Below are 144,179 nucleotides of genomic sequence, written 5' to 3'. Positions count from 1 at the left end.
GAAGCAGTTATCTTGATCAAATGTTTTATAGGGACATCATGCTGCACTCTACATAATCCTAAAAAAATGCTGTCATTCTAGACTGCACCAATTTTCAGCATAACAGAGGGGTTACCTTTCTAGGAGCGAATATAGTATATGCTTTTTCCACTTAACATTCTAACAGAAAATCATTCTAAAATGTATTAAACTATACGAGGCCTTCCTTAAAAGTACATTGGGCATAATGTCATTTTCCTTGATGACCCAGAGTCATTATTGTGAATATTAATTATCACACTGGCCTGTAATAAAATCATGTCTGTGAGGCCCTCAGAAATGCATTCTTTCTGTGGCCCTTAGAATGACAGAATGTCAGCATTAAACAGTACTTGAGAGCTTGTCTAGATTTTTCAATTACAGATGAGGATGCTAATGACGAGAGGAGCGATATGATGTAATGAAGGAGATGTAAACAGTGACCTACCCCAGGTCTCCCACCTTCTCCAGAGTCCTTTCAATTACCCCACATTGTACACCACAACCTGTGCTTTTCATTAGTTTCTCTGTTTTTCTTTCTTTCTTTCTTTCTTTCTTTCTTTCTTTCTTTCTTTCTTTCTTTTCTTTATTTATTTGGCTGAGTTGGGTCTTCATTGTTGCACGCAGCCTTTCTCTAGTTGCAGCGAGCGGGGGCTACTCTTCATTGTGGTGCATGGGCTTTCTCATTGTGGTGGCTTCTCTTGTTGCAGAGCATGGGCTCTAGGCGCACGGGCTTCAGTAATTGTGGCACACGGGCTCAGTAGTTGTGGCTCGCGGGCTTGGTTGCTCCACGGCATGTGGGACCTTCCCAGACCAGGGCTCGACCCGTGTCCCCTGCATTGGCAGGCGGACTCTCAACCACTGCGCCACCAGGGAAGCCCTGCCTGTTTCTTTTAATAGTTTTTCTCTGCCCTTCCTGTGAGGTTCTATGCTCATCCTCCTCACCATTGCTGGTGATTTAATCTCCTCCAGCACCATGCCCTCTGATGGTGATTAGTGTGGTTCTGGCACAGAGGGAGGGCATGGGGAGCCCATGGTCATCAAAGGTGATGGCTGGAAGTCAGGATCTGGGGAGGACTCAGGTAAAATTTAGGAGAGTGATCTAAAACATAGAGGGTAAACTAACCTGAACCACAATGAAGAGATCTAACCAAATGCTGGAGTCTAAGGTCCAGAGCCAAAGTGGAGAGGAGAGGCAGGAACCAAAAATGCCAAGAAAGAGGGAGGCCCAGGAAGGAGCAAGCCTTGGGCGGCAGAGCAGAGGAAGATGGATGACAGGGGTGTCTGCGCTGTCTTTTATCCCCCTTCCAGCGTGATTACCTTTTGAAAGTAAATACCGTGGGAGGGAGGGAGGGTGCCTGCTTCTCTTCACAGCCCCTCAATCAATCCCAGTTTGAACCTGGCTTAAAAGACAAGTCATGCCTTGGATGGTGAGACATGTGTGTCATGGAGATCTGGCTGAGTAACCTGATGGTCTTAACCCAGGAGAAGAGGCATTGGGTATAAGGCATGGGACTGTGATGGTTCACAGGACTTATTAGTTTACTTCCTGGGAGCAGCTTTTCCTGCCCTTGTCCCGGAGCCTCTGAGGTTTCAGAGCAACTAAATTCCAGGTAGGTGAGGTGTTCTGCTTTGGTTTCCACGTCAATAAACAGATAAGGCAACAGCCCAGTGTAGTAAGTAGAGGCGGAAATGATAGTTTAAAAGCCAGCTGCATTGGAGCCTGTTCTAGCAGAAGGGTGAATTCTCACTTTCCGGAAGAATCACCCTTTTGTCTTACATGAGATGCCTGAGGCTCCCAGGGAGGCACATGACTTGTCCAAGTTGATACAATGGCAAGGTCATTGCCTGTGATTAAAACCATCAAGTATTAGAGCCCTGTGCACCCAGTGGTGGTCACAGGTCAGGTTATTATCACCTCAGAGAGGAAACACTCCCCGATTGGTGGGCAGAGGAGCGTCTGTGGTACTTTCCTCCTCACTTTTTCCTGTAGTGGCCAAAGGAAGGTGTGCTTTGCTGTACTGTCTGGAAGACAAATTGGTATTCTCTGTAGGAACAGATAGGATGATTCATGCTGTGTGCTACATAATTAAGGTCTGTGAACTCAAAATGAGCAAACCAGGATATTAGTAATCTTGGTAGAAGAGTAGCTCAAGGGGGCAGCCACACCTCATTCTTTATTTGAATCCCTTTGAGGTGGGAGAGTTAAACTCTGAGATAAGGGAACTTACCCAGAATAGAGTTCTTTTCAAGATTTTTCTCCCTTACTTCTTGATCTCTCGTCTCTATCATGAAAAAAAAAATATATATATATATATATATATGTGTGTGTGTGTGTGTGTGTGTGCGCATGAATTTTTTATTTTACAGCCAAGAAACTAGGTTTTCCTCTCACCTCTTGTGCTTTAAAATATTTATTCAACCCGAGCAATGATTGAGGCCCTACAACAAACTAGAGGACCAAGCACTTCAAAGCCACATATGAAGACAAGGTGGATTTTGCTTTCCCAAAAGCCCACAGTCTAGCTGTAGAGACAGATGGAAGTCAGTTACATAGGTACTTACTTACTTGGCTGTGTCACTACGGCTAAAACACCTAAATTCCATAATCCCGGTCTCTTCAAGTGTAAAATGACAATACTAATACTTATCTTGCCAACGGTTTTATATTTTTAAAGTCAGTTGTATATAAATCACTGAGGAGTGGGCTTGGTACCTATAGGGTACTTAATACCCATCAGTAAGTGACAACACAAACTAATGGGTATTCTAACCAAGGAACGACCATAACTAGTCAGAACCACAAGGTAACAGGAGGCTACTCCTCCCCCAAGTGGACATTTGTTACATTATGGCTGCTCAACAAGCACACAGCCTTTCTTTGGCAACAACGTCCAATTTCCTTGGACAAGCCCCCTGTCCCCTGTGCTCAGCCCATGTGTTTTTGATTGTGTGACATGGCAAGTAGCCTTTTCAAAGCCTCAGCAGAGTCTGCTACAAGGGAGCCCAAATATTAAATTATAGTGCACTAAAAAATGGGAAGAATTAGTGGGGCATTTTTTTCCTGTCATTTCCTTTCTGAGATTGCACAGAAGCAAGAGGGAGGAGAGAGGGAAGGGTGGAAAGACAGGGCAGGAAGCTGGATCTGAGTTGTAAAAATGTCCAAGGGGCATTTTAAGGCAAGGATTGGCTAATATTCTACTATTAAATTGTTTGCATTTAAATGATGTAAGTCCTTTCCATCTCCCCAAACCTCTTATTATTTGTCCTACACACAGAAGGTCTTGTGTGAGTGTTTCTGTTTGTTTTTCTGGAAAGTGAGGGAAGGGGTGAGCTCTGGATCTGTGTTGACACAGAGTGGAAGAGTAGCACGCAAGGATGGACACACTGATCTGCAAACTAAACCATCCCAGCTAAAGCAGAAGCTGAGAATGGCAGATGGCCAAGAGAATGTCAATTACACGGAGCAAACTTCAAAAAGCTGGATGGCAAGAGGGCATAGGCCAGGACACGGAGTAGTGATTTGAGCCCATTTTATCTGCTTCTGAGGGAAGGATACCCAAGCTGATGCTGGGGTTTTATTTTCGGTCCTAATCAGGTTCATCTGAACTCTGATGCAATAGACAGTTTGAGTTCCTCATTTAAATCCCTGCCCTGGTTCTGAACCAGGAGCGTATGATGGCCAAACCGTGGGGTGCCTATTTCAGAGGAGAAGCAATAACTCAGCATCAACCAATTAGGTCAGGGGATTTCTACCACAGTCACAGAAAAGCTGTGCAAAGTACTCTAAAATCACTCGTAGAGAATCTGGGTAAGGAGGCTATTTGAGATTGCATGCTTGTGGCAGAAAACCAAGCACATGCAATGTACTATGGGCTCTCAAGAGCTTGCTCCTTACCTGTTTTTTTTTTTTTCTTTGCGGTAGACAGGCCTCTCACTGTTGTGGCCTCTCCTGTTGTGGAGCACAGGCTCAGCGGCCATGGCTCATGGGCCCAGCCGCTCTGCGGCATGTGGGATCCTCCCGGACCGGGGCACGAACCTGTGTCCCCTGCATAGGCAGGCAGACTCTCAACCACTGCGCCACCAGGGAAGCCCAATGCTCCTTACCTTTTGATGTGCACGTGAACCACCAGGAAATGTTGTTAAAATGCAGGTTCTGATAGTTAGGTCTGAGGGAGACCTAGTCAACTAATGACTGACAGGAGAGAAGCTGGGGCATAAATACTGCAGCTCCCTCTCCCTTCAGGTGGGTAACCCTGAGGCGCACGTTCCATGCTGACTTCTATAGCTCCCCAGCAGGCATAAGCTCCTGAACTCCATGGTGGTAGATTCCCTGAAAACTGTGCTTTTTATTGCCTACCTTCCCTTCTCTGTCTCACTTTTTCACTTCCCCACTGGTGTTTCCTGGGATCAACTCCTAAATAATAAACCACTTACCCCTTAAAACTGCCTTGGTATCTGCTTCTGGAGAAGACCGCACAAAGCCACACCCACCACACGCTTTTATTCAAGTCTTCCCTTCTTAATGAATGGGTTAACCATCAGCCTGATTCCACCGGATAGAAACCCAGCCATCCTTGCCCTCTTCTGTTCCCTTCAGATCCACCAGCAGTAAGTCCTACAAATTCTGTCCATTCACTAGCTTCAAAGTATCCACGTCCCCATCTCCTCTATCACCTCCTACTCCAACAGCTATCTTTCCTCACCTAGAATAGTATAAAACACCTCTACCTAGTCTCCCACACTCTCTCTTGTTTTTTAACTTTTTTAGAAAATTGAGATATAATGGATATATAACATTATATTAGTTTCAGGTGTATGACATAATGATTCCATATATGGAAATAGTGCAAAATATCACCACAAATAAGTCTAGTTAACATACATCAACAAACATAGTTACAAAATTTTTTCTTGTGATGAGCACTTTTAAGATATATTCTCCTAGCAACTTTCAAACATACAATACAGTATTATTAACTCTAGTCACCCTGCTGTACACTACATCCTTAGAACTCACGTATTTTATAACTGGAAGTTTGTACCCTTTGGTGACCTTCACCCACTCTTGACCCCCCTCAAATCAGTTTACAGGAAGACTTCTATGCAAACCTGCTCTTGTCACACTCCCCAAGTACCCACTATCTAAACCCTTCAATGGCTTTCTGTGGCTTTTAAGCTAACAATAGACATGCTTAACTAGTGGACAAGGCACTTCAGGATTTGATTTTGCTTTCCGTTTCAGCCTTATCATTATCACATGACCCCTCCCAACCTGGCTCCACCCAGTCTGGACATTAAACCGGCATTTTTGTATTTTCAACCTCACTGATGGATTTTCGTGAGGTGTGAAAACAATTTAGTTGGTCAAGATCAGCATTTTATTTTAATGAAATGGGAGAAGAAAAACACATTGGAGTGTTATCTGTCAGACCTTTTTTTCCATGATATGTGTACTGCATCATGATGAAAAACCTACTTATAACCAAATATCACAGCAAAAAGAAGTTTGCAGAATGATGTCTTAAGCACACCATGTTCTCTCCTGCTTCTGAGCCTCAGCAGATGCTGCTTCCTCTGCCTGGGAAGCTTTGCCCCAACCCCTTTGCTTAGGAATCCCTATGCACCCTCCTGGGATCCACAGCATGCTGTGGTCCTAAGTGTCCGGTGGGGCTGTCAACCTCTAAACACTGTCCTCCAGGTAGTACCAGGTATAGGCGAAGAGAATTCAACATACCCAAGTGGGGAGGACTGAAAAAGAAGCTATAAACAATCCAAACATTTGGCTGTAGGATGGCTACCCACCATGTCAAGCCAAAGGGGTGGGGGTTTGGGAGAGAAGGTAAGAGGTTGAACCTGAACAAGTTCCTTCAGCCACCAGAGTGCAGCCACCAGGGCTTTTCCGGGACACTTGGGCACACTGGGAAGGACAAATTGGAGGTTGACAAAATAGGGCAAAGATACCATATTTAGAAAGCTAGTTCAGCAGCCCAAGTGAGACCCGTAAGCACATTTGTAAAGATAGCAGCTGTCAGGTGGGGAGCAAGGGCATCCATGAAAGACTTTCCGGAGGGAGACTCTGAAAGGTTTGGTTACAATGTAGTCTACCTCAAGTATTTATTAGACACTAACTAGTTCTAAATGGGCCTTTTACAGTTGACTTACATATAGTTTCCAGAGCCAACTTTAATAGGGTGAAGACCTTGAGGCTGGTTGAAAAAAATACTCCTATGTTCCTGCCTACTGGCAGAAAGGACATCTATTTATTTTTTTCCTATTCAGTGAGAGAAGAGAGTTCTTAGCTGTGGGTGACCTGTGTGGGACACAGAGGCAGGATTGTAGAGATGGCATGAATTTCAACCTCTGGTAGGTAAAGAAACTGATGCTCAGAGTTTCCTTGTCTTACAAGCAAAGTGCCACAGCTACAACCAGAACCAGGACCTCAGCCAGCCAGGGGAGGGCTTTGTCCACAAAAGCACACGGGGTCAAAATGCAGTTCCTGAACAGGACCCATGAGAATCTCCTCTTTACTTCCCTAGCCCTGCAGACTCCGTTCCCCCTGCCACCGACCAAGCGGGAGTTACACCACATCACCCCTCAGTCATTAAGGCAGGTCACTGCTGGGGTCCCTGACTCCAGCATGTATATGACTGGAGAAAAATAGTTATTGCTTTTTAAATGAGGATGTAGCTGAGATTTATGGTAACTGAAATAGAAAAAAAAAAAAAGGGGGCAAATATTAGAGACAATTGGGGGAAAAGGTGAAAGAACTTAATGTCTGACTAGGTGTGAGGGATAAAGAGGAAAGAAGTATTACCAAGACTTGGAGACTGGGAAGAAAGCTGGTACCAACCAAACTGGGGTCAGAGGGGAAGGAAAGGCTTCCAGGGTCACAGGGAGAAAGACCATTGGCTCAGTGTGGGATAAATTAACTTTGACAAGAAGGCAGCATAGGCATGTGGAGATTTCCCACTGATGTGCTATCTGGGGAAAAGATGTTTTATATCACCTAAGACAGTTTTATTTCCACTCTGAGTCAGAAGGATGAACCGAGCAGGTGGGGCAAGAAGGGAAAGGCCTGAAGAGGTGCACAAATTGCAGGGGAAAGTATCGATTGCAGTTTTGATCATCTAAGCTGATACCTGGGAAACCTACGCTCTCTCCCCATATATTCAGGCAGGAGAAGAGAGAAGACGGAGGGCTGGAAGGGGCTCTTTCTTCTCTTTCTGTGATGCATCAAAACTGATACTACACAAAGCTGATCACCGGGGGCCAGCAACCAGCCTGCTGCATCACAGCCCATGTCAGGTTTCCACACAGCTGCTCAGCCCAAGAGAGGCTTTCAAAGAGGCTGCCTGGAGAGGTTCGCCTGTGCAGGGAGGGCATCTTCTTAAGCACTCAGAGCGCTGACACAGCTGGAGGGAGGCTGGCAGTTTGCCAGGGGAGGGCTGCTGACGGGAAACGTGGAGAAAGAGTTGTGGAGAGGAGAAAATCAAGAGGGGATAGGAGTCGGAGCTGAATTAAGGTTCGGATGTTAAGATCAATGCAGAGAAGAGGCGAAGAGGGGGAGGCGTGTCGAGTTCCTTTCGTTCCCAGAAATGGAACTTCTGTGAAAGGCAGACTCACCACAGAGAATGACTGCAGAGAACTGAAGAGACACAAAGGCCTTGATGCTCATCAAAGGCCACCCACGCCTACCACCTTCCACAAACACACAGACCCACTGCCTCCACAGAGGAAGAAACAGCCAGGGAGGTCACGTGACCCACTGGCGTCACATGGGCAGCTGTCAGTGGCAGAACAGGGTAGACACTCAGGATGACAGACACACGCTCCAAGGGACCTTCTTAACGTTCCACACGACATCATAAAATCTGTGATAGATGTGGTCACAGTAAATATAAACCCCCAAATTGTGGAGAGTCCTCGTAGGTATCTGATAAATGGTAAAACAGACTATACAGGTAGTAACAGGGACTGTCTGTGATGAAATATAAGATGGAATTGATATAACTTAAGTTCCATACAAAATAAAAAATGGAACTGAGAGCCCCAACATAGGTCCATCAGGAATGGTAGGGTTCCCCACTATGGTGATCTCTAACGTCTGGTCTTGCAGAGATTCTTGTCTCATCTGTGGGCCCAGCCCCGTCCTTCCCCCTTCTAGGTTCTTGCCCTGGCCCCAGAGCCACAAGGAACGCCAAACAAGCAATTTGGGGACAAAATGTCAATCTTGTTTCTAAGCCCTGTATTTGAAGCACGGTTGTCCAGGGCTGGGTTTGGCCTCACTGCCCAGTTCCTCTGCATCTGAGGCTCTGCTTCCTTGGCAGGTCCTGGACTCACATCCACGGTACCAACCAAGACAGCTATATTTGCCCTTTTCAATCCTAAGCACTGGCCACAGCCTTTCATTCTGAATTCTCCACCCTCCCTGCCATCTCAGAACTCTGGATGAGCCCACAGCATGGCCTTATTCCTCTGTCTGAGCCTTCTTCACAACCTTGACCCCCAAATTCCGAGCCCAGCCTGTATATTCCAGTCACTTGTTGCCCCTTTTGCTTGTTGTGGCTTGATAGTTAGACTGATTCTGCTCCGTCCTCTGGATTCATGGTATTTATCTGTCCTGCCCCCTTTTCTTTACACCCTCACTATCTTCCAGATTTCATCATCCTGGCCCAAATAAGACACTGACCACAATTTGCTTTTGGCAGCAGAAAATAAGGAAAGAAGAAAACGGAAAGTTAAGGAGGAAGTCGGGTTTCTTTTAGAAACAGTTATTACTCATATACCTAAATATGAAGCCTAAAGTTAAGGAAATTATTCAACCTGTAGGAACTATTTAGGGTAGGCTAGGTTGTGCTCCTGTTAACAAATTTCCCTGGGAATCTCAGTGGCTTAACATAAGAAAGGTTTATTTCCTCCCTCTCCTATATATTCAATGGGTGTTGGGAAGTGGGAAAGAATTGCTCTAGGTAGGAACTAGGGACCTGGGCTAAAGGAGGTCTCACCTTCTTGAAGCTTCATCAGGACTAAGACTCCTTCTTGACTTCCTGGCAGGTGAAGACAGACTAGAGGATCACAAGGGAGTTTTCACAGCCTCAGGCTGGAACTGACACTATCAATTCTTATAGCTCATTATCCAGAGGTGCATATCTGCAAGGAGCTGAGAAGCCCAGCTTTTCCATGTGGCCCAAAGGCCAGGAGACCTGGAGGCTGAGAATGCTAGTAACATCCAGACCACAATGATTTCAGGTGATGTGGCTCTGGAATTCTCCCAATTGTTATGTTAGCTGAAGGGTTAATGCACCTGAAGTTGTGACAATGCTTCTCATTTTTACTTGACAATAAGCCGTCTGCAATAAGTGTGATAAAAAGGAATGAATATGGACTAATGGAATGATGCAATGACAGTGTATGTGTCAAAAGCTGAGAACCTAAGTTATCTGAGAATGGTTGTGAGGCTACAATTTTATTTCACTCTTGTGTGTTTTTGTTTCATTTTTGTGGCTTGAGGGGAATACTTTTTTTAATGTTAGTTTTGAATGTCTGCTTTGTATTTAATGAACCAAGATTAAAGTGGAGGATTTACCTCTCATTTTTATGGATAATTGCATATAATATTCAAAAGCATAAAACAGCAAGGATGTCTTGTTAAAAGCAGCTTTTAATGCTTCAATACAGCAGTAGACTAGCAAATAGTAAAATCATATGTATCTGTTTTATCAATATTGTGATTTAATTCTAGAGTATTGCCTGTACTTCTACACATATTTAATCTTATAATCATAGTCCTTTACTGACAAACCCATGACAACTCAATACTCATATATTAATTACGGCACTAGTTTACCTAGACGTGGCATTGAGATACTTTAAACTCTTAGCACATAAACTGAACATTTTGCCAAGAGGACACTAAAAATAATGAGGGAAGAAAGCTACTGAATTACCCCTTATTATTGCTTGCTCTTCTTCCTCTTATTACGTGTTTAAAAAGCTTTGAGTTATTTATTTACGTTTAATCCACGGACAAGGCTTTTATACATTTGAAAACCCTACAGTAGGATTAGGGTGGCTGTAATTCTGTCCATCAGATGTGCCTGGTCTGAATAGTGTTCTGGGTATGGACTCTGTAGAGCCTCGTCCACTCACATCAGATAAGCAGCAAGAAGTACAAGTAATCAAATAGGTCTCCTATAATTTCCCCAAATGGGGGTTTATCAAGCAATGTTGTCTCTACTGTGATCACCACAGAAGTGAAGTGTTTCGGCAAGATCTAATCCTCAACACCAGAAGCCTGTCCTTTGAAAGACATCTTCTGAAACCCTCCCCTGCTCCAGCCACGTGTCTCTTCCAAGCACACCTAGCCCCCCACGAGAATGACAGCCCTGACCTGGTCCTCCCTTCGTCCGCTCTGAGGCTGCATGAGCACAACAAGGCAAGCAGCCTGTCTATGGAATTTAAGATACTTCTTAATCCTGAAAGCTCATAAACACCAGTATTGATTTTAAAAAATCATTCTCACCCCAGTTGATAAAACTTTTACTTTAGGTGCTGTCATTTTGGTGAAAACTACCTTTTTAATATCACCTGTTGTTCTCCAGGGAATAGTTGCCAAACCAGCATTATAAATTCCAGAGAAAAATATTTCATGAGACCATACTTAAATTTACAGAATATATGTTAGAGCTAAGCTCACTAATGATATAACTCACAAATATACAGGAGATGAGAACTTAAAATATTTTTTATCAGACCTGCTAAAAGACCAAAAATTAAAAATTAAAAATATTCTCTACTCACTAATTTTTCTAGATATATTTTCTGGTGGGGAAGAATATAGTAGAGTACTGCTCAAAAAAGAGAATTAATGAAAATATAGTTCCGAAACAGATATCAATTCACAAAATTATTTCACTTGAATAGATACCATTTTATAAACAGAAAAACTGAAGGAGAAAAACTATACGACTTGTTCAAGTTTCTAAAGTTGATTTGTGAACGGAGGAAGTAAGAGAATGCTTTTCTCCTAACTTTAATTCAAGTATCTAATTTGAGATTCTTATGGTACTGATCTTCTAAAAAGCTGAAAGACTGACATGTTTTTTATGCATACACTCTATGAAGATTCTAACTAAAGGATAAAAAATATTATTTTTTCAAAAAAGTTTCTATGTACATTTCAAGTCTCCAGCATCCTGTCTAGATTTGTTTTTTCTCTCTCTTTTATCTCTTTCTTGCTCTCTCTTTTTTTCTCCTTGAGATTCTCATGGGGGGAAAAAGAGGAAAATAAGATTTCATGAGAGGACAGTTCTGATCTAGAAAGAAAAAGAAGATCTTTAACTCAGAGAAAAACTGAGACAGATCTTTAAAGGGGGGGGGGGAGGGGTGTTACTGCATTGTTTTGCTTTATGTGGATGTAAAGAAAAAGGTACCAAGTTTTTTGTTGCTTGAACAAGGAGAGGGATTTTCTTATGAGGCCCTGAAAGGTTTTATAGTTGAAAAGTAATATGAAAAATAATAACTTCTGCCACTGAATGACTGTTATAAGGCTCAGCACCTTCAATAAAAAGATGCTTCTGTTCAATTTCCAGTCACATCAAATTCTCATTATAAGTAGCTAAATCCCATCTCTCCATGAACCAGACTGTATCAAAAGTAGCAGCTTTATGCATTAAGTTTTGTAACACACACTTACATCCCATATATCCCAGGTCACAAAGCAAATTCTAGGACCTTTTCCCCTCAGTGAATGATAGGCTTGGATACTACGCTTCGATGAGACCAAGAGCCGGGAAACGCTGGTGACCAAGGTGCCCTCAAAAATAAGAAAGAAATTCTGTTGCTTTTTGGAAACAGAATTGTCCAGTTCCCAAGTGCTTGCATAAAATCCGTTTTTGTGCTGAAGAATAAAATATCAAGGATTGTTGAGAGTTTAATTCAGAATCCATGAGGAGGAAAATTAGAGAGGCATTAAGGCAAAAAAAAAAAAAAAAAAAAGTCCTTATGGTAGAAAACTGAAAAGCCTGCTTAATAATTTCCATGCTGTTCCCTCTTATGTTATTTAGAAGTGTTCAATATTGCTACATTTCCTTCTAAGGTCTGGGGAGGGAATAAAATGACAAGGAGGTTAAAGTTCCCAGACGAACCATGGAAATCGGGAAAGGAAGGTTCAGACTCTAATGATGAATGCTAGGGTTCAGAGCAAAGTGTAACTCTCCTTAACAGTACACAGGCCAACGGACTTGACCTTAGATGGCTTTGCCCTTTAAAGAAAGCTCTTTTTAGCAGTGAAGGGACCCTCCAGTAGGCAGAAAGATGAATATCACTTTCAAAACAGAAAATATGTCAGCTGATGTGGCAGAACGAAAGCTGGCTATTGTCAATTTTTTAAGGCAGTAAAGCTGCAAAGGAAAGGATTCAGGATACATTCAAGGATACGGGAATGGTAGGTTTTCTTATTGGCAGCCACATCGATTTTCATACTTAGAGTCTGTTGTTTGCTGTGCTGGGGAATATTGGCTTCATTTTAAGACTTAAACCAAATCCAAGGAATTAACTAAATGGTACATGCTTATTTATATTGTTCATGAATAGATGCAAATGGTACTCTGGAAGAGGCTAATTGAAGAAGAACTAGGTGATAGAACTGGAAAAGAAGCATCAACATTTGGCTATAAAATGGTTTGAAGATTAAAGAAATAAGGGTATTTAAAAGGCAAGAGCAGTGACAGTGATAGAAAATTATAATCCAGTTTACAGTTACATTGTAAAAGGTATTTATCAATTCATATACATAGACCCATACATAGGAATAGATTGCAAAAATGGCCATAATACTTTGCAGTGCCTCCAATCAATAAATGTAGTCTATTTGCTCATCCTCAAATCTGACCTGGTGTTTAACTTGCTTTGACTAATAGAAAGTGGCAGAAGTGATATTTTCCCAGTTCTGAGAATAAACCTCTCTCTATCTCTCCCTCAGAACCTGCCACCTCCATTTGAACAAGCCCCAATCCTGGCTGTTCTAGCCTTTTACCCACTGAGGAAATCATTGTACAGCAACTGCCATTGCTCCAGCCAACAAAAAGCCAATCCTAGCGGCAGAGCCACCTAGCTGACCAGCAGCTCCCTGCAGACGCAGGAGTAACCCCAGTTAAATACCTAGCTGATTGCAGACCAAACTGCCACCCCACGGACTTAGGAGCTAAATAAGCAGTGGTGATTTTAAGCCACAAAATTTTGTGGTGATCTGTCACACAACAAAAGATAGTGGATAGAATCCATATACTCTAAGGAGCTTCATAGAAATCTATTATTAACTTAATTTGCCAAACCATTGTTAAGGATGAACTATGCACCAGGCACAATGACAAAGCCCAGTAATAGTGCATTGAGAAGACAGAGCTCTCTGGTGCACAGTCCATCCTGGAGATGCCAGGACGACTTGCAGCACAGATACCCAAGTGAGGACTTGACATTTACTTATGAGCGGGCCAGGAGAAGTAAGGAGAAAGAGGTATTTCAGTCACAGGGAATAGTAAATATATACAGAAGTTGAACAGTAAGGTATAAGCAGGAAGATACAGGAATTTACATTAGTAGAATGTGAAATTTTAGTTAGGAAATGGCAAGAAATAAGACTAGAGAAGTTAATAGGAACCAGACCATGAAGGCCTTGGACTGTCTCCTAAACACCTTGGATAGAAGTGTCTTGATACAGGCCTAGGACAGTAGTAGTTCTCAGACATGAAAGCACATAAAAGTCATCCGGTGGTGGTAAGAACAGAAATTTCTAGGGCTCAATCACCTACAAATTCTGATCCAGTAACTTGGTAATGGACCTTAGACTTCAGGCTTCAATTTTTTTTTTTAATTTTTTAATTTTAATTTAAAAAAATTAATTTTTAAAATTTTTTAATATATAACCCAGGAGGGTCTGATGTAGGTTGTACATGGTCCATACTTTAAAAAATGTCACTAGGCAATGGGAGATCTGAAGTGTTTAAGAAAGAGGGTGACTCAGGCACTCTATATTATTTTCAGGTTGGCATTTAAGACTGATTTTTCTGGCTGAGGTTTGGTAGGTAACTGAAGGCATTCAGTGAAAGAGGCAAGGATAAGAAAATCTGAATTAGGACAGTAATAGTAAAAACTGGAGACCAATGTGTGAAATATTTAGGAGGTTAAATTGCCAGGGATTTCTGTTGATTGAAGAAATGCAAGTGGAGGGGAAAGGAAGGGTCAAGGATGGCACTGGATTAAATTAGATTTGAAATATCTTAAAAATGTCCAGAAAGCACTGGTTTGGAAGTTAAAGGTACACATTTAGGAGGTATCAGTGTATAGATGTAAACCAAACTATGGGAGTTGGGAGAGTTCTGGGGAGTTCCTGGGAGATTGATCGGAGTAAGAAGGGACCAGGCCAGTGGCAGAACCCAGAGGTACCGAAACACTTAAAGGACACATAAAAGATGAATAGAAGCTTAAGAGGCTGGGAAGAACTACTACAGAGTTAAGAGAAAAATGTGGCTACAATGACACTATAGTCCCAGTAGCCATAAAACAGCACTGTTCCAGGCAAACTACAGTGAGTGGTTGCCCTACTTAAAAATTAAGTGTCATTCAAAGTCTCTTGCGATCACTGTGACCTTGCTTCACTAGAATTTTGGGTGCAGAAGACTGAAGAGTGTGGTTTGAGTAGTTATCTTGAAGTAAAAATGAGAAAACAGAATTCATACAACCCTTTTAAGAAAGCACAAAGTATACATAAAATTATAAATAAAAATGTACAAAAAAAGGACCTACTTATGAACTTTGGTGAACAAACTTGCAGAGTCTCTCTGTCCATAACTAATTTTAAATTAATAGGATTTTTGATTTAAATTATATATATACAGGAGAGCAATCAAGATGTCCAGAATAGGAGGATGTGAAACTCACTCCCCACACATAAATATATTAAAAATACATCTACATGTGGAATAATTCTTACTGAAAACAAACTTGAAATTGGCTGAAAGACTCCTGTAAAGTCAAGGCTGTAGGAAAGATGCACATGGAATCAGGTAGAAGGGGAAGAACGACAAAAACAAAAAAATCCCATTTAAAATTACATCAAAAATAATAAATTCCTAGGTACTTTCGAGGAATAAACTTAACCAAGGAGGTTAAAGACCTATACTCTGAAAACTATAAAACACTGATGAAGGAAATTGAAGTTGACACAAAGAAATGGAAAGATATGCCATATTTTTGGATTGGAAGAAATAATATTGTTAAAATGTCCATAGTACCCAAAGTAATCTACAGATGTAAACAATCCTTACCAAAATACCCAGGATATTTTTCACAGAACTAGAACAAATAATCCTAAAATTTATATGGAACCACAAAACACCCTGAATTGCCCAACAATCTTGAGAAATATAAAAAAGCTGTAAGTACCATGTGCCTAACTTTAGACTATACTACAAAGCTGCAATAATCAAAACAGCATGGTACTGCACAAAAACAGACACATAGATCAATGGAACAGAATAGAGAGCCCAGAAATAAACCAATATACCTATAGTCAATTAATCTACAACAAAAGAGGCAAGAATATACAATGGAGAAAATACAGTCTCTTCAAAAAATAGTGCTGGAAAAACTGAACAGCTCCACATAAAAGAATGAGATTAGAACATTTCCTCACAGCAGGTACAAAAATAAACCCAAAATGGACTAAAGATCTAAATGTAAGACTGAAACCATAAAACTCCAATAAGAGAACATAGGTAGAATGCTCTTTGACATAAATCATGCAATATTTCTTTGGATCTGTCACCCAAGGCAAAAGAAATAAAAGCAAAAATAAACAAATGGGAACTAATTAAACTTAAAAGCTTCTGCACAGCAAAGGAAACCATCAACAAAACAAAAAGACAACCTAATGAATGGGAGAAAATATTTGCAAATGATATGACCATCAAGGGGTTAATATCTAAAATATATAAACAGCTCATACAACTTGGTATCAAAAAAACAAACAACCCAGTTAAAAATGGGCAGAAGACCTGAATAGATATTTTTCTTTTTTTTTTTTTTTTTTTTGCGGTATGCGGGCCTCTCACTGTTGTGGCCTCTCCCATTGCGGAGCACAGGCTCCGGACGCACAGGCTCAGTGGCCATGGCTCACGGGCCCAGCCGCTCCACGGCACGTGGGATCTTCCCAGACTGAGGCACGAACCCGTGTCCCCCGCATCGGCAGGCGGACTCTCAACCACTGTGCCACCAGGGAAGCCCTGAATAGATATTTTTCCAAGGAAGACATACAGATAACTAACAGGTACTTGAAAAATGCTCACCATCACTAATTATTAGAGAAATGCAAATCAAAATAACAATGAGATATCACCTCACACTTATTCAGAATGGCTATAAGCAAAAAGTCTCCAAATAGCAAATATTGGAGAGGATGTGGAGAAAAGGGAACCCTTGTACACTGTTAGTGGGAATGTCAATTGGTATAGCCACTATGTGAATAGTATGGAGGTTCCTCAAAAAACTAAAAATAGAAATACCATATGATCCAGCAATTCCATTCCTTGGTATATATCCAAAGAAAATGAAAACACTAACTCAAAAAGATACACACACCCCAATGTTCATAGCAGCACTATTTACAATAGCTAAGATATAGAAGTAACTCAAGTGTCCGTCCACAGACTAATGGATAAAGAAGATGCACGTGAGTGCGCACATGTGTGTGTATAGTGGAATATTACTCTGCCATAAAAAAGAATGAAATTATGCTATTTGCTGAAGGTGGTTGGAACCACAGAGTATTATGCTCAGTGAAATAAGTCAGACAGAGAAAGACGAATACCGCATGTTATAACTTATATGTGAAATCTAAAAAAACTTAAAAAAGGAATGTGTATAGCAAAATAGAAACAGACTTACAGATACGGAAAACAAACTAGTGGATACCAGTGGAGAGAGGGAAGGGGGGAGGGCAAGATAGGGGTATGGGATTAAGGGATACAAACTACTATGTATAAAAGAAATAAGCAACAAGGTTATATCGTACAGCACAGGGAATTATAGCCATTATTCTGTAATAACTTGATGCAAGAGGGAGGAGATATGGGGATATATGTATATGTATAGGTGATTCACTTTGTTATAAAGCAGAAGCTAACACACCACTGTAAAGCAATTATACTCCAATAAAGATGTAAAAAAAAAATACTGAATCACTATATTGTACACCTGAAACAAATATAATATAGTAAATCAACTATACTTCAATTTTTTAAAAATGAAAAAAATATATATATACAGATCTATAATAATATATGTAATAAAAATGTGTCTTTTTCACAGAATATTGTCATTCTGCATGTAATAATCCATATCAGGGTTGGAAAACTTTTGCTGTAAAGGACCAATAGTAAATATTTTGGGCTTTGTGAGCCATATGGTCCCTGTTGCAGTTACTTAACTCTGTCCTTGCTCTGTAGCATGCAGGTAGCCTTAGACAATATGTAAATGAATAAGCAAGGATGATCTGGCCCATAGGCTATAGTTTGTTGATCTATATCATAATTTTTAATGACTTCATATTGCTTATGGCTGTACCATAAATTATTTAACCAACCTTCAAGAAATGCATACCAAGGAGATTTTCAAACGTTTGAAAATGTATGTACAAATATGTTAATACAGCCTTACAGATCAGCTGGGGAAATTTGAAACAATGTAAATGTTCATCAAAGGGAGATTAATTAGATAATTTGTGGTATACATGATCGTTTCTTTCAAAAATCCTAAATGATATAGTTAGAACACCAAGTATAATTTTATTTCTCTTCTGAATATCCTGTCCCTAATTTAGATCAGTTTCTTCAATTGCAGAGATCCAAATTATTCTTTTTTAACAACTTTATTGGAGTATAATTGCTTTATAATAGTTTGTTAGTTTCTACTTTATAACAAAGTGAATCAGCTATACATACACATATTTTTAAAATCAATAATAATGTGAATTGTCATGTTATTTTGAGTTGACCATTACAGGAAGATAAATATGTATAAGACTATAATACAATACACAGTATTATTTAATCTACAGAACTTACTCAAATTTCTCCAATTGCCCCCCTAATGTTCTTTTTGGTTCAGGATCCAACCCAAAATCACACTTTGCCTTTAGTTGTCATGTTTCCCTTAGTCTCCTTTAATCTGGAACAGGTCCTCAGTCTTTCTTTGTTTTTCACAACCTTGACAATTTTCAAGAGTGTTGGTCAGGTACTGTGATACCCCAGTACTAATGAGCCCATTCACTGCCCAAATCTTGGTTTCTAAACACCATGCTCCAATAAAAGAAAACCACTGGTCCTTGGAGAAACAGCTGATTGCAGGAATGGGGCATGAAAAGTGCAAGATGAGCCTGAAGTATCTTGCGGTGCCAGAAAATATCAAAGTGTTTTAAAGAGAAATTCTAAAAAGATACAGGAGCCAACTTGAAGGGGACTACTCCCAAAGGCCAAATCTGGGAAAACTGAACAACAACAAAAAATGATTGTGATACATTATAAGCCATGGAATAAAATGAGTTCATTTGCCCATACTAATATAAATAATGAGTGAACGGATGAATGGATGAATAAATGAATAGAGTAAAATTTTCCTTACTGTAAATTTCCAACTAGTATTTGGCAAACCCCACAGTAATAATCGTCTCAGGCAAGAGTCTTCAAAGGATTCTAAAATTAGTGCCAACAGTGTTTTAAATAACAAGCTAACTAGATACTCTCCAATTATTTCTCATAAGATCTTTATTAAATACAAAGAAATACAGTAACTTTGCAGTGGAGAAACCTGACAGACATCACCTTCACCAAGTGATCAAAGTTACCATTTTCAGTAATGGAACAAACCGACATCAAATCCCTTCTGATTTGATGTGCTGAGAAGGTCACAACCTCACTTTGTGGCATCTTTGCCAAAAATGTAAAACCTGAACTTAAATATGAGGAAACCTCAGAGAAAATGTATCGATTGCCAGAGCCTCATCGACCTAGAATTAGACACACTAGGGTACACTCACGTGTTACATGTACTTTCAGTTTGGCCTTGATTCAGTTCACAGAGATGCACTGAAAGACTTTTCAGAAGAAAATGACAGGATGACAGCTGTGTCTCAAGCAGAGAGTAAGATATAAAATGAAGGGGGTGGAAATGAAAGCTGGGGAAGGCATCTATGCCTGATAGGAATATGTTACATTATTTCAGGCACAGGGTCATAATAACCTCAACTAGTGTACTGGTATTAGCAATGCAGAAGAGGAGAGCAAGCCAAGAAATAATGGGAAGAAAAATCAAAATTAATTTTCCACTCACTGAATGTGAAGGGACTAGAGAAGGAGGGAAAAGAAGGTCCCTATTACTAGACTGAGCACCTGGGTGTCTAGGCGGCAGGTGGGTCAATGGAAGGAGAGGTAAGGGAATTCCATTTGGGACAGATGTTTGAGGCATCACCAGGATATCCTAAAGAGAATGTCTAGCAGGTAGTAGGCAAGATCCCTCTGCAGTCCAGGAAGGAGATAGAGCATGTACAAATGGGTGCATTTTCCATTAAGAAACTGAGTTTGAAGAGCACATGTACCTTGTGAAGTGTCACGATGCCGGTAAGGGGCAGAACCAGTTTTTAAAACCAGTTCTTCCAAGTTCAGAAGTTTCTGCGGCCTATGGGAATTTTTGTGTATATCAAGACTCTCCAAAGGATTCAAAAGAACTGCAAACATCAGCAGCTGTCAATCTCGAAGTGCACAATCAGGCTATGTGCAAAATTATAAGTCACTCATTAAAAAATGTAAAGGAATAAGGGAAGTTCCCTTTTTGTCTGTGAGTCCCATTGGGCTTTACACAAAAGTAAAGACCATATTCAGAGCCTCCTAGGACTTTCAACGATCCGTTGATCGACTGTCAGAGCCTAGTCAACCTCAGACATCACCCACTCAAGTGCTAGAATGTTACAACTCAGGTTATCTAGTCCTGCACATCCGAATATTTATACATAGGTTAGATGGAAAAGTTCCTGGTATATGCAATTGAATTCTTACCAGCTCTCCCCATCTGTTTTCTGTTTGTTTGTTTTTAATTTTTATTGGAGTATAACTGATTTACAATGTTGTGTTAGTTTTAGGTGTACAGCACAGTGAATCAGTTATACATATACATGTATCCACTCTTTTTTCTTTTTTTAGATTCTTTTCCCATATAGGCCATTACAGAGTCCCCACCTGTTTTAAGAGCAGACAGGAGCTAGAGTTTTAGGTTTCAATGCTCTGTATTAGTTGGCAGAAGTGTTGCATCCTGAATATCTACATTGAAGAAGAGTCTCATTCCCTGAATATATTTGAATCCACAGGGAGCAACATAACCTAGGTCAGCTCTGAGGGTGGGCAGGAGACCCACCACTCAACCCGTTGGAGTCTAGGGCATCACTTAGCCTCGACAGAAATGAGGACCCAGGCAGAGGGTGCTGATCACTCACTACAGCTGTTCCAGCAGCTCCCTCCCGGTGGTGGAAGAAGTGCTATTTAGCCCAGAATCCCACCCTCCCACTACTCACCCCTCACCCACACGTTACACTCCCACCCCCACTCCTCCCATCACCCTTCCGTTAAAGGCAGGTGATGAGATGAAAAGAAGCAGAGTGCCTCCCTTCCTCTTTGCAGAAAGGGTAGCATGACTGAGAAAAAGCTTTCATTATAACTAATACTTTATAAGGTTGAATGACTACATTGCTGAAATCAGTGTTTATTCTCATTAAATACTTTTTTCTTATTCTGATACCTGTAATAACAACGAAATAAATATATACACATGAGAAAAGTACACACAGAAAGGCATATCCCCTACATAAACACAGCTCTTCTCTTACATTGCCACAGCCAAAGTAATCACATTCTTAAATCCTTCTCCAACCACAGTTCATTACATACTCTAAGAAAGGTTTTTCATTATTGCTGTTTATTTATTTATGCACCTGAAAAGGAATAAAAACCATTTCTAATTTGGGTACTCTCAAATCATACTCTACCTTCTTGCAATTAAAACACAAATTTAGTTAAGACACTACTTGCCTAAAACAACCCTGTTTCCAAAATAGACACTCCATGAAATTTGTTAGTAACAGTTGAATGCTCAGGAGAAGAGCAAAGCTTCAATTAAAGGATTACACTTCCGGAGCTAAAATGGGAGAGGCTGGAAGCTCAGGACCGAACCTTTCTGCTTTCATTGTTTCTGACTTCAGTTTGGTTTTGATTATTCTTTTCCCTTGTCCTTTTCTATTCTTTTTGCTGTTGGGTAGAATTAGAAATTACACAGAGAAGGAGCAGTCTGATCTTACCAAGGAAGTTGTTTTGCTCAAGTCGTTTCTTTCATTTTCAAGTTGGCTCTCAGCCCTGCCTTGGTGCGAGCTGAACCTTCCTCGCTTCTCGTGAGTCACCCAGGTCCAAAGTCTGCCCCACAGCATTACCTGAACGCTTGAATCACCCAGAAACTGGCTTGTTTGCAGGAACTCTGTTTTGCCTCGTATAAAAATGGGCTTCAGAAATGTTTAAACAATAACTAAATGAAGAAATAAAGGACCCGGACATTGGATTTCACCGCTATCAATCATCAGGCCCTTTCTCTCTCTCTCTGTAATATCATGTACATTTCTAAGCATGCCAAAGAAGTTAATGAAAATTGGGCACTTAATGGATTTTTCCAAAAAAACTCGAAAGTGACAGCTCTCCAAAACCAATGGTCTCTTTCCCATGACCGATGTATTAAGAGCAGAAGGAGTACGTCAACAATCTTGCTAGACAATCATAGATATACTTAACTGCTACTGAAGATGATATTATTTGAAAAGATATACTTCAGCATAGAATTCAGTGCTACTCGGGATTGGGGCAGAATTGCTTCTCAGCTGGAAAAAATACCAAACAGATATTTTTGAACTTCTCAGTAGGTGATAATCCAGCAACTCTGAGAAACAATTCATAGGCATATGAAACAAATGACTATGGTAATTGCAGGAGGATTATGAATACTTTTAGGTCAGTAGTCTTGACTTTTTCAAAGCTAACCTTGCTGACACTAGAACTTAAACTAAATGGTTGCCACATTTACCTAATTTTTTTACATGAATGAAAGAGCAACTTAATGAATTATTTAAATAGGCCACCTACATTTTTAATCTGTATACGGGCATGAATAAGAAAGAATACTTTTGTACTGCATGGGACTGAGCACCCACACACTTTCTGTCCCTCTGTCTTACAAATTCTAGATGGCTACTGGAGGCAAGAAGGAAAGAGAAAACTGCACAATCTTCCTTTATTTATCTTAATTTTGACCTTACATTTGGAAAAGGTGAAGGATAATGCTGACCAGTGTTTGTTCAATTCTATAGCCTTCTGGAACAGACAATATCAATTTCAGATGCCATAACCATTTATTCCCATCACAGCAGGGCCGTTTGCCTGATGAAAACATAACTGGAAAAACGTCTTCTTATGTGGCATTGTAAACCATCTGCCATATTCAGGTTTTACAATATGTAGCAAACTCAAAAGGGAAAAAATAGAAATAGAAGTTTCTGGAACAACATCATCATCTAAGAACTCCAAAATATCACATTATTAGGGAAAGATACACAAAAATAAACAGCAAATTAACCTGCAAAATACCTACCACTGCAAATAATAATGGATTTTTATTGCTTTATACACATTCCTATGTATGCTTTAATATATTCCCAACCCCTCAAGGAGTGATTTATTGGCTTTTGTTTATTTACAACCACATAGTGCTGCACACCAAATCTAAGTACTTTGTAAATATTAAATCACTCAATTTGCATAACAACCTTATACTGTTTCCAGTATAGCACAGTAAAGCACTGTCATCATGCCCATTTTACAAATGGGAAAAGTGAGCAAAAGAGCCAGGTTCAAAACAGTTTCTAAGAGGATCTTTACCACTATCCTGTGTGAGTGATTGCTTCCTTTCTTTCCCATATAGTTATAAACATTTCTCTAAAATATAGGTAATTCTTAAAAGCAGAGGATTATATTCTAAGATTAATTTCAAAGCTAGCACCAACATCCAAACTCACATTCTGGTACTCTGGTAGTTCATGGAATATGTGCTTTCTTTCCTGAAAAGCTTTCATATAAAACCTAGGTCGACATAAAAGGTGAAAGATGCTTTCATTCCACCACTGATGATGAAGAATACAGCGACTAGAGACAGTGGATTAGACCAACTGTGTGTGTATGTGTGTGTGTGTGTGTGTAAAACAAATGCCACCTCTCATATAAAAATGTTCTATATATATTGGAAATATATAGGTAAGAAAATAAAATCAACATTTATTGTTCTGAGTGAGTAGCTAGGTATAAGAATCAATAAGACCCTTCTATGCAAAAAAAAAAAAAAAAAAAAAGTACGAAAAAGTAGGGAATACATAAAACTAAGAAAAAATTAATTCGTGTCTCCCTGCAGAGAACTACAATATATGCTAAAGAAGTCACATCATTTTTCAGTGTCTGTGAAAGAACAGAAAGAAACCAAATTTGTTTCTTTATGTATTTCATTTCATACCAAATCACGAACCAATTTCCAATGACATTAATATGTTCTCTTGCTAAACAGCCACAACCACATCCCAGGAGCCCCAGACTTTTCTCTCTCTGTCTCTTTTTTTTAATCCCTGAATACTCATTTGAAAATTAACTCAGAGCCCTCTTACACTCGTTCCTTTACCTGCTGAAAATTCTCAATGCGTTATGAAAATTAAGTAAGTAATATTTTACTGCAAAGCTTTTTTTCATTAAAAAGGAATAGAAGGCTTCCCTGGTAGCACAATGGTTAAGAATCTGCCTGCCAATGCAGGGGACACAGGTTTGAGCCCTGGTCCGGGAAGATCCCACATGCTGCGGAGCAACTAAGCCCATACGCCACAGCTACTGAGCTTGCGCTCTAGAGCCCGGGAGCCACAACTCCTGAGCCTGCGTGCCACAACTACTGAAGCCCATGCGCCTAGAGCCCATGCTCGGCAACAAGAGAAGCCACCGCAATGAGAAACCCGCGCACCACAACGAAGAGTATCCCCCGCTCACTGCAACTAGAGAAAGCCTGTGCGCAGCAACGAAGACCCAAAGTAGCCAAAAATAAATAAAATAAAATAAATAATAAAAAAAGTAACAAAGCTAACATTTCTTAAAGTGTTATAATTTGGCAAGGGGGATAAAATACAAACTGAAAGTTTGGCAAAAGTAATTTGGAGCTCATTTGAGTTGAGGGGGAGACTCAGTACCCTGCAGTTGACTATAAGCTCCAAGAAGGCGGGATCTAATTTGATTCTAAACTTGGTAGGAAACTCAGAAGATGCTCTAGGATTAAGCCATTTTAAACTCTACTTAAAAGAAAAAGAAATGTATTAGCCATTTTTAAACAATATAAGTCATTTCAACATTTCTGCATATAAATAAATGCTTTTAAAGACCTCAAATGAACTCTTAATCATAGATTTCACCACCTATAGGATATATGCGGCGCATGTGACCTGATTGCTAATTAATTGTACTTCCTTCTCTTTTCGTTTCAGGCCTCATTTCTCTTTTCTACATCTCATCACACACACCACCACCCCTGAAGGAAGACATATCCTCTTCCAACCTATAACAACCAAAAGTCCCTTATCAGATCTCTCTTATTCTCAAGTTACACCTTGTAATTACTCCCTCTGTTTTTCTACTTGGCTCCCGTTAAATTTTCTTCTTTTCACTAGCCTGCCCCACCTAACCAAAAATTTCTGGGAGTCCTCATTCACTTCCACATTGTCTCCCAGAAAAGGAAGAATGCAAATTGGGGCAGGAGGGGGAGGGGAGAAGATGGAGAGGACCTTGACATCCCCAGTTGGAAACCTACTATGCATCCAGAAAAGCTTCAAATCCACCCAGCTCCCATCTTCCTCATCTCTTCTCTTTCTCTTCCTGCCTCTGATTTTTCATTGTGACCCCATACCTTTACAACCTGGTTAACCTGAGCAAACTCTGATGTGGTTCTGTAAAGGAAGATAGCTAACCACCATTCACATGTACTGATTAACATTTATGTTTACAGTAGGCCAATAATGGTTATATATAATCATAAGCGCCTAAGAATTGTTGTTGTGAGATTTATTTAATAACAACACTCCATTCTTATCACATGTGCTCATTCTTCACAAATTTTTTGCATAAGTAGCATAATTATCTCCTTGCAATTAAAAAAAAATCAAAGAAATATTGTTTCACACCTTTCTAGAGATTGAAAATATTGGCCTGGCAAGTGGAAAAGTAAGTTTTATTAACAGCCATGGAAGTAAATAAAGTGATACTTTGAGGATTTTGGCAAAGGGATGGCAAAAAGTTAATTCAAGTCACATTATTACAGAAGTAAAGAGAACACCAATCAGTTAAAGAAAACATAGATGTATGTTTTAGCCAAGTGGTACTTTTAAAGGCTATGTTGATAAATAGTGCTTAATAGTGCCTGATAAATAGAAAACATTCAGTAATCATTTACTAATTGAATAAATGAGTGAATGAATAAATGAATTGTTTTCTGGTTTATACCAGGATGGTTAAATTGGAAAATAAATCTGGAAATATTTAGGCATTTTCTACATGCTTCAGTTATATATTACTGCTTCATAGTTATCAAAACTGATGATTTCGTTTTCTTGGGTTGTCAGTAACAGGTTCCATTAATTGTATCTTCCCTTTCCAAAGCCCTTCCTGTCTTTGAAGATGGGCTGTCACACTGCCCTGTTGTTGAATTCAATAGATTTAAAAAGATCTATAACACTGGCACATAAAACTATGAAATTCTGCTCAACAGCTGGATTGTAAGGAAATGATACCATCTCCAGCCTCCTGAGAGGTGCTGGGCACTGGCACACATGTGGCCCCCAGGGAGGCCTGAGAGCAAAGTGCACCTCTGCAGACAAGCTCTGGAGTATCTCCCATCTGGAAGCTTCCTCCAGGAATAAGTGAGAAGTTACACTGATGCTGGTGTAACAATGGGACGCAATCTCTTAGCAATACTGAGGAGTTGGTGGGAAGTTGGAAAGACATCAAAATACAACACTGCTTCTCACAACTTCAACACCATATTCTGGCAAAAGCACAAGTAGGTGAGAAATTTGCATGTGATTATTATTTATAGAGAAAGCCCCTCTCTGCTCCTCAGCTTGTAGGATTAGTATAAATACAGACAAATAAGTGAGGATTTAGTGATTTGAGATTTTTTTAAGTATGGAATTTTTTATCTGGGTGAGAATTTTCCAATTCCCCCTCTTATTAGCCCTTTGACCTTAGACCAGATTCTTATACTCCCTGTACCTTTCTTTTCTATATTGTAAAATTGAAAGAGATAATATGCACTTGCCTTCTACATTTGTGAGTCTCATAGCTGGCACTCAGTAAATTTTCAATGAATGGCTGACAAGCATTAAATAGGTACTCAATAAATGTAAATATATGTATACATGCATATTTACATAATATTATATAATTATATATTGTTTATTTATTATATAAGTGTATATTACATATATTATATATTATACATTATATATTTATTATATATTATGATACAATATACTACATAATATGATATATATTTGAATTATATATTATATTAATATTATATATGTACATGCTATATGTTATTTATATATATATATATATATATATGCTTACATGTATTTTAAAGCATTACAGTGGCAGGGAGGGCATCTTGGCTAGTTTGGGTGGGTTACACAAGATGTGGCCCTCAATTCCCCACAACTGTCTCAACCTATTGCAATCCTTACCCCAAAACTCCTGGTTATGGCAGGAGGAAGGGAAATAGAAATACCAACCTCAGTACTAAGCTCTTTATCACATAAAAAAGGGTTGGTAAAGCTGGTTCATTTGCCCCTTTTACTGCTCTCTGTACCCTCTTGCTTTCCACAGTGGAGAACTACATATTTATGTACCAGTGACTAGAAGTGGAGAGAGGGCCCCATGGAACGGCCAGCCAAGCACACATGTGGAAACCTGAAGAATAATTAACTGTCACATCAGAGTAAAGTGTTATATGCCAATCCACAAAGAGCCCTTGAGGGGATGGGGATTCAGAGTGGCTTCTTCAGTCTATCTGGTCTGCCCTTCTGTGTAGTTCAGCATGGCCTGGGCCCTCAGGTCACACACATGGCCACCATCTTCCTTGACAGAAAACATTCCTTTTCTATTTTCTAGCTTGAATCTTGTGCTACCCAGTTCCTTTGTTCTTTTAACAAACCCTTCCCTCTCTTCCATGCCCAAGACCCCACATCTATTCATGGCTTGCTTCTGACGTAGGTGGGCAGAAATTCTTTATTCTTCAAGATAATAGAGTGGAGAACTTTGTTGTAAGGCAGGCTATCAGGGTCCTGGCCTGAGGATGAAAATTGTAGAAATCACTCATACACCTGACTAGAGACAGGTTATCTCCCCCAACCTGTTTCTAAACTTTACTGTGCTGAAAAAAATATGTCACCTTCTCATTCTCAGGATCCATCTTTTAAAAAACCCCATCTATTAAATTTGGCTTGAGTCTTATTAGTTTGGTAAAAAAGATGTTTGTGGGGGGCAGGATTTAGCATACCATTATAGACTCCTTGTGCTAAATCATGGTTTGACCAAGTTTATCTTGAGAATGGCCACAAATGACTTCTGAACAGAGGCCCTCACATTGGACCACAGCCATTGCCACCTGCGGTCTTGACTTTAATCTCCTCCTCATCAAATCCATCTTGAATTCCACTGACAATTTACATTCTCCACTGTCTCACGTCTCTCTACTTGTAACTTCTTGACTATGCATATATCTATTTATTTGCATAGAATTCTATAATTTACAAAATACTTTTATATATATTCTTTTAGTTGATTACTTTAAACATCCTGATAGGAAAAATAGTATCATCCCCATCTTATACGTGTAAACTTTAGAGAAATTCGGAGACACGATTGAGATCACACAACTAAAAAGTGCCAGAGCTAAAATTCTAACCTAAATCACTTAACTCTCAAACTGGCACTTTCATCAATGTCAAATGCCTTAATGTGACACTTAAGATATTATAAAATCTGAACTCATCTATTTCCAACATTATATCCAGCGGTTTTCAGCTAACCTTTCTACTCTAGCCAAGCCAGTCTTCCCACTGTCGCCCAACTTCATCTGGAGAGTTGCTTCCTTCCTTTGTATTCTGTATTTCCCAACCTGGAATATTCTTCAGCCTTCTTATTTGCTGTGTTTCCTGACCTGGAATCTCTGCTAGCCTTTTATCTGCGTATGGTCCAGTTCAAATCCCACTCTTCCTCCAATCTTTCCCACATTGCCACAGCCTAGCACCATCTCTCTTCTTTCAAAATTCTGTGCAGTTATTTTCTACCCGTCATGTGGACATCGTGAGCAGGCCCTCTGGACATTAAATGCTGTTTCTACGGTAACCCTCAGCCTTACGTTGGCTGGACAAAGTTACACAAAGCTTAGGGAATGAGAGTCTCCCCTGCGATATCACGTTCTCATGTCACCTTCTGCTACACTGTCACTGGAGACAGAAAATCACCAATTATCAACAGAGTACTTTTCAAAATTGTCAGGGCTCAACTCGAATATCCTTCTCTCAGTATTGGCTTCCCCATCTCTTTTACTCAGAATATAGTAAGCTTTCTCCTATCCTCATGTTAACAAGTGTGTGCTTCTTATAAAGCAATTACTACAACATATTGAATATTGTGTTTATTTATACAGCAGTCTCCTGTCTTCAGTTCCATAGCTCCTTGGTTGCATGGAAAGTGACACTCATTGTGACCCACTATGGCACTGGCTCCAGACAGACAGACTTCACTAAATGTTACATGGCTGGATGAATGAATGAATGAAAATGTAGATTTCGTGGAAGCCAGAGCAGTTTCCCTATATGACACTTAGCTAGTACTGAGAGCCTCAGGCTATCCAACTAAAGCCTTGTTAATCCTTAATTTGGCTGAAATAACTTTCAACTCTGATAAGGGTCAAAAGAAGAGAAATTTACTGTGGAATATGGTTTCCCTTAGGAAGTGTTAGCCATGTTATTTTTGATTCCCAGTTCAGCCCCAAATCCCATTCGACCCATCATGAAGCAGAATCACAATGAGAGGCCAAACAAAAGGAAAAAGAAATAGAAGAGGAGAAAAGGGAATACAAGAAGAGTTTCCATTGGACAGAACAGTAGGCAGCTTCACTCAAGGAGAAAATCAAAGCAAGAATTAAAGCAACTTAAAAAAAAAAAAAAAACAACTGCAGATTTTGAAGACCTACTCGAACTTAACAGATGTTACTACTGTGCATTGTGAGGTGACCAAGATTAATTAATGGAATCAAGATCTTCTACCAACCATCTACTTTCTCCACCGTCCCTCACTGCCTTTCTAATATATTTCTATTGTTGCTATATTATAAATTTAAAAGTCCTATAGTAAAAAATAATACAAATATTAATAATAATAATATAATAATAATATCTATACACCTCTGAGTCCTATTTCCTCATCAATAAGGTGGAATGATCATAATAGCTAAGAGAGCTATTCACAGAGGCTTCATCTGTATTAAATAAAATAGTGTAAAGTGCTTAGGACAGAGATGGCATATTGAAAACATTCAATAAATATTACTATTATTAGCAACTATCACCTGCCTCAAACTCATGCCTGTCTCAATGAAGATCTTCCTGGAAAAGCTGGCATGAAAATAGAAGTACAAACTTGACATATTTGTTGCCATGTCACAAAAAGAAAACTTACAATAACGACGCTCTACCATTACACCCTTGACCCTGTGGTTACTACTATGTATGTCACCTACCTAGTCGCTCAACTAATTCAAGGTACTGTATGCAAAATTATATATTGTGTGTGCTCAGATTGCATTTAAGAGATTGAATCCCTGCCTGTGCCCTTTCACAGCTGGTTACAAATCCACTAAGTTGTAGGATAGGAGCTCTTAGCTTTTAAACCAGCCTGGATATCATTCGTGATCTCCCCATAGTCCACATGTAACACAGCTACATTCCCACTCAATATCCAGCTGGGGCTAATTCGTTTATTTAATATGCACCAGGCATTTACTTGGTGCTGGGAATATAGCAGTGAAGAAAGTTGATAAAAATCCCTGACCTATTAGAACTACATTCTAGCGGGAGAATGATCCAGAATAGTAAAGGGCAGAAATGAAAGTGTTTAGTCTTTGGAAATGCCATCTCATCAGCCCAAAGATAAGTTGTCCTTACATTTGAAATAAAGGGATTTTTTTTTTTTATAAAAAGTGGTCTTTTACCTTGACATTATACAACAGTAAGATTTGGAGTATGACTTTCTACATTATGACCAACTGTTTTTCCTTATATGCCTTTAACTTCCTTATTTGAACAAGGGATATCAAATGAGAATAATATACCAAAAGATATAATATGAGAAATAGCTATCTATCAGCAACAAGGATAGTAATTACAGATAACTTAAAGCAGAAATATCAAAGCTTTAAAAAGAGTGCATAAATCATGCCTCCAAGGGAAAGAAAGGCACAAAAGTCACTTTTTGGGACCATTCACCCCATCTCTACTATCCCCACCTTCCTCCCTCACTCTGGCATCTTAAACATCTTAAATCAAAGGAGCACCTGTGGTTAGTGATCACACCCAAGGGTCTTCACAGCTACATATCACCTCCCCCCTCCACACCTGCTACAATAGAAATATCAAATCCAAATCCAGATTTTTTTTTTTTTTTTTTTTTTTTTGCGGTACGTGGGCCTCTCACTCTTGTGGCCTCTCCCATTGTGGAGCACAGGCTCAGCGGCCATGGTTCACGGGCCCAGCCGCTCCACAGCACATGGGATCTTCCCAGACCGGGGCACGAACCCGTGTCCCCTGCATCGGCAGGCGGACTCTCAACCACTACACCACCAGGAAAGCCCAAAATCCAGAATTTTTAAATACAAGGAACAATTTCAAGATAACAGAAAGAACCGTCTGATCATTGGCAGAATGTGCTACATTTTCCCATGTAAGGCTCATGCTATTTGTAAATATTTTATGTAAAAAGATACAAAGAAACTGGTGATGTGCAGTAAGAGGAATAGTGAAGAAGGCCAACACTTATCAAGTTCAAGGCACTATTCTACACTACACATGAAAGCAAACTTGGTTCTAGAAATGGAGACAGACATTACGCCCGTTTCACAGATAAGAAAAGCTAGCACTGAAGACTAAACTAATTTGCCCCAGTTTCCACGACTGGTAGCCGACACAGCTGCAGCTCCCTCTCTGATAGCCTACTGCTGACTTCCACATGCTAAACCGTCTTTCTCAATACGGTCAGCTCCGTCTTAACCCATGATTCCATGAATTCCTTTCTGCTCTCTCTTCCCATTTCTGTTTCTTATAGGAGACAGAAAAACTCTTATAAGACAAAAATTATGTCATGTGATTTTACATTGTCCATAGAGATTGAAACAACCTTAAAAACCACAAATCAAACCTGAAAATCCCCCAATTCTGCTTTGTTCAGGTGTAAAAGGGGTTTATAACCCTGGCTCTTTTAATATCATGGATATTTATGAGATGAATGTGATTATACGCATGAAAGTGTTTTATGAACCAAACACTAAATTGTAGAAGAAATGTTGTCCAAAGGGTAGTGATAACTTTCATTTTTCTCTTGAATCCCCTATCCAGAATTAACTTCTCCCTCTCTGGGCTTTCCAAGTGCAATTTCTGAATGTTTACTATAACATTTATCTCATTTGCCCTCAATGTGAGCCAGCTCACAAGAGTTGATTGTAACATTTTCAGGAATTTTGTGAGCCAGCTATTAAACATAGCTACGATTTTTAAAAGTATATTATGTAAACTTATCATTTAACAAATTATATTAGGGACAAAGGTAGGCTACCCAAAACTCATTATTCCTAACTATTGTACAATTCTTACTATTACCTATGCTCATATATATCTACTGTATTTGCATAGTAGGAAAACCATATAATAGTGAGCTATTGAGCACCCTTTCCCAACTTTGTGTTCAGGGATCTCATTCTGGTAGCTTGAAACTGACCATGATAGAAATATTTTTCCCACAGATATAAACAAACTCTACAAATCAAGGCTTAATTTGTTGGTTTGTTCGTTATCTAGACTTAAGAAAGCGATGGACAATGTGTTAATCACGCAGATTCAGCTAAAAACTGTTAAATAGCATTAAAAATGGTCACATCATAGGTGAATTGTAATCATAGGTTGGTACGGGTACAAGAATTGGGCAAAAATGAATGAAAGCATTATCTGAGAATCAACGACTGTATGGAATTTAATAGTGTATTCCATATCATATCATTTGTAAATTGCGTTCCACCTTTATATCTGTAAGATTTATAATAAATGTATGCATTTGTATATATCTATGCATATATGTGTGTACACATTACAGTAAGTCCCCTACATTTGAACCTTCAAGTTGTGAGCTTTTAAAGATGCGAACATGTGTTCGCATGCCCAATCACGTAAGTTAGTTCATGTGTCTGGCCTACACAGTCACATGCATGCATCCTCTACAAGTGGTTGTGCTTCTGTGTACTTTACTGTACAGTACTGTATACAGTAGTACAGTATCTTTAATTCAAGCCCAGGATGTTAGGAAGCGAGCGTAAAATCAGCGGTGATGTGGCTGGTACTGTAGTGTACTTTTCAAGGTACTGTACTGTAAGATTAAAAATGTTTCCCTTATTTTTTGTGTTTTTTTAATGTATTATTTGTGTGGAAAGTATTATGAACCTATTACCGTACAGTACTATACAGCCGATTGTGTTAGTTGGGGACCTAGGCTAACTTTGTTGGACTTACAAACAAATTGGACTTCCTACTAACGCGCTCTCAGAACGGAACTCGTTCGTATGCAGGGGACTTACTGTATATACTATTTATATACACAGATATACATGTGGGGTGGGGAGGGTAAGCAGCCATTAGTTAACCTTTTACCAGAACCCTACTGTTACGAAGAGAGAAAAGGATGCTAATGCAGGAATTGGGAGAGGAGGAAAGAAAAGGGGAAACTGCAATGGCACGTACTAAGTGGAGTGGCGATGGCTTGCCATCCCTTGGTGATTAAGGACAGGAAGTGGAACACCAAATCCAGCCTGAGACAAAAGAGTGGTCAGCAAAGACGTCCCCAACACCCCCAGGGAAGGCTACTGGAGCCAGTTTTCGTGATGAACGGAAGCTAGCCAAGAGAATGTCTTGGGAAAAGACAAGACACAGATGAGATAAGAGGATGTGTGGTCCTGTACAAACATATGAGTTGTTCAGAACACGTCTAGGAGAGCATGTGCATGAGGCATCGTAAGAAATGTGTCCTCTTTTATTTCCCTTCACTGTGACCAGGGGCCATACTTCATGTATCTAGTGTGCCCCAGAGTACAGGACGCAGTGCCCTATATATCACAGACATTCAATAAATGCTCTAAGAATTAAATAGCATATATTCAGTAACACTTGGTCAAGTAATAGTAAAAGCCAGTAATAAAAAGCGCATTTAATACTTAGTTTTAAAATTTTCTCACACTCTAATTTCTCACTGAAAAGAAAACAGAGTGCATAGGAAAAACATGCTGCATATTTCTTAGCCCTGTTTCTCCTTAACTAGAAAGTCCTGCTAAATTTTGAAGGTCCAAGGAATAACCTTACAAAAGTGATGGTTTGAATTACTTGTCTACAAACTAGTCAGTCCACTGAGTTTAAACAACAACTAGCTTAACAACCTCATTACAGAAATGCTTGGCTCACCTAACAGTCCTGCTTTGGATCATTTTAGTTTAATTGCCCAAACTATAGTCAAGGATAGCCAACATTAACATTCCCATAAAGACTTGTTTTTTCCCTGCAAGTTGAAACACAAGGGATATATAAGCATTTAGATTTAAGGATGCTGCACATGTAAATAGAAATAGAGATATATCAACATAAAATGGCTCTATTAGTACTTGGCAGTACCAATAGAATGCCCATTCAGAAGGCAGTACTCTTTCCTAAGAAGCCTCTTGTTTGTTATCCGGATGAATCCATGTCTTGTCATTTCACAAAGGAAAGGTCTACCTCTGAGGAGCAGATTCATAACGACTAAGCTTGTGAGTCTGGTGAAAACCAAAATAACAGTCTATTAATCTACAACAAGAACCAGAGTGGACATGAACTGGAATAATAATGAAAATAGGACTAACCCAATTTTTTTTTTTTTTCTTTTTGCGGTACACGGGCCTCTCACTGTTGTGGCCTCTCCCATTGTGGAGCACAGGCTCCGGACGTGCAGGCTCAGCGGCCATGGCTCACGGGCCCAGCCACTCCGCGGCATGTGGGATCTTCCCGGACTGGGGCATGAACCCGTGTCCCCTGCATTGGCAGGCGGACTCTCAACCACTGCACCACCAGGGAAGCCCCCCCAAGTTTTTTCCAGTAAATAAACATGCATGTAAGCTAAATAATATTCAGAATGTTTACTTACTCATTTATATGGAGAAATCACCACCATATGAACTAGAGTCCATAACTTTGGTTTAACCATGAATTATTTCCTATAGAGAGGCCTATTGGGAAACCAGGCATGTTAGCTATCTATTGCTATGTAACAATATTACCACAAACTTAGTGACTTTAAAAAAACATACATTTATTATTTCACTGTTTCTATGGGCCTAGCACATCTTAGCTGGGTCTTTTGTTTAGGGTCTGGTCTCACAAGGTTGCCACCAAGGTGTTGGCTGGAACCATGGTTTTATCTAAGGCTTCACTGGGAAGAATTCCCTGCCAGGCTCACTTAGATTGTTGGCAGAATTCAGTTGCGTGTGAAATTGAGTGCTTCAATTGAGGAGTGAGGGCTTCGCTGTCTTCTTGGGGGTTGGCCAGAAGCTGCCCTCAGCTCCCAGAGGTCACTACAGGTCCTTGTCATACGGGGTTCCTCAACATGACTGCTTACTTCCTCAAAGCCAGCAAAAAAGACTCCAGAAAGATGGGTGCTAAAGTCTCATATAACAAAAACATATAAGGTTACATAGCATGCTCCGCACATGTAATCTTGTATATCCTGTCACCTCTGCCATGTTCTATTGGTTAGAAACAAGCCACAGGTTGTACCCAAACTCTAGGGAAGGAGCTCTCACAAGCATGTGAAACCAGCAGTTGGGGATCATGAGGGCCACCCTAAAAATCTGTTTGCTACACCACATAATAAGGTTTGTTTTGTGAATGATACAAGAATCAAATATGGCCAAGACAGACTGATGAATCTATCTCATTGCCATCACAGAAAGTCTTGCCCACAAGATGAGAACACACAAAATCTACGGGCTCTTCTTCCTTGAGTGATACTTAAACGGCTAACGACAAGGTTTGCCTTTGTGACTATCTTATGTCTGCCACTGGATGTACAACTTTCCTCTGATTCTCAGATGCTGTATTAGACTGCCACGGCTGCCTCACAATATATCACAGACTAAGAGACTTAACAGAATTTATTTTCCCACAGTTCTGGAGGCCAAAAGTCCAATAGCAAAGCACTGGTAGGTTTGGTTTCTCCTACGATGGCCTCTCTCCTTGGCTTGCAGATGGCCACCTTCTCCTTGTCCCCTCACGTGGTCTTTCCTTTGTGCATATGCATTCCTGGTGTGTCTTTGTGTGTCTAAATTTCCTCTTTGTACAAGGACAACGGTCAGATTGGATTAGGGCCTCATTTTAACTTAATCACCTCTTTAATGGCCGTATCTCCAAATACAGTCACATTCTGAGGTGCTGGGGTTAGGGCTTTTAACATTTGAATTTTAGGGAGCATAATTCAGTCAATAACCAATCCTGTCTCTTCTAAATGTTGCAACATCAGTCAACTTACAATGGGGTCTCACTTGACTGCAATCTCTTTAAAGTGATTGACTGTGACCCATCCCATTCCATTTCCATGTGAAACTTTAACTCTCAGAGAGAAATTATGTTCCTCTTAACTATAAGTTTCCAGGGAACTCGTGACTGTGGTGGACTCCTACAACTGAAAATAAACATGCCTTAGTTTTGTAATCTATCCCTACCAAAAAGACAAACATATACAAACAAAAGCTGCAATTTTGCTAAACCCAATGTGTTAGACATTGTATGGAACATCTGCCTTAGTTCATCTAACATAATTTATTGAGTCCCTAAAACAAAGCTACATGGTCTGTTCATTCATGGAGCCAACATCTAAGAGGGGAACACTGGGCTTGGGCAGAGGCAGGTAATAAACAAGCAAGCACATAAGCACATATTCCATTCATAATGTGAATTACGGAAAGCTACAAATTCCAGGAAGAGGTTGTGAATGTGAATGCCAGTGAAATAAGAATGCCAGTGGGTTTGGTGGGGTGGGGAAGAAGAAACCTACTTGATGTTGGGTGGTGAAGGATGGCCTCCCAGAGTTGGAGACATCTCACCCCAGGCCATAAGCATAAGAAAGAGTCGATCACGTAAAGAGGGAGGGAAGAGTGTCTCCAAATCAGGCACTGCAAGTATAAAGACTCTCAAGGCAATTGAGATTTTGGGGTGTTTGAGGACCTAAGGTTAGAATACAGAAAGCAATGGGTTGTGGAATGAAGACTTCAACCCTTGTTTACGTTACCTAGTAGCTGACTGATACAAGCATTAAACAGTATAGCACTGTGGTCAAGAAAGCAGGCCCAGGCCTGAAGGGTTTAGGTAGGGATGAAATGCTTGGGTTCCAATCCCGTCTCTGCCACTTACTAGCTGTGTTAACCCAGATTCAACTTTCCAACTTCTAAAGTATCAAGGAGTTGGTGTATTTTCAGGTCAACAATGCAAAGCACTTAGCATTTGGCACATAGTCTGAGTTCTGCAAATATTAGCTATCTTAACGTGAAACAAGTCCAGCATACAATTTTCTCTCTTTATATTACTTCTTGTATTAAATTTGCATCTGAATATAATTCTAAGAGAAAGTTTTTTTTATTAATGATCTCTAATTAAGAGATAGAGTTAATTTGGGGAAGACTGAAACTTTAAGACTTCACGCGATAGCTGTGGTTAAAATCCAGGTGTTAATTTCTGCCAAGAAACAGTATCACAGTGCATGTTACAAAGAATGTATTTATATAATCCGTTTTTATATTCAAATATTAAAAGAAGACAGAAAACCTGTATTAAATATTCAATTTTCTCTCTTTAGTTTTTTTTTTTCTCCACCCACCAAAAAAATGCCTGAAACATTCTGGCAGACTCAAGAAGGCAGAATCTGTTCCATTGTATGGGATAAAGTTAAACCAGAGAGAGAGAGAGAGAGAGAGAGAGACATTAAATAAATTGGGTCAAAATCATTTAATCCACCTCTCACACAATTTCAACTTCTGGGGCAAATTAGAAGTTTCATAATTCAGCAGGCCTGAATTCATTCATTGTTATATGGGATTTTATGTTATTATATGGCATCTGATCCAGGGTCAGGACATTTCTTAATTGCACATTATATACAGGATTCATCCTTAGATCAAAGAGTAATTCAGGACTTCCGGGTAAGATGGCGGAAGAGTAAGACGCAGAGATCACCTTCCTCCCCATGGATACACCAGAAATACAGCTACACGTGGAACAACTCCTACAGAACACATACTGAACGCTGGCAGAAGACCCCAGACCTCCCAAAAGGCTCGCCCCACACTCCGTGCCCCTCCCTCCCGCCCGGCCTGAGTGAGCCAGAGTCCCCGAAGAGGCTGCTCCTTTAACCCTGTCCTGTCTGAGCGAAGAACAGACGCCCTCCGCCGACCTACACGCAGAGGCGGGGCCAAATCCAAAGCTGAGACCCAGGAGCTGTGAGAACAAAGAAGAGAAAGGGAAACCTCTCCCAGCAGCTTCAGAAGCAGCGGATTAAAGCTCCACAATCAACTTGATGTACTCTGCATCTGTGGAATACATGAATAGACAACAAAGCATCCCAAATTGAGGAGCCAGGAGTCAGTGCTGTGCCTCTGAGGTGGGAGAGCCAACTTCAGGACACTGGTCCACAAGAGACCTCCCAGCTCCACATAATATCGAACGGCGAAAATCTTCCAGAGATCTCCATCTCAACACCAGCACCCAGCTTCACTCAACGACCAGCAAGCTACAGTGCTGGACACCCTATGCCAAACAACTAGCAAGACAGGAACACAACGCCACCCATTAGCAGAGAGGTGGCCTAAAATGATAAAAAGTCCGCAGACACCCCAAAACACACCACCAGACGTGGACCTGCCCACCAGAAAGACAAGATCCAGCCTCATCCACCAGAACACAGGCACTAGTCCCCTCCACCAGGAAGCCTACACAACCCACTAAACCAAACTTAGCCACTGGGGACAGACACCAAAAACAACGGGAACTACAAACCTGCAGCCTGCAAAAAGGAGACCCCAAACACAGTAACATAAGCAAAAGGAGAAGACAGAAAAACACACAGCAGGAGAAGGAGCAAGATAAAAACCCACCAGACCTAACAAATGAAGAGGTAATAGGCAGTCTACCTGAAAAAGAATTCAGAATAATGATGGTAAAGATGATCCAAGATTCTATTTCCCAGATCCAAAATCTTGGAAATAGAATAGACAAAATGCAAGAAACAGTTAACAAGGACCTAGAAGAACTAAAGATGAATCAAGCATCAATTAAAAACACAACAAATGAAATAAAAAATACTCTGGATGGGATCAATAGCAGAATAACTGAGGCAGAAGAACGGATAAGTGAGGTGGAAGATAAAATAGTGGAAATAACTGCTGCAGAGCAAAATAAAGAAAAAAGAATAAAAAGAACAGAGGACAGTCTCAGAGACCTCTGGGACAACATTAAATGCACCAACATTCGAATTATAGGGGTTCCAGAAGAAGAAGAGAAAAAGAAAGGGACTGAGAAAATATTTGAAGAGATTATAGTTGAAAACTTCCCTAATATGGGAAAGGAAATAGTTAATTAAGTCCAGGAGGCACAGAGAGTCCCATACAGAATAAATCCAAGGAGAAATACGCCAAGACACATATTAATCAAACTGTCAAAAATTAAACACAAAGAAATCATATTAAAAGCAGCAAGGCAAAAACAACAAATAACACACAAGGGAATCCCCATCAGGATAACAGCTGATCTCTCAGCAGAAACTCTACAAGCCAGAAGGGAGTGGCAGGACATAATTAAAGTGATGAAGGAGAGAAACCTGCAACCAAGATTACTCTACCCAGCAAGGATCTCATTCAGATTTGATGGAGAAATTAAAACGTTTACAGACAAGCAAAAGCTGAGAGAGTTCAGCACCACCAAACCAGCTTTACAACAAATGCTAAAGGAACTTCTCTAGGCAAGAAACACAACAGAAGGAAAAGACCTACAATAACGAACTCAAAACAATTAAGAAAATGGGAATAGGAACATACATATCGATAATTACCTTAAATGTAAATGGACTAAATGCTCCCACCAAAAGACACAGAGTGGCTGAATGGATACAAAAACAAGACCCATATATATGCTGTCTACAAGAGACCCACTTCAGACCTAGAGACACATACAGACTGAAAGTAAGGGGATGGAAAAAGATATTCCATGCAAATGGAAACCAAAAGAAAGCTGGAGTAGCAATTCTTATATCAGACAAAATAGACTTTAAAATAAAGACTACTACAAGAGACAAAGAAGGACACTACATAATGATCAAGGGATCGATCCAAGAAGAAGATATAACAATTGTAAATATTTATGCACCCAACGTAGGAGCACCTCAGTACATAAGGCAAATACTAACAGCCATAAAAGGAGAAATCGACAGTAAGACAATCATAGTAGGTGACTTTAACACCCCACTTTCACCAATGGACAGATCATCCAAAATGAAAATAAATAAGGAAACACAAGCTTTAAATGATACATTAAACAAGATGGACTTAATTGATATTTATAGGACATTCCATCCAAAAACAACAGCATACACATTTTTCTCAAGTGCTCATGGAACATTCTCCAGGATAGATCATATCTTGGGTCACAAATCAAGCCTTGGTAAATTTAAGAAAATTGAAATTGTATCAAGTATCTTTTCTGACCACAATGCTATGAGACTAGATATCAATTACAGGAAAAGAGCTGAAAAAAATACAAACACATGGAGGCTAAACAATATACTACTTAATAACGAAGTGATCACTGAAGAAATCAAAGAGGAAATTAAAAAATACCTAGAAACAAATGACAATGGAGACACGACAACCCAAAACCTATGGGATGCAGCAAAAGCAGTTCTAAGAGGGAAGTTTATAGCAATACAATCCCACCTTAAGGAACAGGAAACATCTCGAATAAACAACCTAACCTTGCACCTAAAGCAATTAGAGAAAGAAGAACAAAAACATCCCAAAGTTAGCAGAAGGAAAGAAATCGTAAAAATCAGATCAGAAATAAATGAAAAAGAAATGAAGGAAATGATAGCAAAGATCAATAAAACTAAAAGCTGGTTCTTGGAGAAGATAAGCAAAATTGATAAACCATTAGCCAGAACTCATCAAGAAAAAAAGGGAGAAGACTCAAATCAATAGAATTAGAAATGAAAAAGGAGAAGTAACAACTGACACTGCAGAAATACAAAAGGTCATGAGAGATTATTACAAGCAACTGTATGCCAATAAAATGGACAACCTGGAAGAAATGGACAAATTCTTAGAAATGCACAACCTGCCAAGACTGAATCAGGAAAAAATAGAAAATATGAAAAGACCAATCACAAGCACTGAAATTGAAACTGTGATAAAAAATCTTCCAACAAACAAAAGCCCAGGACCAGATGGCTTCACAGGCGAATTCTATCAAGCATTTAGAGAAGAGCTAACACCTATCCTTCTCAAACTCTTCCAAAATATAGCAGAGGGAGGAACACTCCCAAACTCATTCTACGAGGCCACCATCATCCTGATACCAAAACCAGACAAGGATGTCACAAAGAAAGAAAACTACAGGCCAATATCACTGATGAACATAGATGCAAAAATCCTCAACAAAATACTAGCAAACAGAATCCAACAGCACATTAAAAGGATCATACACCATGATCAAGTGGGGTTTATTCCAGGAATGCAAGGATTCTTCAATATACGCAAATCAATCAACGTGATACACCATATTAACAAATTGAAGGAGAAAAACCATATGATCATCTCAATAGATGCAGAGAAAGCTTTCGACAAAATTCAACACCCATTTATGATAAAAACCCTGCAGAAAGTAGGCATAGAGGGAACTTTCCTCAACAAAATAAAGGCCATATATGACAAACCCACAGCCAGCATCATCCTCAATGGTGAAAAACTGAAACCATTTCCACTGAGATCAGGAACAAGACAAGGTTGCCCACTCTCACCACTCTTATTCAACATAGTTTTGGAAGTTTTAGCCACAGCAATCAGAGAAGAAAAGGAAATAAAAGGAATCCAAATCAGAAAAGAAGAAGTAAAGCTGTCACTGTTTGCAGATGACATGATACTATACATAGAGAATCCTAAAGATGCTACCAGAAAACTACTAGAGCTAATCAATGAATTTTTTAAAGTTGCAGGATACAAAATTAATGCACAGAAATCTGTGGCATTCCTATATACTAATGATGAAAAATCTGAAAGTGAAATCAAGGAAACACTCCCATTTACCATTGCAACAAAAAGAATAAAATATCTAGGAATAAACCTACCTAAGGACACAAAAGACCTGTATGCAGAAAATTATAAGACACTGATGAAAGAAATTAAAGATGATACAAATAGATGGAGAGATGTACCATGTTCTTGGATTGGAAGAATCAACATTGTGAAAATGACTCTACTACCCAAAGCAATCTACAGATTCAATGCCATCCCTATCAAACTACCACTGGCATTTTTCACAGAACTAGAACAAAAAATTTCACAATTTGTATGGAAACACAAAAGACCCCGAATAGCCAAAGCAATCTTGAGAACGAAAAACGGAGCTGGAGGAATCAGGCTCCCTGACTTCAGACTATACTACAAAGCTACAGTAATCAAGACAGTATGGTACTGGCACAAAAACAGAAAGATAGATCAATGGAACAGGACAGAAAGCACAGAGATAAACCCACGCACATATGGTCACCTTATCTTTGATAAAGGAGGCAGGAATGTACAGTGGAGAAAGGACAGTCTCTTCAATAAGTGGTGCTGGGAAAACTGGACAGGGACATGTAAAAGTATGAGATTAGATCACTCCCTAACACCATACACAAAAATAAGCTCAAAATGGATTAAAGACCTAAATGTAAGGCCAGACACTATCAAACTCTTAGAGGAAAACATAGGCAGAACACTCTATGACATAAATCACAGCAAGATCCTTTTGGACCCACCTCCTAGAGAAATCGAAATAAAGACAAAAATAAACACATGGGACCTAATGAAACTTAAAAGCTTTTGCACAGCAAAGGAAACCATAAACAAGACCAAAAGACAACCCTCAGAATGGGAGAAAATATTTGCAAAGGAAGCAACTGACAAAGGATTAATCTCCAAAATTTATAAGCAGCTCATGCAGCTCAATAACAAAAAAACAAACAACCCAATCCAAAAATGGGCAGAAGACCTAAATAGACATTTCTCCACAGAAGATATACAGACTGCCAACAAACACATGAAAGGATGCTCAACATCTTTACTCATTAGAGAAATGCAAATCAAAACCACAATGAGATATCATCTCACACCAGTCAGAATGGCCATCATCAAAAAATCTAGAAACAATAAATGCTGGAGAGGGTGTGGAAAAAAGGGAACCCTCTTGCACTGCTGGTGGGAATGTGAATTGGTACAGCCACTATGGAGAACGGTATGGAGGTTCCTTAAAAAACTCAAAAAGAACTACCATATGACCCAGCAATCCCACTACTGGGCATATACCCTGAGAAAACCATAATTCAAAAAGAGACATGTACCAAAATGTTCATAGCAGCCCTATTTACAATAGCCCGGAGATGGAAACAACCTAAGTGTCCATCATCGGATGAATGGGTAAAGAAGATGTGGCACATATATACAATGGAATATTACTCAGCCATAAAAAGAAATGAAATTGAGCTATTTGTAATGAGGTGGATGGACCTAGAGTCTGTCATACAGAGTGAAGTAAGTCAGAAAGAGAAAGACAAATACTGTATGCTGACACATATATATGGAATTTAAGAAAAAAAAAGTCATGAAGAACATAGGGGTAAGACAGAAATAAAGACACAGACCTACTTGAGAATGGACTTGAGGATATGGGGAGGGGGAAGGGTAAGCTGTGACAAAGCGAAAGAGAGGCATGGACATATATACACTACCAAACGTAAGGTAGATAGATAGTGGGAAGCAGCCGCAGAGCACAGGGAGATCAGCTGGGTGCTTTGTGACTGCCTGGAGGGGTGGGATGGGGAGGGTGGGAGGGAGGGAGATGCATGAGGGAAGGGATGTGGGAACAGATGTATATGTATGACTGATTCACTTTGTTATAAAGCAGAAACTAATAAAAAAAAAAGAGTAATTCAGGACTCTTTCCTCTCACTTCATCACTGTGATATTTCTGGAAGAAATATGTCTGGAATAAGTGTAAAACATGGGCTAGACGGGGCAGAGAGTGGCATGCCTCGTCATTATTTGGGGTGTAAAGAATGAGACTAAAGAAAAGAGAGCTGAGAAAAATCCATCAGGTTTAGAAAAAGATACTTTTGTTTACTTTTTGAAGAAAGGATAGGAAATCTTGGAGGACAAAAATAAGGACACATTCTATATTCCTCAAAGAGCTTTAGGGACTTTTTCTCCAAGTTTTGTAATGCACAAAGAAAAGCACTCAAGTATTTCTCCAGAGCACTTATCTCTCAGATCCAGCCTCCCAAGTCCTATTGGAAATTAAGTGCAAGCAAACAGACTACCCAAGTTACTGTCAGATCAACAGGTTACTGATCGATATCCTATCTTTCAAATCATCTTAAGGTCAGCAGACAACAATTCTCCATGAACTTTCAGTTACAAAGAAATAGAAAGGAATTCCTTTTTTCCACCTAATATTTATTTCCAATAATTCATCTTCCTTCAGATTACCTGGAAATCAGACCGTTACAATTATTCTAAATTGGGCATCAGTGCAGGCACATTGTTCTTTGTATGAGATGATCCCAGAATCCTACAAGGATATGACTCCTGTACCAGCTGATCCTGAATCTACATGAATTGAGGATGGGACAGTGGATGCTACTTAAAAATTACTAGAGTTGGGGTGGAGGAATAAATTAGGAGGTTGGGATTAACATACACACACTGCTATATATCAAATAGATAACCAACAAGGACCTACAGTATAGCACAGGGCACTATATTCAATATCTTGTGATAAACCATAATGGAAAAGAATATAAAAAAGAATGTATACATATGTGTAACTGAATTCCTGTGCTGTACAGCAGAAACTAACACAACATTGTAAATCAACTGTACTTCAATTTAAAAAATTAATTAATTTTTAAAAATTACTAGAGGTAACGGCTGGCACGAGTGAGTCTCGCCATCTTCTGCAATGGTGTTAAAATAAAAGAATGTTAATCATACCAAGGAAAAGCCTACTTTAAAAAACATAAAAAGATATGCCATCACTGTGCATTGTGGGAGCCAGCAATTTGGCAAGCCCATGCTGTACATGCTGCTTCTTTTCCCAGACACCTTACACCTGCTGCTGCCCATCTGTTCTTACTGTAAAGGCCCTGGTGGTCTTGAACACCTTCTCCACTCACTCCCCTCATCTGCTAAAAAACACAACCCTCAGATGGTTAAGAAGATACATCTACTCATGGATGGCTACCGGTTGTGAAAAAAGAAGATGCTACAAAATTATAAATTAGTTTTTAAACGCCCAAGACTGGACCTAGAATCTGTACCCTACATTTATTAAAGCCGACAAGTGAAATCACAAAAATATATAAAAGAGCATATGCCCTGACATTTGCTTTACCTCGGTCTCTTCAAGTGGGTGGAAAGGAACCCAGGCAACCAGAGGTCTGTGAAACTTTAAGTAGATTGCTCAAACAATACTTTGCCATGTGTGTAGGAGAAGCTGGGCAGAGAGGATGCAAATTAAAATTTTTGTCACCTGGAACTAGAGAGGTTCCCAAAAAGCACATCAATGACTCATAAAGGGGATAGCAATAGTTATTAATAGTAGCAGAATCAATCTATAAAGAAGATGATCTAACCAAAGAGAAAAGCAGTTCTTTTGAAAAAGCCTTTTCGATGGAGAGAATGGTGAGTATAAAATAAACCTCTTCATCAAATGGGCATGGACCAAGGCACTTGTGCAAGGCACAGTGCAGCTTTCCTCTCTGGCATTTTTCACACTTGTTAATCTGTGACAGCTAAGTAAAAATCAGGAAAAAATCAACTTCCCCCATAGTTGCCTATAAAACCAAAATGAATATTATAGTCCTCATGATTGTGTCATAACACATGAAGAGCCTGGCAGTTTACTGTACATTTTGCTATTGGTGTTTAATGTACAGTTTCTCCTAACCAGAGACTAATTACCATTTATATTGGGTTATACATCTATAATACAGAGAATAAGCCACTAAGATTCAGTCTCACTTTTACTACTTTATGAGCTGTGTGACCTTCATCTGAACTTATCTAAGCCTCATTTTCTTTACCTGAACACAGATATAAGAATAATAGCATGCCTCTTACTTCGAAGGATTGAATTAAATCTATGCGTATCTCCAGCTAGCCCTGCCATTTTTTTTTGCTCTGAATGGGGTCATATTTATTTTTAGGCCAAAATTACCATGATTCTGAGACCCTACCTGCCTAAGTGAGAAGTCAGCACTTCTCAAAGATAACATCAATTATTTCTGAGAGTCTAGAAAAGGGCCTTTATCAACTGCAGTCATTCTCCCCTCCTCTGCTGCGCCCACTTATCATCCCGCTGCCCAAGTCCTGCTGGGAGAAGGGAGGCTTACCACTGCAGAACAAGGCACTTGCGAGAACACTTTTGTTCTGTGCCAAGTCAGCTGCCTAGTGATGCTTGTGAAGCTGCTAGTCCTCAACTTGCTAAAGCAGGGCCTGATTCCTTGCAGAGCCAGGAAACAGGGTCCTCTTGCCAACTCTGTGATACACTTTACACCCAGGCCATAAGCAGCCCCACCAGCTAGAGGGCCACCTCTTCCTGGAATCTCAGAGTCTCCCAAACTTGCCCTCTCCTTCCATATGGGATCTCTCAGTCCATGGAACTCCAGAGAGAAGACATCCCTCGTCATCCCTTCCAACCATCTGTCTCCTCCCATATCTCACCTCAAACAAAACCTCTATAACGTTTTTCCAGTTTCCAGACACAAAGCCCCAAGCAAATAAATGAATGCAAACAAACACTCGTGATAATTGCAAGGTGGGTGGGATATACAAACACAGCTCAATCAACCAAAATACCTGTTTGTGTGCATCCATTTATCCAACAAATATTTCATTGAACCAGTTTATTGAACTAGCTGGATTTGTAGTGAGAAATCAAAAGACAATACTATTTGTCTCATAAAGTAGCTTTCAAATCCACTCTTTTGGATAACCCTTTCTTCCCCTGAATAATACCTCAGAAAAGCCCCATAGTCTTTTCTGGTTGTATTCAGGTTTTGACAGCTGCATTATTAAATATTGAACAATTCTATCCCAATCAAAGTTAAAACTGTAATCTCTTGGTCAGGTTAAAGCTTCTCTTCATCCCCCAGCTATTCTCTCAGCCTTAGAAACCTGTTGTGTGCTCTGTCCTTCACCCTCCTTGTTCGATATTCTCCGTACTCTCTTCTGACAGGGAGAAAGGATGAACAAAAAGAAAATAAGAGCCTTGCTTTGTTTCTAAAAAGTTTTTTAAAGATAAGCTATTTATTTTTTTAACATTTTTACATATATATAGACAAATTGCTAAGATAATACAGTTCCCATGTACCCCCTCCCCAGTTTCCACTCTCATTAACATCTTACATTCATGTATCACATTCGTTATAATTCATGAACCAATATTGATGGATTGTTATTATCGGAAGTGTATACTTTATTCAGACTTCCTTAGATTTTCCCTAATATCTTTCTTAGTTCTTAACCAGAATCCCATCCAAGATACTTTATTCCATTTAGGCATCCCATCTCCTTAGGCTCCTCTGGCCTAAGACACTGTCTCAGACTTTCCCAGTTTTTGGTGACCTGTTTCAGGGAAGACTGGTCAGCTGTTTTGTAGAGTGGCTCTCAATTGGGATTTGTCCCATTTTTTCCCCACACGATTAGACTGGGATTGGGAGGAAGTCCACAAAGGTGAAGTGCCATTTTCATCATGTCACATCATGGATACATATTACCAGCATGACATATGACTGTTGATGTTGACCTTGGTCACCTGGATAAGGTAACTTTTTGCCCGTTTTCTCTACTGTAAAGTTGCTCTTCTTTCCCCCTTTCCATAATGTAGTTTTTGGAAGAAAGTCACTATATGCAGACCACACTGAAGGAATGAGAGTTATACTTCACCTCCTTGAAGGCAGAGCATCTACGTAAATTATTTGCAATCCTTCTACGTGAGAGATTTATCTATCCTCCCGCATTTATTTATTTATTCAATTATTTCTTTGTATCTGTGTGAACTCATGGGTATTTATTTTATACGTTGAGTTATAATCCAATGCTACTTTATTTTGTCATTCAAATTATTCCAGCTTCAGCCAGAAAGAGAGTTCTTTCAGGTGGCCCCTGAGTCCCTTTGATATATTCCCAGCATTGTGTGTGTGTTTGGGCAGGGCCATGGGGGGGTGGTTGTTTTTGTTATTGTTGTGTGTTGTTATTGTTGTATGTTGTTATTGTTGTGTGTTGTTATTGTTAGCACTTTCTTACTTTCTGGCAGAATGAGAAATTCCAGGTCTGTTTGATGTATTCACTGTCCTAGCCCTAGACTCAACCGTTTCCCCAAAGAGCCTTGGTTTCTTTTATTGAAGAATGGTATTAGAAACCAAGATCTTCAGTTTGTTTGTTTGTTTGTTTTGTTTTTTGCGGTACGCAGGCCTCTCACTGATGTGGCCTCTCCCGTTGCGGAGCACAGGCTCCGGATGCGCAGGCTCAGCGGCCATGGCTCATGGGCCCAGCCGCTCTGCGGCATGTGGGATCTTCCCGGACTGGGCCACGAACCCGTGTCCCCTGCATCGGCAGGCGGACTCTCAACCACTGTGCCACCAGGGAAGCCCAAGATCTTCAGTTTTGTTTTTCCTCATTCTTTTAAGTATCTACACACCATCTGCTTTACGGATATAACATACTAATAAATTTAACTAGTCACTGGTGGGTGTACATTTAGGATTTCCCCAATCAGAATCTGCACCTTAGTTCTAACCTGCAACATAAAGAGAAAAATATTAATATACCCACGCACTTCAAGCATTGTAAACAATGTTGGAAAGTAAAGCAATCGCCAGTGTTTGCTATGACATGGAAGTAACCCTGCACTGGATGATTCCCAGGAGTATAGATCTTTTTCCTTCTGTTGGATTATTTCATGAGGTAAATATTTAGAAGTGTGTTTGTTCACTGGGACGAAGTGAAGAACATTTTTATAGTGTTTGATATGTGTTGCCATTTTGCATTTTAAAAAGTTTGTATCAATGTCAAATGCTAACAGCAATAAAACACTAGCTAATGTTTTTCAAATGTTTATTTTGTACCTGTTACTATTATAAGTGCCTTATTTCTATCAACTCATTTGTCTCACAAAAACCCTAAAATATGGATATTATTATTATCATCATTTAATCAGATCAGAAAACTGAGACACAGAGAAAAAGTAATTTGCCCAAAGTTACATGATGAGTAAGAAGCAGAGCTGGATTTGAATCCAGTCAGTCTAACTTAAGAACTGGGGCACTTCATTATTGCCTCACATTGACTAATTCCATATGTTATACCACTTAGATATTAGAATTCTGGCAGGAAAAAAAGGGACGTATACATAGCATAAAATATTACCTTAAGATTGCTTTGTTTTGATTTCTTTGACTCTTAGCTACAATGACTTTCCCATGTTTTTGTTGCTATTGTCATTATTTTGTTTTATTTGTATTTCCCTTTAAGTAAAATGCCTATTTAGGTATATTTTTGCAGTTATTAGCGGAACTTACATTTTAAGTTACAGTGTGTGAGGTTTGTCACATTACCTAAGTTTTATAGTGATAGAGAGATAGATATTGAGTCTTTACTCTCTTGATGTTTTTCCTCTCTCTGCCTATTTCTTTCTGATTCTTGCTCTTGGATGAAGCTGGCCCTTGGGCAGCTCCAACAAAGAGTCTTGCTCAATAGGCATCTTCTTGCTAACAGGTTCTATCGCTACAAACTAATGTATCGGGACAGAAGTCCCTGAGATGGTGAACTTTTTCTAATCTCCCTTCTTCAGATACACTCTTCCTCCAAAGTGTCCACTGTGGGGCAGAAATGTCAGAGGTTAGTCAAAGTGATTTTTTTATTATGGCATGATGGAATCTCAAGGTACAAAATGTATATAGTCAAACTATACTTAATGTCATTGTAAAATGTATTAACCAAATTTGGATATTTTGAGAGGGAAAATGGGAGCTCTAGGACAGCAGACATAAACAAAACTGTCTTGAATAAATCTGGACATACAGTCATACTAACCATGGTAAACAATCAACCTGGCAATGTACAAGATATTAGACAGTCATTTGAGGGAGCTATTTCCTTTCACTCTTCACATTAGCAGATTCCCCTCTACTGGTCATGTAGCATCACTTTCCTTGTAAATCCACTTTCCTCCTTATGAAAGGCTGAGATGGAGTCTTTTTTTTTTTTTTCCCAAAAAATGGCCACAAGAATTACTCCCATGATCACTGGCCATGTGACTCTACCACTTATTCCACTAAGAAGTAGAATTTATTTTCCCTCCCCTCGAATTTGAACTGGTCTTTTGACTTACCTTGACCAGTAATAACATGTGGAGGAAGTGATTTTATATGATGAAGAGGGCCTAGACCTCAAGAGACTTGGCAGTGTAAGCAGCTTTTTGCAGGCAGCTCATTGCAGGCAGCAGCTCTCTGCAGGAGACCCCTTTTGTCTTGTCACTTTAAGCAAAGCTATATTGTAACTAACTGTTAAATCAGGAACCCTCTTGTTCTACTCATCTCCAGCCCAAGCACACCTTTCAAATCTTTTGATCATACAATACCTTGCCTAACCTGTTGATTCTTTCCTTAGATCAAAGAAGTAGAAATAAAGAGTAAGTAGTTAACAGATGACCAGGTCTTTTGCCCACTTTCCCCTTCAGTAACCTTGTGAACAGGCTGGGTGAATGAGACAGCATCTAAAGAAAGATCACAAGAAGTTGACAAGTCTGCACACAAAGCCTGCACACAGTTGGGGGCAATGACTCTGACCCCCTATCTCAATGATTAACTGAGATTACTTCCCCTTTTTCTCTCTAAAAACTTTCATGGCTGAGCAGAATCTTTGGAGCTGGTTCTGGGACCTGAGTCCGCCTTCTCCCCAGGTTGCCGCTTCCTGAACAAAGCAACATTTCCATTCCTACCAGCACGTGTCTCTGGAGTATTGAGTTTTCGAGTGGCAAGCAGCCGAACCTGAGTTCAGTAACAGCAGCTTTTTCCTTTGCCCTTTTAGAATCATGCACTGAGACCACATTCATGTGAGGAAGCTTAGAATGAAAGCTCCAGCAGCGGGGTTAATCCCCCCCTGGCAGAGGCCAGCCCCCTCAATCTACACCCTGAATGACTGAGCCCAGGAAAGACCAGCAGAAATACCATCTGGAAAACCCAAAGAATTGTGACGAATAACGAATCACCTTCTGTTTTAAGCCAGTAAGTTTGGGGTTGGTTTCTTATACAATGAAGGAAAACTGTAACAAATGCTTAAAATAAATTAGTTTTCTCTCTACAGTTCTTTAGACACTTGTAGTTTAATAACTACAATAAAGCCAACTGGGATTTATCCAAGGCACCAAGTTTTAAAGACTGTGCAGGTTTTAAAACCACCACAATCTGGCCTCTCTGCTACCAGCTGAAGCAGCCAGCTTGCCCCTGTCAGCTCTTCGGTGTAAAGTGGAAACCAGTAAAGCAGGGACTTAGTTTGCACCAAGTCAGGGACCACTCTCACATCTCTAGGGGATTCACACTGTCCAGCTTAAAGGGCATTATTTTTTGCTTTTGGTTCTGTCCTCCAAAATTGATGTCACCTCAGTTACCCTCAGACAAGCAACACCTTTTACAGCCTGGGCTCCAGAGGCACTGTTCATTCATTAAAAGCTTCTATTATGATGAACTGAATATTGAGCTGGATGAATTACATCCTGTCATCCAACCCTCACAGCATCAACATGTACGTGACACCAGGGAGAAAAAATTCCTCCCTCTGGTTTCCCCCAAATAGATCAGGACTCCAATTAAAGGACTACCTTATACCAAAACTTGTGGAATTTCCTGCTTATTTATGCATACCTTAATACCCAAATTAAGAGGGTTGCAATTTCTGGAAAGGGCCTTTCTACATACCCTGCAGATTCCATGATTCCGTACATGGAGAACTACGTAAGTCAACAGTGCCAACATTTACTGGCTTAGATGAGGCTAATGTCAGTTCTTAAACTTTTCACAATAACTTTTACAGGCTTTTCAGATAATGTCAGATGAAAAAATAATTGAGACAAATGTGCAAATTTAGATGACGTGGATCTGGGTAAGTTTTCACGTGAATGACTCCTTGAGCCCCTCAGAACTCCCCTTTATCCTAAAGACTAAATAATCCCCTCTGAGATAGGATTAAATTCTGGAAGGTGACTGTCAGCAGGTTTCAAAAGCAGACTTGCTGCTATACAAATCCCTTTATCTGTAAGCATGTTTCCTTTGGGGAAACTCAATGAATATCATGATAAGTGTCATTTAAGAATCATTAACAATTTGTACTCACTGTGGTAAGATATCTATCTATATCTAAGGCTACTGTGCTTTTCTCTAGAACATCAAGAGCTGCAACAGGCAATAGTAACTAAAGTACCACCAAGCTAGGAGCTTACTTCCTTTTATAGAATCTATAGTTTGAAAAACAAATGCCGCTAACTCCACAATAAAATTGTTCTGCAAATAACCACTATTCTTATAATAAAATTTTTTTAAAAAAGTAAAAAGAGAGGGTTTCCCTGGTGGCGCAGTGGTTGAGAGTCCGCCTGCCGATGCAGGGGGCACAGGTTCGTGCCCCGGTCCGGGAAGATCCCACATGCCGCAGAGTGGCTGGGCCCGTGAGCCATGGCCGCTGAGCCTGCGCGTCAGGAGCCTGTGCTCCGCAACGGGAGAGGGCACAGCAGTGAGAGGCCCGCATACCGCAAAAAACAAAACAAAACAAAACAGAACAAAAAAAAGTAAAAAGAGAGAGACTAAGACAAAATTCCTGCATCAAGAAGAGCTAAACAATTTTAAAATGTCAGATTACAACACAGCTGTTCAAATACATATTTTCATATATTTCAGATCTTAAGGCTGTTTGCCTAAAGGAATTTTACAATCTTTTCACATTCAACATTCTGGCCTTGAAAGTGCTAAAATTCCACAAGGAAGCTGCTAGCAATATTTCCATTTCATTAGAGAAAGAATAGTGAAATAAAGTTACTCTGAACTCAGATCAAATTTTAAAATGTGAAGTACTGAAAATGACAATTTCAACTATCAGTAGTAAAAGGATAAGATTCTTAAGTGAAAATCAGAGGCAAATTGTTTAAAACACAAAGAAAAAATGATTAAAAATGCTTTTAAATTCTAGTTTTGCTGATTTTTCTCATTAGGAGAGATTGTATACTCAGTGTAGAAGAATTGGAACATCTAAAAATATAAACAAATAAATATAAAAAATAAAACAGAATCTATAGAACATATTAACAAGATTATTAACTCATTGTATTTTGTTATATTCTTTTTCTTCTTACACACGTGGTATTATAATGAAAATATCATATTATATTGTGCTTTTTTTAAGTTGACATTTTGGCATGAGTGTATCCCCATGACTTTCAATAAAAATAAATTATAAAAAACAACAACAAAAGGGAAATGCACAAACTTTAATGCTGTGTAAATTTCACCTTATAGATATCCAACAATTCATTTAATCATTCCTTTTTTGTTGAATATTGTGGAAATATACAAAAAGAAGATAAGCGTTTTACTTAAACATAAAATTAGCCAAAAAATTGAGTATATGTGAACATATAAATAAACTATACTAAAGGCTATAGTGGTAGATTTTTTTGTTACTACACACTCTGAGCACTCTCTACTTGGAAAAATTAATACAAAGCTTTTATAAATTGTCATGTGTGTGCTTATATGTGTGTGATGTAGCTTCACAAAAAGTGTTTCAGTCCTGGTGGATACAAAGCTTGACACCAACATTGGTCTGGCCTTGAAATCTCTCGGTCTCTAGAGAATGTACATTGCATTCTGGTCTGTCAATCTGATCCACAATAAAAACTAGAAAACCCTGAAGTTGTTTTTTTCAGATGTCTATATTCAAAACAAGTTAAAAACTAATACTACGTTAAGCCTCTGTGTACAGACTTACTTTTTTTTGGTACATATCAGCTTTCTTCTACCGAATAATTATAGAGAAGACAGACAAATTTATAAAGGAGCTATACATTTTTTTTTTAAGAAAACATATTAGCTTTCAGGATCAGGAGGTTTCAAGTCATATACCCTGCTAGGGATGAAGGGAAGAAAAGGCCTTCTATTACTGCCCTCAGTTATTTGATCATCTGCTTTTCAACATGGGTGGTCATGTTTCTACTCTAGGGTGCAAATGTCCAGCCCCCTCTATGGACAAGGACACCATGGAACATTCCCAGGCATCAGCATGGAACTGGGTTCTATGCACTCCAGGCACTCCTCCACAACCACTTCCCATTCCCTATTTACTGCTGCATCTTCAGGGCACAGGTAAGCATTTAGGAGGCTTTGTGGAGTTTGTTTTGTTTTGGGATGAATGAATGAATCACTGAGGGCCTGATGCTTTCTAATTATAAACAGCTGTAGTGACTGCTGTCCTTCCCCATTCGATTTCCTTAAAAAAAAAAAAAAGGCAGAGATTTCCTTTTGGAGTTTCCTGCCAGAATTACCAGGACTTCTTCCCTTCATTGACTGACTTGCATAAGGTGAAAGCCAATAAAAGGCCAGTTATTCCTCTCACCACCAAGGAAATACCACACCTTCAACATTATAATGAGTTTGGAGAACACAGGGATCACGAACAAACATGATAATATAAATGGTCTGAAAAAGAAAAGCATCTTTTTTTGTGATGTCAGCATTCTGGTATATGAGGGATTTATAAGCCTCCTATACCTTGGAGCTACTCTTTCCTTTCTTACTACCTTGTAATCTTCTGCCCATTGCTCTAAAAATCAGCCTCTGGCGTGTCTCTATTGTATCCCCAGTGCCTAGAACAATGCTTGCAAGATAGGAGGTGCTCAAGAAATATTAGGGGACTTCCTAGGTTACAGCAGCACCCTCTGGTCTCCACCACTGCTCCGCATCTGATCCACCTTGGACAACACTCTTCAAGACTCACTGTCCTGAAAGAACAGTCTGGTCACATCCCTCTCCAATCAAGAATCAGCCAAAGCTGCCTTTGATAGCAGCATCCATAGCCAACACACTTGCTTTCAAGCTCCTCTCTATCCAGGCTGTATTCTACCTGTCTAGCCAATGCTGTCATCACTAACCAAACGCCCACTTTCTGATCCCATCAGGCTTCCCCAAGGTCTGTTCCTAACCTCCACCCTTGCCAAAATGCAACCCCATTCACATACATCTTCAGGACTTCTCATCACTGATTCAGAGAAGCCTTTCTTTCTCCCGCTCAAAATCCCATGTGCTTCAAAGGAACTTCAAATCTTGCTTTGTGAAATGTCTTTTCTCACTCTACATTGAGGTTTACTTACTCTGAATTCATACTTACTTACTTACTACTTTAGTCCTTTATTTTTTTTTTCCTGTGGTTTGCCTCTTAACTGGACTCCTTCCTGAATGCTCCCAACAATTTTCCAGTGTCTTAGTGTAATTCACATTAAGGCTGTGAGGCTGTGTGGAGAGTCAGAAATCACAGAAGCTGCCTAATAATTGGTGCGAGGCTAGTTTAATTCACCATCCAAGTCCTGTGAGAGGCACAATATTGCCATGTAAAAGTCACAGAAATGAATCTGAAGGTTTCAGCTCAATCAGAATGAAGGCCTATGAGTATATGATTATGTGTGCATAAGTAAATGTGTGCTTTTATCCTAAAAGACAGAACTCAGCTTTCTCTCTTGTTCTTCTCTAGGTACTTCTCTTTTTCCCTTTTCTGAAAGAGTATCATGCTCAACTTTACACTTTTGGGTAGCATATTAACTCAAAGTGTTTAAAGCTTCACTGACAGGGATCTGAAATGAACACTGTCCTCAAAATGCTTTATCAGTGGTAAAGAATATGATCCAAAAAAAGCTTATCTAGGGTACCATCTATAAATATCTATTGTGCTGATGACTTCCTAAAAACCATTTATATGCTTAGTTGCACTTATTATCCTAATTTTACACATACTCATTTTCTCTTGAATAGGAAAAATATTTCAAGAGTCAACTATTTTCTAAACCATTTGGTACTGCTAGTTTGTTTGTTCGCTGTTCCTGCCACCCCAATGCACCAGCTTAAACACAAGAATGTAATCATAATTCACCTAGCAGTAATGAATATGATAGCCTTCTAACAGAACTTTGTCTAATAGAACTTTCTATGATGGTGGAAATGCTATATAATTGGCACTGTTAGAGACAGAAGCCACTAGCCATTTCTAGCTATTGAGCACTTGAAGTGTGGCCAGTGGGACTGAGGGAGTGTTTTCATTTTAGTTAACTGAAACAGCTAGCTAGTGACTACCATTTTAGACAGTGTAATCCCAATATAATCAACACTGTTAAGATTATGCATTTACTGAAATTACAAAGGATTAGTAAATAACATTCAGGATAAAATGACACATGTTTTAACAGTAAATACTTCTCATACTTGGAGTTCATATCTCTGGGTAAATAAAAATAAATATTTGGAAAGAATATTTCCAGATAAGGCCTTGAATATGGTACTAGATGTATATTGGAATTGGAATTAGAAGCTATAGCTAGATAAGGAAGTGGATAAAACATATTCTTCAGACATAAACACTTTTACATAAGTATTTATGAATGAAAAGATATGCTATCTGGGATTTGCTTTAAAATCATACAATAAAAATGAATGTCATTAAACACAATAACATTTAACTGATTATTCCTAGCCTACCATTAACAAGCGTACATTTTAAAATTTTTTCTTGGCATTCTGGGTTAAAAAAAAAGATGACCTGGATTTGCATAAAGTACAAATCTCTCAATTTAAATGTAAAATACTAAATATTGTAAAGAAATGTTTACCAAGTCTCTTGTTACATTTTCTAGATAAAAAAATAAAAGTCCCTGATGGGTATTGGCCAAAAAGAATATTTCCCAGGAGTTAGAAGATGTATGTTTTCAGCTATATTCCTAAGTAGTTGTGTGGCACTGGGAAAACTGCTTTATGTCTCAGGGACTTAAAAATTTAGAACACATGATCACCTACTATGAAATTATTTGACTCTATCGATACATCAGTCTCATACTGTTCAAAATACTTTAAGGATATTTTTGAGGCTCAATTGAGAAAAAAAAAATGAACACTTTGTAAACTGGAAAGTGACACACCAATGCAAGCCTACTTAAAGAAAAATATGATTCAGGATCACCAATTCTCAAATTTACTAGGATCTTGATGCTGCTACCCTAGTTCATAAGTTTTTCTGGACCACCCCAGAATATACGCTGGGATGCGCAAACAAGAATCTAGCATATTTCAGATCTTGTTTTGTTTTGTTTGCTCCAAGGAAAAGCAAGTAATGGCAAGCATATAACACACAATAACTAGGACTTAAACACTTTATCTGGCCTGGGTATTTATAAAATAAATATCTTTTATTTCTTCATTTGTGTGCCAAAACGAAACTAAGTTCTCAAATGCTTCAGTTCTCCTCTGGGAGGTCCCTCTTGAAGGACTGGTTTCAGCAGCCCACTCTATAGCACACACAGGATTGTACACACTATTTGCACACACAGGTGTACTGTCAACAGTTCTACCCAACTAGCCACCTTCGGGAGGATGAGAGATGGGAGGAGGATGGTGTCTTCCAGTTGTGGCTCTCTTGAGAATGGCCAGCATGTTGGAGAGCAAGGCTCACTATCCCTGTTGTTTCTGCCTCCCGTGTGATGGGGCCCACCCTGGTAGGTGCTTAAGATAATACATGTGTATACAGAAAGAAAATATGAAAACTTCTTATATTTAGTGTTTATATAAAAAACTAAAAGAAAAATTATGCTTCACAACATTTAATATACACTGGCTAGAGATTGCTGAATGCCTACTGCAATATCCATCCTTTCTCACTTGGTAACAAAATCCCAACTTTTAGCCCGATATGTCAGAATAAATGTTGTCATTTTCTGGGCTTCCTGGCAGCTAACTTTTGGGCACTGTGATGCAATCACAATACTGCTGCTTAGAATGTGAATGTCATGGTTAGAGATCCAGCAACTACCTTATACCATGAAGAAGAAAATCCATGTGAGGTAAAAAGTTCAGGAAAGAAGAGAGTTTTTTACTTGATGACCTCTGGGAGCTACCAAATAGTCTTCAACTGTTAACCTCTAGATTTCATATGAAAGAAAAATAAAATGTCATCTAGTGTAAGACACTATCTTTTTAAAATAATTTTTCTATTGCATGCAGTTGAACCTAAGCTTAACTGACATATGTACAGATTTGTTAGTACTGCACCTTTATAATATGCAAATTATTATACACATAATACGTACAAAAAAAGAAAACTACAGAACAATATCTCTCATGAATATGGATGCAAAAATCCTCAACAAAATGTTAGCAATTCAAACCTAATAATATATAAAAAGAATTATACATCATAATCAAGCAGATTTATCCCAGATATGCAAGGCTGGTTCAACATTCAAAATCAATTAATGTAATCCATCACACCAATAAGTTATGAAAAGTTTTATGACCATATTAAGAGATCAGAAAAATCGTTTGATAAAATGCAACTTCCAATGTGACAGAAACTCTTAGCAAACTAGAAATAGAGGGGAATGTCCTCAACCTGATGAAAAGCATCTATAAAAACAAAATAAAACAAAACACCAACATCATACTTAATGGTGAGAAACTGCTGAAAAAATGCTTTTTGACTGGGAACATAGCAAACATGTTCCTTCTCACCTATGCTTTTCAACATCGTACTGGATCTACTAGCTAATGCAATCAAATAAGAAGAGGAAATAAAAGGTAGACAGGGGCTTCCCTGGTGGTGCAGTGGTTGAGAGTCTGCCTGCCGATGCAGGGGACATGGGTTCATGCCCCTGTCCGGGAAGATCCCGCATGCCGCAGAGCGGCTGGGCCCGTGAGCCATGGCTGCTGAGCCTGCGCGTCTGGAGCCTGTGCTCCGCAATGGGAGAGGCCACAACAGTGAGAGGCCTGCGTACCTCAAAAAAAAAAAAAAAAAAGTAGGCAGACTGGGAGGGAAGAAATAAAACTATCTACATGGAAAATCCTAAATAATCAGAAAAACTCCTAGAACCCATAAGCAATTATGGCAAGGTGGAAGGGTACAAGGTTCATAAATAAAGTCAATCACTTTCCTACAACAATGAACAAGTGTAATTTGAAATTAAAAACACATTACCATTGTATTAGCAATCCAAACAATGAAATACTAGTATAAATCTCTCACAATATATACAAGATTTATATGTAGAAAAAGGCAAAACTGTGATTAAAGAGATCAAAGAAAAACTAAATAAATGGAGAGATATTCCATGTAATTGGATAGAAAAACTCAATATTGTTAAGAAGTCAGTTTCTCCCAACTCGATCTATAGATTCAAGGCAATTCCAGTCAAAATACCAGCAACTTACTTTGTGGAAAAACTGATTCTACAATTTATATGGTGATGCAGAAGACCCAGAATTACCAATTCAATATTGAAGGAGAAAAACCAAGTGGATAACTGACATTACCTTACTTCAAGACTTAATATAAAGCTATGGTAATCAAGATGGTGTAATATTGGAGAAAGAAAAGACAGACAGACCAATGAAAGAGAAGACAGACCAGAAACAGACCCCAGTAAATACAGTGAACTGATCTTTGACAAAGGAAAAAAGGCATACAATAATGCAAAGATGACCTCTTCAACAAATGGTGCTGGAACAACCATACATTCACATGCAAAAATATGAATCTAGATACATATCTTATAGCCTTCACAAAAATTAACTCAAAATGGATCATACACTTAAATGTAAATAAGCCGTGAAACAATCTAAATTTGGAGTTTTGGTTATGGATCTTATTTTTCTAATAGTGATAGGATTATTCATGTGTCAGTTTGGGTAACTTCCATTTTTTAAGTAATTTGCATTTCTTCAAAGTAGTTAGATTTATTTACATAAAAATATTTCTAATATTCTCTTTTTATCTTTTCATGTCCTCAAGGTCTTTAGTGCTGCTTCTTTTTCAGTTCATCTATTTTATTTATCTTATTTTATCATTCTCTCCAGCTTTTTATGAATTTTGTGTCATTTTATCTTTTTGATCCTCTTTAATGTGTGTTAACTCAATTTGTTTTCCTCTTTAAGTACAAGCGATTGTTGTTAGGTATTAATTCTTCATATATATTTAAGCTAATAAAGATATACTTTATCTCAAAGAATCAATATCCAATTATATCCACATATTTCTTAATTTTCTTTGCTTTTCATTTCTTCCTATATTTCTAAACTTCCATTTTCATTGATCTATATCAAATACGTCATTTAGTATTTCCTTTTTTATGAGTCTGCTATTCATGCATTCTTTTTTTTTTTTTGCCATATGCGGGCCTCTCACTGTTGTGGCCTCTCCCGTTGTGGAGCACAGGCTCCGGACGTGCAGGCTCAGTGGCCATGGCTCACAGGCCCAGCTGCTCAGCGGCTTGTGGGATCTTCCCAGACCGGGGCACGAACCCGCGTCCTCTACATCAGCAGGTGGACTCCCAACGACTGTGCCACCAGGGAAGCCCTTCATGCATTCTTTTAGTTTTTATTTGCCTGAAATATCTCTATTTCACCTTCATTCTTGAAGAATATATTGTTTTGGTATAGAACTCTAGGTTGGCATGTATTTTTAAAGCACATTAAAATATCATTTTATTTTTTCCAGCTTCCTTTTTTTTCTGTAGAAAAGTTAGCTGTTAAAATAATTGTTGCTACTTTGAAGTTTATTCTTTCTTTTCTACCTCCTCTTTTAAGATATTTTCTTTATGTTTAATTCTTTGCCAGTTTACTATGATGTGTTTAGCTGTAGGTGACATTTTATTTTGTGTTATTTCGAGTTTTAAAGGCTTTTGAATCTGTGGCTTACGGTCTTCAATCAATTTTGGAAGGTTCTTACTTGGTATTCTTTCAAATAATGTAGTTACCCTTGCTTCTCTTTTTGTTTTGCTCACATTTTCCAAATTATAGATCCTCACCCTCTGTATTCCTAGTCTCTTACTCTCCTTTTGGCATTTTTCTACTTTTTTTCTCTCTATGCTTCATTAAACATAGCTTCTTCCAACTCATTTTCAAGTTTACTAAGTACTTTTGCCACTGTTGCTATTTTGCTTTTAAAATTGTGCATTGAGTTTTTAGTTTTCATATTTACAGTTTCTAGAATTTTTATGTTATTATTCTTCATGGCTTCTACTTCTCTGCCAAAATGTCTAAGCTCTCTTTGTTATCTCTCTGAAGATACAAGCCTAGTCACTTGAAAGTCTATTCTGATATTTGGAGGTCACACTAATGCGTTTCTGTTGTTTGTTGTATCTGGAGGGTTTCATACCTACTGACTTATTACCTTGTACCCTTATTTTGGATTATGTGGTGAAATAGTATTTTTAAATTAGAGAAATAACTTGAGTCCTGGCATGATATTACTTTCCTCCAGAGAGGATGTATGTTAGTTACTTCCAGGCACCTGATGGCTTTGGTAATACAGGAGTGCCGTGATTCAATTGCAGTTGTTGTGATAACTTGGAGCCAAGCTGCAGTTACAGTGAGGGGGTGTTCACTTCTGGTTCACTGTTACTTCTAACATTAAACCTTTTTGTGTCTGAACCCAAAGAGATGGATTTCCCTATCTCCCCACCTTAGTAGGACCTGGACTCCAACCTCATTCTTCCATATGCTGATAAGCTATATAGATTGATTTTTTAAACATTTTATTTATTTTATTATTATTTTTTAATTTCATTTTTGGCTGCATTGGGTCTTCGTTGCTGTGCATGGGCTTTCTCTAGTTGCGGTGAGCAGGGGCTTCTAATTGTGGTGGCTTCTCTTGTTGCAGAGCATGGGCTCCAGGCACGTGGGATTCAGTAGTTGTGGTGCACGGGCTCAGTAGTTGTGGCTCACTGGCTCTAGAGTTCAGGTTCAGTAGTTGTGGCACACAGGCTTAGTTGCTCCGTGGCATGTGAGATCTTCCCAGACCAGGGCTCGAACCCATGTCCCCTGAATTGGCAGGTGGATTCTTAACCACTGTGCCACCAGGGAAGCCCAGACTGATTCTTAAATGACCCTTCAGATTCCTCGAAAAAGTGGCCCCAAAGTCAGCTTATCTTCCTGGAACTCTGTCCTCCTCTGTATCCTGGCCTTGCGATTTTTTCCTCTCCTGTTAGCTCTGCACAGTCTTAAAATACGTTCTCTTTTATGACACTTGATTCAGATTTTCTAGTTGCCCTCAGTAGCACTATTAACTTGTATAAATCAGTCTGTGATGAACAGAAATAGAAGCCTTAGTAGAGTTTATTTAGTTTACCTGTTAAAAAACTGAATACTGCCCCACCCCCAAAAAGCATAAAATATCACTAATGTTTAAAAAAAATTTTTTTTAAGTACCTGCAATTTTTAAAGCATTTAATTTGGCCAAAAATAAAAGATTCAAAATAAAATGTAAAATTATTGGTTTAGTTTAAACACAAATATGATTTTAATTAGCTTGGATATAAAAGTATTGGCTTATCTAACCAAATTATTGAAAAGGGCTGTAAGAAGCTTGCCCTTAGGAATGATTATATTTATAAAGCCAAACGCTGTTTGCATGACACTTCCCTCGGTTCTTGTGCCTCTTATGCTCTTTAGATGTTGACTTTACCCTATTGCAGAAAAGCTTAGCTATCATGGCAGGGAACACAACTTGTGATAGTGTTAAGTTTATAGCCTTAAATCTTGCCACCAGAAGCAAAAAAGAGGCTTTTCCTGGCTACTATTCCTCCTTTCCACCAATATCCAATAAGAAGAATCCTAGGAAATGCCCAGCTTAGGTCCTATTGGACCTATTAGGTTCTGTCTTTGGATCATCACTGTGGTCCATTTCTCCAGCTTGGCTTAGATCCTATGTCCACCCTGGATCCATCACTGTGGTCAGTTTCTTTAGAAGGGGTTATTCTTATTGGCTATAGCAGATGCCAGCCATCAGATTAGGGTCTCTCTGAGGGAGAAGAATGGGGAAGAACGACAGTTGGGTATAGGAAAACAATTACCCCTTTGTTATGCCACACAAAACCTTTTACAAGTAAGTCCCATCCTGCTTCCAACTTCACATTTTACTATTGCTTCTTTTATACATTTATCCTTAACACAGTAAACTTCTTGGTCTTTTCTCCAAATGTGCTGTGTCTTTTCATGAATTCATGTTGTCTTCTTGCCTAGAAATACCATCTGTTACACAACCTGTCATTGCCTACGCATTTTTAAAGACACAGCTCAAGGATCACCTCTGTGCATTCTCTCTCTTTCTCCTTCCCCCTTCACACACACACACACACACACACACACACACACACACACACACTCATCCATACACTCACCCACTCTGGATTTTCCTTCAACTCCTCAGGAGATAAATAGTCTCTTCCTGCTAAAGCAGTCCCTCTGTATCCATCCTATTGAAATCAATCTCGTTATGTGTACTTTGTTACAACAAACTCTGATCTCCAGTTAGTTGCCATTTCTTATATTTATATACTCATACTTTGCCACATCAAAAACAGCCCATAAACATTTGTTTAATCAGTAAATGAAAATCAACATCCTCCAAGGTTTAGCACTCAACTCACTAATCAGTCAATATTGAATAACTGTCTATTCTACTGGGAAGCAGTTCTAATATATGCCTAAGAATCTCCTCACTTTTCCGTCAGTCTAGGGTTGAGAGAAGAACCACTGGGAATGCTCTTTAGCCGCTAATTACCTTCGTTTATTTCCTTAACCCTGGAAGAGAACAGCATGTTCTCATCTGTGTAGTAGTATATTTTGTTTGTTGGGTTATTAAGCGAAGGAAAGTTGGTTAAATCCTGCTTCCATTAAGAAAAAATAGGTGAAAAGAAAATAATAAATGATATGTGAGAGAGGTAGATTTTTTTTATTGCCTCTTATGGACATATTGTGACTGAACTATAATAGATTATTGCTCAGAAAAGAAATGTTTTGTGTCGTCCCTTGAATGTTTCATTTGTGCTCCCCCCCTCCCCCTACAGTACGCCTTCCCTGTTGTGCAGCCTGAGCACTTATTTGTGTTTATTATGTGTTTGGGGAACTCCTTGGATTGAATCAACCTGTCATAGAGAATGAATATGCCCTCTCTGAAAAGAAAAAAAACATTAGGAATTCCATAATATAGTGGGGCCATATCTTATGAAATGCTCAGTGAAAAGATGAATCAAAGAAAAACATAAGCAACCTGAACATCCAGAGAATAATCACGGCAAGAAAATGCTGCTCTAGTAACTGACAGATTCAAAGAATATGTCCTGAGAGTGGTGAATTGGCTGAAGTGCCCTGATATTCCACAAAGGTGCAAAGATCGAAGAGTGTCATTTAGATCATGCTCTAGTGAAGGGCTCTTGTACCAGGAAGCTGTGTATCAAAAGCTTCAGTGATAGCAGACAGCCACTGTGAACGTCTCTCAAGCAGAGTCCTTTAATCATACCTTAGGTATGTGAGGCTTTCATTTGGATGAGCGATGCATTCAGGAAACATAGTTTTATGGGTGTTATCAGATGGAGATATATACCACAGAATGGAAGAAATATCCATCCTCGAGCATCAAATAATATTTATTTATTTGACAAAATTTCACCAAGTGTTAGGAACAGTTAACTTTTTTTTTCTGCCATTTGGGGGAGATAGATTTTTCAAATGGGAAAATACAGGATGGATGCATTAGTATTTTTTAATTATTGTGTAAAAAATTCCTACAAACTCAGTGGCTTAAAGCAATGTCCATTTATTTGTTCAAGTTTTTTTAGGGCAGAATTCTGGATATGGCATAATTGGGTTCTCCACTCAAGGTCTCACGAGGCTGAAATCAAAGTGTAAGTTAGGCTGAAATCCTACTTGGAGCCTCAGGGTCCTCTTCGGAGCTCATGTGGTTGTTGGCAGAATCCGGTTATTTGTGGCTGTAAAACAGAGGTCCCTGCTTTCTTGCTGACTGTCAGGTGGGAGTTGATCTCAGCTTCTAGAGGCTGCTCTCAAGTCCTTGCCAGACGGCTTTCTCCATCTTCATAACCTGAGTCAGAGAATCTCCTTCATGTCAAATCTCTCTGACTTTAGGAAAGGCCATATCCCTTTAAAGGATTTACCTGGTTAGGTCACTCTCTTTTGAATAATTCAAAGCCAACTGATTGTTAACATAATCATGGAGATGACAGTCCATCCTATGCACAGTCTCAACATATTCTAAAGGAGGGAAATATATAAGGCATGAATACTAATGGTGGGACTTAGGATTGGAGGCCATCTTAGGTTCTGTCACCATAGAGGATCTCTGTTTTAGGAAGGTGACTCTGGCGAAGTATGAATGCTAGATCAGAAAGGTAAGAAGACACAGCCAATAAGTGTCATCTTGTGTGTCAAGTCCAGTTACATGGTGGGAGCTTCCTAGAGCACAGTGCTGATTCACCAAGACAGAAAGAGCCTCGTAATTAAGCAAAGAACTGGAGAGTAGCAGCAGATGACTTTTAGAGGGCATCCAGGTAGTCCTGGAAATGGACAATGTCAACCGGAATCAGAGAAGGTACAGTAGGAAGGGAGAAAATGCAGGAGATATAGATCCCATGAAGCTGTGATAGACGTTGGACAAGGGAACTGGAGAGAGAAATGAAGATGATTCTGCTCTGGAGCATCATATGCAGGCAATTCTTACAGGTTGCCTCAGGCAGTCAGCAGTGTACAAGTGTCTGGGATAAGAGGGCATTTAGGAGTCTCACAGGCCAAAGCATCCCTCTTGGCAAAAGTCAATTCCCATGGCCTTAGCCATATCCTGTAGTAGCTTATATTTTTTATAGGGGCCATGATTGGCTATGCCGATCTTTTTCCTTTTCTTGGATCATCACTGAGCTTCACTGATGTTTCTCTTCTAAGTAACCTTTTCTACCCTCTTCTCTTGGTCCAGGGAGTTTTCCTGATGACTTCCTTTCTCCTTCTTCACTCAGGAAATCTCATGCGCTCTTTTCTCAAAGTAAGGCAACTCATTTGTCAGGACTCAACTGCAAAAACTTCCATTTTTTCTTCGTTTTATGTTCCATCTCTTTATCTACCACAATTCCCTATTGTTCTAACCACTGTGAACAGGTATGCCATGCACATGGAGATGTTTGGGAGCAGCTGGGCATCTAGGTCCAGAGCTTGGGGGAGAGATTAAGGGTTGGGAACTTTTTTTAAAAAAATGTAAACCTTCACTTTTGATTAACATCAGCATTAAAACGAAATCTCTGAATTCGCTGCACTGGAGAAGGGAAAATGTAATGAAAACTATCACAGTGTTAGCAAAATGGTTTTATTTACATTGGTAGCCCTGTCCCACTTTGAGCTTCCAGGAGCCCAGTGAGATTAGCTTGCCATAAAAATAAAAAGTTATGGTTAAAGCAGCAACCATTAGTTGAGCATCTGCTCTGTGCCAAGTCATTTTTACATGAGGCAATAATGGTGACGTGGTGTAAGCAAATGGGTTCTGGAACCAGAATGTCTGGGTCCAAATATCAGTTTCCAACATAACTATATGATTGTCAGTAAGTTACTCACTTAATCTTCTATGTCTGTTTTGTTTTCTGTATGATTAGAATAATAACAACAGTTGTCTCTAGACTTTTTCTGCAGGCAAATAAATTACACTACTTAGCACTTAGAATAGTGTCTTATACATGGCAAAAACTAAATAAATATCAACTGCTATTATTTTTATGCATGATGATATATTGTCCACACAATTATCTATCGAGGAAGGGAGGATTTTTCCATTTATCAGTGAGAAAACTGAGACTCAAAGATGTTTTTAAAAAACTGTCAAATATCTCAGAGTGAGAAAGGGCGTGAAGTTGAAATCTGAATCCCACTGTGTGACTGGTGATCATGTCCTTTTCACGCATAGTGAAAAGGACATGATCACCAGTCACACAGTGGGATTCAAATTGCATTAAATACAGATGATTGACATTAAAAAATATTTCTTTTTCTCTTGGATGATTGTTCTGGACTAGATATAATTGACTTCTGTCTAGCACAGTTTCTAGTGCACAGGGACTGCATAAATGGCAAGTAGCTGTATCATTATCTATTTCACCATGAACTATTTAAAACTGACCTAAATGGATATAATTCTCTAAAGTTTTGGTAGAACCATATAGCTTACCTCTGCACTCAGTTTCTCACACAAAATATTCTCTCTCTCTTTCTTACTCTCTCTCCCTCTCTCAGATTTGGTCCATGATAGGAAGAAGGATTTACACTTCATTATTATTTCATTATTTTACATTTATATTTGATGATAGAGAAATTGCATACAGTAAAATAGTAGGTCATCAAATACAACAGAATCAGTGAATAATGGACAGAGGAGTTAAAATGTCCTGATTTTATTCTTGGTTTTCTATTGAAAACAAATAAGAAATTATAATATGAAAAATTCATATACACTAGATACAAACCAGCTTCTTCAATAACATTGAAAGTTATTTTTTAGATGTTTCTAATTTACTTTTTGTGGTGTGCAGTTCTACGAATTTTAATATATATATATAGACTTATGTAAACACCCGTACAATCAGGATACAGAGTAATTCCATCATCTCTGAAAGCTCCCTTAAAGGTAATGCTTTACGTGAGTCTTTGGAAAATAATAAATAAAAAGGTTAAACTCAGAGATACAAAAAAGAATGAGAAGACAATGGAAAAAAAAAGATTTAAAATTTGAATAAAATTTAAGTTCTTCTCCTGACTCTGCTGCTTATTATCTGTGTAATTTTGTGAACATCTTTAATTTTTCAAGATCCAGTTTCTTCATTTTTAAAATAAGGAGGTTAGACTAAATGAGTCCCTACTACTCTTACTTGGTTTCAAATTCTGGAATTATGATTCTATGTAAATCACATGAACCCAAACATTTCAGAAAGAATCCTTACTTTTCTTGCTAAATAAATATATTTCTTCTATTCCTTCTTTATGATCTACTCCTGAGATGTAGTCTTTAATCTCATGTTTATATTCATTTCTTAATCTACCCATTGGAAAAATGACTACAGCACATAAAGTATATAGCATCACATTTTCCTTAATACCCTCTAGAATGTATGATTTGAATTATGGTTTCAACATAGTGATGACATTTTGCTATATTGCTACTTCAATGTGATATTTTGATTGATAAATTGTAATAATGTTTAGTAGCTTATCTTCAACAAAAGAAGAAGATGAAACCTGAGGAATGACAAGTGACTTGAGAAACTCCAACTTTCATGCTGCTCTCTTTATTGCATTTTCTGGAAGTTGTGTTCATGTGATCCACCTTGGCAAGACATGGTTAAGGAAAATATGTGTGTCCTCCACCCAGGGTTTTCTATAGAATTTCTGTGGTGGCTGACAAGCTTAACAGATGATTTAATCAGTGCAATTTCCCCGTTTCATCTGTGCCATTTCCTCTGAACTCCAGGAGACACTGTGCTTGGAAATGAGACACTTGGCGCCTGAAATAGTGCCAGCTTTTGTTTATTGCTCACAGGCTCAATTTTATGAGATTAGTGGCAGAGTGTTCCTTCATTAAGTCACTAAATCTCATTTCCCCTGACGGCCATTGAGCACCTCCCTGGGTGCGAAGATCTGGCTGGAAGGTGGCTCCCTGTGGTTAACTGCCCATTGATGTTGGGCCAGTCTTTTTGCAGGGAGGGGGGAGGACACTGGGAAGTGAGCAGTGGTCCCTGTCTGCAGGTGTTCCCTCTCCCAGCTGCCTCTTTGAGAGGATATAACCCAGAGGGAAGGTGATGCAGGTCAGCTATGAATGTGTGCAAGTTGGAGTGAGCGTATGTCAGCTACATTCATGTCTCTGCAGCCAGGGAAAGGGTGGAATCTACTTTTAGTGTCAATTTGTCATCATCAACAGTGGCTGTAGACATAGAGCTTTCTCACAGACTAGAAACTCCTTGTACTCAAGGAAAGCCACTGAGTAGAATGAAAGGTCATTATAAGAGCTCTTGATTTGAAGATGCTTCGGTCAATTGAGAGTTTATTTTAACCACTGAGTTTAAGTGTGAGTTTCTATTAACCAAGCATCTTTCTGTAGCCTGGAGGGATGCAGAACAGACTGGCTATTTAATACAACAAACCCATGATACATGTGGATTCAACCTTGGAGGACTCAAATCATTTGCAAGCAACCCTAATGTGTACTGTGAGACTGACTGCATGGGACTAAGCCATTAACTGATGGATGAATCTAGCCAATCACCAGCAGCTAAGTATTGATACTTTTTTTGCATTCTCCATTTGTTACTGTATAGCTTTCTGTGTAGTGATTTAAGCATATTTCTTTGTAATGTATGATGGACAGATATATTCAGAGACCATGAGATTCTGGACAGAAATTTTATTTGTGAAAAATTAAGGTGTCTTTAAAGATCTATATGTTGTGAACTTTAGATTTCCCAAGGATCTTTAGCTATAGTTCCCCCAAATATTGAGTCTGCTGTAGTGTAATTTGTGTCTGAACTATGGTGACCCTTTAACTTCTATTAACTCAGAGTAGAGATGACCTTGGTAGTAGCATGTAACAGTCCTTGAGCCCTGTAATCTTGATACTACTAGTTTACTGTACATCCTATCAGAGAAAAAGTTTATGCATATACAGTAAGTCCCCTACATACAAACCTTCAAGTTGGGAACTTTCAAAGACGCGAACATGCATTTGCAGATCCAATCATGTAAGTTTGTTCATGTGTCTGGCATACATTGCCATGTGTGCATCCTCTACAAGTGGCTGTGTTTTGTGTACTTTACTGTACAGTACTATATAGAGTACAGTAGTACAGTATCTTTATTTCAAACCCAGGATGTCAGGAAGCAAGTGCAAAAACAGCAGTGATGTAGCTGGTACTGCTAAGAAGCGCCAAAAGATAACGATGGAACTTGCTGTGCAACATGAGGAGCTTACTAATGAAGACCTGATGGAATTGGAGGCCCAGAGAAGGACGAAGAGAGACAAGAGGAAGAAGAATGTAACTGAAGAACCGAAGAGATTCATGATGCAGGAGATGGCAAGAGGATTTTCTTTACTTGAGGGGGCACTGTTAGTTTTTGAAGCACAGGACCCGAATGTAGAAGAGTACATGAAGGTTGCAGCAGCTGTTCAGAATGCAATGCAGTGCTACCATGTCATCTATGATGAGAAAAAAAGAGCTACTACCCAGACATCACTGGATCATTTTTTTCAAGAGGGTAGATAGAATTGAATCCAAATGAATCCACAGAACCTGTGCCATCAATGTCAGGCGTGAGTGAAATTGCAGCTTGCCCTCCGTCTCCTGTTGCTGACGATCCTTCAGCTCTATCCTCTCCCACCTCCTCTCCCTCTTCCAGTCTGTAACTCTTCTTGCCTGTTCACTCGATGCCAGCCCCTGTATGCCAGCTGTTATAGTGTACTTTTCAAAGTACTGTACTGTAAGCTTAAAAATGTTTATTTTTTGTTTGTTTGTTTTTCATGTATTATTTGTGTAAAAAGTATTATAAACCTATTACCGTACAGTACTGTATAGCCGATCGTGTTAATTGGGTACCTAGGCTAACTTTGTTGGACTTAATGAACACGTTCTCAGAACAAAACTCATTCATGTGTAGGAGACTTACTGTAATGTCTTTGTCTGGTTTGCATTAGAGAAATACTGACCTCATAGAATGAGTTAGGATATTTTCCCTCAGCTTATACCTTCTGGAAGAGGCTGTAGAGAATTGGTATAATTTCTTCCTTAAATGTTTGGTAGAATTCACCCATGAACCCATTTGTGCCTGGTGCTTTCTGTTTTTGAAGGGTAGTCATTATTAATTCAATTTCTTTAATAGATAAGAGGCCTATTTAGATTTTCCATTTCTTCTTGAGTGAGTTTTGTCAAATTGTGTCTTTCAAGGAATTGGTCCATTTCATCTAGGTTATCAAATTTGTGGGCATAGAGTTGTTCATGTTAAAATACCTCCTCCCGAATATTTTCACAGGTATTGACTCTCCCTCATCTCAAAGCACTGTTTTTTAACAAATATTTTTACAAGGTATAATTTTTCAAATATACCATAGGCACAGCAGGTGACTGACAGAGACAAAAAAAGTCAAATACTATAGTTTACCCACCACTACCCCAGATCAGAATGCATCAGCTATCTCTAGGTCTTCATGTTTGAGTTCACCTCATTTTATCAGTGAGCACTCTGCTTGTTGTCTTTGAATGGGAGATATTAACAACACTGTAATAGGAATTAGTTGAGAAAAGAGAGGTGGATCATTTATTTCCAGATATAACCACAAGTAAAACTGAGAATTCTTATCACCGTACATGTGTCTCATCCACTTCTGGATGAGACCGTGCAAGAACTAAAATTAAAAAGTAGAGGTCTAGCAAAACTTTCCCTGCTTATTGTAATTTAATAATAATGATAATAATAATTAAAAGATGTAAAACCTCAGACAAATACTAAACTACATAGGATACCAGGAGTATAGATGTAAACTAGGAATGTTGCAGGCAAACCAGGAAAAGAACATACTTTGCAATTCTATGAATTCAGTGCAATTCTAATAAAAATAGCAACAGGTTTTCTAGTAGTACCTAACAAACTAATTTTTCAATGTATATGAAAATGTTAAAGAACCAAGACACTCTTTTAGAAGACCAACAAGGTGGGAGGACTTTTCTATTGTAATCAAAATTTATTATAAAGCTACCGTAATTGGGCTTCCCTGGTGGCACAGTGGTTGAGATTCTGCCTGCCAGTGCAGGGGACACGGGTTCGAGCCCTGGTCTGGGAGGATCCCACATGGCACAGAGCAACTAGGCCCGTGAGCCACAACTACTGAGCCTGCGCATCTGGAGGCTGTGCTCCTCAACAAAAGAGGCCCGCGCACTGCGATGAAGAGTGGCCCCCGCTCGCCGCAACTAGAGAAAGTCCTCGCACAGAAACGAAGACCCAATACAGGCAAAAATAAAAATAAAATTTTAAAAAATAGCTACAGTAATTAAGATTATGCAGTATTGGTACAAGGATGAACTAATAAATAAATGGAATGAAACAGAGAGCCCAGACATAGAATTATTAATGTATGAATAGTTGAATTATGAGAAAGTTGATACTGCAGAGCTTTGGGATAAAGATAATTTTTAATATCTTATGCTAGAACAATTATATATGTATATTTTTTAAATGGTCTAAATACGGAAGCTAAAACAGCAAAGCTTCTAAAAGACAGTATATGGTAATATGACATCAGCAGAGGGAAACATTGCTTAAAAGAATTTAAACAGGGCTTCCCTGGTGGCACAGTGGTTGGGAGTCCGCCTGCCGATGCAGGGGACACGGGATCGTGCCCCGGTCCGGGAAGATCCCACATGCCGCGGAGCGGCTGGGCCCCTGAGCCATGGCTGCTGAGCCTGCGCGTCCGGAGCCTGTGCTCCACAACGGGAGAGGCCACAGCAGTGAGGCCCGTGTACCGCAAAAAAAAAAAAAGAATTTAAACAGCACTAAACATAAAATAAATGAGGGATAAATTGGACTACATCAACATTCAAAACTTCTGTTCATCAAAATTGAGAGTAAAGAGGCAAGCCAGAAAGCTGGAGATTTTTGAAACACAATCAAGAATTCCAAGCAATTAAAAAACAAAAGACAATCAACACAATAGAAAAAGGGTTAAGGGTCTTTAAATAGCATTTGCAAAAAGAAGATAGCCAAATTGTCAATAATCATATGAAAGAGTGCTCATGCTCATTAGTCTTCAAGGAAATGCTAATTAAAATCACGAGATATCACTATACACCCAGTTAACTGGCTAAAATTGGAAAGATTCCCAATCACCAATATTGGAGAGGATGTGAAGCAGTGGGAAGCTCTCTTTTACTGCTGATGGGAATATGAATTGGTACCACCTTGGAAAACTATTTTGACAATATCTACTAATGTGGCAGAAAGATGTAACCTAAGATGCAATAATTGCATTCCTAGGTATATTTCCATCAGGAATATACTCACATGTGCCCCCAAGAGACATGCAGAGAACGTTTTTAAAGCAGCAGCATCTGTAATTTTCCCAACAGTAGACTAAATAGCTAAAATGTGGCATGCCATACCATGAAATGCACCAAAAATGTTAAAAGTTACAGCTTTTCACAATAACATGATGAATGCCATAAACAAGCAAAAGAAGGTAGAGAAGAATAGTATATGCTTCACAGTATTTACATAATAAATAAAGTTCAAAAACAGGAGAGGTTATACAAAGTGATTAGTAAGGATATATACTTCGGAGGTAAAACTACAAAGAAAAACAAGGAAGTGATTAAATCAAAGTAATCCTAGTGATTATATTTAAGGGAACAGGGGTGGACAATTCAATGGAGACACAAAGGGGTGGCAATGCTTTATCCTTGACCTGATGATGGTTACAAGGGTGCTCACTTTGATAAATCCTTAAGGACGTTGTTGTGTGTGCATATGTGCATATGCAGGTGCAATTTTCTGCATTTTTTCTATATTTCAAAAATTTTTTAGAAAGATAAAACCTACTGTAACAACTGTTCACTCATCTCACCTCATTATTTGGAGTATATTAAGCTCAGCTTCATTTGCCTGAACTATTTTCAATGCTTACCATGAAAATACTTAACAGGCAGTTGGGTGGAGGTTTAGGTGAGGATTTCATAAAATGTCAAGTTAGGATTGAGAGCAACAAACAGTAAGTGTTGTGTTGCCTAAATCCTGCCCAGGTATGTGTGGAGAAATAAAAGCTGTCCTCAGAGATGGTTTATCTCTTTTATGGCCTTTGGTGCATGCAGCTCAAACAAAGTCCTGCTGATAACCCTGCATGATTTCAGTGAATCCTCAAATACTTTTTTGTAGCTGTGGAGGGAGCGCAGTATAGTTGAAGGAGCATGGACTTCAGAGAGAACAGATCTGAATTCTACTCCTCTCTCTTGCCCTTATCACCATAGCTACCTTATGCAAGTTACTTCACCAAGCCCCAATTTCCTCGTAAATGATGTGGAGGTGATAGTATCTTCCACACTGGATGGATGTGAGAATCAAGCAAGAGAGGAAGCACAGCATTGAACTAAGGGCCTTGCTCAAAGCAGATGCTGATATATGGTACTTATTTCTTGTCCTTCACTGTTTTGTGGTTTTCCACCATTTGTAGCAAGTGATTAATTGGCTAGTAAGTCCTAAATAAATAACTGTCTACTGATTGTGTGCATGCAAATGCATTCCCTCTCTTTTTCTCCCTCTCCCCCGCCGCATCCCAGTTAGATTCTACTCTGAACTTCCAAATGCCTCAGAATTTGAAACAAGGTAAAAGACATTTCTTATGAAGGAACTCACTACTTCTCAGAATCATCCCCTCTACAAAAAAAAAGAAGGTGTTTTCTTGGTTAGTTTGCCTACTACACTACTAAATTGTAACATACACCTTTACTCAAAGCTATGAAACTAAATTGGATCAAAATAGCAGCAAAATACATAAAATGACTTAGTAAATTGAGACCATAAAAGGCAATGTTCCCTTACCTCTAGATGTTCTCTTACCTCTCTGCTCTACACAGTTCCTTGAAAATACAATAAAAATGAATAAATCTTAAGGAAATTCACACACTCAAAACTTTGGTAGAATTGTATCATTTCAAGGGAGTGTCAAGTGTTTGCTTGATTAATGTTTTCTTGTTTCCTATTCCACATCCTTTTGGATTTTCTAAAGTTCTTGTTTTCAAAGCCAGACTTCCCTCCTTCCCTGAACAGCCTCTCCTACCTAATATTACAAAGGAGAAAACAAAGTCAGAGCTACAATTTCATTTTCATTTGAAACCCAACTACTCAATTAAGTTCAGTAAATATTTTTGAGGACATTTTGGAAGAATTGTGGTCAGCAATGAGGTGGATAAAATAGTGAGTAAGGAGAAGACCCTGTCCTCAAAACAATGTTCCAAAGCGCAAAGCAACACACATATCCAAATAGACACAACTCACTGCAGTTCAATCCCAATGCCACCATCAGGGAATACAATCCTCTATAGCTTCCAAAAAAAAAAAAAAAAAGAGAGAGAGAGAGAACATGTAATTGAAAGGGTTCCTGAATCTAGTACCTGCATGAATCACTCTCAGATCTATCTTATTCAATTCTCACAGCAACTACATGTAGGTTGAGAAGTTACCAATTTGGTCTAGAATTCAGGTTTTCTGTCTTCTGATCCTTTGCATTTCAGCATGGTTTCAGAACTCTTAAAAAAAAATAACAACAACAACAACAATAAAGAAAAACCTTCCTGTGAATCCTTTCATCATGCCTGTATGGTGTCAATTTTCCTGGTTAAAAGGATATTTATCAAAGTCATCTCTCCTGGTGGTCCTGCTCAGTAGGTGAGCTCCATTATCTCCACAGTGGGGCAGTTCTTGTCATTTTATTTTCTAAACTTTCATTTACAGGAAACAGTAGATTAACATTTTCTATCCACAGTGAATTCTCATTTTCTTATGGAGCACATCATGGTTCCAATGAACCACACCCTTTCAAAATTGGCCCAAATCTAAATGAGAGGATCATCCACATGCTCATTTTTAATATCTGGCTTGAAAATTATCTGACAAGTGCAGCTGATTTTGTGCACCCTGAATATTTAGGGCACCTGAATGAGTTATAATTCTCAAACAAAACACCTTTGCCTTACATTTTCCATAATTAACTAGCATGAGGCTGTGGTTAAGTAACAAGACTTAAAAGGATTCTGTAAAGTTAATGAGTGGCACACTTAATTATACAAGTATAAAAATTGGAATCTGTGACAACATACTGTAGGTTATAGATTTAATTTAATTTGGTTTTTATCATTTACATGTGTTATTCCATTGAAAGTCCACATGAAGGGCATGGGGAGTTTCCCACTATTCTAATCTATCTCCTATTTTCACTTGTACTTTTACTGGCTTCCTGCATTTTTGTCGGTTTTCAAAAGCAAGACTTACTGTCAGAAAGCTAATATTATTCCTTAAATATTGACAGTGATATAATGTAAGAATATTTGTTGGATTAATTCTGAAATGCAAGCTACCAGTAAAATCAATACTGAAGATTGAGGGCAAAATTAAATTATAATCCTGGGGAAGATTTTAAAATTATCGTATCCAAAGGGAACCCTCCTACATTGCTAGTAGGAATGTAAATTGGTACAGCTACTATGGAGAACAGTATGGAGGTTCCTCAAAAAAACTAAAAATAGAATTACCATATGATCCAGGAATCCCACTCCTGGACATATATCCAGAAAAAAATATAATTTGAAAAGATACATGCACCCCTATGTTCATAGCAGCACTATACACAATAGCCAAGACATGGAAACAACCTAAATGTCCATTGACAGATGAATGGATAAAGAAGATGTGGTGTAAATACACACACACACACACACACACACACACACACACACACACACAATGGAATACTGCAGCCATAAAAAAGAAAGAAAGAATGCCATCTGAAGCAACATAGATGCACCTAGAGTATCGTACTAAGTGAATTAACTCAGAGAAAGACAAATACCATATGGTATCGCTTACATGTGGAATCTAATATGATACAAATGAACTTACCTACGAAACAGAAACAGACTCACAAAGAGAACAGACTTGTGGTTGCCAAGGGGGTGGCAGGACAAGGGAGGGCTGGATTGGGAGTTTGGGACTAGCAGATGCAAACTATTATATATAGAATGGATAAACAACAAGGTCCTACTGTATAGCACAGGGAACTATAGTCAATATCCTGTAATAAACCATAATGGAAAAGAAAAAAATTTAATAAATAAATAAAATAAAATAATCTTATCCATAAAAGAAAGAATATGTGTGATGATAAAATAAATTTCAATGGGCCAAATATCCTAACCAGCAATTGTCTCTATCCTGTGGAAGAATAACACAAGAGAAAATGAGCTTAATTATATCATGAAAAATTTCAGTCAGATTCCTGACATTCAGTCCTTAAAATGAATTATCAGTAAGATGTGGTAGAATTTGAAAAATAGGCTGCAATCTCAATACTAGGTAATGTTTGAGAGGTTTTCCAGTTGCAATATCATATATTTTTGTGATAGCTAAACCATGGGGGCTTCTTAATTTAGCAATTCTTTCAGAGTTGAAAAATCTTTAAAAAACACAACTAATCTTTTTTCATGCTCTGTCAGATCTTAAGTATGGTTATTTAAAATATGAATCTTTCAACACCATTCACCTATAATGCACCAGCCACTGACTAGGAAATAGTGAGGCTGTTACTTCCATCTGAAGTAAGAGATGCTGAGGGAATTCCCTGGCGGTCCAGTGGTTAGGACTTGGTGCTTTCACTGTGGTGGCCCAGGTTCAAACCCTGGGTTTGCAACTAAGATCCCGCAAGCTGCATGGTACAGCCAAAAATAAAATAAAATAAAAAGTTAAGTAAGAGATGTTGGAAGTCTCTCCATCAAAGCAAGAGACAGTCCGACTGAAGCTATTGGTAGATGCTTAGTTGGGGACGAGATGTTAGTAAATGGGGCCCTTGAAGTGCTGCCTTGAGCTCAAGTCTTCTACATGATCAGATGAGGATTGAGGTAGACAGAATTCCGAAACAGAACAAATCAGAAGAGTAGGAGACGTTGAACACAGTTTGATCCTTTGCACACAGGTGGTCTCTTAAAAACTTCCCTGCAAAATCCTGAATCTCACTGTTATTGCCTCATTATTAAATAGCATCACATGTGTGATCTTTGGAGTATTCATAGTGTTAATCTTCGATCACACTGATGGCTGTCCCCCAAAAGTTTGCCCTCTCTATTTCATAGCCTGGTGTTGACTCCTGGATGTACTGGCCCAGTCAGAGATGCATTTCAGGTTTGTCCATGTGACTAGTTCCCACCCAAGGAAGATGAGAAGAAGGATTGTGTCATCCCCATCCTGAAGCTTTTAAGAAGCAAATAGATCTGGAGGAAGAGAACTCAGAGGCCCCGGGAGATGGCAGAATGAAAAGGTGGAAAATCTTGAGTTCCCCGAGTAACCTCATGGAGGAAAACTCTCCACTAATCAGGAATACCCACATTGGACTCTTACAGAAGTGAAAAGGAAAGAAAATTTGGTGTTTATTAATCAGACCACCTAGAGTAGCCCTACAACTCCAAACCCTAGGACAAAGTAAAAGAAAAATACAGATACGTAGATTTTTATTTGAATTCCTGGCTGGGGAAATGTCATCTTTTTATTAAGGATTAAAAAATTATTGGCACAGGTTAGGATCCCTTGTTAAGATAGATTATCAGTTTGGTAACTAAGAAACTGAAAGAGATTAAAAACGTGATTGAGAATAAGAGTGTGAGGGAGGAACAAAGGACATTCAGTGTTTTTCTGGTCCAGAAATACTCAAACAATTTATTCCATCTCAAATTTATCCTCCTTGATATGGCTAATATCCTTCTTGTTTATTTGCTAAAATATCAAGTCAGATTAAAGATGTGACAGCACTTGAAAACTGTCAAGTACTAACAAACGTAAAGCAATATCATTGCTAATAAATTAAGGTAATCAGAACAGGTCTGTAGATAGAAGGATAATGAAATTATGTTAAATTCATTTATCTTTCAGATTAAATTGAGAGGTTCGTGGAAATTTTCAATTACACTTTAATATAGGAGACAGAAGTCTAGAATTAAAATGAGAGAGAAATAAGTGGGTGATATATTTAAGAATGGGCAAAGTTAACATTTCAATGCAAAGAATATGTCTTCTTTTAGAGAATAAAAACATTTGGACAATTAGACAGGAAGCAGGTTGTTTTAAGACGTAGACATTAAATTGTGTATTTTTAAAAAATCTGTCCAATTTGCTGAATAATTATATTTCATATTTTTAAATAGACCACATATTATTCCACAAAGAAAAACTAACAGATTTGAGATTTGTATTTATTTACAAGTTGAAAGACTATTTTAATTGTTTTGATCTGTTTCTGAGAACTTCTATGGCAACTGTCACCATAGTTTTTAGATTTTCAGATAAAGCCATTAAAAAAATTAGAGAGTATGGAATATGAGAAGAAAGTAAAAAAAAAAAAAAAAAGAGAGAGAGAGACGTATTTTTTTTTAAATCTTTGCTTATGTGAGCTAATTATCTTGGGAAAATATTTCCAGATATTCCTAAAGGGTGACAAAGGACTAAAATGTATCAGAGAAATGGCTCAGGAATGTCAAGTACCTAACTCTCAGAGCTGAGGATTCTAATTGTTCACCTGAGGGATCCACCAGGTTCACTCAGCAGCTTCAGTTATTTACCTGGACAGGAAGGCATGCAAGTCCTCCCCTGCCTTGGAAGACATTAATGCAGCATCTTGTTGACTTTCCCTATACACCACCATCCATGCCATACCTGCCAGGACTTTGGTGGTGGTGGGCTAAGCCATGCCCCATAAAAATATGTTCATCAAGGCTCTCAGAGCCTGGCCTGTGACTCATCTACTTAGTTCCACTGTGCTTGAGGACCATTCTCTTCCTTAGCCCAACCTAGGTCTCCCTACTTCCACCCCAAGCTATTTGCCTGCTTGCTGGCCCCTGGATCTCTTTGCCACCTCTGCTACCCACTGTGGCCATGTCACCTATGTCACTTTTCAGCTTTCCATCTAATATTTCACCCAAGGTCTCACCTAGTCCTGGGGCCATTCTTTCTGGACCTGGATGAGGTTGCTGCCACTCAAAACCTGGTACTGCAACATATACAAACTGGGAAATGTGAGGGTTTAACATGGGATATTCCAACACTTCAGAATACCAAAATCAAGTTAATCTCCTTTTATTCAAAAACATGAAACAGACAACAAATAACAGTAAAATAATAATAAATGGTTTCATATTTATATATATATTTAATACTTATAATTAGAAAAATTAAGTTTTAAGAATTTCTTTAATTTAAAGGAAAACACTAAAGAAATCAATGTAAATATTTTAATTCACTAAGAGAAAAAATCTAGAGACACAGGGCAAACAAAATTACAAGAAAGCACGGAAAAACAGAAAATATGAATAAGATAACTGAAGTAAGAAATTAAATCTTACTTTTTTTGAACCCAAATCCTATATTTCATATAGCTTTTTTTCTCAGAAATTTCATTTCTAGGATTTTATTCCAAAGAAAGAATGATTGATGTGTCAAAGACAGCTACAAGGTTATTCACTGGAGTTTTGTTTACTAATGCAAAAATGGAAATAATGTAAATGGCCAAAGAACCTATTTAAAAATTATGATACAGTGAGATGCAATCTGCCATTAAAAATATTTTCATTAACTATATGAAGTGATATAAAAATTTCAGAATATTTTATTAAGTAATAAAGAGCACTAAAAACAATGGGATCTTACATTTAGAATACTTATTTTGCTTGCTAAATAAGTATATATGTGTGTATATGTATATATAAAAAATTAAAAGTATACATCAAAATATCAACAGCTGGGGGAAGAGGTTGTTGATTTACATATAACTGATCCATAATCCCGAATTATTCTGCAAGAAACACACTTTCACTTCTGCAATAAAAGAATAAAAATGTATATATAATCTCAGATTAGGCTAAAAAAAATTTAAAAATCTATTTGCAAGAGATACACCTAAAGAAAATAATAGGAGAGTTTAAAAACACAAAGATGAGGAAGAGTTTAGAAGTAAATAAAGTTAAAAAGCAATTGAAGATAAAGCCATTACTTGTACCAAAGAAAAGTTAAATGAACTAAGAAAAATTTATTTAATGACATTATACAGCCATTAAAACCATGGCTCACTCAGTATTTATTAATTAATATCTTATGATACAGTATTAAGTTAAAAAAGACACCAAACCGTATGTATATTACAAGCCCTATTAATAAAACATGCAATAGATATGACATATTACATTAAACTAATATATTAAATACACATATAAGAAAGTTTAATATGACTATATTATGTACAACACATATTATTACATATGCATTATAAAAACAGACTGGAAGAAATAAAGTAAAACGTTCATAATGATTTTCCTGGGTGACTCATTATAAGTGATTTTTTTCAATGTTCATAGCTTTTTTCATATTTCTATACAAATATATTGTTTTTATAATCTGATAAAACATTTAAAATATAAAATAGGTATTAGCTATTAAAACCAGTCATTTCATGTGATATAAAGATAAGATTAGAAGAGGTAAATAAATGAAAAAGTAACAAAAAGTTAAGCTTTTCTTGTGTTTTTTAAAATAAATTCACTAGCGTCATTGCACAGAACCTAGAAACACAGAGAATGGTATTTTTAACAACAGCAAAAATCAATCACATGAATTTCCTTTCTTTAACGTTTTTGAAGTTGTTCTAGATTCAGACCTTGTAAATGAAAAATTTTAACATGCGATTGCTATTCTCTGTGTATGCAGGTGCTTACTTTCCTACAATTCATTAATGTCCAATGACATCACCAGCACTGGCAGGGAGAACAAAAGGGTACAGAGAAGCGTTATCTATCAACCTTTTAATTTGCTAAAATCCCTTAATGAGGACTAATAACCCTTAATATTCATTTGCTTGATAAACAAGCCATTTGATTGGAATGGAAGGTCAACACAGCCTGAGGCTATTTTCCTGCTGTTCTGTCAGATTTTAATGGCTACTGGAGTACAGTTGCTACAAATACACACACTAAATGCCCACCCATATACTTAAGCATGGACTTTAGAAATAAAGGAAATCACTGAACATGATGTATTTGTCAACACCTATCCTCCTGAGCCCGGGTCAGTCTTTGTGGTCGAACACTTAAACCTGAAGTTCTGGGGCAACGCTGACCTTATTGACATCATAATGGGCTCAAGAACCACCACCAGATGAGGGTCATCAGTAGGACTTGTTGCCTAAATGGCACAACTGGGGGAAATGCTCAGAATCTGTGTGCCTACATGTAGCCCTCTTTCTCCATCCCTGCTATGCTTGTCCAATCTTCGTGTTTTGCCATTTTCTCGTTTCCTGATCTGTCCTCCAGTTTCTTTCCCCAGAGTCCTGACCCATTTGGCCAGGACTTTGATATTGGGTTGGTCAAAAAGTTCGTTCGGTTTTGTTCCATAAGGCGTTGCAGAAAAACCCAAACGAACTTTTTGGCCAACCCAATTTCTCTATATTGGAAGCTGCTTTCACCATCGGGTACGCTGATCATGATGTTGAGAGCATCTGGCTCCACAAAGTACCAATCACCAAGCCCAATAACCATAATGCGTGTACTGACCTGTTTGAATATAGTCTCTACCTGGACATTAGAGAGGCCAGGAGTGCAGGTTCTGGAGTCAGACCACTGAGTTCCAGTCCTGTGTCAGTTGCTTACTAACTGTCTGAATGGAAATGAGCCATTTAATTTCCCTAAGCCTGTGTCTCCTTCTGAGATAATATCTCCAAGAGGTTATTTGGGGAATTAAATTAGATTCTATAGAAGAAGCCAAGCATATGGGCAGCACTTAGGAAGTGTAGGAGTAGGCTACCTGTGGATAGCAAGAAATATATATAAGATCTTCAAGAGCAAGAAGAATTATGAGAACCTTCTGCCCAGGATGGATGACTTAGAGAAGATGATTGGGTAGGGATAACTGGGTGCAGGAACTAACTGCTGGGATTATGATTCAAGGTTAAATCTTTGTCCTATGAAAATCTAAAAGTCTAGATATCTAGGTATAAGATTAGTGCCAGGAAAAAAGCAAGACTATAAATTTACCTGAAAAGCTATGATAAACCTTAAATTTCATTCTACAAGAAAGATAATTAGCTCTAGAGCAATAGATGGGGATGAAAATGTAGATGTAGGTGAAAACATAGATGCTTTGGGGTTTGGAAGCATGTCTAATTGAAAGTGAGAGGGTCATTACAATCACCTTTACTCCTGAGCCATATAAATCCATCTTAAGGGCTGCTGACCCACCAATCTTGCTAAAGTGCTGCAATGACCATCAGCCAATTCATCTCTGAAAGCCCTTGAATGGATTACAGAATTACATATGATCTCTTCTGCAGGACATCATCATATTGTCCAACTTTCCTTTGCAGCCTTTATCCCAATATGTTCCTACCTATTCTTAGTGCTCCAATGAAACACACTCTGAAACAAACTATGCATTTCCTGCCTTCATGGTTTTGCTCTTACAATTTCTTCTTCCCAGAATTCCCTCCAACTTTGTAAGTTCCTTGCAACTCTACCCATCTTTCAAGACCTGTCTCAAATACAATCTCACTGTATGATGCTGCAACTCAAACTGTGTATAGAATATGTGGGTCCAGAAACCAAGGGATGAAAGTAGGTGTGGTCCTACTTACTGTCATTGCAAGTGACACTTGAGAAATTTGTGCTTATCGTCCTCATAACTTTAGGCTTTCAGGGCACAGAAGTCTTAGTTCCCAGAGAGTAACACTTTCACCAGGGGATACAATAAAAGTTTCATTGAACCAATCAAAATTTTAATTTTACTGAGGTATAATTTACCCTTTTTAGTGTACAATTCTGAGTTTTGTTAAGTGCATATGATCAAGGTACCACCACCAAATCAAGATATAGAATAATTCCATCACTTCAAAATATATCCTCATGCACCTTTGTAGTCAAATCCTACCCCATCCTCCATGCCTCATGCCTCAATGTTTTCTACCCTTATAGGTATGTCTTTTCCTGAATGGAATCATACAGTATATAACCTTTTGAGTCTGGCTTCTTTCACTTAGTGTAATGTATGTCATTGCATGTATCAGTAGTTCATTCCTTTTTATTGCTGAGTAGTATTCCACTGTATGAATGTACCACAGTTTATTTATTAATTAACCAGTTGCAGGACATTTGCATACTTTCCATTTTTGGCTATTATGAATAAAGCTGTTATAAACATTCACATACAGGTTTTATCGTGCTTATGTGTGAATCTAAATTTTCATTTTTCTTGAGCAAATACCTAGGAGAAGGATTTCTGGGTCATATGGTAAGTGTACGTTTACCTTTACAAGAAAATTCAAAACTTTATGAAAGTGGCTGCTCTGTTTTGCCTACCAGCATCATTTGAGACTTGCAGATATTCTGGATCCTTGCTAGCCCTCGGTATAGGTATAGTCCTTTATATTACTTTTTATAAAAAAAAAAAAACAACTAGACATTCTAATAGAGGTATAGTAGTATCTCATTGTGGCTTTAATTTGCTTTTCCTTAATGACTAATGATATGAGCATATATTCATGTACTTATTTTACATCTGTGTATCTCTTTTGGCAATGTGTCTCTTCAATTATTTTGCTTTTTATTGGGTTATTTTGTTTTCTTATAGAGTTTCGAGAATTTTTTGTATGTTCTAGATAACAAACCCAATACTAGCTATGCATTTTGCAAATATTTTCTTTCCATCCGTGGCCTGGCTTGTCTTTTCATTTTCTTAACAATGTATTTGAAGAGCAGATGGTTCTAATTTTGATAGTCTAATCTATAATTTTTCTATAGATCATGGTTTTGGAATCTTTACATAACAAAAGGTCACAAATCCTTTCTCCAGTTATTTTTATAGAAGTTTTGTAGTTTAGGTCTTACATTTAGGTCCATGATTCATATAAAGTTAATTTTTGTATACAGTATATGGTATGGGTTGAAGTTCATATTTTTTGCATATTCAATTTTTCCAGTATCATTTGTTGAAATGACTACCTTTCTACAGTGAATTAATTTTGTTCCTTTGTTAGAATCACTTGACTATGTATGTGTAAACCTATTTCTGAAATTCCCAATCTTTCTCATCAGTCTATATATATATATCCTTTTTCTACTACCACACTCTCTGGATTTCTGTAGTCCTATACTAAGTCTTGAAATTAAATAATGTGAGTCTTTCATCTTTGTCCATCTTTTAAAAAAATTATTTCAGTGATTTTAGTTTCTTTGCCTTTTCAAATTTTAAAATCAACTTTCCAATTCCTATAAAAATATTTTATATTGATTTTTTTTATATAGGATTAGTTTTATTTTTCTTCATATTAGCATCCAACTTTCTAGCATTTTAAATGTTTGTAAGTATTTCCAGCATCTACTTGTATATTTTTCCATTGTGGGCTTTTATTCTGTTTTTAACCTAGTAGCCTTACAATATTTTTTGCAACATTTTATTATAAAATTTTTCAAATGTACAGAAAAGTTAACAGTTTTAGTGAATATGCAAATACCCACCACCTAGATTCTCTGATTAGATTTTACCCTCCTAATCTGGTTCTAAAGAGAAGATATCAGTGCAATTTATAAAATGTATATAATTTATAAAATTGCACTGATAATATTTGGAAAGAGTCCTGTTGAATATTGACCGATGAATGCTGACAGTCACTCTAGGCTCTTCATGTCAGACACCAGTAAACAGGAAAGGAGTCACACACTTGACTCTGATTGTCATGAGGAGGTAGGGATACTGTTACTCAGTGGGGGAAGAGAGTAATACATTTGCAACCTGATGATAATGGGCATTTCTCTACCCTCTCCTACCCAGTGTTGATGGTAAATTGGCAAATGCAATGGTGTACATTGGCCTGTGAAGGGTATGGACATCGAGGGCTCTGACCCTTCAGGGATTTGGATCAGCCCACCAGGTAAGCCATCTAGAACAGCAGAGGTTCCAGCCAGTGGGTGAAAGTACTCTGGAATGAGTACAAGTTGTTGGAGACCATGAGTATCAGTTGCAGCTACAAGTCCTGCTGCAGGGGCAGGACTGAAGTTGATCAGACTAAACTTCTTCTTTTATATTTCCCCAGGAAAAGAAGCCAACCATAATCCAGGAAGAGCTGTTCCTAGATGAGGTAAGTTACTACTTAAAGCAAGTGAATCTGGGTGTAGCCTGCACCGAGATAGCCTGTCAGGCCCAGGTACTCATCTCCCTAGCTGTCAGGAGTGTTGGCTGTTAACAGCTCATGGCCCAGAAGGCAGATGGGAGCTGTCTCTTCCTAGGTTACACTTCCACCCAAGGAAAGTCAGCTTCCAATGACTGGGCCCTACATCCTTCCCTAATTTGGGGCTAAGTCCAAATCTCCCCATAGAATTGTCTGAGGCCTCCCTTTAATGTAACTATATTTCTTTTCAATTTCTCCCTCTGCCCACCCTGCTCCTCCCAATTTCTTACAGGAGTTGTTTCTAAGAGTACTTTCCAGTAAACCCCCTGAATATAAACCTACTCAGAATCTGGTCCCTGGGTAATCTGTCCTAAGATACACTTGCACATACTGCATCTTTAGTGTTTCTCTTTCCGTGTATCTGAGGTGCAATCTAGCCCTACCTGGTCTTAAAGCTTCCTCAGGTGTTCATGATGCACACTCCTGATTGGGAACCAATGGCATTAAGGATTGAGTTTTGGCAGTGTTTTGACCCAATTCTGGTAATCAAGTTTTAAGAAAAAATAAATATATGCCTGTCAAAGGAAAGACTTTTGCCATGTTAAGATCAATTAGTGGTGACAATATAAATTTACCTTTACAGGAGAAATATAAATATGAAGGCAGATCATCATGACATTATTTTTTAGAAGATTATGGTGATGGTGTACTGAATTAAACCTACAAGGCCAGCTGACTGGCCATGAGGAATTAAACCTACAAGGCCAGCTGACTGACCAGAGAGGTCAACCATATTGAACATCCTCTAGTCCTGCAAAATTTCTGGTTCCTGTTAGTTAATAAAACCAATCTTATTTTGTTAGAAGAAATATTTAATTCTAAGTATCTGATAATGTCCAAACTAGTAACAAAGATTTAAGTTCCTCTCAGGAAGTGATTTTTTTTTTAGATGGTATAGACTCTACGGCCAGCATGTATTTCTCATTAGACAGCTGACTTTGTGTGTGAGTTTGGGCAAATCAATTTACATCACTGGCTTCATTTCCTTATTTTCAAAATGTTCATGTTGAGATAAGTACTCCTTAGGTTTCTTCTGACTCTACAAGATGTTGATTCTATGATGTGCTTCTCCAAAAAGGAAGATCAAGTATAAAAGAGATCTGACACTCAGTGTAAGAATGGTTAGTGAAAGAAAAGTTGTATTTGTCTTATATCCATTCATGAGATAAATTTTTAATCTGTATTTTGAGCTGGAATAAATGTTAGAGAGCCTGTCCTCAAATGGCTTTATTTAAACATGAGTAACTGACCTGAAGTTAGAGCAGCATTTAGCGAGTATCTCATCCACTCAAATATTTGTTATTTCCTTTAGCTGTGCAATCAAGAATTGTATAAAACATTCCTGAGACATCTTCCCAAGAGACTTTCATTTATCTTCTCTGATCCTTAAAAATTTCTTTTAATAGTAAGGCTGAGAGAATGGTTCTATTGTTCTAAAAAAAATGTTTAAGGAAGAAGTCACTTCCTTACTAGTAAAAACAGATTTCCTTTCATCTGCTTCAACTTATTTTTAGCTCTCAAGGTATCACTGAAACAATCAGATATCCAGACCCCTGGACCAGTGATGCTTCAGATACAGCCACTATGGCAGACAGGAAGTAGAGAAGAGCTTTTATGTGCTTTATATACTATTTATATATTATTCATCTAAATATGATTTCTTTGGAAGACAGGGTCCTGCTGCTTTAGCAAGTCAGAAAAACATCTATCTAGAATCCAAAGGGTTGACAAGACACTTAATATACTTTCTTTAAAAAGCAGAGAATCCTAATGGGATCACTATGCTTCCCTCTGAGTTTCTTGGAAACTAAATGGCATTGGAAACTGTGGAGCTATTTTTTTTGTCCTCTGGTAAAGTTCTGCATGAGTAGTTACCTATCGTCAGACATATTATTTTATTATAAATTACTTTTCTTTTTATCTCTCCATTTTTGGCATTAGATTGATTTTTAAAAATTAGGTACATAGGTAGGTTGCATTATTTCTGAATTTTATTTCAGAATAGTAAAGCTGGTATTACAAAATAGTTGTTATAGAGAGGTTGAGAAGCACTAATTAAAAGAAATGTCATTAGAGAGTCGTGTGTGGTTGGCCTGTGTTCAAGCATAGGCAGTCTCTTCCTTGACACCATCAGCACTCAAACCCATACAGAGGTTTGAGGTCTAGTCCTCATCTAGCAGAAAACACTATTCTATAGAAGAATCCTTTTGGGTAACTCTATAGGATTCCTCTTTACTCAGAAAACACTAATGATCACACTCACTGTACCAAGAGAACATTCTCCTTAAGTCAGTCAAGTGGGAAATAAGAGTTGTACATCCTTCAACTGTATTTCCGATGTCAATACATTTTTTTAAAATAGATACACTATGATTTTAAGGTTGTAATGATGATCTGTGACCTATTTCTAAAATGTTGTTTTTTAGAACATTTTGAAAGTGTTTATCTTAATATACTCAATTCTGAATTATCTATGCTTATGGGAGTCTGATAATGAATTGATATCTGAAAATTGACTCAGGCAAGGCCAAATCTTTACCAACGCTATGAAAAGGTAGCATACAGTAACTGTCTTGTCACTACTTATTCTGGGGATATAAATGAGAATTAAAATTATGAGAAGGTAGGTAGCAGTAAGTGTGTGGGATGATCTGAATTAGAAACAATCAACTGAATTATTTTAGAAAAAGGTAAGCATTTTCTATATGATTGTATAAACTTTTCTGATTATTCAATACAAAAATACAATTCTTCAAATAATTATAAAAATAAACCCAGCTTCTACTCAGTGAAAAAAATAGATGCACCATGGTCTTTTCTAGACATAGAGACTTGAATGACTGAATTTGGAAGTAGATGGCAACTCTCAGGGAAGACATAGCTTCTCTTCTAGCTGCTCTATTTTCTTTTCAGCAATGGACTGACTGGCTGGTTTCAGCTAGCCTTATCCTTCATCCACTTTGTGTTCTGGTTTGGAGCCATAACATCACAATGCACAATTCTAATTACAGGTCTTGGCTGGTGAATTCAAACTAGGCTTGATTATATTTAGACTAATTTTAAAATGGCATTTTAACATAAAATACTAAAACTTCACATATTCCTATTAATCTGATTTCCACACTTTGTGCCAGGAACCCCAGCCAAGAAATCAACAGGGAAGCAAATCAAAATATTTCTTAGCTATACCACATTCCAAAATTACCTACTTCATGCCAAATCCTATTGCCCATTCTTACCTATCACACCCCCGCCAAGGGAAGCACTTCAGCAAACATGACCATTTGTTTTCGGTTTGCTTCCAAATTAAAAAGGCATTTAGTTCCCCCTGTAAAGTAGCTATTGCCAAACAACCTGAATCTTTATTTATAGCTGGCTATTCATCTCTAAATAACCATGAAAAATAAAAAAAAACATGGAAAATTGTAGAACCAAAGACTCTTGCTTGATATGAAATGGTTTCCAGCAAGTACATAATTTAAGCCTCTTTTTAAAAAATAATATATTTGCAAGCTATTTAAGAATTGAAGTCACTAAAAATACAGGTATTTTTTGGACTAATTATTTTTACTAGAGATGTGCTAGTTTCACCAAGCACAGTCCTAGAATTGGGCTGCCAATCCTAGAAATGTCTTCTCAACCATCTTCCTATTTCCATTCGTCAGGCATCTTATTTGAGTTTTAGGCGTAGGACTTTGGAGAAGTTTTTGAACTACCAGGGCAAAGTAGAGTGGACTAAAGTGGTTCTCTTCCCTTCCTCCTGGTCTACTCCATGGCTGTCATGTTATGAGACGTATTTGGACATATATCCACAACCCAAAGGTAAGTCAGACACTCTTCCCAGACATTCACAACAGTCAGAAAATCCAAGTATCGTTTACTCCTTAGTAAATTCTCTTGAGCAAATCCCTTCTCAGGAGACAAGGGAATAACCCTATCCAGGCCCAAGGCTATACATTTATATGGAAAGACTGCTGGCCTGAGTTTTTACTCAAATCTATATACAGTGTGTTATTATATTGTTATAGCAGGTTGCATGCAGAAAACCTCACTTTTCCACAGTTTTACTCAGTATACACTCCTACAGACTGTAATTACACGGCCCTTTAAACAGTCTAAAACACACCTTTATGCTAGCGTCATTTTTGCTACTCTGTATGGTCTTTTAATGAGCCATGGATCTGAAGTCAATACCCTTTCCTAGCACAGACATTATACCCCTATCGCACTGTAAAGAAGAGAAACATCCTGTTCAGAGAGACTGATTCCACTTAACCTGGGGACACCAGAACCACGTGTTTTAGTTAACAAACATGGAAGAGCCCACTGAGTCAAATTAGACTTTACGAAATTCTAACTGCAATTCAATATTTCAATAGTGAGATAAAAGGCATTTCAAGCAAGTGCAAATCTCCCTCCTCCTCTGCTGTGGATGCTAATTAATGAGCTGCCCTCGACTACTGGGTAAAGATTTTTTTAAAAAGAGAAATAGGCAGGAAAGGTCAGGTGTCTAAGGCTTAAAATTAAAGAGTAAATTTTAGTGTCATTAATTTTGGCATTAAAGCCAACATCTGGATAATAGATGGCCAAGAAAGAAAGAAAGGGGAGAGAATAAGAGACAAAAATGAAAGGCTTTTCAAGGAGGTGGATGTCTACAAATGCCAAAGAAATGAAAGTGGTTAATGATGAGAGAAAAAAACAATGAGAAGATTTATAGCAGAAGGCAAAGACAGTCGATTTGTTCTAATGTCAATTTTTAATCTGCCTTGAAATTTCTTAAAATTCAACATAACAAATTTTATTGTATAGCATTTTAATGCTCCATGTGCATTCAGTCTTAATAAATATGGCTGGCAGATATTGTTGTCTGTGCTTTACAATATTTCCTCATGTATAATTATCCCAAATCCATGCAGAAACAACTCAAAAGTTCAGTCATAAAGAGTAGCATTCTTTCTGCTCAGTGAGCCAGCTCATCTTGCTATACACCTTGGGGAAGTTCTGTATCCTCCATTGTTCTAGTGCTCTGTGAGTTTCATTCTCATCCTTGAAGCAATATCTATAGTAAAATTATTTCATCTGCTTCTGACATTTGAAAACAAATATTCTAATGATGTGGAAAATTATTTTACAAGAAGTTAATTTAATCTTTCCATTTCCACCACTTCTCAAGTTTTGGGACATTTTTTTCCCCCAGAGAGAATATTTAATGTAATTACTTGGCAAGAATCTGCCTCTCTCTCTCCCCCTCTCCCTCTCTCCCTTTCAGTTTTTAAAACGATACTTACCCAATGTAACTTGTGCAGGGAATGTAAAATAAAAATGACATTTTAAAAAATCTGAAGTGTTATCATATTATTTTTTGAAGACTTTGGCATTAATGTCAAAAAAATAAACACTGGAAAAAGAGTCATATTTCTACAATATGTAGCGAATACAGTAATGATCCTTAAAAGTCTATAAATTATGTCACTGATAAAATAATTACAGTATTCTATTTTTCATTGAAATAGCAACACCAATTTCCCCATAATAATCTTTAACTAAAACAGACAGTGTCACTTTAATACAAACATATGACTGAGATGGTTTGCAGAGCAAGCCTCACAGGAAGAACTCGGTCACCTAGATGACTGGATTATTACCCTGACACCTTCATGTACCTCACTGCTATAGAATGACTTCCTTATCTAACTGACAAGGATTCGGTGATAGATGAAAATCATACTTAGCAATAATTTACAAGACAAAATCAGCAACTTATGTTATTGAAAAAGATGAAGTTAAAGTTATATTAACCAAGATAAATATTACAGTTAAATTACAAAAATGAACACTAATTTTACCTTATGTGAGAAGGTCACATCAGTATGACAGATACAGTATTTTTAATTATCCTAATGAATAAATGTAGAAAAATTATTTTCATTTACTCTGTCACAACCTTATCCAGACAACTAACTAGCCTTAACATGGAGTAACTATTTTGATTACGTAGACAAAAACAACATTTGAGAGATGAAATGAATCCTTAACATTTAGAAGTATTATACCAATGCATACTAAAATACTGTTTTCATGCCATGCCTGAAATATGAGGAAGTACAAGTTGATGATAATTTTATACTTTTAGTTGGAGAGGAAATAATAAGACTGACAACATAAAAGATAGCCTCAGAATTTTTCATACATTTTAAATATGTAAAATTTGTTTGGGAACAAAATGTATTGCCTTGCTTCTATATGAAGCTGAACATCTTTAGAGTCTATCCTGATAAGCACCAATCTTTTGTGTATATTTATCCAATACAATATTGATTTTTCCTCCCAGTAGTGCCTATTATTTGCCATGCACAGAAATGGAAATAGAGAGTTGTTGGATGAATTAAATTGTATGCAGAGGTAGCTTTGTTAGGAAAATGTCAATAACCTGCATTTCCTATGCCTGCTCCAATCTCACCAAGGTTCATAATCAGTAAAGAGAGGTTAAACTCTAGCTATTCTCCAATCCAAGGTAGAAGTTTCAAGATAAACTCAGGTTCATCAACATTGAATCAATAATTCATACTCAGTATGTCTACCTTTCTCAGGGATAAAAAAGTAGTGTGACTATTAATATTTTTCCCTGCTTCTCCTCTCATTTTTCTTAAAATGACATTGAAGTTGATTTAAGACAAAAATTGTTAATTTTCTACTTTTACCATTATTACTAAAGACATTTGCAAAGGTTTCTAATGAAAACACCAAACAATGAACAATGAATTTGTGAATTATGCAGAAAATAATTTTTCTATAAAATTAAATCCCAAGCATTAGGAGGTAAGGAGATCTTGAAGTTCAGCACAGCATAATCCAAATGAATAATTTCTTACTAATTTATCAGCACTGCTCTACATCTGATTTGATAAAACATAGATAACTTCTATAAAAAGAGAGATGGTTCATTCACTGACAATCTGACTTTTATATCAGGGCACTGGCCCATACTCAGTGTGAAGACAGTCCTGCTGTTCTAACAGATACTGCACAGTTGAACATCTTTAGAGTAGCCATGCTGATGCTTCTCTCCAGTTTTAAGAAAGCTGGCAAGGCCCCTTCCCATGTGCAGAAGAGAGAGATTCTTTTTCTTTTCTTATTGAAGTGTAGTTGATTTACAATGTTACAGGTGTACAGCAAAGTGATTCAGTTTTATAGATGTGTGTGTGTGTGTGTGTGTGTGTGTGTGCACGCATGTGTTCTTTTTTAGATTCTTTTCCTTTACAGGTTATTACAAGATATTGAATATAGCTCCCTGTGCTATACAGTAGGTCCTTGTTGTTTATCTATTTTATATACAGTAGTGTTATATGTTAATCCCAAATTCCTAATTTGTCCCTCCCCCCTTCCCCTTTGGTAACCATAGGTTTGTTTTCTATGTCTGTGAGTCTGTTTCTGTTTTGTAAATAAGTTCATTTGTATCATTTTTTTTCAATTCCACATACAAGCGATATCATATGATAGTTGTCTTTCTCCATCTGACTTACTTCGCTTAGTATGCTAATCTCTAGGTCCATCCATGTTGCTGCAAATGGCATTATTTCATTCTTTCTTATGGCTTCTTTAAGAGAGAAGTTACGTGCTGCTGTGTAAAACAAAATGTGTGCATCAATCAATGAGAAGAGCTTACCCCATTGACTTCCTGTATGCAGGCAAATCCTCCACAGGATGAGGGACAGAGTACAGAGTGGGGACGGGACGGGGACAGGTCAGTTTCACTACAGCATGCTCTGGACCACAAGGACAAAAAGAGGACTCTCCACATCCCCACTTTAAAACACAATTCGTTCCCTTATGTGCCATCTCCTTCGGTATCTTTTGTTTGATAGTGAAACCTGGAACTACAAGAGGACCAGGTGCTGACACATATTTAAACATGCTGCATGACGATGACTCTTGCAGCATTTCTATTTGTGATTGCTGAAAATAACTTAGTTACTCATTTTTTTTAATCTTCACTTCATCCTTATGTTGTGAGCCATTTCATGGAGATGAGAAATTTAAGATCATTTTAAGCTCATTAGAAGTATTTTTAGCAGATGAGACTGGGACAGGTAGGAAATTTAAAAGCCAATGTAAGGGAGGAATCCAAAAAATGATACATGCTGCTTTAAACATTTCATTTTAACTGAAAATATAGATATATTACCAATATTCTGAGGTTGAAACAAGACCTTTTCTTTGAGTACACCTACTCTAATTGGTGGACAATGACTGTCTTTCTTAAACAAAATGCAACTGTATGCATCATTTCAACTTGGGGGTCTCCAAAGAGAAGTCTGTAATAAAGGGTTGACTTAGTAGGCTTGGGTGTGTGTTCAAAGGAACAACTGGCTCCTGGGAGATAATCTCTAAGCCTTTAGAATATCCTGCCTGGTAAGACTGTATACCTGGGGCCTTGGGCCATGGCAAGTAGTTTATGCTAACAGTGCAATGTGATTAATGCCTGTACCTTTTTATCACCTAGGGCCCGGACCGCCACTCAGTTCAACATCTGGGAGAGCTGGAGACTGAGTAGGTCAGTCTCCTGCCTACGTGACTGGCCCCAGTAGGAACCCTGGACACAGGGTCCAGTGAGCTTCCCTGGTTGGTGATACTTTCTATATATCACATATCATTGCAGGGAGAATTAAGTGTTGTCCATACAGCTCCGCTGTGGGAAGCAAACTGAAACTCTTGCCTGGTCTCTCCCAGACACTATCTTACACACTTTTCACCTTTACTGATTTTAATCTGTCTCCCTTTGCTGTAATAAACTATAACTATGAGTATAACAGCTTTTCTGAGTTCTGTGAGTCTGTGGAGTGGATTATCAAACCTGAGGGTGGTCTTGGGGATCCCCTGTACCAAAGTGAGAATTTAAAAATACTTACAAAACAATTGATATAAAATAAATATAAATTTGTAAACTCTTCCTTTATCTGTTAAAGTTGTCTTCCGACACCAACTTTGGCAGCTTTTGTGAACTCTTTTCAAACATGAAAATGAATTTAAATTAATTCGATTAATTTATAAAAAGACCAAGTCTCTTTCCTTTGGCATCCATATTTTACCAAGTTGCAAAAGTCTTAATCTGGTTATTTAATGAGTGTAACAAACAATTTCTGAACAAAGAGTGTAATTCTTTGAAAAACTAAAACAAAGTGTTTTCCCTATTACAAGAGAGTAGAAAATATTCCCACAGAGTATCGGTGTGTGAAGTTAAAAATATCCTCCTCCCAGGGACTCTGATCATGGGATTCTGAGAGACAGACAAGGGAATGATACCTGGCATTTCATCATCAAAAGGAATAGATATCTGTTTCAAAAGTTCAGTGTTATAAAAATACTTAATAGAAAATAACTTTGGTACCTATAAGATATCAATCAGTAGGGTTGGAAAGAAGCCAAAAACAAGAGTATTTTAGCAATTGGGGGTGGCAAGGAAGAAAGTATTGTACAATAAAAGCATTGCAATAATCATGTATTATGTATATATGTACACACACACATACATCATAAATGGAAAGCCTCTCAGAAGAATTTAATTCTTGGGTTTTGAGATAGATGACTATTGTAGATAAGTGAAGGTTAACGTAGCCAAAACTTTTATTTACTTTTTGATTCTCTAGCAGTATGGTACTTGAACTCCAAAGTTATTTTTAATAGAGTACATGCATATTACATATACAAACAGCTTCTTACCCTTAAATGTGTAGCCCTGGAAGAAAAGGACTTATTTTCCCAGTGTGTTGTGTTTGTATATCTGTGGAAGAGGAGGGGCACTAGAAGAGTTATTTTCTAAAAACTTCTGTAAGGCACTGAGGGCACAAAACAGGACTCATGCTGACAGTGGGATAGACCACAGGACTAGAGGGAGGGAACAGAATTTCCCCATCAGGGAGGCTTTTGCAGGACACTGGTGCACAGAACAAGCATGGTGATTTAAACAGAACACCAGACCAGTCTCCATGTGGAAGAGACACGGAAAAGCAAAGGGTATTGGGCTTTGGTGGCTTCCAAGGGGCATCAGTGAACAGGCTGTAGAAGAGAGAAGTGTTATCTACCACTTGGAGGATAAAAGGACAACCCGTGCCTACCACCTTTTGGGAAAGAAGCCATACAAATGCCTTCTTGTCAAGTTATTGTGACCCTATGTTTTATACTCTGGGCTGGAACAGATACAGAAATCACACATGTAAACAAACCAGCAGATCTGAATACAATCTATTAAGTATTACAACAGGTATAAGTATACAGTGATCTAAAAAAGGGAGTACCAGAGCCAATGTGTGTTGGAGAAAGGGAGGGAAATTTGGGAAAGCTTCACAGAGGAACTGGTGCTTGAATTAAGTCAGGAAAAGTGAGTATACATTTACCAGGCAGCAACGGGCTTGATGGGCATTCCAGGCAAACATCTAGAGGCAAAAGGGAGCATGGTATGTTCCAGGACTAGTCATTATTTGAGTAGGCTAAAGCATAGGGTATAGGATGGAGTGACAGTAAGTAAATCTGGAAAGGTATAACTTGGATTTGTCCATTGCAAAGCTCCTTCAATTTATATGCATCATAAAACTTTCTTTGGGATCTTTGTGGTTAGCATGCTTGCAAGTTGGGGAGTTGCTACCAGTTGACAAGGCTGCCCAGTGGATACGTCTGCCAAGATTTTGTTGGATTTTGTGAAAAAAACACAAAACAGGAAATTGTTAGAAGGCAATCTGGACCTTCACAAATGGCTCTACCAACAAGGACTGCACATATATGATCCCTTTGTGGGAACTCAAGATATTACTACCAAAAGGTTTCATATAACTTGCCCAAGAGCATACGATTGGTTATTTACAGAGCTACGAGTATGACAATATTCTCAGACTAGAGATAAGTCCAAGTTAAGCATTGGAGTCAACTATAAAAAGTCCTCCCCTCCACTCCTTCTTAGGCAAAAGAGCTCCACTACCAGTAATTCCCAAATAGCTCAACAGTCACAAAACTTAGAAAGGGCTGAGAAATTAGAAGAGAGGCAGAAAGGGAGTTTGGTAATTTAAAAATAAAAAAGCTGATCATTTAATATGATTTCATATATGCCATTAATATTTCATTGCATTTCCCCGAGTGTTCAGGGACATTATTTTGAAAAGGCATCCTTGATATTCAGCCACAGTGATTTCAGCTTGAAATGAAGAGCCAAAATGCATTTAACTAAATATACCTTGGTTGCATTATTCCTATACGAGAAAAAAGACACTTCTCTATTACTAATTATTTGGCAAGATTATAACTGGACTAAATTAGCATAAGACTACAAAAAAATTACCCAGAGTGATAATCCAAACCTCAAAAGGTCAGTTTGAACACTGCATGCTGGTTATATGTTAATAAAAGCGAATAAATCAAAGAACATGCCTGTGACTTCGAACGTTTCTAAAATTTAATATATTTTAAACTGCTGCCCAAAAAAGTGGATATTTATTTTCTCTAACATTATTCCCTGATTCAGACTTAAGTATGCCTTCCATAATTCTGAAAGGCATAACAGTGAGTGATATGTCAAAGGAACACTGCAGCTTCAGATACACTTCTTCCCAATTTTACAAGCCATGGCAATATTACTTAATAAGCAGAAGCTGACTTTTGCTAACATAGACCTCTACTTGCTTGAGACAAGGAAATATATAGTAGTTTACAAGAAGAACATTTGAATATTTACCATTTTATAGATCCTCCTTGACTACAGAGAAGAGAAAAAAAGCCAATTGCACTTTAAAACAATCCTTCATTGGGGAGATGTTTTTAGTGAGTAATATTTCAAAGACTGTTCAAGGGTGAAAAAAATGTTTTATAAACAATAAATATTTTAGTGGTTCCATGGTGAAAATTTCATAGTATGGGTTTTTTATATGGTATATTTTCATTCCACTGAAATTCCACTAACTGCAATCATTTCTAAAATTACAAATGGTCAAGAGTTTCCCTACCAAGTTAAAGTCATCTGCATATTTCCATACCAATTACACTTTCTAGAGAACTGAATAGGTGTCTACATGTAAATGTGTCCATAGTATTTAAAAAATACTTATCAAGACAACTCAAATAGGTAAGTCTATGAAAATTATCTACTGCTATATAATAACAAGAGATTAACTGCACATAATATATGAGCCATAAATAGATTTGATTTAAAAACTAGATTATTGAACTTAGTAAAACAATGACAAGGTACAGATTTACAAATCTCAGAAGGCTTATTTTCAACATTGGATGCAACTGAACCCCTAAGCTGTTGATCCAATTTTCCAAACTCTAGAATCAGGTGGAAACTGAGACCAGAAATACTTCCAAGACACTAAGACTGTAGCTTCTACTCCCTAGATAGCCCATAAGGATTTATTAAATCCTCTAGAATGCTAGAGTTTAAATGCTTACGTGGTATAAGTGAATATTCCAGTTCTCAACTAATGGAAAGTGGAAGTCAAGACAAGCTTAGGGAGGAAATGACAAAGCCACCTACTGTAGGTTAAGAATGCTTGGTAGGGGAAATGCTGATTCTGATACCTTGGCTGCCAACTTGAAAAACAATATATAGTTGTACCTTGGGTCAAAGCCAAGAAACGAAGTCCAAGATGAGAACCAATCCGAGTCCAGTTGGCCCTCTGTGGGAGCTGCCCTGATTGTATAACATGCCCCACAAACAACTTCAATTATAAATGATCATCTTCATTTATTCCTGGGTTCCATATGCAATTTAAAATTTGGAAAAGAGAAAACCTTTGTTAAGAGAAAATAGCTCCAACAGAGAGATTATGTGTCTCCTTTACTTCCACTTTCTAGAAATTAGAAAGCAGGCCATACAACCCAAGAAAAACTGAAGAGCAGAAAATATTCATTATACAGGAGATATGGGATGATGACTAAAACTCGTTAAGAATAAAGTAGATTTGGAGAAGCAAATCCATTGTATGGAAAGGTTTTATTTCCTGATCGCTTGAAACAGTGATGATTTCAGGAGGAAAAAAAAATCAGGATTCTTCAGAAAAGTGGAAAGAAAAAAAAACTAGTTTTGCAACTAGTAAGATGGGGGATATTTTTTAATTGAAAGCTGTAAGTGTTGAGAGTTACTAAGAAGAACATCAGAGAGAAGAAGATGTGAAATTGACCCAGTGACAAAGAACATGCTCCAAGGAAGAGGGGAACTGAGAGGATTATGCCAAAGGATGCATGAGATTAGAAGGAGTATTTGATTACTTTTTCTTATTAATTTTCAATTCATTTCAAATGGGCCTCAAAGGACTTTCTAAAATAGCTATAAATACCAAAGCATAAAATTAATCAATGAATAACCACTGAAAATACAATAAAGCTCTGACTGGGGTCTGGACACAGAAATACAGAGTATGAGGTCTTCTAGAGTTGCATGAGCTGGGAAACCAATTCAGCTTTAATTTTTCCAGGATTCAAAGCAAAAAGGGATGCGGGAAGAGTGAAGTTACTCATTCTTTCTCTTTAGCAGATCGTCCTTCCTCAGGAAAACCCTTGAAGGAAAAACGAAAGCCTTGGGCTGGTCCAGGTTGCATGAGCTGTGAGGGTTCTGCAGGGCAAAGCCAGGCAGGGAGATGATAACCAGAAATAGCAAGAAAGTGGGAGGCATGGAGAACACCAGGGCCTCTTGGTCGCCATATTTAAATTTCGAGGAATAGATGACACAGTCCTGGTGACTATGAATGATACGGATATTTACTGAGATGTTCCAAACAGTGTGGGATGTTGTAGGACTCTCCATATATATAACCCAGGTGCCACATTTCTCATCCCTGCCAGGCTCGGGGAACACCTACCCTGCCAGGATGACACTGTCCTTGTCCCCGTACCAATCTGTGCCCTGCCCGCCCCTTCTTTATTTGTTCCCCTCTCCATCCAGTTCTTCCTGCCTCATCCTATGGAACCGCTGTCCTGGTGTGGCACACCTGACTAAGCTTCACTCTGTGCTTCTTTGCCTCACAGAAGCACAACTCCAGCCTGACTGCACACCTGCTCTATTCATTCTCCCAGGACCCACAGTCCATGGATGGACACCAAAGCTGCACTCAGCCGTCTCTTACAGGCACCGGTCTTTTCCAGGCCATCATTTTTCCTTATGTTACAGTATTATAGTTTAGATAATTTTGTCTTCAGTACATTTTCCTAATTCATTTTATCACCCAAATAAGCTGTGTAATCAATACTAAGTCATCCTCTTTAGTAAATAACTGAAGGTCATGTCTTTATCATGTATCTCACAACTGCTGCAGGCAGTATACTTTATTTTCTTTATGAATATTGGAATAAGAGCAAGATTCTAACAGGAAACACTACAGGACTATATACACGTCCCTAAATATACTACGATATTTCTTGACTCCATGACTTTGTATATGTTATTTTCTTGTTCTGGGATGTTTTCCCATAACATTTTTATCTGGCCAATATTACTGCTCCAAGAGTCCCCTCTTTTCTGGTACATGTCCTGAGCCATCTCAGGAAGCCAACGGTCATCTTTTGTGTCACTGCTGCACTCTGTATATACACTAATGGAAAAAAAAATCTCTCAGAGCAATTAATTTACATGTTTATTTGGTATATACTCTACTGAGAAAAATTAGTACTTCAAGTGAAGGTCCCAGTACATTGGCAGACAATAAATATTTGTGAAATAAGTGAAATTGTCTCAAATTGGAATCTCTTACTCAAAAAATACGTTAGAATTGCTTTCAATAGGCACAGCCGAGCTGCCCATGATAATCTATTTGGTTAGGTTTAAACCAAGAAATTATGATTCCTTCAAAAGACTTACCCACACTCTGTTTCAAGGCCATTTTGGAAGAAAAGGCCACAAAATATTTGAAGAGCTAGTGATATTTCTCTATTCAGTAGTATCAAGTCTCAAGATCTGTGATACTAAACTTCTTAAAGGAGTAGCCCTAGCTGATGGTATAGAGTGGGACACAATACAGTTCACATTAGAGCATTAAAAAGCCTCAAGGTTGTTAGAGATAAACATTTGTGAGTAAACAAATTCAGCTTCACATTAACACATATGTTCACATACGGCTGAGTAGTTCTTTAGAAAATAATATTTATCTGCCTCCTTTCCTGTAGAGCCATGTTCACAAGTAAGTACTAAGTTCTGATTTCACGCACTTTTAAAAGTCAAACAAACTTTATCTTGCAAAATAGAAAGGAAAGTAGGAGGAAAGGAAGGAAGGAGGGAGGGAGGGACAAAGAGAGAGAGAGAAAGAGAAAGGGAAAGAAAGAGAGGGAGGGAGGGAGGGAGGAAGAAAGATGGGAACTACCATCTGTATGACAAAGTGAATTGACATTTATACATTTAATAATATTTTCCATGATGCACTATCTTGTATATTGCTTTGGAGGTTTAGCAAGAAAGTGAGTGACATGTTTAGCTACATTTTGCTGATAAGAGATCTGGTCACCATCAGCACCATGCCTTTTCAGGTCAGCATCCAGTTCTTAATATCCTTTTAAGACACAATAGGGCATCTTTTATTGATCCATTAATATATGACTCAGGTGTGCTGCAAAGCACAAAGACACTGCCTAAGAGCTTGAGCCAGCAAAGTGCCCTGCAAGCAGGGTAAAGGATGATCTGGAGGGTCTTGGCCTAAATGCAACACGGAGAAAAATGTTTCAAAGGTCATTTTTGTTCTTTTACACTAGAGAAAATTTTCACCATATAAAACAAATAATATAAGAGGTGCAGTGAGGGGGCTTCCCTGGTGGCGCAGTGGTTGAGAGTCCGCCTGCCGATGCAGGGGACCCGGGTTCGTGCCCCGGTCCGGGAAGATCCCACATGTCGCGGAGCGGCTGGGCCCGTGAGCCATGGCCGCTGAGCCTGCGCATCCGGAGCCTGTGCCCCACAACGGGAAAGGCCACAGCAGTGAGAGGCCCGCGTACCACAAAAAAAAAAAAAAAAAAAAAAAAAGAGGTGCAGTGAGGAAAAGACATACAAGGAGAGAAAGACATATTTTGAAAAAATCACAAAGCCTTCTAATTTTGACTTCCCACATCCCAACTTCTATAGTGGTTTTATCTGCTATCTCCTGCCTTCTGCAATAGCTCCCCACAGGGGACCTGGCTCCTTCAAAATTTCCTTCCCTTAAAAAGACTAGGTTGGGGCTTACTGCGCTCTTGATTTAGTGTAAATTTAACATTGAAACAATCTTGAAAGAAACTCGGCTCCCCTGCAGAGAACTGCTGGAAAATTAGCAAAAAGGACCAGAGAAGGCACTGTAAATGGTCACCTCCCATCCCTCCAACAGCCTCCCTGAAGCCTTCAACTTCATTAAAAAAGCCAATTTAGACCTTTAAAATGGCTCCCAATACTGACTTTTCTCTCTCAGTGAAGAGTGAAATTGACCTCTTTGTAAAGCACAGCAAGGGGGTAGAAATTAGTTTGGAGGGCCCCCAGCACCTGCCCCCTCACCCACCTCCAGAGACCAAGAATCACAGGTCCAGGACCTTTTTCCCTGGCATCTGTTTTTAGAAAAGCATTCTCAGGATCTGTTTACAGCCAACAACTGGTCTCTTATTTCCACCACTGTTTCAAGTTCTGAATATAATTCTCAGTTATCATAAAGCCTACGATTCAGTCTGTGATGACCAGCTGACCTGTGGGACCTGACAGGACGAAGAACTTGGCAGGAACCATCAGTTTAAATCCATCACTGCGAGACTATGATGCTCTAAGCGCATCTCAGCCCTCCAATGTGTCTCATTTCCTTCTCATCTTAACATTATCTTCAGCTGTAACTGTCACCACATTTTCTAGTAAACTCTAAAAGCCCAGTGGAAAAACTCAGAGGGGAATGACAGCCCTTTCAACATCAAGACTTGTATGTGAGTTAGAAGCATTTTGAAACAAAGAAAAAGAGGAGTGGGTCCAAAATGCTTACAAGGGCAGGCATTTTGCTGTTGTTTTTTTGTTAATTTTACTTTCCAGGATCCATATCATAATACAACATATGTCACAAGATCCATGTTTGGACAACAGATGCTACTAGAAAAATGTCTCCTGATTAATAGTGTAATACTCAGGTTGAACACTTAATAAGGTCAAACCATGATATACATTTATTAGAATCAGGAAGAGGTAGGAAAACACTAAAGAAAATGTCAGAGCAGGTACCACATGTCTCAAAATCATTAATAAGATCATACCTACTTATCCATCAACAATCCAGACTTAGAAGCACAATCTCAGCATTCTAGTTATCCTGACCCAGACAGCCTCAATTTATCTTCTGACTACTGAGTACTCTGCTTGCCTTCTCTCTTTTCTACACTTCCTCAGTCTAACTCAGGAGAGGGAGAATGTGGGGTGGACACATCTCAGTGAAAAAATCCCTAAACTACTGACCCTGGATTTCAAAAACCCCTTTGTTTATGCTTTCCCTTTGAGAAACTAAGTGGAGCTCCAAGTTAAGAAATGTAGGGGAGAACCAGAAGGCTTGAGTTTCACGTCTGACTCTGTCACTGACCAGTTCGACAGGCCCAACATTTTCCTGGGCCTCACTGTCTCCTCTGGAATGAAGAAGATGGATTAGATAACCTCAGAGCCCCCTTTCAACTTAAAATTGATGAATTACCCAGTGTTCTCAAACCAGATTAATATTGGATCTTCACACGGAACAGAAACCCTATGGGCCATGTGAAATGCTTTCTCTTCCCACTAAAAGACCTCTTATTCAGAAGTCACAGATGGGACAAATCCAGTTGGGTTCTCAAATACCTTATTGTTACTTTAAATAGATTATAAGGACTTTGCTGATGGCACAGTGGTTAAGAAGCTACCTGCCAATGCAGGGGACATGGGTTTGAGCCCTGGTCTGGGAAGATCCCACAAGCCATGGAGCAACTAAGCCCATATGCCACAACTACTGAGCCTGTGTTCTAGAGCCCTCGATCCACAACTACTGAGCCTGCATGCCACAACTACTGAAGCCCATGCACCTAGAGCCCGTGCTCCGTGACAAGAGAAGCCACCGCAATCAGAAGCCCATGCACCACAACAAAGAGTAGCCCCCGCTCACCGCAACTAGAGAAAGCCCATGAGCAGCAGTGAAGACCCAATGCAGCCAAAAATAAATAAATAAATAAATATTTTAAAAAATAAAATAAATAAACGGATTACTAAAAACAAATAAACAAACAATACTCGATGAGAAATAAATATTGAAGGCAAAAACAATACAGAATATTAATAGGAAGTATCCTCTTCACCATTTTGTAATTCACTTCTTTCTATTTGCTAGCAGATTTACAGTGAACCTAAAAATGTTCTCGGATTTAACTTACCAAAATGTTGTCTGATTAAATTACTTAACATTCTTAATAAATATATCTGCTTTTACAGAGTTCAACTCTGCTAGCACATGCTGCTCTTGTTCACTCTGACTCCCCTGCCTTCTCTAGCCTACCTTCACTGACCTTCCTGGATCTAACCTCTTATTAGCCTAGATGTGAAGCGTCAGCAAGCAACTACTACCAAGGAGAAAAACTCTCAAGCCCCACCTAAACCCAAGTTGTGCTCCACTATCATCTGCCACAACACCTGAGATGAACTTCTCCTTTGAGATCTTGTAAAACTGTTTGGGCTCAAAGCACTATAATCCTGAATTTCAAGATATACTTGAAGGACTGTATGGGTGGAGGACCTTCGAGATGGCAGAGGAGTAAGACGTGGTGATCACCTTCTTCCCCACAGATACATCAAAAATGCATCTACATGTGGAACAACTCCTACAGAACACCTACTGAACGCTGGCAGAAGACCTCAGACTTCCCAAAAGCCGTGTGGCTGACAGGGTCTTGGTTCTCCAGCTGGGTGTCAGGCCTGAGCCTCTGAGATGGGAGAGCCGAGTTCAGGACATTGGACCACCAGAGACCACCTTGACCCATGTAATATCAACTGGCGAGAGCTCTCCCAGAGATCTCCATCTCAACACTAAGACCCAGCTCCACTCAATGACCAGCAAGCTCCAGGGCTGGACAATCCATGGCAAACAACTAGCAAGACAGGAACACAAACCCACCCATTAGCAGAGAGGCTGCCAAATATCAAAATAAGTTCAGAGACTCCCCAAAACACACCACTGGACGCAGTCCTGCCCACCAGAAAGACAAGATCAAGCCTCATCCATCAGAACAGAGGAACCAGTCCCCTCCACCAGGAAACCTACACAGCACACTGAACCAACCTTACCTACAGGAGGCAGACACCAAAAACAACGGGAACTATGAACCTGTAGCCTGCAAAAAAGGAGACCCCAAACACAGTAAGTTAAGCAAAATGAGAAGACAGAGAAATACACAGCAAATAAAGGAGCAAGGTAGAAATCCACCAGACCAAATAAATGAAGAGGAAATAGGTAGTCTACCTGAAAAAGAATTCAGAGTAATGGTAGTAAAGATGATCCAAAATCTTAGAAATAAAATGGAGAAAATACAAGAATCATTAAACAAGGACCTAGAAGAACTAAAGAGTAAACAAACAATGAAAAAACACAATTAATGAAATTAAAAATTCTCTAGAAGGGATCAATAGCAGGATAACTGAGGCAGAAGAATGGATAAGTGACCTGGAAGATAAAATAGTGGAAATAACTACTGCTGAGCAGAATAAAGAAAAAAGAAGGAAAAGAATTGAGGACAGTCTAAGAGACCTCTGGGACAACATTAAACGCACCAACAGTCAAATTATAGGGGTCACAGAAGAAGAGAAAAAGAAAGGGACTGAGAAAATATTTGAAGAGATTAGAGTATTTCCTTCCCTAATATGGGAAAGGAAATAGTCAAGCCCAGGAAGCGCAGAGAGTCCTATACAGGATAAATCCAAGGAGAAACACACCAAGACACATATTAATCAACCTACCAAAAATTAAATACAAAGAAAAAATATTAAAAGCAGCAAGGGAAAAAAAGCAAATAACATACAAGGGAATCCCCATAATGTTAACAGCTAATCATTCAGCAGAACCTCTGGAAGCCAGAAGGGAGTGGCAGGACATATTGAAAGTGATGAAAGAGAAAAACCTACAACCAAGATTACTCTACCCAGCAAGGATCTCATTCACTTTCGACAGAGAAATTAAAACTTTTACAGACAAGCAAAAGCTAAGAGAACTCAGCACCACCAAACCAGCTTTAAAGCAAATGTTAAAGGAACTTCTCTAGGCAGGAAACAAAAGAGAAGGAAAAGACCTACAAAAAAAAAAAAAAAAAACCCAAAACAATTAAGAAAAAGGTAATAGGAACATACATATCAATAATTACCTTAAATATAAATGGATTAAATGCTCCAACCAAAAGACATAGACTGGCTGAATGGATACAAAAACAAGACCCATACATATGCTGTCTACAAGAGACCCACTTCAAACCTAGGGACACATACAAACTGAAAGTGAGGGGATGTAAAAAGATATTCCATGCAAATGGAAATTAAAAGAAAGCTGGAGTAGCAATTCTCATATCAGACAAAATAAACTTTAAAATAAAGATAACTACAAGAGATTACTACAAGGACACTACATAATGATCAAGGGATCAATCCAAGAAGAAGATATAAAAATTGTAAATATTTATGCACCCAACATGGGAGCACCTCAATACATAAGGCAAATGCTAACAGCCATAAGAGGGGAAATCAACAGTAACACAATCATAGTAGGGGACTTTAACACCCCACTTTCACCAATGGACAGCTCATTGAAAATGAAAATAAATAAGGAAACACAAGCTTGAAATGACACATTAAACAAGATGGACTTGGTCGATATTTATAGGACACTCCATCCAAAAACCACAGAGTACATTTTCTTCTCAAGTGCTCATGGAACATCCTCTAGAATGGATCATATCTTGGGTCACAAATAAAGCCTTGGAATATTTAAAATTGAAATCATATCAAGTATATTTTCTGACCAAAACGCTATGAGACTAGATATCAATTACAAGAAAAAAACTGTAAAAAAATACAAACACATGGAGGCTAAACAATACACTACTAAATAACCAAAGGATCACAGAAGAAATCAAAGAGGAAATCAAAAAATACCTAGAAACAAATGACAATAAAAACACGACGGCCCAAAATCTATGGCATGCAGTAAGAGCACTTCTAAGAGGGAAGTTTATAGCAATACAATCCTACCTCAAGAAACAAGAAACATCTCAAATAAACAACCTAAATTTACACCTAAAGCAATTAGAGAAAGAAAACCAAAAACACCACAAATTAGCAGAGGAAAGAAATCATAAAGATCAGATCAGAAATAAATGAAAAAGAAATGAAGGAAACGATAGCAAAGATCAATAAAACTAAAAGATGGTCCTTTGAGAAGTTAAACAAAACTAATAAACCATCAGCCAGACTCATCAAGAGAAAAGGAAGAAGACACAAATCAACAGAATTACAAATGAAAAAGGAGAAGTAACAACTGACACTGCAGAAATACAAAGGTTCATGAGAGATTATTACAAGTAACTACATGCCAATAAAATGGACAACCTGGAAGAAATGGACAAATTCTTAGAAAGCACAACCTTCTGAGACTGAACAAGGAAGAAAAGGAAAATATGAACAGACCAATCACAAGCACTGAAATTGAGACTGTGATTAAAAATCTTCCAAAAAACAAAAGCCCAGGACCAGATGGCTTCACAGGCGAATTCTATCAAATATTTGGAGAAGAGCTAACACCTATCCTTCTCAAAGTCTTCCAAAATATAGCAGAGGGAGGAACACTCCCAAACCCATTCTATGAGGCCACCATGACCCTGATACAAAACCAGACAAAAATATTACAAAAAAAGAAATCTACAGGCCAATATCACTGATGAACACAGATGCAAAAATCCTCAACAAAACACTAGCAAACAGAATCCAGAAGCACATTAAAAGGATCACACACTATAATCAACTGCAGTTTATCCCAGGAATGCAAGGATTCTTCAATATATGCAAATCAATCAATGTGATACACCCTGTTAACAAACTGAAGGATAAAAGCCATATGATAATCTCAATAGATGCAGAAAAAGCTTTCAACAAGATTCAAGCCCCATTTATGATAAAAACTCTCCAGAAGGTAGGCACAGATGGAACTTACCTCAACACAATAAAGGCCATATATGACAGACCCACAGCCAACATCATTCTCAATGGTGAAAAACTGAAACTATTTCCACTAAGATCAGGAACAAGACAAGGTTGCCCACTCTCACCACTATTATTCAACATAGTTTTGGAAGTTTTAGCCACGGCAATCAGAGACGAAAAACAAATAAAAGGAATCAAAATCGGAAAAGAAGAAGTAAAACTGTCACTGTTTGCAGATGACATGATACTATACATAGAGAATCCTAAAGATGCTACCAGAAAACTACTAGAGCTAAACAATGAATTTGGTAAAGTAGCAGGATACAAAATTAATGCACAGAAATCTCTTGCATTCCTATATACTAATGATGAAGAATCTGAAAGAGAAATTAAGGAAACACTCCCATTTACCACTGCAACAAAAGAGTAAAATGCCTAGGAATAAACCTACCTAAGGAGACAAAATGCCTGTATGCAGAAAACTATAAGACACTGATGAAAGAAATTAAAGATGATACAAACAGATGGAGAGATATACCCTGTTCTTGGATAGGAAGAATCAATATTGTGAAAATGACTACACTACCCAAAGCAATCTCTAGATTCAATGCAATCTCTATCAAACTACCAATAGCATTGTTCACAGAACTAGAACAAAAAATTTCACAATTTGTATGGAAACACAAAAGACCCCAATTAGCCAAAGCAATCTTGAGAACGAAAAATGGAGCTGGAGGAATCAGGCTCCCTGACTTCAGACTATACTACAAAGCTACAGTAATCAAGACAGTGTGGTACTGGCACAAAAACAGAAAGATAGATCAATGGAACAGGATAGAAAGCCCAGAGATCAACCCACGCACATATGGTCACCTTATCTTTGATAAAGGAGGCAGGAATGTACAGTGGAGAAAGGACAGTCTCTTCAATAAGTGGTGCTGGGAAAACTGGACAGCTACATGTAAAAGAATGAAATTAGAACACTCTCTAACACCATACACAAAAATAAACTCAAAATGGATTAAAGACCTAAATGTAAGGCCAGACACTATAAAAGTTTTTGAGGAAAAAATAGGAAAAACACTCTTTGACATAAATCACAGCAAGATCTTTTCTGAACCACCACCTAGAGTAATGAAAATAAAAACAAAAATAAACAAACGGGACCTGTTTAAACTTAAAAGCTTTTGCACCGCAAAGAAAACCATAAACCAGATGAAAAGACAACCCTCAGAATGGGAGAAAATATTTGCAAACGAAGCAACTAACAAAGGATTAATCTCTAAAATATACAAACAGGTCATGCAGCTCAACATTTTAAAATACAAACAACCCAATCCAAAAATGGGCAGAAGACCTAAATAGACATTTCTCCAAAGAAGATATACAGATTGCCAACAAACACATGAAAGGATGCTCAACATCACTAATCATTAAAGAAATGCAAATCAATACTACAGTGAGGTATCACCTCACACCAGTCAGAATGGCCATCGTCAAAAAATCTACAAACCATAAATGCTGGAGAGGATGTGGAGAAAAGGGAACCCTCTTGCACTGTTGGTGGGAATGTAAGTTGATACAGCCACTATGGAGAACAGTATGGAGGTTCCTTGAAAAACTAAAACTAGAACTACCATACGACCCAGCAATCCCACTCCTGGGCATATATCCTGAGAAAACCATAATTCAAAGAGTCATGTACCACAATGTTCATTGCAGCACTATTTACAATAGCCAGGACATGGAATCAAAATAAGTGTCCATCGACAGATGAATGTATAAAGAAGATGTGGCACATATAGCTTGGTGCTTGGTGCTTTGTGACCACCTAGAGGGGTGGGATAAGGAGGGTGGGAGGGAGACGCAAGAGGGAGGTATAATGGGGATATATGTATACGTATAGGTGATTCACTTTGTTATACAGCAGCAACTAACACAACAATGTAAAGCAATTATACTCCAATAAAGATGTTAAAAAAAAACCTTCCGCAAAAAAAAATTATATATATATATATATATATATATATATATATATATATATATATATATATATATATTTGCTTTTACTATATGTATAGGTATACCAGCTGAAGTCCTTCAGGAAAATCTTTTTCTCTAGTAGGAGCAAAATCTTAAGAAACAACCACTTTCAGATGTAAATTTATACAGCCACTATGGAGAACAGTATGGATGTTCCTTAAAAAACTAAAAATAGAACTACCATATGACCAAGCAATCCCACTCCTGGGCATATACCCAGAGAAAACCATATTTCTAAAAGACACATGTACCCCAATGTTCACTGCAGCACTATTTACAATAGTCAGGTCATGGAAGCAACCTAAATGTCCATCAACAGAGGAATGGATAAAGAAGAAGTGGTACATATATACAACAGAATATTACTCAGCCATAAAAAGGAAAGAAATTGGGTCATTTGTAGAGACACTGATGGACCTAGAGTCTGTCATACCAGAGTGAAGTAAGTCAGAAAAAGAAAAACAAATGTCATATGATATCGCTTATATGTGGAATCCAGAAAAATGATACATATGAACTTATTTGCAAAGGAGAAATAGAGACTCAGAGGTAGAGAAAAAACATATGGATACCAAGGCAGGAAGGAGGGGTGGGATAAATTGGGAGATGGGGATTGACATATATACACTACTATGTATAAAATAGGTAACTAATGAGAACTTACTGTATAGCACAGGAAAGTCTACTCATTGCTCTGTGTTGACCAAAATAGGAAGGAAATCCAAAAAATATGGTATATATGTATACATGTATATGTATAGCTGATTCACCTTGCTGTAAAAAAAAAAAAAAAAGAAACAACCACTCTCTTGTTTAAAAACTAACTACATTTTACCATTGGTCCAGTAATAAAATAGGGTCTTGGGGAAGTGAGTAGGGGGTGACTAATTTTATAATACCTAGAATATCTTTTAAATCTTCTATGTTTTTATTTTTTTAGTTTTAACATCAATGCCTGCATGGTAAAAATGATCTACAAATTGTACAAAGCATTACTTGACAAAATAATCTCCATTATGGAGACATCAAAATCACTGACACTGTTTCAGGATTATACAAAGATATAAAATTCTGAAATTGAAGTCCAACAATGAGACAGGAAACTGAAGAGTCCCAAATATGGAGCTAGTTCTCAAATAGCCCTGCCAAAGTTGAAGCCTGCATTCTGTTAGCCAGAAAGCCCAAAACAAATGATTCTGCCAAACTGAACAGCTATTTTGTTTAAACTTTTAAAAAATTAATACATTGAAAGAAGTTTTAATAATGCTGAACACATTCTTTCCTATGCAAAAGATCTGAATGTCCCAGTCCTTAATGTGTTTTTAAGCAAAGGATCATGTATAATGCGGCTGTCACATTCCTCATGCAATTCTCTGTAAATTAGTAGCTTATTTTTAAAATACTATGCACAAGTCTATGGTCGGAAATAGCTGGTTGAAGGAAAAATAAGATGCTGTATCATGTTAGCAGAATGCTTCAAATGCTGGAACCTATCTAACACGTATGATTTAATAAACTGTGTAAGAGGATTTAAATCAGTTATATAATGCTCATTGAGACAGCTTCAGTGCTCTATTCAGCAGAGCACTAAGTTATCCATCCATGGTGCCAACTGCAACCAAACCTTAATTGTCCAACAGAGGTCTCAGTGGTTATATGCACATCATTCACACACATGAAGGCAATATTTATCAGGATGTTACTTTGAAAGTGATGGGATGGGCCAGGAAAAACTGAAACCTAGATACTGTCACTCAGGTCAGAGGTCAAGTTCCAGGAGCACAAGCTGGGACTATGAGAACTGGACAGGTGTCCTGGATCAAGCAGGGAAATGTTGTGTGTCAGAGGAGTCCTTAGAAGATGAAAAGAGTAGAAAGATACTAGGAGTCTAGAAAGACAGTGTTTAGGGTCAAGGAAGGCAGATGGTGACACTAGCCTAATGAATGAACCAAAGTGCACTCTGATCCTAAACAGGCCGTTTCCTCTCTGCCCTGTTCCATGTCTTCTAAGAGAGATGGTGGCCCTGGGCTTACTAGCACTTACTGTAGTCCTCAAGAGGTCGAAAATCCATAGGAGAGCTTCACAAGTGATCCTCATGAAACAAGCAATCTCATTTCATAACTGCCCAGCAGCTTGAGGAGACAATTTTAAAACAAGGCTGCCACCCTCAAAGAGAATAAAATCTAGCTGAAGGGACAAAATAACCACCCATATCAGTGCAAGGCAATAATTGATCCAGTGCCTAACTTTGTGGCACAAACACTCCCTTTCCCATCCTAACCGCAAGATCTGCCTCCTACATAAACACACCATCTGTGTCTACACAACTTTGTCACTTATTTCACCACTTATACCCACTGAAGCTGTCTCATCCTGGCATCTGCAGGGGCCACTCAACCCCTGGCTCTCTCTGTCTTACCATCAGCTACTACCTATGTCACTCTCTGAACATTTCAAAGCTAGGCACTAGACAGTCATCCACCTTGTGCCTCTCAATTCACCAGTGCCTTTGCCAGCCAGCCCACTGAGGGTCCTAGTAAGTGGGCAAATTGGGTAACACCAAGGATATCCAAGCAAAAGTAGATTTCTAGTTCCACTCTTCTATTGTAAAATTACTTATTCTATTACCTCTTTTTGTATGTTTTACTTGTTTTTATAACAACGTTTTCCTCCAGCAAGGAGGTGGATAAAACCTCAGTGTTCAGCCCAGCATACTCCATCGTATGCATTTATTCTTAAAACGGTAAATCGGAGACAGTGAAAAACAATAGAAAAGTTGGCAAGCTTTCACTTTCTTTTAGTTTAAAAGTATATCAGTTATAGTTTATTATCTCAGTGATAAATTTAAAAATAACTTATTGGAATCACATCTTATGCATGTGATGTTGTTGTCAGTTGTAAGCAGCCTAAGTTATGTTGTTATTAAATTATTTGTTTTACAATGCTTCATAATTTCCATGAAAAGGAGACATTTAAATGATAGACTTCTAATGAAAAGACATTTGTGATGGAACATAGGGCAAGCAACCCCAATATCACCCTCCCCTCTGATACTGTTAATTTTCCCTTAACCCACAACAATGCCATCAACCTCACTCCTAGAAAAACTGCCTAAACTTATGGAGTCATCATTAATAAAAAAGGAGAGAGACTGGTGTCAACTGTGAAAGTGAATTATATATATTAGCATATAAATCAAAATAGGTAAGCCAAGCTTATTGTTTCTGGCAGTAGGTTTTAATCACATGATAGTGTTTTGTTTATCTTCTAAAAATCCCACCCAATTAGATAAAATTGTTAATGGATCTCAACTGAAAAAGGTTTGGACAGCATATTCTTAGTAGGCTTTTCTATAGGATTAAATAACAAAAGTTTATTGCTTTTCATTAATTTATGTGGTCAGCTTATACTAGGAACCTAAAGAAAAACAGGAGACAAACGTCAGAGATGTATGAAGTGTGGAAGGAATACAGCCATCGATTTCTCAGTATCATGAGTTAAACATATTCAGATCCCCAAACTGGAGACCAAGTATAAATCTCAAACCACTAGGCATGGGTAAAAGTTCTTATATAGGGATAAGACATTACAAATCACTTTCTAGGCATTGACTTACTTAACCATCCCCCTCTTTTTCTTCTCCATTCATATACTACTACTACTACTGCTAATAATAATTCAGATAAACTCAGAATTCTGAAGATTTTTATTTGGGAATTTCAAATTCCCAGAAAATAAAGGATTGTATATGTTAAGACTAGGTTCTCAGAATGTGACACGTGCTTGAATTTACAAAGAGAGTAGTGCATGATGATCGGCTGTTAAAATTCTGATCTATTTATAAAACACTGGGCTAACCTGCAGAATGGGATAAAATATTTGCAAATCATTTTTCTGATAAGAGGTTAATATCTAAAATAGATAAATAATTTATACAACTCAATAGCAGAAAAGCAAATAATCCAATTTTAAAATGGGCAAAGGACCTGAATAGACATTTTTTCCAAAGAAGACATACAAATGGCCAATAGGTAGATGAAAAGGTGCTCATTATCACTTATCATTAGGGTAAAGCAAACCAAAACCACAATGAGCTAACACCTGACACCTGTTAGGATGACCATGATCAAAAAGACAGGATATAACAAATGCTGACCAGGATGTAGAGAAAAGGGAATCCTTATACACTGTTGGTAGGTAAGTAAATGGTTGTTCGTACAGCCATTATGGAAGTAGTTTGACAGTTCCTCAAAAGATTAAATATAGAACTAACATATGATCTAGCAATCCCATGTCTGGGTATACATACAATGGAAATGAAATCAATATCTCTAAGATAAATCTGTACTTCCATGTTCGTTGCAGCATTACTCATAATAACCAAGGAAAGAAGACAACCTAAATGTCTTTCAATGGATGAATGGATTATAAAAATATAGTATGTATATATATGCAATGAAATCTTATTCAGCCATAGAAAAGAAGGAAATCCTACAATTCGGGACAATATGGATAAATCTGGAGGGCATTACACTAAGTGAAATAAGCCAGACAGAGAAAGACAAATATGTATGATATCATTTATATGTGGAACCTAAAACAAAAAAGGCGATTTCATAGAAATAGAGATGCTGGTTGCCAGGGACTGAGGGGAAAGGAAAATGGGGAGATACAGGTCAAAGGGTACAAACTTTCAGATAGAAGAATAAGTTCTGAGGATCGAATGTACAGCATGATGACTAGGGTTAACAATACAGTGTTGTATATTTGAAAGTTGCTGAGAGTAAATCTTAAGCATCTTCACCAGAGGGGGGGAAAAAAAGGAGTTACCTATGTGAAGTGATAGATGTGCTAATTATCTTGATCTTGGTAATTATTCCACAGTGTATATGTACATCAAAATATCACATTGTACACTTTAAACATACACTTTGCCAAATATATGTCGATTATTCCTCAATAAAGGTGGAAAAAAAGAAAAAAAAACACTCAGGATAAAATGAGCCTTGGTATAAATCAAGATAAACAACCACAGCCATCTTATAAGGTCAACTGCTAGCAGGAACACATCCTATCACTAAAGAAAAAAAGGCAGTTACTGATCTCACAGCTTGAAAAAAAAATCGTGATACAAACATGTTATTTTGATCAATTCCAATCAAATTATTCATAAAATATTTTTCATAGAAAAAGAGACACAGATGAGCTAAATTTTGACTTAGTACTGAGAGAAGAGGTCATCATTTTTCTTTCCAGCATTATTCCTGTCATAACTCTCTCGGATTTCAATTTCCACAAAGATGACCCTGCCTCTCCTCACTCAAATGATTTTTTCCTACCTTCTCCAGACCACTCATTTCCATCACCAGACTCTAGATCTCATCATTACCAATATCCTGAATCTCCAGATCTCACTTGCAAGCATCTCATTTCCTAACTGTCCTCACTCATTCGCTATCACCAACAATCTGTAGACTCCATCAGGATCTACTGATTGGTCCAGCTCCTGGCAAAAATTCTATCTGTGATATTTCAGTCCTGACCCTAGGCAGTTGCAAAGGCTTTACCAGGCAGGCCTCATGGGAGAAGCCTTCCCTCCCCACTCCAGACCTGATGCACAGCTGATGCATCACAGGACCTGAGGGGAGGTGCAGTCAAGCGCTCAGATTCCCAAGGTTTGCCACATGCTCTTCAGCATGCGGCCCTCTTAGCACAGCAACTTCATTCAGATGCCTCTTTACTAGGATCTTTGGCCAAGACTTTCCTCAGGAGCTTCTGCCTAGACCTTCTTACTGGAAGGAGAGAAAACTTTTTTTTTTAATGTGTTTTTTTTTTGTTTTAACTGAAGCATAGTTAATTTACAATGTTGTGTTACAGGGGAACATTCATCATCTCATAAAGATAAAACATTAAAGAAATAGAAAAAACCTTTATTCTCTGTGATGAGATCTCTTAAGGTTTACTCTCATTAGAGTAGAGTAGATCATTTTAAAACTGGCCCCATTCGATAAGAATTACATGACCTACACACATGAGATAAACTCTACCCAACACCTATTGGAAGTCTCTCATGTCTAGTGGTAACAGAAACTTGGAAGTTAAAAGGATAATTTAATAAAAAACTAAAGCTTAAAGAGGCCGAGGCTACAGAAGCACAGAAAAGATGACAAGTGACATGGTGACATTACAAGTCAGGAAAATCTTGAATGGGTAGGACTGTTAACAGGTCTCTCAAACTCCTGACTTAGGCTTGACTTGGGTGAGCTTTTGGTGTAAGTAGCAGCCTCTTTCCAAGAATCTGGTATAGTTCATTTTATGTTGAGCCACCATAATATTCTAGATATTCCTTATATTTACTCATGTTTGAGAAACTGAGGTAGTTCACTGTCAACCTACCCATGTTATTTATTATGATAGACGTTTAGAAGGACTTATCCTCTACCATGCCAGATTTTCAGTCTCTCCATACTTGACACTGTTTTCTGCATATCAGGGCGGAGGTACCAGCCCCTGAATTTTTTTTTTTTTTTTTTTTTTTTGCGGTACGTGGGCCTCTCACTGTTGTGGCCTCTCCCGTTGTGGAGCACAGGCTCCGGATGCGCAGGCTCAGCGGCCATGGCTCATGGGCCTAGCCGCTCCACGGCATGTGGGATCTTCCCAGACCAGGGCACGAACCCGTGTCCCCTGCATCGGCAGGCAGACTCTCAACCACTGCACCACCAGGGAAGCCCCCAGTCCCTGATTTTTGAAAGCTCTGAATATAAGCAGTGATTCATGAAGGCATCTGGCAGGAGAAGTGGTCACTTTCCAGCTAGTGTTCAAAACATGATCCACTATTTCATATATTTCACTGACTTTCTATGCTTTCATTTTAGTGCACAAGGTCTTGTCACAGGGCTGACAAAGAGTTAGGTACTCAGTATGTATTAGATAGTATTTCCAGGCTGCTAGCCTTACTCCTTGGTATATATTTTCCACAATGCAAAATGAGTGATCTTCCTGAATAGAAGTCTTATAAAGTCACTACTCAAATTCAAACCATTTGGTGTCTCCTGTTGCACATGGCATAAAATCAAAATCCACTAAGATGATTTACCAGATTGTTTAAGACATGGCCTCTGTCACTTTCTCAGCCTTACCTCTCAAGTATCATTCCTGCCCTTTATGTTATAGTCACAGGTAATTTCCATCAGCTCCCCCATCTCATGCTCCCACATCTCCAGACTTTGCAAATGCAGTTCTCTTCATTTGAACACCTTTCCCCACTCCTCTTTGCCTGGCACTCACAGCCATTGCCTTGGCTATGAATACCCACAGCATCTTGGAATACCAAGTGCATGGTGCTTTTGTGATTGCTAAACTGTCTGTCTCCTGCTCTGGGTTTTAAGCTCTGTGAGGGACAGAAGCATATTTATCTATCTATCTATCTATCTATCTGTCTGTCTGTCTGTCTATCTATCTATCTATCTATCTATCTGTCTATCTATCTATCTATCTATGTTTATCTTTGTAAGTCCACAAACTAGCAGACTTCTTGACTCCTGGTAGGTACTCAGTAACAATTTTGGGAGAGTATCAGTAAATGAATAAATAATTTAGTCTGCTGCATGGCCTTACACGCAGGAAAGGGGTGCTCTGTTCATCATCTAGTCTGGTCAGGAGTACATGTTTATTGGTAAATCTCTCATGTGTTTTATTGACATGAATCAGTCCCCAGAGCTCAGTCATCAGGGTTGGTAACTGGACCTTAAAAACCATTAATCCACTGAGCTGCAACCACCTTAGCCTGACTAGGCTGAGGTTAACTAAGTAAGCCTGCCTTTACTACTTTTTTCAAAGACAAATCCCATAGGTTTAAAGCAGGGATTCCACACTCATATGCCTATGGGGCCAGACAAGCATCCTAAGTGAGCAGCATGGATAAATGCACATCGTGTCATTGTAGGGGATGGAAGGGAGTGGGGGGAGGGTGGAGATACTGAATGAAAGGAGAATGCAGGCCTTTACTAAAGGGAGTAGAGATTGCTCAGCTCCAGTGAATTAGCCCCAGATCTTCTAGCTGTTTTTTGTTTTTGTTTTTGTTTTTTTTTACACCTGGAAAACTAAAACTTGCAAGTGAAGCTACTCATTTAAAACTCTGACTTGTTGGGCTTCCCTGGTGGCGCAGTGGTTGAGAGTCTGCCTGCCGATGCAGGGGACACGGGTTTGTGCCCCGGTCTGGGAAGATCCCACATGCCGCGGAGCGGCTGGGCCCGTGAGCCATGGCCGCTGAGCCTGCGTGTCTGGAGCCTGTGCTCCACAACGGGATGAGGCCACAACAGTGAGAGGCCCGCGTACTGAAAAAAAAAAACAACTCTGACTTATTAAAATAATGGGGAACAAACAAAAGAAATCTATGGGTCCTATCCAGCTTCTGTGAATTATCAATTCATGATCTTGGCTCTAAACCAATGGGAAAGAAGATATAGAATTTGAGAGTGCAGACAGGTCTGCACTGATCCATCACATCCATCAATGTCCTGACCTTGGATCAGCTCCTTCTACCCAATGACAACTCTACAACCTCAATGTTATCCTCAAGCACCCTCCTAACACAGACCCTCTCACTCTCAACAGAAGATCTTGATTCCTAATTCATAAAGAAAACAGACATTAGGAAACAACTGCCTCATCTTCCCATTCTCAATCTACACACTTAACTAACATTGAAACCATCCAAACTCAAAGGAGAGGTGATCCTTCTCCTATTTAAGTGGAATCCTCCCACCATTGCCCCTAATACATCACCTCTGTTAATTATCCTCTTCTCTCAAAGATCTTCAACTTCATCCTTCTGCTCAACTTAGCAACAATTTTATCTTTGGGGGGACAAAGCTCCTTTGACTGTCTACTGCCTTCTCCCCTTATTTCCTTTAAACTAAAGCTTACTTTTCATGCTGTTTGATAACCTTTACTATTATATTAGCATAGATTTATAGAACAGGAAGCAACCCTTATTTTTATTGACATATGCTAAGTTTTCTGACTCCCCAAAACTATATGACTTAATGCCATCTATTTATCTGATAAATATTTATTCTCCTAGTTAAATACCAAGCACTGCTCACAAGTGGCTCATTCTAAATCCCAACTGAGTTCAAAGCTCCTCAACACAGTTGACTCACTCTGCCATGGGTCATGGATCTCCCGCTTACATGTCATAAAGACAGAATAAAATCAAAGTAGGGAATGGGCCCAAATTGTTTAGTTGGCAGGAAACACTTATCTATGAGCACAGCCAATGTCTTTACTATACACTGAGTCTTAATGATATTAAAGTAAGTTTGGATTAGCTATTCTATTGATATTCAGTTTGTGACTATAGATGGAAGTATAAAAATTCCATATGTATAAAAGAGATTGTGTTTCTGAAAGTTTCAATACAAAAGCCAAAATATGAGACAGACAGGCATGTAGGTAATGTGGGAAATGGTTCTAATGGGTAATCTTTTATCTTGATTATGATCATGTTTTCCAAATCATGAGTTAGACCCTAGAGTGGGCTATAAAATCAATTTAGTAGATTGCGGCAAGCATTTTTTAAAAGAAATTACATAGAAGAGAATAGAAAATGGAGTGCATGGCACATATAAAAAGTAGTAATTGTGTCATGAAAACTATGAAAATTGGTATGTGTGTACATGTGTAGTGGACCACAATATAAAATATGTTTCTTACTGTGGATTGGGGAGATATACATACAAGCACTGGTCATAAATGAGTAACCTATATTCTCTGTCTACACCTTTTCACTTCCTGATCTCAATCTGTTGTTTCTGCTCTAGCAAATCCACTAAAATTGCTCTTGAGAATGTCACTGACAACCTTCTACTTGTCAGATTTGAGGGACCACCTTCAGACACAGTCATAGTTGAATTCTCTGCAGTGCTGAACTTTGCTCATACCTCCTTCTTACTTGTGTTGTCTTTGGTTCTGTGACATCACTTTCTAATGATTCTCCTGCTATCTCCCTGGTGTATCTCTCTAGATTTTGTTCCCTGATTCCCCTCCCTCAGTCTTCTCCGGAAATCCTGGTATTTCTGAAGAACAGAGCATGGGCCTCAGAGATGCCACACACACTAAGACTGAACTTTACCTATGCCACTTATCACCTCCAATACTACCTCCCTAGCCCCATCCACCATCGCCTCTCGCCTGGATTATTGCAGTAGCCTAATGACTCATCTCCCCTTGCGTCTATTCTCAAAGGGTAGCCAGAGTGATCCTGGTAAGAAGAAAGTCAGATCAACTCATTCCTTTGATCAGAACCACTCACTGGCTCCATGACCTCCTTTGGGTCTTTGCTCAAATAGCATCTTCCTAGTGAGGATTTCCAAGACTCTCTCTTTAAATATGTCATTCTAATGCCATTACAAGATGGCCTGTCCCTCTTTCCTGCTTTATTTTTCTCCATAGCCCTTGTCTTAAATACAGTACAGTTATTTATTTTGCTTACTGTCTGTTTCCTCTTACTGGGACATAAGATCCAGCAGAGCAAGGATTTCTGACTATTTTGTAGACTACTATATCCCCCGCATCAAGAATTAGTGGTCCATAGTAGGAGGCCATTAAAATTTATTGAAAGAAGGAATGACTATCATCAGTCATGTATTCTTCTTTTGATGGTGGTAGGCCTGAGTACACATGGCCCTGTAACTCTCCTACACTATTCTATGCACTATTATATGTGTAATAGGATTTTTAATAGGGCTTTTAGCTATTAAGCAAAACATAAGGGACACTTATAGGAAATTGTCTGAAATTCATAACCAGGGCTTAATCTTGTGTTAGCAGTGTTCCTGCTGGATGACCCTACAAGATGCAGGTATCTTCACATTGGCCTGGTTGTACAGATAATACAAATGTCCTAGAGAAGCTACTCTGGGGTCCTTCTTTTTTATCTACTTCATCATACAATCAATTCTGTTGGCCTAATGGGTGGTAAAGATAATTCAATTCTTTTCCTTTATTTTCCTGACAATAGCCCATAATTGTGTAATGAGAGGAGAAAAATATTAGTAACTTATTTTCCCCTGAATTCCAACCAAATCACAACCTTAGATTTTTTGTTTATTTACTACTATAGCATTTTAAGAGGCATTTGCTCCTGTAAAAACACTAATTAAACCATTAAGAATTTTCCCCTATTAATAAATAAGTACTTTTTCCTTCCATTAGGGAGACAAAAAAAAGTCAATTTAATCAACTTAATCTTCTCTCTACTAATTTAACTAATTTAACTTACTAATTTATAAATTATAAATTAACTTACAAATTAACTTATAAATTAGTTTAAAAAACTTATAAATTAACTAATTTAACTAATTTAACTTACTAATTTAACTTAATCTTCTCTCTCCCTAATTTATCTCCATTTAATTTTCACAAGCTCACAATAACTCACTTAGGCATTACTATTATCCCCATCAATAAATGAGAAATTAAGGTGTAAGAGACTAGAAAGCTTGTTCAGGATCACTCAGATGTCAGGTAGAAATGCTATGATTTGACTCTGGAGCCTAAGGCATGGAAGGAGATGTGGATGACAAGATAGAGGAGATTATCTTGAGAAATGTGATTGATTTAGATTGGGGTAAGGGTAAGAGCAACTCCTATATGGCTAGGGTGACCAGGTAAATAATGGTTCTTCCAATGATCTATAGGAAAAAGAGGTTTAGCGTACAAGTTTATAAGATCAATTTTGGATGTAAGTATGCGATACCTGTGGGAATGAATTTTGAAGCTCAGAATGGTGCCCTGGGCTGGAGATATAAATGTGGAGCTTAAAAGTAGTTAGGTAGAATCCAAAATCCTAGAGGGCAATACGTTCACCCACAGAGTTCCCTACATTTGGCAAATAGAAAAAAAAAAAAACTGGTTATCTGCGAAAGAGGAGTTTTACTGGAATAAGAGATTGAAAGAAAGATTGCTACAGGTCAGAGAGTGAATGGTTAGTGAGAAAGCAGAAACGGTGATTGTGATCTACTCTTCTGAGAAATGGTTATTTGCACAGAAGAAGGAAGTGATTGAACACTATCTGCAAGTCACAGGAGCTATTAAAAGTTTCTTTGCTAATCATCTACTTTTGACACCTTCTAAAATTGACCTTCCTAGAAACATAGCTCTGAAAGTCTCATGTCCCAGGAAAGATCTTCCTGGAGATGGTTAGCCATTATCTGACTTCCCAGGAACCCTCCTGAAACAGCCCTCCTTAGAAAACATTCCATGTTATGGCCTCTCCCACACCATCAGGGTCCTAGGATCCTGCTCATTGAGGAAAGTTAATCTGTATTGGATGGATGCTAATGGTTACAGTGTTATTAGGTAACTTTTGTGTTATAAAGCAAGCCCTCTTGGGAATCCATGTTTTATTCTAAAGCAACATTTCACAAAGTTTGCTTTCTTGAAACCTAGCCTCTGGATGCAGTGAGTATTACATTAAAATATACTAAAGTAGGAAAGGTTCCATGGTCCACGAATTTTAGGAAATGCTGGGTTAAACGGTTAAACAGGTTCATAAAACTACAGGAGGGAGATATAAAATTCAGCATTTTCCAAAATTACCTGATTATAAGACTTTTTAAAAGTGTTATCACATGGATCAGAAATTTAAGAAGATGCCTCCCCATAGGACCAATGCTAGTGGAGGTTATTTCAGGCAATGTGACTGATCAGAGATCAAGATCAACACCATTTTAATTGTACCAAGTGCCATCCCATTTAGCAGCCATGTTTGCTTCGGTTCACCCCACTTTTAGCATGCTCTTCACATGATGACATTAATTCGGGCACAGTCCCTTTTATAATGGGGATGGACCCTTGCTTGAAGGTTTAAATATTTGCCTTCCCTTTTGATGAACTAAATTCTACGGACTCCATAATAAAACTGGGATTAGGGCATATAGTACATTTCATTTCACAGCCCTGTGTGACTGACAATATGTGAGATAAATCTGGTGAATAAACTTGTTGATCATTGATATTATTTCCCTGCCTTCATTTTTTTTTCTTTTATAGCTTGTAAGCTCAGTTTTTACCAGGAAAATCAATAAACAAGCTTTCAAGAAAATTTACACCTAGGGAGGAGAAAGGCCCTTTCGCCTGGAAGTTATTCTTTTTCTTTTCTAAGGGAGTAATATCCACTCCATAGCCAGAGTTCACTTTCAAGTCAACAGAAGCCCGGTGTGCTCATGAGGACTCTCCGCTGGGAGAATGGGGCCCCCAAGTATTTTCAGAGGGATAGCATTTGTAACTGGGATAACTTCTGTGAATTGAATTTTTCTGAAAGTCAGGCAGGACTAAAGAAAGGGAACTAATGTAGCCAAGAAAATAAACCATTATCCACATGTCCAGGGCCTAGAAAAGAATGCAGGAAAGGCTACAAAAGACAGCCTTTTCATGTGACTGTAAATGAAACGTAACCCTATTAACTAGAGCAGAGATTCTCATCTCTGTCCTCTCCTGGAGCTCATACCTAGGAGATAGAGACCACATCCTTTAGAGTTCTGCTCTGGGTCAAAAGATTTTTGTCATTGCATGCCAGTGTTTAAAGGAGCTAGCCTTGGACCACATGTGGCAAATTAGAGCAGCACCATTCAAAAGAACATAGTAAGATGGTGGAAATGTTCTACAACTTTGCACTGTTCAGTATGATGGCCAGTAGTTACATATAAATACTGAGCACTTGAAATGTAGCTAGTGTCCTTAAAGAACTGAATTGCCAATTTTATTTAATTTTAATGAATTCAAATATAAATAAGCACATATGCCTCGTGGCCACCATATTTAACAGCATAGGGCTAGAAAATGGAAGTGTGAATTCATCAAGTCAGGATTCCCAGCCTTTTAGTAGGGCCATAGAGCAATATGCATATCCCAACCCATGTTCCCCAACCATTTCCATCCCTGAAAAGCTACATCACAAAGCCAATGGGGGTCAGGGGAGGAGTGGGGAACAAGCGTTGAAAAAAAATGTCCACAACTACTTGGCAAATTGAAGTAAGTTTAAGTAAAGGCACGGGTCAAAGCAGAATGGCAGTCACTGGGTGGGAGCAGGGTCTGACATATGTTTTAGTAAGTAAAGGGAGTCCTGAGGAGGAGCTACAGGGTAAGAATGTAATGATAGTGTTGCAGTTGACTATGGCTGCGTAACAAATTACCCCAAAATTTAGTCACTTAAATATATGACATTTGTTTTGCTCATGAATCTGCAAAAACTTGGGCAGGACTCATGGAGGGAAGAGTGCATCTCTGTTCCACTCATCATCACCTGAATTGTCCCAAGGCTGGGAGCTGGGGTCATCTGGACTTGTTTACTTGGATGATGCTGGCCTTTGGCTGTTAGGTTATCAGCCAAAACACCTTACAAATGGCTATTCCATGAGGCGTGTCTCACAACATGGTGACTGGGCTCCAAGGGAAAGTGTCTAGAAAGAAAGAAAGTCAGGAGTATTCTGTAAACTCTTTATGACCTCACTTTGAAAGTCCCATAGCATCACTTTGGCAGTACTGCTCTGCTCATTAGAACAGACATGAATCCACTCAGGTTCAAACGAAGGGAAAATAGTCTTCACTTCTTGGTGTGGAGTGCCAAGGAGGTTCGGGAGGAGCACGTGGATTAGAAATATTGCTGTAGCCATTTTTGCAAAATAATCCATCACTGTTAGATAACATAGTTTAGGCTTCCAATGATAGAAACCTTAGTCAACCCCAACTAATAATAAAATAGAAATTTATTGTTTTAAGAAACCAGTAAGCTTAAAGTTTCAAGTATGGCTGGATCCAGTGGCTCAAATGATATAATTGCAACTTTCTCATACTTGTTCATTCATTCTATGTTTCTTGTCTCTTTCTTGTGTCTGTCTGTCTGTCAGTCTCTCTCTCTTTCCCCACATCCAACTGTCCCATTTTCCTCTCCAACTGGCTGAACAAAAGATTACTGGCAACTCTAAGTCAATACCCTGATAATTTTTGCTCCTAAAGGAAGACTCTTTCTCTTATATAACAAGTTCATGGAAGAACAGTGATTAATTTTGTTCAGGTCACAAACCCACCCCCTGTCCAATCACTGGGTCCTGGGAAATAATGTTCCATAATAGGTCAGGTGAAGGTCCCCAGTCCACCCTAGCAATAAGTTATTTAACTTCAATGCATTTCAGTTTTCTCACGTGTAGAATAAAGATTCTGGTAGATTGACTGTAAAAATGACCCTAAGTCTCCACTCTTCTGTACCCAACCAACTGCAGTGTGATTTTGTAGCTCCTTTCATCCAATGGCAGAGTCTATTTTCCCATCCCTTTATTCCAAGCTAGACTTGAGATTTGCTTGTCCAACAGAATGTGGTCAAAACGGCCCTGTGCTAGTTCTGACTCTTTAGCATGTCTGCTCTTTTTCTCTCCGAACTCTGACACCACCATGAGGACAAGCTCAGTTTAACTGTTGGGGGAACAGAGATTCCACAGAGCAAAGCCAAATCAGCTTAGTTGTCCCAGCCAAAATCACAGACACATGAGAGAATTCAGCCAAGATCAGCAAGACAAACCCACAGCTGACTTTCCAGCTGACTGCAGAGACATGAGCAAACCCACTAAGACCACCCATGTAAACCACCCATATAATCCGCAGACTTGTGCCAATGAGTTTTGCTCATTGGGTGTTTGTTACACAGTATTAATGGCAAAACTGAAACAGAGATAACAGTATGCCCTAATGCCTTGTACCGTGTCTAGAACAGTGCCTGGCATCAAATAAGCAGTCAATAAATATTTGCTATTATTATTATCCATGACAGCACCACAGAGAATGTGTTTCCTAGCTTCCTGAAGAAAATGAGATGTCTACCACAAGTGTTGTGAGAGCTAATACAGAATACTGATCTATCAAATTTTTTGCAATTTTAATAAATTAGTAAGAAGAGTATCAAAAGCTAAGCATATTCTAATAATGGAAAATAAGATGTTTATTGCCAGTGTAGTAAAAGTACATGATCTCCAAAGCCCTTCACACGTCCTGTACAAACATCTAATATCTGACCTATGCACAGCTAACATATCACCAATTAGATCAAATATCAAACTTCTCCCAGGAAAAAATGGACAGTAACATTTTTATTACATGATTAACTGTCATTAATGACATTTATATTGCATCAAAAGTTGGGACAAGAGTAATTTTATCTGCCCTAGTATTTTCAGACATAATAGTTTTATGTCTGATGCTATTTTCAGCTGCAGACTTTAAAAGAATACATGCATTGCTTCCAAGAAAACATTATTATACACCTTACCTTTACAAAAACTGGAGAAGCACATGACTGAGGTTCAACTCCCTGACCACTGTGTGCATATGGTGTGTGTGTGGGGAGCTGGGGTTTGCTTCACGGCTACTCTTCTCTGTCTACCCTCTCTCTCTCTCAGATAAGTCATTCACCCACTTAAACAGCTTCAGGCAAATTCCATAAGTTTCCAAACTCACGCTGTAACTTCTCTTTTGAACTCAACTCCACATTTCCATTTCTGTTTGACTGTTGTATTTGGATGTTCTGCCATCTCCTCATCCTCAAAAAATGTGAATTCATTGCCTCTCTGGCCATCACCCACCAAACACATGTATGGTGGTATGTGATCACACAAGGGAAAGAAATCTCCTAATTCAGTTCCTTACACATAACAAAAGCAGGATGGGTGATAATTCTCACCAATCCTGTTATTACTCCTGTTCTCCAGTTTTGTCTTCATACCCTAGGTATGGCTCTGGCAAGTATTACTACCCTACTTTATTTATCTATTTTGCGGTACGCGGGCCTCTCACTGTTGTGGCCTCTCCCGTTGCAGAGCACAGGCTCCGGACGCGCAGGCTCAGCGGCCATGGCTCACGGGCCCAGCCGCTCCGCGGCATGTGGGATCTTCCCGGACTGGGGCACGAACCCGTGTCGCCTGCATCGGCAGGCGGACTCTCAACCACTGTGCCACCAGGGAAGCCCTATCCTACTTTATTGAAGAGGAAAATAATACACCCAGTTGTATAGATAGTCAAATATAAAAGTATTGGTGGGTGGGCAGGTAGAGCTGCAAATACACACCGATGAGATTAATAATCACGGTATGAAGAAGTCTAAGAGTTGAGGCTAAATTTTATGGAAGTGAATTTTGATACTGACTTGATAGAATTAATAGTAGCTACCATATATTAAGCACTTACTATGTGCCAGTAACTATTACAAGTTAATATTAATATGCTAAGTGAATATTAACATTAACTCAATTATTTATGTATTTTTCTTTAACAGTTTTGTACAATAAACCAATATAAGATCCCCTGGGTTAAACAGCCTGCATTAGGTCAGGCAGAAATAAGCTAATAAATCAGCAATCTGGAATTTGAATGCAGACTATCTGACTCCCGAGAAGTGTCCCTACCACACTCTGCTTTCTAAAATGAAGAATAAGAAGTTGGAGAGGGGAGAAAAAAGTAACAGCAAATGCAAAGTCAACAAGGGGGAAATAAGTCAGTCATACAGGCGTGGGACTCAACCAGGTTGTACGGACTACGAAGCCACACCTGGGTGAGGAATTGGGTGGAAATGAGGTTGGGAGGATTTGAGATGCAGCAGTGGAGAAGTGGTCTTTGAACGTCAGGCTGAGTTGTTTGGACTTCTGGAACCACCCAAAGGGAACCTGACCCTCTGTCTGCTTTAACTTAATCCGTGTCAACACGCAGGCAAAAGAACAGGTTGAAGAGAAGGCACTGGTGCATATGGAAGTGGGAGTTAGTTTCTTGATGTGGAGCTAAAACACTTTGAAACTGGCAGCATCTCTCACTCAAAAGACTTCACATACATCTGTGTCATTGAACTATCTGCAAATGATGAAGAGATGGACAGACTGAAGACAGATGCCCTGGTCCCATCCCAGTCCTGGCCCCCTTCTGGAGGGTTAAGCTCTGGAAGCACAGGAGGGACTGTAATAGCTCGAGCAAGCTGTGTGCTTCCGCACCAGGTTCAATGCTGAGAGTGCCTTAACTGAACATCTGACTAACAATGTACCTTCCATGTATTAATGGCACTTACTCACTGCACCTGCTCCATCTGAGGAAATTACATGGGTCAAGTAATGGCAGCATGATTTCAAATGTTTGCCTCATCACCTACAAATATAATCAAAGAATAACAACCACAGTCTTGGGGAAAATCTTGGTAAGTCTTTTTCACTAGCAGTTCTAAAACAGAAAGGCAGAAAACAAGAAACTTGCTGATAATCTTGTAAACCAATAATTCTCAAATATAACAAGTTCAATGCGAAAGGAATTATTTCCTTAGCCCCCTCCCCGAACCAACTGAAACAATTTTTTGAAAATCTTTAAAGTGATAAGGGTGTAACATCTACAATTAGTATATTCCTTGGTAAAACTGGTTTCAGGAAAGGAAATGTTTCCACAATTCTCTTTTCCAACTTTTGCTAAGGTATTTTTTAAAATGCATTGAAAGCAGAATTTTTCCAGAAGAGTTGTTCCAAATGGGAACCTTTATTCATACCTTTTTCATAACCATTTAAAAATCTGCTTGGTGCTTAGTCAACTCATAACTAATCACCTAAGACTGAGTTTCAACTGATAACTAAAATCCAGCAGATTAGTCTGAATCTTCCTGGTAATATGAGTCAGATTTGACCAAATATTAACTGCATTATTTAAAATAACATTACTAGTATCTATTGAACATTGACCAATACTAGGATTTTTTATTAATTTCTGGGAAAAAAAGCATTTGCTATACTTTTACCTGCCATTTTAAGGACTCGACAATTACATGTACTATATTTCATGAAAAATCACATTCTTTTCATATTTCTAGATTGTTTTGTCAACTGGTGAGCAAACACCCATAATACTCTTTGGCATCTACCAAAATGTTCTGAGTATCTTGTGACAAGAGAGCACAGATCCAGGAAAGTTTAGACATTACTAAGGAAACAGTGCACAGATGTGGATGCTGAAAAATTAATACCACACCATCTTCTGATAGGCTGTAGCTCCAAAAATGCTTCTACAGAAACGGAATGAAACAAGCCCAAAGCACAAATATTCGTGCCATCGCAGCATAAATGAATCATAAAGCATTAAAACAGAAATTTCAAGCTTTGGCATCAGGTCCAATTTCTGAGCAATTCCTCAGCCTCACACATATTCTTCATGTCATCTCATTGGTAGAGAGAATACTGGAAGTAAAAGTAACCTGTCACATGTGAACAAAAACAAGTTGAAAAAATATTTAAATATTTTATGATGCTTGTAGTCTTCCTCCTCATATCTCAAAAAATATTTTTTTAACCTGCAAAACAGGTACTTACTATCCTTGGGTAAGATGTTCTAATGAAGTACCAATTTTGTTACTAATTAAGGCCACAGGAACCCTAGGAGGCTGCTGCTGACATCTAGTGGCATAATTTTTTAAACATTATACGCATTAAAAGCATAAATCTAGAGTGAGAAAGGGACAGACATGCATACATATGCGCCTGCAAAGTCTAGTGGATAGCCCATGTTACAAAGTATTGCCTCTGCTCACACCACTCTGCCTCCAGTGACGTGCTTCCCCTTCCAACGTAAGGCTACTACTGCAAAAGTGAAGAAAGGAAAACCAACACATCTGCTAAAGCCTCAAAGGAACCGTTTACCCTCACAGTCCTGTGTCTTTTACTGGGAATTGCCAGTTCCCTGGAAGCCCCAATTCACAAAAGCCCTGTCCCGAGCCTACCAGTCCTAATTTTATCTCAACTTCCCAAATAACCATAGTCCGTCCCCAATTTCCACACCTATTAGCATTTAGGTACTTTTAGGGTGCCAGCCTAAAGAGATTTGACTGTAGAGCTGAGCATATGTTATTTCAGACTGCATGTCCACAAACATACCTGCACATTCAAAGTGGCCATGAAATCCCTATGCGTGAGATTCAATAATTATTGAAAACTTAAAAATAGCTCTCAGGGACTGCTTTAACGTTTCCAACTATCCACATGAATGATGAAATTGATATTGATGTGAAAAATGGTAAGGAGCACAGAGATAACTTCTACAAGCAAGTAAAAAGATTTATTCTGGGGGCTTCCCTGGTGGCACAGTGGTTGAGAGTCCACCTGCCGATGCAGGGGACATGGGTTCGTGCCCCAGTCCGGGAAGATCCCACATGCCGCGGAGCGGCTGGGCCCGTGAGCCATGGCCGCTGAGCCTGCGCTTCCGGAGCCTGTGCTCCGCAACGGGAGAGGCCACAACAGTGAGAGGCCCACGTATCGCAAAAAAAAAAACAAAAAAACAAAAACAAAATGATTTATTCTGTAGCCTCTATATGTCTGTATGTATGTCTGTATAAGGGGTGCATATGTGTGTGTGTAAAACAAGTGAAAGACTCAAGTTCTACACATGCCCCACCCCCCTTAAAGCACTTGTGAGTATAGTAGGTAAACACTGAATTGATGAATGAGGTGGCAAATTACAATATAACTTTTTTCCCCTATTGATTCTAATGTAAGATATGAAATAGGTAGTGTTTTACTCTTAGGCAAAAGTGTCTCTGTGGAGTAGCTCAGGTTAGATTTTCCTCCCATCACATGTGCAGAGTGGTACAAAGCCAATGGGTGATCGAATTAGGCAGTGTCCCTTTGGTGAAGGGAGTATACATATATTTTTTTTAATTAATTTTTTTTTTGGCTGCATTGGGTCTTCGTTGCTGGGCGCGGGCTTTCTCTAGTTGCGGTGAGCAGGGGCTATTCTTCGATGCGATGCACGGGCTTCTCATTGCGGTGGCTTCTCTTGTTGCGGAGCACAGGCTCCAGGCACGCGGGCCTCAGGAGTCTCGGCACGCGGGCTCCAGAGTGCAGGCACAGCAGCTGTGGCGAATGGGACTAGCTCCTCCGCGACATGTGGGATCCTCCCGGACCAGGGATCGAAACATGTCCCCTGCATTGGCAGGCGGACTCCCAACCACTGCGCCACCAGATATGTCCGGGAGTGTATCTCAAGAGTTGAAAATTATTTGCCTTATAAATTATTATATTTGAATTTAGATTTTATTCACATTGAAAAGATATGATAATGGGAGAGAAGGTTCTCAAGTTAGTCCTAATTAATACAAACCATTGCTAAATTATAATTCTCATAGTACAAAGGAATCTTCTAGCCTTTTAAATATTCCTTCAGTGGAAATCTGAGAGATGCAAAGACCTCATTCATTCAAAGTCTATTTCACTCACAAGTGGGAGTAAAAGTAGATGACAGAAGGATCTTCCTTACAGTCTCACAGAAGGAAAAAAAGTCCCATGTCTGTGTGTGTATCTTTACACATAATAAAGTTCTGTATATACATATACATACATATTTAAACACACGCACACAAGAGAGCTACTACAGAGCAATATATGCAAATCAGTGACAGTGTGACAGATAGTGTATCTAGGTTACCTTAAGGACTAAATGTGGGGTAAAAAGAGAAATAGTTGTAGCATGATGAGGAGCTCAGAAAGCCCCCTAAAGAACAGTTTTAAGGTTATGTAGGCTTTGGAATAAGGAAAAAAGAAGACTGGGCATTCCGAGTGGAGTTATCAGCATAAGGAAAGACAAGAATGTTTAGGGTATACAGTGTAGTAACAGAGAAACCAATACGGTAAGAAACATATGTGGGGAGTCGATGCAAGAACTTAAACATTAGCAAGAGACAATTCTAGACAATGCTATGGCTTCTATATGACTATTCCATTAAGACTATTCTTGGGAGTTTTCTTTAAAGTTTTAAAAAGATGGAGTATCCCAAAGAATCTAATACTAAGAAGAGTAAAGTAAATAGTACCAAGAACTTTGGCAAATGATGAAAATCATAAAAAAACAAAAAAGGCAAATTCATAAAAATGATCATAATAACTCTTCCTCATATAAAGTCCTCTTTAAGAATTACTTTTTAATCACTTCTCAATGAAAGTGCTCAATGATTTGTTCTCTGACTTTCAGTTTAAATTCTCTTTGGGAGCATATATGCCTGATATTATAGCTCTATTTCTGTAAAGCATGTGTCTATCCTATGTGAATTAGTCCAAGCATCGTGACAATTACATCACCCCTTTCATCACATGTGTAGAGGTATTTGTAACTCTCACTGTAATTCATGGTCATTAACTTATTAATCAACCTGAAAATCTGATGCTTTACTTTCCATTGTTACTTTATAGTAGTTTATAAAAAATAATATAAAATATAATTTGTAATAAGCTCTTAAAATATCAGAAGAATTTTATCCTTTAAAAAATTTTTCAACGTGTGCTACATCTACAAAATATTCTACAGCCAATAATAATAAACCACAATGAATCCAATCTCTAAACAATATATTTATACCTTGTTTCTTAGTGCCCTAGAACATAAAGAACACTGTATACTAGCCTTATGGCAGTTTATTTTCAATTCTCAAAAATGTATTTTGAGTACATCAAAAAACTCCTGAACCTTTAATATCCCATTTCACTTTCCTACAGGGAAGTTAAATATACATGAGAATAATACTTAATATTCCTACATAATACAAATAAATTACAAACATGAAATTTTCTTAATTGAAATTCAACTTATTTCCAGGACATATAAACCTGTGTAAAAATAGAACAGAATAATGGTCTCTATTTTTGTGCATAATCTTACTAGGTACAGAGAAGGATATTTTAACCCAACTAGGTAAAGTTGCCTCTATTTTGGGGTGACAAAATTAAGAATATTGTGACCAACAGACATCAATAACTTTACATAACGAAACACTACATGAAAACTTATTTTAGACCCTTCTTGAAAAAGTCAAATGTAGAACTTTCAGGCATCTGCACACACAAAAGTACCTGTTAACCCAAAAGATTGCTCTCCAAGCCCCATTGCCAGAGTTAATGATACACAAAATGAGTCTGTTAGTCATCATGTGCAACCGAGAAAGGCTGAATGGTCCCATTTGTCCAAAAATAGCACCTTAACTAATATGCCTTGAACTTCTACTATTTAAACACTGAAATTTAAATGCATATATCCCATTTAGGATAATAGAGACAGAGCATCAGAACATTAGCACTCTTTGCCTTATTAACAGGAATATTTTATAAAGCTGCAAACACCCCTATTTCAATGAGTCCAAAGGACCAACCTAAAGAGGTGATGACATGAACACCATTTCTCCCACCCCAGTTACTCATTCACACCCCACTCCCAACCTCCACACAAAAGCCAGCATCCTAGAGTATAATCTCTCTGGGAGTGTTATCAGACCAAAGCACTTGGACTGCCAATATACAGAACTGGTTCTTTATTGGCACATCGGGGAGAAGCAAACTTTGTTACTCCGGGTACATGATGCTGGATATTCTGCCACATTAATGGGAATTTCCCTCCTACACCCCAACTCTTTCTTTGCTACATTCAGTTCGAAGTAAGTTTATCCCTATCTTAAATAGATGAAATCAAAGCCTAATAAAATTGAATGTATTAGTATATACATGTCTCTGAAAAAAGAAAAATTTCACATGAATGCATCCTGGGTAGTCTGTGCTTCCTCTCTTCATCCTTATTTTCATTCTAAAGGGCATGGATCCTTGACCCTCTTCATTAGCTCCATCTCACTCAGTGTGTTTCCTTCTCTGTCTTTACTGTGTCATCTTCTACTGATTCCACCTCAGCCAGCATTTTTCTACCATACATTTCCCTATGCTTGTATCACAGCACTCAGCTTCAACCCCTTCCACATACTGTCTAGTTATTAGTTCTCATTATAATGCCTCTCTTTAGGGAGTCACAGTTAATAGTTCTAAGCTAAAGGAAACCCGCCATGGATTTCATTAACCATTTAAAAATGCCTTATAGTTTGACTTAACATTTTAGTATAGTGTGCCTACAGTTGAAAATCACCATTACAGGAGAGAAGCTACTTCCTTAAGGGGTTTACGCCTCCCTTGAAGCATTAACTAAAAGCCAAAAATAAGTAGAAACACCCGTTTGTAATTCAACCTAACAATTTATTTTTTGCTCCACTGCAAATTAAAGTTCATAAACCAGTTTTCTGCTGATGTCCATTAAATTCAAATGCTTCCTTTGTTTCAGCACTCATTTGTTTTATAGGAATTCGACAATTTGTCAAAAATAGAACCCAGTTAGTTCCAATTAGTATGTGACCTAGTACACATTTCAACAAATCCAGTATGTGTGTTGATATATACAAAGCGACATCATATCTTCATAGCTATATAAGCAGATAGTATTGATAGATGGGTTTAGTTCCCACCACAATTCTAACTTTTCAGAAACTTTTCTATTAAAAACTCTTTTGAGACATCACCTTTATTCATAAATCATACACACAATATCTGCACCTACGCTCCACTTTGCTTACACGTATATGTCATTAGAATATTTGCATGACTGTTCATATTCTTAGGCTAACATATATAAACAAATCACATAGCAATTGGAAAATTTAGCAACTAAATATGCAATCATTGAGTATAATCAGGCATGCTATTCAACAATTATATGATATAATTCAATCTTTCCAAAGAAAATATATGTTTTGTGTAAGAGTGTCTTCGTCAAACTCGATGAAGTTTTTCTAGGAATTTGTACTGAACTTTTTTGTCTATTAAAAAATAATATGTAAAGCCATCTGACTGATGTTTAAATAAGAGGAAAATTTTAATTAAAAGAATCTGATTCTCTTATTGTCTACCATTTGTAAATGTAATACACTAATTGGACCTATTTCCAAACAAAGAGAGTACAATCTTCTAGTCAAGATCCTATCCACACATTAACATAAATGCAACAGTAGTGTCAGAAAATTAATCATTAACCACAGTGCTTCAAGCTAATATATATTTTAAAATTTACTGGTCATTTCCTAAATAAGTCATCAAAAATCATTCCTTTTACTTTTCAGATAATGATTTACTTTTTTGATGGATTATTCAATAGTTAAAACCAGTAATCAAGAAAAACCAACCAGTTGAATGTATCAGAGTTAAACAGACTAATATATATATTAAAATAAGCATTACCTTGGTCTGATTTTTCATAAAGGATAGCAGATCTCTTGCCAGGTGACACCATTTCCTTGGGTTCTGTGGGTAAAAAGAAAAGAAATTAATAAAAACAACCTTTCTTTTCACCCTTTAAATGCTTCTTTAAAAAGATTTATTAGTAATAAAGGTCAGAGAAGAAAATCATTTAACAAAATATTCAGCTCCATTCAGCAGCTGCCTTGGGAACCACTTGCTTTAAATGACAAATAACTTCCCCAAAGGTCTCCTCTCCCCTGCAGCTGAAAACAAGGGTGACTGCTACAGATCCTCAGCCCTGATTTCTTTGCTTCTCTCTCTTTTCTCACACGGGAACAAGACTAGCACTCGAGCAAGGAAAAGAATTAGCTTCAATCATTTCAAAAGATAAGATGTAATCCACGTTGGGACAGAACATTTACTTGGAATGCAACAGACTGAAATGAAATTTGCAATTATCTAACTTAGTTTCCTCCCTCTCCCAGTGAGTACGGCTTTTAAAATGTTCGTGCAAGTTTGGGTGTTTTTCTATTCTGTCTTTCCACAAAAATGATAAAATGAGACATTGTGGATTGACTTGGTAAATAATTGCAGATTACCCTCCTTAGGAGCTGCAATTTTAGAGCTTTTCTATGCTTCACTGAGGAGAAAAGTACTTTATAGGAGTCAAAAGTTATGAAAATATATCTTATTCTTTCCCTTAGCATATAACCATCTTGAAGAGTGTCCAATAAAAGATTTTATTGCATCATTATCAGAATGTTCAGATTGCAGGATAAGAAATTCAAGTCTAAGCCACAGCTCTCCAGGAAGGACTATCACATAGATAGGTAAGAATTTTAAATTCACCCCTTAAGAAAGTTATTGGACTGAAGAAATGTTAACAGTTAAAAGCAACGTTGATTATTTGACTGTAACAGTCATTATAAGAATAGTCATAGAACTGCAATCACCAAAACATCTTACTAGCTGTGTGGACTCAGGCAAGGAAATTAAACTCTGTAAACATTGCTTTCTCATCTGTAATATCAGAATGCTAATTCTTTCTACTTCATAGAACTGACAGGATAAGTAGGTGAGATAAATACACAGAAAGGACACAGAATTAATGAATGTTAGCCAATATAATTATGAACATCACTATTACTATTATTATCATTGTTCTCCTTAAAAAAAAAAAAATCTTGCAACCCCTTTGAAAATCACTGCCCTGATGAGCCACCTGGTGGAATGATTAAAATCCTTCCATACTGGATGTTACTTAATTTGCAGATTTATTATTCACACTCTGTGATGGCAAAGGAAATAAAGAGTTGTTTTAGGTCTTTGGGCAGGTAAGGGAAAAAGATTAAACAGCATTTCAGGAGAATGAGTAACCTGTCACTCCACTGCAGTAGCTTCCTTTGACTTTGCTGGGAATTTTAATTTAAAGATGTCCTCCAAGAAATTGGGACACTTCAAGATTCACTTAAAGCAACTGACCCCTGTATACTCTTGTAAATACTCAATCCAATTCAGAAAACATCTACTGAGCTCCGATTGCAAGGAAGGGTACAGCACAGACTTCAGAGAAACCACTATAAATAGAAAGGACTCAAGAAAAACAGTTTAGTGGAAGAAAGGATTGTAAGTAATTCATGAAAAAAACATCATTAAACAACATACAACAAGACCCGTATATATGCTGTCTACAAGAGACCCACTTCAGACCTAGGGACACATACAGACTGAAAGTGAGGGGACAGAAAAAGATATTCCATGCAAATGGAAGTCAAAAGAAAGCTGGAGTAGCAATTCTCATATCAGACAAAATAGACTTTAAAACAAAGACTATTACAAGAGACAAAGAAGTACACTACATAATGATCAAGGGATCGATCCAAGAAGAAAATATAACAATTGTAAATATTTACGCACCCAACATAGGAGCACCTCAATACATAAGGCATATGTTAACAGCTATAAAAGAGGAAATTGACAGTAACACAATCATAGTAGGGGACTTTAACACCCCACTTTCACCAATGGAGAGATCATCCAAAATGAAACTAAATAAGAAAACACAAGTTTTAAATGATACATTAAACAAGATGGACTTAATTGATATTTATAAGACATTCCATCCAAAAACAACAGCATACACATTTTTCTCAAGTGCCCATGGAACATTCTCCAGGATAGATCATATCTCGGGTCACAAATCAAGCCTTGGTAAATTTAAGAAAATTGAAAACGTACCAAGTATCTTTTCTGACTACAATGCTATGAGACTAGATATCAATTACAGGAAAAATTCTGTAAGAAATACAAACACATGGAGGCTAAACAACACACTACTTAATAACCAAGAGATCAATGAAGAAATCAAAGAGGAAATAAAAAAATACCTAGAAACAAATGACAATGAAAACAAAACGGCCCAAAACCTATGGTATTCAGCAAAAGCAGTTCTAAGAGGGAAGTTTATAGCAATACAATCCCACCTTAAGAAACAAGAAACATCTCAAATAAACAACCTAAACTTACACCTAAAGCAATTAGAGAAAGAAGAACAAAAAATCCCAAAGTTAGCAGAAGGAAAGAAATCATAAAGATCAGATTACAAATAAATGAAAAAGAAATGAAGGCAACAATAGCAAAGATCAATCAAACTAAAAGCTGTTTCTTTGAGAAGATAAACAAAATTGATAAACCATTAGCCAGACTTACCAAGAAAAAAAGGGAGAAGACTCAAATCAATAGAATTAGAAAAGAAAAAGGAGAAGTAACAACTGACACTGCAGAAATACAAAGGATCATGAGAGATTACTACAAGCAACTCTATGCCAATAAAATGGACAACCTGGAAGAAATGGACAAATTCTTAGAAATACACAAACTTCCAAGACTGAATCAGGAAGAAATAGAAAATATAAACAGACCAATCACAAGCACTGAAATTGAAACTGTGATTAAAAATCTTCCAACAAACAAAAGCCCAGGACCAGATGGCTTCACAGGAGAATTCTATCAAACATTTACAGAAGAGTTAACACCTATCCTTCTCAAACTCTTCCAAAATATAGCAGAGAGAGGAACACCCTCAAACTCATTCTACGAGGCCACCATCACTCTGATACCAAAACCAGACAAAGATGTCACAAAGAAAAAAAATTAAAGGCCAGTATCACTGATGAACATAGATGCAAAGATCCTCAACAAACTACTAGCAAACAGAATCCAACGGCACATTAAAAGGATCATACACTATGATCAAGTGGGGTTTATCCCAGGAATGCAAGGATTCTTCAATGTATGCAAATCAATCAACATGATACACCATATTAACAAATTGAAGGAGAAAAACCATATGATCATCTCAATAGATGCAGAGAAAGCCTTCAACAAAGTTCAACACCCATTTATGAGGAAAACTCACCAGAAAGTAGGCATAGAGGAAACCTTCCTCAACATAATAAAGGCCATATATGACAAACCCACAGCCAACATCATCCTCAATGGTGAAAAATTGAAACAATTTCCACTGAGATCAGGAAGAAGAAAAGGTTGCCCACTCTCACCACTATTATTCAATATAGTTTTGGAAGTTTTAGCCACAGCAATCAGAGAAGAAAAAGAAATAAAAGGAATCCAAATCGGAAGAGAAGAATTAAAGCTGTCACTGTTTGCAGATGACATGATACTATACATAGAGAATCCTAAAGATGCTACCAGAAAACTACTAGAGCTAATCAATGAATTTTTTAAAGTTGCAGGATACAAAATTAATGCACAGAAATCTGTGGCATTCCTATATACTAATGATGAAAAATCTGAAAGTGAAATTAAGAAAACACTCCCATTTACCATTGCAACAAAAAGAATAAAATATCTAGGAATAAACCTACCTAAGGAGACAAAAGACCTGTACACTGAAAACTATAAGACACTGATGAAAGAAATTACAGATGATACAAACAGATAGAGAGATATACCATGTTCTTGGATTGGAAGAATCAACATTGTGAAAATGATTCTACTACCCAAAGCAATCTACAGATTCAATGCAATCCCTATCAAACTACCAATGGCATTGTTCACAGAACCAGAACAAAAAATTTCACAATTTGTATGGAAACACAAAAGACCCTGAATAGCCAAACCAATCTTCAGAAAGAAAAACGGAGCTGGAGGAATCAGGCTCCCTGACTTCAGTCTATACTACAAAGCTACAGTAATCAAGACAATATGGTACTGGCACAGAAACAGAAATATAGATCAATGGAACAGGATAGAAAGCCCAGAGATAAACCCACGCACAAATTGTCATGTATTCAGTGTACTCACAATCAAAATCACAGTAGTTTTTTTTTGTTTTAATTTTACAAGCTAAAATTTATACAGGAATGCAAAAGGCCAAGATAAGTCAAAGTGATATTAAAGAAAAATAAAACTGGAGGTGGGCTTCCCTGGTGGCACATTGGTTGAGAGTCCGCCTGCTGATGCAGGGGACACGAGTTTGTGCCCCGGTCCGGGAAGATTCCACGTGCCATGGAGCGGCTGGGCCCGTGAGCCATGGCCCCTGAACCTGCGCGTCCGGAGCCTCTGCTCCGCAACGGGAGAGGCCGCGACAGTGAGAGGCCCGCGTACCGCAAAAAAAAAAATAAAAAACTGGAGGTCTTCAATTACCAGATATCAACAAGTGTGATATTAACAAGTGTGTAATTGGTACAAAAGCAGACAAACAGATATATGGAATGAAAGAGAGCCCAGAAACAAACCTACACGAATTATGACAACTAATTATACAAGTAAATTATGGCAAGTGTGACAATGTCGAGCAGTGGGAAGAGGACAACCTCTCTACTAAATCATACTGACTGAATTATACATCCATTCGTGATAAAAAGTGAATCTTAACTACTACACATACAAACATATGTTTCAGAAGGTTGTATATCTAAATGTGGATGATAAAACAATAAAGCTTTTAGAAGAGAGTGTCTTTCCCTTTGGGGTGGACAATGATTTCTTAAAGAGAACAGAAGGGCTTCCCTGGTGGCGCAGTGGTTGAGAGTCTGCCTGCCGATGCAGGGGACATGGGTTCGTGCCCCAGTCCGGGAAGATCCCACATGCCGCGGAGTGGCTGGGCCCATGAGCCATGGCCGCTGAGCCTGCGCGTCCGGAGCCTGTGCTCCACAACGGCAGAGGCCACAACAGTGAGAGGCCCGCGTACCGCAAAAAAAAAAAAAAAAAAAAAAAAAAAGAGAACAGAAGTGGTAACCATAAATGGAAAACACAGTAAGTTTGACTACATTTAAATTAAGAACTTTTGTACAGAAATATCGAATCACTATGTTATGTAACAGAAACTAACTTAGTGCTGCAGGTCAACTATACTTCAAAAACAAAGAAGCAAACTCATGGAAAAATAGATCAGATTTGTGGTTACCAGAGGTGGAGCATGGGAGGGGGGATTGGATGTAGCTGGTCAAAAGGTACAAGCGTCCAAGTATGCGATAAATAGATACTAGAATGTGATGCACATGATAGATATAATTAACACTGCTGTATGTTATGTGTGAGAGTTGTTAAGAGAGTAAAACCTAAGAGTTCTCATTACAAGGAAAAAATATTTTTTTTAAAATTTTGTATCTATGTGAGATGATGGATGTTCACTAAACTTACTGTGGTCATCATTTCATAATGTATGTAAGCCAGATCATTAGGCTGTACACCTTAAACTTACACAGTGCTGTGTGTCAATTATATCTCAGTAAAACTAGGAGAAAAATAAAGTTTCATTCTCACCCAGAAAACAGGTTTAAAAAAAACAAAACACTAATGCTCATCAAATGATGCCAAGTAGACAATGAAATGGTAAGCCACAGAGTGCAAGAAGAAACTTTGAAATACATATATCAGATAATGACTCATATTCACGATATTTAAATAAACTCCTATAAATCAATAAGAACAAGGCAGACAACTCAATAGAAAAGTGGACAAAAGACATAAACAGAAATTTCACAAAAGAGGACATTCAAATTTTCAATAAACATATTAAAATTTCCTCAACTCTAGTCCTTTGTAAATGCAAATTAAAAATCACAATGAGATACCACCACACACAGAAAAATGTGACTAAAATTAAAAGGACAGAAAATATCAAGAGTGGACAAGAATATGGAACAATGATCCCCTTGATGTGGGCAGAGAGTAGAAACTGGAGTAATTTTAGAAAACAGTTTGGTAGTACCTACTAAAGGTGGACATATACAATACCTTATGACTGGGCAAATTCCACTACTGGGTTTATAACCCCTCTAAAGGCATACTATGGTTGCCAAAAATTATGTACAAGAATGTTCAAAGTAGGACTCTTTACAGTAGGAAAAAACGGGAAACAGCCCAAATCTCCATTAACAATAGAACAGGTGAACAAATTAAGATCTATTCATACAATGAAATGCTATATACTAATGAGAATGAACAAATCACAGTTACATGAACAACATGGATGAATATCACAAACAAGTTTAGGGTAAGAAGTCATATGCAAAAAAGTACATACAACATGACAGCATTTATATAAAATGTGGGAGGGACCTCTTGTGGGTTTTATAGTGACTGGGAAGAGGACATAAGGGGAGCTTTCGAGGTACTGTTATTAGTCTCTTTCTTGACCTGCCTTTTGGATCTTCAGCTGTGTTCACTGTGCAAAAATTTATCAAGTTGTACACTTAAGGTTTGCCCACTTTTTCATATGCATGTTATACTTCAATAAGTTTTTTTAAGTGGCATTGGAATCTCCACCCATCTGTCTGAACCACTTGAAAAAAAGGCACAAATAAATTTTAAGATGATCCCTGATTTTAAAGATGATTGGGAAGAAATAAAAGAGCATATTTCAATCTGTAAATATTTTTCCTCAGTATCTACAAGTTCAATGAATCAGGACAGCAGCTGGAGACAGAACATTAGTGTTTTCCCTGGAACACAAGCCATTTTTCAAATTTTTAACATATAACGTTCCTCCCAAATTGAACAACTTGTTGATTTTGTTTAATAAAAGGGAATCTAGCATAAAATGTATGTATACGCCATTTTAAAGCATATTTGCATATTTAACAGTACATATGTTTGAGAAAATTTTTTTAATTTGGGCTACATTAGCCAGGAAATACCTAGAGACAGATTTTAAATATTATACCTGACCTTTGACATTATTTCCTTTTGCAAATACTAAAATTGCTGTCAACTGGATACCTTTCTAATTTTCCCTTGCTTATTATTTTATGAAACAATTATTTCAGGGAAGAAAAACACAAACAAAACAGAGGTTTAGAACTGTAGGTTTTTAGAAGTGTCTGCATTTAAACTTTGGAAAGAAAATATACATATAAAATAAGAAATACAATTAACACTTATTTATCTCTGCAAGCAATAAGATACAAAAAAGGTTTTCATCTCTTTATTATAATTATACCTAGATTAAGCATCAATAATGGATAAACCACAAAGGTAATAATCAGGCCCAGGCATTTCCTGCCAGAGGAAAGGCAGAAATAAAATAGTAACAAAAAAGCCACATTCCATGTTTAAAACATACAAAAAAACTGAATACTGGGAATAATTAAAATCTATCCTTTTGTTTTTTAATATTTAGACCTTTTCTCAGTTGATGAAAACAGTCTTCTCTAAATGATACAGTCTAATTTCACAGATAATTTTATTTACTTAATCTTAAATTTTTCACTTTCTATTGTTTATTCAAATAAATAATGAAAATATTTTCCCACAGGTAATTTAGCAAGAAAATGGACCCAAGAAAACTTCTACTTTTTGAACACTATTTTTAAAATTCTAGGTCTGAATTAGAAGTACCTTATTATTATTATTGTGATAATAAAAAGTAAATATTTAGTGCTGTCAAATATAAACCAGACATTGTTCTGAGTTGCTGTCTTATACATTTAATACTCATAACAATCTTAACTGCTGTGTACGCTATTATCCCATTTTATAGATGAGAAAAGTGAAGGACAGGTTGATTACTGGAAGTTACCTGAGCCACAGAGCTAGTGAGCAAAGGCAGGAGGATCTGAAGTCAGGTAGCTATCACCAATCCCATTCCCTTAACTCTTCCACTGATATTCTACCTCTGCTATTTCCATGTGAGTTCCCATTACTATGGTACATATTCTGTCCTGTGGTCTTATTATTTAAATATATTAATATTATTTCTTACTGCAAAGCTTCCCATTGTACTCTAAATGTACATTGTATAAAAATTTTCTATTCTATGTATATCTTTGCTATTTTTTATATTTTTCATGTATTCATTAGAATTGCAAACACACTATACTTCGAATTTAGAGGGGGTACTATCTCCTAAGATTTTAAAGCAATTTACATATGTCATGCCACTTACATTTAAACACACAGATACATTCAGTACTTGTCTCTGAATTGATTTTTATACATTTTAATGTATATTTTTCTCACCTTTTATCTCATGCTATTGCCAAAGTCAAATTCTCAGACTCCAGGCCCTTTATTCTCAAAGGGTGGTTCATAAACAAGCAGCCTCACCATGTCCTCAGAGCTTGTTAGAAATACAGAATTCCAGGCACCACCCTAGACCAACGGTAGACCAACAAGTGATCTCTAGGAATATTAAAGTTTAAGAAACTTGCTTTAGATAATATATTCCTCTAAACTAAAGGTTTTCTTAATCCTTGCTTCAGCTAATTTATTTCTGTAGGTTTTGTAAAAGGTTCTTATCAATTTAACCACTAAGTGTTTTGGTCTGTTAAAATTATTATTGAGGGCTTCACTGTCTCTATCAGCTTTACTGCTTGCAGTGTTAGTGAATTTTACTGAATTAACTCTTGAGGACGTAAAACAGAAGCTTCCTTTCTAGGGCTGTC

Source organism: Hyperoodon ampullatus, assembly GCF_949752795.1.
Source record: "Hyperoodon ampullatus genome assembly, chromosome: 1".
NCBI lineage: Eukaryota > Metazoa > Chordata > Mammalia > Artiodactyla > Ziphiidae > Hyperoodon > Hyperoodon ampullatus.
The sequence above is the reverse complement of the archived record's forward strand: the minus strand, read 5'-3'. Positions refer to the sequence as shown.